Below are 115,331 nucleotides of genomic sequence, written 5' to 3' on the forward strand. Positions count from 1 at the left end.
ATGTTGTGCTTACATGTCTATTATAATATTAACATTAAAGTTGTTTTGCTAAAATTATTTTTACCATGGTAGGGAGATGGAAATTCACAAACAAAAGTTAACTGCCCTTCCCATTTTGTATTCTAAAATACAACTTTTAGCCTGAAAAAATAAACACTGGATAAAATCATTATTACTTAAACTTTTATTAGCATGCCTATACTCTAACTCTTCCCATCTGTTATTTTTTTAATCATCTGTGATTTTTAATTGTGTGTGTCACCTTGACTGGGCTAAGGGATGTCTGAGTATCTGGTAAACATTGTTTCTGGGTGTGTCTGTGAAGGTGTTTCCAGAAGAGATTAATAACATTTGAATTGGTGAATTAGTAAAGCAGATGGCCTTCCCAATGTGATCATCCAATCTGTTGAGGCCCCAAGCAGAATAAAAAGGAGGAAAAAGGGCAAATTTGCCTACTCTTTTTTTGTTGAGACATCCATCTTCTCCTTTCCTTGGACATTGGTGCTCCTGGTTCTCAGGGTTTCACATTCAGCTAGAACTTACACCCTAACCTAATCCCACCCTAACCCCCAAGTTCCCAGGCCTTCACACTGACTGAATTAAACCACAGGGTTTCCTAGTTATGCATCTTACAGATGGCAGATTGTAGGTCTTCTCAGTCTCCATAATCATTTCACATGAGCCAGTTCCCATAATAAATTTCAAACACACAGGCCAGGCACGGTGGCTCATGCCTGTAATGCCAGCACTTTGAGAGGCCATCAGAGGTCAGGAGTTTGAGACCAGCCTGGCCAACATGGCGAAACCTTGTCTCTACTAAAAATACAAAATTAGCTAGGTGTGGTGGTGTGCGCCTATAATCCCAGCTACTCGGGAGGCTGAAGCAGGAGAGTCGTTTGAACCTGGGAGGCGTAGGTTGCAGTGAGCCAAGATCATACCATTGCATTCCAGCCTGGGGAAAAAAGAGTAAAACTCCATCTCAAAAAAAAAAAAAAAAATTCATCTTAGACGGTAGCCTAGAAGGGGAAGAGGCGACCATTAGAACCCAACATCAATTGTTATAGGAGTTATTAAGAAATTATTTTAGGCAGCTAGAGAGGAAAAGGGGATCCTTGGGAAGTTTTTGTTTCTTTTAAAGCAGTTCCAGAAACGTCTTATCTAGCAGGAAAGCCCCTGCTCTTAGAGCAGGGCTGCCAAGCTTTGCTATGCAAATCCCGGCCATTAGAAACTGGGTCCACCCAAACATGGCGATTCCCTGAGCCTTATCTCTTGCCCCAGCATATCCCCACGTGTGTAGAACGGCAAGACACCCTGTATTTGCATGTTAAAAGGCTAGTAGACATTCCCGTTCCTTGATGACTTAATCCTAACAATAAGGAAATACACTTAGTGATATATTTGTCTATAGGTAAGGAATATAACTTTTTTTTTTTTTTTTGGTTGGGACAAAATAATATAGGCTAAAAAACTGTATTATTAGGTAGATTTATAACTGACTATGTGACTAGTCTTAGAGTGACTAAGTAGATCCCCAAATTAACTGTTCTTCCATGGCATTGACAGAGTAAGATTATTTTGTGCAGTTTTACTGCCTGTTTTTAACATGTCTGGTCTACTGGTCAAAAGAGAACCAAAGTAGAGCACAAGTAGGCTGTGAATTATCAGTCCTAAAAGATACCTTCTTCTCTGAAAACCCCAAGATAGTATAGTCTTTATTGACAGGTATTACAAACAAGGTCAGCTGAATTATCAGCATTTTTAGAGTTGACAAAATTCTTTTTCACAGGTTATTTTGAGTCTAATGCTTGGGGGAAGTTCAAAACTACCGTTGACCCTTGAACAACATGGCCTTGAATTGCACAGGTCCACTTATACGCAGATTTTCTCCTGCCTCTGCCACACTTAAGACAGCAAGACCAAGGCCAGGTGTGGTGGGGCTCACGCCTATAATCTCAGCACTTTGGGAGTTCAAGGCCGACGGATCACCTGAGGTCGGGAGTTCGAGACCAGCCTGATCAACATGGAGAAACCCTGTCTCTACTAAAAATACAAAATTAGCCGGGCATGGTGACGCATGTTATTCCAGCTACTTGGGAGGCCGAGGCAGGAGAATCATTTGAACCCAGGAGGCAGAGGTTGCAGTGAGCTGAGATCACGCCATTGCACTCCAGCCTGGGCCACTAGAGCTAAACTCCATCTCAAAAAAAAAAAAAAAAAAAAAAAAAAGACAGCAAGACCAACCCCTCCTCTTCTCCTCCTGAGCCTACTCAATTAATGTTGAGGATGAAGATCTTTATGATGATCCACTTCTACTTAATAGTAAATCTATGTTCTCTTCCTTATGATTTTTAGTAACATTTTGTTCTCTAGCTTACTTTATTGTAAGAATACAGCATGCACTAGATGTAACATGCAAAATAGGTGTTAATCCACTGTTTATGATATGGTAAGTCTTCCAGTCAACAGCAGGCCATTAGTAAAGTTTTGGGAGAGTCACAAGTTATACTCGGCTTTTCTACTGCACAGGGTTCAGAGCCTCTAACCCCACATTGTTCAGGAGCCAACTACCTAAGAATATTCAGTAAGATACCCAAGTACTGTGATTTCGTCAAAATGGTTTCAAAAAAGATGCCATGGTTCAGTAGTTAGCACACACAACTGAACTACACTTAGTAGAGCAGGCAGATCCTTTTTCCAATTTTTAAATTAAAACCATAAAAATTGAGCAAGGGCACACTACAAGTATGTGATAATGACAGTCTTGAGGAAGTCACTATGACTTGCATGATAGTTTTTAAAAATGTAGGACAGCCAGGTACAATGATTCACACCTGTGATAAAAGAAAAACTTCAGGCCAGGCGCAGTGGCTCACGCCTGTAATCTCAGCACTTTGGGAGGCCAAGGCGGGCAGATCATGAGGTCAGGAGATCGAGACCATCCTGGCTACACGGTGAAACCCCATCTCTACTAAAAATACAAAAAAATTAGCCAGGCGTGGTGGTGGGCGCCTGTAGTCCCAGCTACTGGGGAGGCTGAGGCAGGAGAATGGCATGAGCCGGGGAGGCAGAGCTTGCAGTGAGCCGGGATCGTGCCATTGCACTCCCGTCTGGGAAACAGAGCAAGATTCCATCTTAAAAAAAAAAAAGAAGGAAGGAGGGAGGGAGGAAGGAAGGAAGGAAGGAAGGACTTCAGCCAAATTAAATTTAAAGGAGTTGAATTGAGCAATAAACAGTTCAAGAATCGGGTAGCCTTCCCAGCCAGAGTAGGCTCGGACACTCCAGCGCAGTCACGCAGTGGAAGGTTTATGGACAGAAAATGGAAGTGAGGTACAGAGACAGCTGAATTTGGCTACAGCTTGGCATTTGCCTTATCTGAACATGGTTTGAACAGTTGGCTACATTTGGCCAAAACTCAGTGATTGACACAAGTGTAGTCTGTTACTCCACTTGTCATGATATACAGACAAACCTTTAGGCCACACTTATATATGTGAGGAGGCAGCTTTAGGCTAAACTTGATTTAACACCTGTATTCCAACACTTCGGGAGGCCGAGGCGGGAGGATCACTTGAGCCTAGGAGTTAGAGATCAGCCCAAGCAACACAGTGAGACCTTGTCTCTGTGAAAATAAATTAGCCAGGCACGGTGGCATGTACCTGTAGTCCCAGCTACTCAGGAGACTGAGGCCAGAGGATCATTTGAGCCCAGGAGTTCAAGGTTGTGGTGAGCTACAAGAGCGCCACTGCACTCCCTCCTGGGCAACATAGCAAGACCCTATCTCAAAAATAAAAAAATCATGACATAAGCAATTATGTGGAAATAAGGTCATACCTGTTAAAGTAATCAGCTGAAAGTAGTTGCCTCTGAGGTGCACGAAAGGAGGAAAGTGGAGATAAGGGAACTACTGGTCTTTAAAAAAAAAAAAGACATAAAACTAACACTTCAGGTCAGGCAAAGTGGCTCACACCTGTAATCCCAGCACTTTGGGAGGCCAAGGCGGATGGATCACCTGAGGTCAGGGGTTCCAGACCAGCCTGACTAACATGGTGAAACCCTGTCTCTACTAAAAATACAAAAATTAGCTGGGAATGGTGGCGGGTGCCTGTAATCCCAGCTACTCAGGAGGTTGAGGCAGGAGAATTGCTTGAACCCAGGAGGCAGAGGTTGCAGTGAGCTGAGATTGCACCATTGCACTCCAGCCTGGGTGACAGAGCGAGACTCTGTCTCAAACAACAACAACATCATCAACAAACTAACAGTTCATTACCTCTGAATGGAATGACATTAAACAATGTTTTAATAAATAAAAACAATACTTCAAACTATGGGCACACAAAACCTTGCTAAAAATAAAAACAAATTTAAAAATCTATTATTAATAGGACAGCATTTTAAGAGACTTTAAAGGAGTTTTTTTAAGTATTTTAAAAATAACCTCAAATTTATAGAAGTCTTAGAATTAAAGTACAAAGAACTTTTATTTTACTAAATGACTTGAAAGTTCCTGACCTGACTCCTTATAACCCCTAAATACTGTGTGTCTTCTTAAAATTGTAATATAGCTAGCAAAATCAGAAAATCAACATTAATATATTTCTACCATCCAACCAACAGTTCCTATTCAAGTTTTGCCAAGTCAGGATCCAGTTCAGAACACCACTGCACTTATTTCTCATATCTCTTTCATCTTCAGTCTGGAACAGTTCTTTAGTCTTTCCTTAACTTTCATGACTTTTACACTTCTATTACAGGCCAATTATTTTGTAGAATTTTCCTTAATTTGAATTTGATGCTTTAGGATTAGATTCCAATTACGTATTATTGGCAGGAACATCATAGAAGTGATGCTGTGTTCTTCTTGCTAGACTATCAGGAGGCACACGATTGCAATTTGTCCTATTACTGATTATGTTCATTTTGGTTACTTAAGGTGACACCTGCCAGATTTTTCCCTGTGGCAGCAATTCTCACTCCCTGTGTCCACCCCTTTTGGTTGTCCCCTTCCATATTGGCTGGCCATGCCCTTGTGACCTGCTTTGGCCAATGGGAGAATAGCAAATATGACATAAGTGAGACATAGAAAGTTCTTGTGTTGCTGCCCTTATGCTGCTTTTGGAACTCAACCCCTATGTTCAAACTCTCCTGAATAATGAGACTTGTGGTCACATCCCCAACACCCAGCTGACGATGAGTTCTTCCTGTCCCTAAAATATGAGGCCCCTTGGCCCTCCAGCCCCCATCCAGTTGTTAAGAAACAAGTATTACCTGTTTGAAATCATAAACAGTTGGGTGGTTTATGACACAGCAAAAACTAACTTACATACAACATGACCTCGTGAGTTTCTTAATTTCTCTGAGTCTCAGCTTTCTCATCTATAGGATGGAGATAAGGCAATCACCCTTGCTATTCTGAGGATTAAATGAGAAAATATATGGGAAGTGCTTGGCATAGCATAAATACTCAACACATATGGTAATTTTTTTAAAAACCCTCTATATTAGTTCCTTTTAATTAAAATTTTAATTAAAACAAAAGAAAAAACAAAAACCTCTGCTGGCCAGACTAGGGGACCCCTCAGGCTAGATGCACTGATTTAGTAATTTTAATAGTGGTAGGAGGCAGACAAACACCTAGGCAGATAGCAGCATGTCCCCAGTGAAACCCAACTTTCAAACCAAAGGCAGTTTAAAAGTCTGAAAGCTAAGCTACAAGTCTTGGATAAATCCACGGACTGAACTGAGAACCTCTCTTCCTGTTGGTGCACTTTCCTCTGACTGATCCCAACCCTTCACTTACTTTACATATATCTACCCTTCCCTAATTGGTTTTCTACACTGTCATGCCACCTTCGAATGGTGCCTTTGTTTTAGCCTTTTTTGCATACTCATAAACCAATCAGCATGCAGTCCCCACTTCTGAGCCCATAAAAACCCCAGACTCAGCCACACTGAGAGACCACCTGACTTCAGGTCAGGGACTACCTTTCGCATCCCCTCTCCACTGAGAGCCGTATCATCGCTTCAGAAAAGTTTTCTCCGCCCTTTTCACCCTACCATTGTCAGCAAAGGGTACTAAGAAGGCAGTAACACCATAGCCCTCCACACCTCCCCCACTGTCTGCGACCAGCAGCAGCCACTTGCCACGAGAAGCAGTGCAGGGCCAGGCCAGCCAGGGAGCCTCCAGCAGGAGCAGACAACAGGACTGACAGAGTTGTTAACACACCCCCCCATTCGTTGTTAACATGCCCCTGTTTGTCAGGCTGCTGACGGTGGGACTAAAAACTGTTAGCATGGCTGTAACACCCCCTCTGAGGCTTCAGAGTCAGTGCTTTCCTGTTTGGGCGCCACCAAGTTCACTTCATCTGGATGTCAGAGTTCACCCTGGGAGTTGCTTCCAACAGGCCTCATCCAGCTGCAAGCCCCAAAGGGCACTTGGAGTGGCTGGCAAGATGAGGCACTCACTTGCTCACACACCCCCTCCTACTGGGGTTGAGCATGTAGTCTTAGTGGCTGCAGGAACCCCACCAGAGTGCAAGCCCAAGTGTGCAGGGCACCTCCTGCCTGGGGCAGAGCTAGGCATGGGCTGGAGCATCGAAGGCCAGAAGTCTGCAGTTGGAAAAGTGTCCGAGAAAAATCCTGCATCACTTTGGAAGCAGTCTTCCTATCCTAGAATGCCAGAGGGCAAACATCTGAAAGATCTGGAAGGATGAGGCAGCGGAGACCAAGATGTGACTGTGCACTGCCCCGTGAGAGGCAATCGAACCAGAGCAATTCCATCTTGAATAGGGGCTGGGTAAAATAAGGCTGAGACCTGCGGGGCTGCATTCCCACTAGCTTAGGCATTCTAAATCAGGATGAGATAGAAAGTCCGCACAAGACACAGGTCACAAAGACTTTGCTGATAAAACACGATGCAGTAAAGGAGCCAGCCAAAACCAAGAGGGTGACGAAGGTGACCTCTGGTCATCCTCACTGCTCACTATATGGTAATTATAATGCATTCCCATGCTAAATGACACTCCTGCCAGTGCCATGACAGTTTACAAATGCCATGGCAACATCAGGAAGTTACCCTATAGGGTCTAAAAAGGGTAGGAACCCTCAGTTCCAGGAATTACCCACCCCTTTCCCAGAAAACCCATGAATAATCCACCCTTTGTTTAGCAGAGGATCAAGAAAAATTGTAAATATAGTCAGTCAAGTAGCTCATGCTGCTGCTCTGCCTATGGAGTAACCATTCTTTTATTCCTTTACTTTCTTAATAAACTTCCTTTCACTTTATGGACTTGCCCCAAATTCCTTCTTCCAAGAGGTCCAAGAACCCTCTCTTGGGGTCTGGATAGGGACCCTTTTCCAGTAACACCCCCATCACAGCCCTAATCACTAAGGGACCCGCTAGGCTCTTCCCTGCCCTCCCCAGACTGTCTCCCTTAAACATGCTGGATGCAGGAATGCATCAGTGACTCAGGAACAAAGTATGGACCTCTGCGGACAAGAAACGACCCCTCACAGGATATCCACATATATGTATGTCGGTGTACTGGGGCCAGGAGGCTACTAATAACAATGTTACCGCTGCTTCAAGAAAGCCGAGGCTCAGAGAGATTAAGGAACTTGTCCAGGGCCATACTGGAGTTCAGGCTCATGTGCTGTCATGGTCTGAGGTTTGAACTCCAACTGTTTAAAGAGCTGGGATAGAACTAGGGAGAGAGTGTGGTGGGTGGGAACTGTGTCCGGAATTGGGGGGTTCTTGGTCTAGCTGACTTCAAGAATGAAGCTGCGGACCTTCACGGTGAGTGTTACAGTTCTTAAAGATGGTAGTCCGAAGTTTGTTCCTTCAGATGTTCAGATGTGTCCAGTTTTTTCTTTCTGGTGGATTCACGGTCTCTCTGACTTCAGGAGTGACGCTGCAGACCTTCGCAGCTAATGTTACAGCTCTTAATGGTAGTGCATCTGGAGTTGTTCATTCTTCCCGGTGGGTTCATGGTTTTGCTGGTTTCAAGTGTGAAGCTACCGACCTTTGCAGTGAGTGTTACAGCTCATAAAGGTGGCCTGGCTCCAAAGAGCGAGCAGCAGCCAGATTTATTGCAAAGAGCAAAACAACAACACTCCCACCCTTCAGAAAAGCGCTGATTGGCGCTGGCAGCCTGCTTTTATTCCTTTATCAAGCCCCCACCCACATCCTGCTGATTGGTCCATTTTACATAGAGTTGATTGGTCTATTTTGCAGAGAGCTGATTGGTCCGTTTTGACAGAGTGCTGATTGGTGCATTTACAATCCCTGAGCTAGACACAGAGTGCTGATTGGTGCATTTATGATCCCTTGGCTAGACATAAAAGTTCTCCAAGTCCCCACTAGACTGAGGAGCCCAACTGGCTTCACCTAGTGTATTCCACACGGGAGCCTTGAGCGGAGCTGCCTGCCGGTTCTGCGGGTTGCACCCACACTCCTCAGCCCCTGGGCGTTTGATGGGACGGAGTGCCGCGGAGCAGGGGGCGGTGCTCGTCGGGGAGGCTCCCCGCCGGAGCCAACCTCGGGGTGGCGGGTGCGGGCATGGCCGGCTGCAGGTCCCGAGCCCTGCCCCGCGGGGAGGCAGCTGAGGCCCGGCAAGAACTCCAGCGCAGCGCCGGCAGGCCGGCACTGCTGGGGGACGCGGGGCACCCTCTGCAGCTGCTGGCCCAGGTGCTAAGCTCCTCACTGCCCTGGGCCTGCGGCGCCGGCAGGCCGCTCCGAGTGCTGGGCCCGCCGAGCCCGCGCCCGCCGGAACTCCCGCTGGCCTGTGAGCGCCACAGCCCCGGTTCCCGCCCGCGCCTCTCCCTTCACACCTCCCGGCAAGCAGAGGGAGCTGGCTCCGGTCTCGTCCAGCCCAGAGAGGGGCTCCCACAGTGCCGTGGCGGACTGCAGGGCTTCTCAAGCGTGGCCAGAGTGGGCGCCCAGGCCAAGGAGGCGCCCAGAGCGAGGGCTGCCAGCATGCTGTCACCTCAGAAACAGCGGGTAGATAGATGCTGGCTGGACTCCAAGAGGCCTAGGGTCTGCCAGAGGGACAACAGGTGAGGAAAACAGGCCTCCCGGTGGATGAGCGAATCCTCAGAGGAGAATGGGCGCAGACCCGGAGGGCCGTGAAAGTTATTACTGTCTTGGTCGCATAAGAAAGGGGGTAAGTAGCGGTTTCTAGGCTGAAAAAAGGAGGTGGGCTGGAGGTTCCCCCCTCCAACCGCGGAGCACGCAGCCGCTCAGCAGGCCGCCACACAGTGGTCCCCCACCTCCGCAGCTGCGGGGCCTGAACTCGCCAATAGTAGGTTCCTCTTGCATGCGCGGCTTCACCCTCCCTCCAGGGCTCCCGTTGCATTTCACTCCCTGCCTAAGGTCGCCCGCCGGTGACGGCAGAGGAGTAAGAACCGCAGCTCCCGAGGACAGAATCCGCTCCAAGGCACCCTGACCGGCGTTCACCCCCACCCCAGCTGCGGCCCGCCGCCCTGGTCCCCATGGCGCTGCACGATCTTCCCTTCCAACACCGAGGGCGCTGCAAGGCCGCCCTGTCCGTGCCACTCATTCATATTAGTGACTCCTGCCCCCATGCTTTCCTCAGGTAAGTTCCGACTGCTCTGCCCGAAACAGTTTCGTCCCACACTCTTACGGCAACTTCATCCCAAATTCCCTTCCGTTCTGGGCAAATATTGTCCTTTACCCGGCAGTGGGGTCGCTCCAGAGCTTCCAAACCAGCTTCCTCGGGGCGCTGTGCAGGACCGGGCCCCTTGGTGGCCACGCCTCCTGGGTGCAGGGAGGGCGGGACATGCAAATGACGGCCCTCGCGACCAAGGAAAAGGGGCGACAAAGATCGAAGTCACTAAGTCAAGAAGCAGACAAAATGTCTCAAGGAGGGTATGTTTTCAATGTAATGTTTACATCAGAAAACGCGTGAAATGTTTACCGAAGATGAGGTTTCTCACCGTGACCTTAAGGTGAGTGCAAGAAGGGAGGCTCTGGGAGGGGCCATATTCTTGCTATTGTTTTTGGATTTTCTGGCTAGGAAGAACGGTAGTGTGTGTTCTTATCAGCTTAATATCTGTATCTGTTCTGGTAAATATTAAAGGCATTTTTTGGAAGCAGGAGTTGGTAATGGGAGCTTGCTCTATCTTTTGCACTCATAGACCTGGTATGGTAGTATTTCCAGGAACGATAGTGCGCTTCATCTCATAAATACTAATAAAGACAGAGTTGTTCGTGCCTTCATTAACGTCGAGTTTTTGTGGTTGCGTATGACTTTATAACAGTATGGCTAAAAAGAAAAGACAGGCATGCTAGCAATTTAGAAGACATAGGTCTACCGTTTCGATTAAATTTTCCAAGATGAGGTGGCTGACGCACAGCAATCCCAGCTCTTTTGAAGGAAGATTGAGCCCGGGAGTTCAAGATCAGCGTGAGCAAATATGGCAAGACTGAGTTTTCTGAGACAGCGTGATTCTGGCTCACTCAATGCATCCTTGGACTCCTGGGTTCATCCACATCAGCCCCTGGAAATAGCAGGCGCGTGCCATAACAATGGGCAAGTGTGAAGTTTTTTGTTTTCATATGTATATATGGTTTTTTTGTTTTTGTTTTTTGTAGAGGTGTTTCCCCCGCGTTACCCAGGCTAGTCTCAAACTCCTGGGATCTGGGCTCAGGGATCAAGCGATCCTCGCACCCAACCCCAAAGTGCTGGGATTACAGGTATGAGCCACTGCACCTGGCACTCTACAAAAAAAAAAAAAGAAGAAGTTTTTAATTAGCTGGGTGTGGTGGCTCATGCCTTTAGTCCCAGCTACCTAAGAAGCTGAGGTGGGAGGATTGTTGCATGAACTCAAGAGGTCAAGGAGCCATGATTGTGCCACTGCACTCCAGCCTGGATGAGAGAGCAAGACCCTGTCTCAAAAAATAACAAATAAAGATAAAAAGGAGGCCAAGCATGGTGGCTCACGCCTGTAATCCCAGCACTTTGGGAGGCCAAGTCGGGAGGATCGCCTGAGGTCAGGCGTTTGAGACCAGCCTGGCCAACATGGTGAAACCGTGTCTCTACTAAAAATACAAAAATTAGCTGGGCGTGGTGGTGGGCGCTTCTAATCTCAGCAAAGAGGAATCATTTGAACCCGTGGGGGGTGGGCGGGGTGTGGAGGTTGCAGTGATCCAAGATCCCGCGACTGCACTGTAGCCTGGGCAACAGAGCGAGACTCTGTCTCAATAAAAAAATAAAAATAGCAGCCTAGCCAACATGGTGAAACCCCATCTGTACTAAAAATAGAAAAATTAGCTGGGTTTGGTGGCGGGCGCCTGTAATCCCAGCTACTCGGGAGGCTGAGGTGGGAGAATTGCTTGAACCTGGGAGGCGGAGATTTCAGTGAGCTGAGATCGAGCCACTGCACTCCAGCCTGGGTGACAGAGAGACCTTGTCTCAAAAAAATAAATAAGGAAAGGCCAGGTGCAGTGGCTCACGCCTGTAATGCCAGCACTTTGGGAGGCAGAGGTGGGCAGATACCCTGAGGTCAGGAATTCGAGACCAGCCTGGCCAACATGTTGAAACCCTGTCTCTACTGAAAATACAATTAGCTGGGGCGTGGTGGTGCACGCCTGTAATCACAGTTAAACCGGAGGCTGAGGCAGGAGAATCACTTGAACCCTGGAAGCAGAGGTTGCACTGAGCAGAGATCCACCACTGCACTCCAGCCAGGGCGACAAAGGAAGACTCCGCCTCAAAAAATAAAAGTAAAAAAAATAAAAAATAAAAGGGAAAAAGGCAGGTTTCATATTAAAACTGAGAGCATGAGGGCCAGAGCCGTACTGGAGTCATCAGTTATCTGCATTGTTGAACCCGCACACCTAGTGGATGAAGCAAGATTACACTATCTTCTGCTCCTAAAACCCACTTATTATTTTGTTCTCAGCTAGTGGATGTGTCAGATATTACATAATAAGCACAGATATTACCCTTGATCTTGGGTAGAAGCAATAAATTGCATTTTTGATTAAAAATCTTTAGTCTTTGTATAGGTAAAATAAAATTTCATTTGCAAAACTTATTTACTCCTGAGGGCTTGAGGATGAGGACATAGCCATTGATTGGTAAAGGTGTGGTGTTTTTGCGTCTGTCTTCTACTGTTGGTGGAGGTGGGCTTATATCATCCTTGGATACATTATGACAAGATTAAAGGAAGATGGAGAAATGAGTTGCTCTTTGAGGAAAGAACAGTCAGGGAAATCTAACTGCATAGTTCTTTTTCAAAATAAAAGCTGCATAGCAGCCTCACCTCATCTGTTATAAACCAGGACAGGACAGGCATGGTGGCTCAAGCCTGTAATCCTAGCATTTTGGGAGGCTGAGGTGGATAGATCACTTGAGCCCAGGAGTTCGAAACCAGCCTGGACAGTGGCAAAACCCTGTCTCTAGAAAGAAATACAAAAACTTAGCCGGGTATGATGTTGTATGCCTGTAGTCCCAGCTCTTTGGGAGGCTGAGGTAGGAGGATCACTTGAGCCTAGGGAGGTCAAGGCTGCAGTGAGCCATTATAGCTCCACTGAACTCCAGCCTGGGTGATAGAGGCAGACCTTGTCTCAAAAATAAATAAATAATAAAACCAGGACAAGGGAGTTGTATACCCTGGTACCCCCAAAAGAGATGTTGAAATGCGAAGTATGCAGTACTTGTTCCCCCTTTGTGGGCTAAGCAAGCATGAGCTTTACTTGCCTGTTGGAACTTTTGGCCCTCCAGGGTGAAACCGTAGACACAGGAGCAGCTTAGGGACAAGAGAGAGCCATGGAAATAATGGATAAAGTAAGCAAGAAAGTGATCTTTTTAGCATATAAATGCTCTACACCACGGTTTATTTCAGGGCTGGAAGAGCCTTAAGGAGTCTGGGTGGGGCAGCGCTTGTCCGTCACAGAAACAAGAATATCCCTTTCTGATAAATTTCAGCATCTACAGCCCTTGGTAATGCCATCATGAAGTGATTCCTGGCCCAGCTCAGTGGCTCAGGCCTGTAATGCCAGCACTTTGGGAGGCAGAGGCGGCTGCATCACCTGAGATCAGGAGTTCAAGACTAGCCTGGCCAACATGGTGAAATCATGTCTCTACTGAAAATACAAAAATTAGCGGGGCATGGTGATGCATGCCTGTAGTCCTAGCTACTCGAGAGGCTGAGGCAGGAGAATCGCTTGAACCCTGGAGGCAGAGGTTGCAATGAGCCGAGATTGCACCACTGCAGCCCAGCCTGGGCTACAGAGTGAGACTTCATCTCAAAAAAGGAAAAAAAAACAAAAAGAAAAGAAGTGATTCCTGAGCCCTTTCGTGCTTTCACTTCAGCTTGTCTGATAATAACTAGCATCTGCCTTCTGTATATTAGATATCTTTCAAGTGTCCAGAGCTTATGAAACAGCAAGAGCAGAAATCCCACACACTGTGGGGAGGTAGAATGGAAGGAGGGCAGGCATTGGCCTTGGAATCGGAAGATGGACTTGAACATGCTAACTTCTATACGTGGCTAAGGGCAGATTACTTAACCTCTTTAACCTTACTTTTCATCTTAAAATGGAATTAAAAAAAAATTTTGCCTCAGCAAGGGTTATTTGAAGATGAAATGTGCCAGTACCATGTTAGCTGAATCAAATAATCAGAGCGCAACAATGGGAGCCCACAATAAAGTGTGAAATTTCATGGTGCTGAGCCTGACATTCAGGGTTGCCCAAAGGTGAAATCTGTGCCTGCCTGCTAAATGGTGACAATAATCTCTCACCCAGACCGGGCAGCTACACAACCTGGACTTGCAGGGGCCTCCATTTTGTTTCTTCTCCCACTTTATTTTCCTTTCTCCCAAATTTCTTCACATTGCAATATTTATTTATTTATTTATTTATTTTGAGACGGAGTCTCGCTCTGTCGCCCAGGCTGGAGTCCAGTGACAAGATCTCGGCTCACTGCAAGCTCTGCCTCCCAGGTTCATGCCATTCTCCTGCCACAGCCTCCCGAGTAGCTGAGACTACAGGCGCCCGCCACCACGCCCAGCTAATTTTTTTGCATTTTTAGTAGAGACGGAATTTCACCGTGTCAGTCAGCATGGTCTGGATCTCCTGACCTCGTGATCTGCCCACCTCGGCCTCCCAAAGTGCTGGAATTACAGATGTGAGCCACCGCGCCCGGCTTTTTTTTTTTTTTTTTTTTGAGACAGAGTCTCACTCTGTCGCCCAGGCTGGAGTGCAGTGGCATGATCTCGGCTAACTGCAACCTCCACCTCCCGGATGCAAACGAATCACTTGCCTTAGTCTCTCAAGTAGCTGGGATTACAGGCGCGCGCCACCACGCCTGGCTAATTTTTGTAGTTTTAGTTGAGATGGGGTTTCGCCATGTTTCCAGGCTGGTCTCAAACTCCTGATCTCAGGTGATCCGCCCACCTTGGGCTTCCCAAAGTGCTGGAATTACAGGAGTGAGCCACTGCACCCAGCCTGCAAATATTCTTTTAATAAAGTCCTTATCTTTGTAAGCTTCTTCAGTACTTGAAATTACGCCTGCCTGGGTGCCATGGCTCATACCTGTAATCCTAGTACTTTGGGAAGCCAAGGCAGGAGGATCACTTGAGCTCAGGAGTTTCGAGTCCAGCCTGGGCAACATGGTGAAAGCCTGTCTCTACTGCACACACCTGTGCATGTGTGAATGCCTGTGGCACACGCCTGTGGTCCCAGCTACGAGGAGGCTGAGGTGGGAGGATCAATGGAGCCTGGGAAGTCGAGGCTTCAGAGAGCCATGATCACGCTACTGCACTCCAGCCTGGGTAAGAGTGAGACCCTGTCCCAAAAAAATAAATAAATAAATAAAAATGTAAAAAATGAAATTACATCTGACATAAATAAACCCATGAATTGCACAGGCATTATATGTGACATTGGGCCTAGGGCTTAAAACGTGTGGCCTTTCAGGATTCTAGGAGGAGTTTGGTGAACAAAGTCCATCATCTGGGAACATAAAAGAATAAAGAATGCTCATATAAATGGAGGCATAAGCCATGTTCATATACTGAAAGTTCTAACGCTGGAAAGATGTCAGTTCTCCTCAAATTAACCTACAGATTCAGTGTAGCCCCAAGCAAAACTGCAAGTGTTTACAGAAATTGATGAGCCAGATTTAAAGTTTATATATAAACAAAATGCCAAGATAAATCAACACATACTTGAATATGGAAAGACAGGAATAGGGAGATGACTTACTCTAGCAAATATAAAGACTTCTCATGAAACTAAGTAATGAAGACAGAGGAGTACTGGTGCAAAGATATGACAGAGTACAGAAACCAGCAGCAGAACCATGAACAAATGGACATTTGTTGAATAACAAAGGCAGATCTGTTTGCAGTTCATAAGCATGATGGTTGGGTTTTCACACTCATGTGTGGGACGTGCCTTTCTCAAAGCTGGTAAGGTCTGCCTGTTACCAGTCTGACGTGAGAAAAAAGTAAAATAACAAAGAACTTCAGAGCAGTGTGGAAGATAAACTTCAATAAATGGCGTTGGAAAAGTATGGTATGTGATATTGTGAGATACACATTTGGTCTTCTTCCCATTTCCTGGCATACAACTGCTAAAATCCTTAGACTCTCCAAAGTGATATATTTTTGTGTGCTAATGAGTTGACTGATGGCTGGCAGCCACTAGGTAGCTTCAGAAGGGGGCTGGTTACCTAAAAGACAAAGGCAGGATTAGAAGGGTGTGATTTTCGGCTCTGCCCCCCAACCTCCAGGGAGGGGAGAGGGGCTGAAGGCTAAGTTGATCAATGGCCGGTGGTTTAATCAATCATGCCTGTGTAGTGAAGCCTCCATAAAAAACCCAAAAGGGCAGGGTTCAGATGAGCTTGTGGACAGCTGAACACATGGTGGTTCCTGGAGGGTGGAACACCGGGGAGGAGCTTGGGGAGGACCAGGAAGCTCCGCCCCCTTCCCCCATATCTCACCCTCTGCATCTTTTCATCTAGTGTTCTTTGGTATCCTTTCTAATATGCTCTATAATAAACTAGCAACCATAAGTAAGTGTTTCCCCGAGTTCTGTGAGCCACTCTAGCAAATTAACTGAACCTAAGGAGGAGGTCCTGGGAACTCTAATTCATAGCTGGTTGATCAGAAGCACAAATGAAACAGGCTAGGACTTGCAACTGGCCTCCAAAGTTGGGGGCAGGGGCAGTCTTGGGGACTGAGTCCTCAACCTGTGGGACCTGATGCCATCTCCAGGTTGAGAGTGTGAGAACTGAATTAGATTAGAGCACACCCGCTGGTGTCAGCTGCAGAATTGACTGTTCGCTTGGTGTGTGTGGGGAAACCCCATACATTTGGTCACAGAAGTCTTCCGTGTTGATTGTTGAGTGAGAGAACAGAAAAAAACACAAACCCTTTGCGTTCCCCCCACCATATCTTCAAACAAATGAAGTAGGATGCCTGTCTCACGGCTTGCACAAAAATCAATTCCAGTTGAATTATATATCTATGAAGCTTTTATTTTTTATTTATTTATTTATTTTGAGACAGAGTCTTGCTCTGTCACCCAGGCTGGAGTTCAGTGGTACAATCTCAGCTCACTGCAACCTCTGCCTCCTGGGTTCAAGCGATTCTCCTGCCTCAGCCTCCCATGTAGCTGGAATCACAGGTGCGCACTATCATGCTCAGCTAATTTTTATATTTTTAGTAGAAACAACAGGGTTTTGCCATGTTGGCAAGGCTGGTCTGGAACTCCTGGCCTCAAGCAATCCACCCTCCTCAGCCTGCCAAAGTGTTAGGATTACAGGTGTGAGCCACCTCACCCAGCCACCATGAAGCTTTTTTATTTTTTTTTTGAGTTGGAGTCTCGCTCTGTCATCCAGGCTGGCCTGCAGTGGCATGATCTCGTCTCAACGCAACCTCCGTCTCCTGGGCTCAAGCGATTCTCCTGCCTCAGCCTTCTGAGTAGCTGGGACTACAGGCGTGCGCCACCATGCCCAGCTAACTTTTTGTATTTTTAGTAAAGACAGGGCTTAGCCATGCTGGCCAGGCTGGTCTTGAACTCCTGACCTCAAGTGATCCACCCACCTCGGCCTCCCAAAGTGCTGGGATTAGAGGCGTGAGCCACCGCACTGGCCCACTATGAAGCTTTCATAAGGCATCATATGAGAATATGTTTATGATCTATGGCAATGTTTCTGAAACATGGGGACTTCTGGCAATGTCTGAAGACATTTTTGGTCGTTACAACTAGGTTGGAAGGGAGTTGCTACTGTTATATAGTGGGTGGAGGCCAGGGATGCTGCTAAACATCCTATAATGCACAGGACAGCCCCTCTCAACAAAGAATTATCTGACCCAAAATGTCATCAGTGCCAGGTAGAGAAACCCTGGTCTAGCATTAGGAAAATATATCTTAAACATGACATTAAAAAGCACTATCCCACTCGGGAGGCAGAGCTTGCAGTGAGCCGAGATAGCACCACCGCATACTCCAGCCTGGGCGACAGAGGGAGACTCTGTCTCTAAAACAACAACAACAACAACAACAACAACAACAAAAACCATTATCCCTGTTAAGTTTGATTCCTATGTTGGACAACATTAAAATTAAGAGTGTCCACCAAAAGATACCACCACCCAGGGAATGAAAATACAAGACAAACAGTGGGAGACTCCACAACACACAGAGCCAGCAGAGGGCTCATTCTTAGAAGATAGATAAGTAAAATGCAAACGACCCAACAGAAGAATGTTCTAGAGACCTGGACCCCCATGGCACAAAAGAGAAAAACACTGGCCGATAGACATAAAGAAGATACTCAGTACCATTGTAAACAGGAAATGTTGATTAAAATCACAGTTAGATACAGAATTCAAGGTTTGACAATTCCAAGTGTTGGAAAGAATGTGAAGCCCCCAAACACTCCTGGGGGAAGGATGTGAATTGGTAATAACTGGCTGGGTGCCGTGGCTCATGCCTGTAATCCCAGCACTTTGGGAGGCCGAGGCAGGCAGATCACGAGGTCAGGAGATCGAGACCAGCCTGGCCAACATGGTGAAACCCCATCTCTACTAAAAATACAAAAATTAGCCGGGTGTGGTGGCAGTCGCCTGTAGTCCCAGCTACTCAGGAGGCTGAGGCAGAAGAATCGGTTTAACCTGGGAGGCAGAGGTTGCAGTGAGCCAAGATCACGCCACTGTACTCCAGCCTGGGCAACACAGCAAGGCTGCGTCTCAAAAAAAAAAATAAAAAATAAAAAAAAAATAAGCCAGGCATGGCGGTGGGCACCTGTAATCCCAGCTACTCAGGAGGCTGAGTCAGGAGAATTGCTTGAACCCAGGAGGCGGAGGCCGCAGGGAACTGTGGGGAAAAGAAAGAGATCAGCCTGTTACTGTGTCTATATAGAAAGAAGTAGACGTAAGAGACTCCATTTTGTTCTGTATTTGAGATGCTGTTAATCTGTGACCCTACCCCCAACCTTGTCCTTGCAAGAGACATGTGCTGTGGTAACTCAAGGTTGAATGGATTTTGGGCGTGCAGGGTGTGTCTTTGTTCCTAGAAAAGCTAGGTATTGTCCAAGGTTTATCCCCATGTGATAGGATGAAACAATGCTGCTAAAAGGTTTATCTCAAGGCACAGGATTTTCCTTTAAACTTATTCATGTCACAGAGATCCTTGTTCTTATGTCTTACTGCTGATTTCCTCCCTAAAAACGATCCTATTGTCCTGCCACTCCCTTATCTTTAAGATGGTAAAGATAATTATCTATAAATACTAAGGGAACTCAGAGACCAGTGCCGGCGTGGGTCCTCTGTAAGCTGATCGCCGGTCCCCTGGGCCCCCGCTTTTCTTTCTCTATACTTTGTCTCTGTGTCTTATTTCTTTTCTCAAGTCTCTCGTTCCACCTTACGAGAAACACCCACAGGTGTGGAGGGGCAGGCCACCCCTTCAGGAACCAAGATCACGCCACTGCACTCCAGCCTGGGCAACAAGAGTGAAATTCCGTCTCAAAAACAAAAATTGGTATTAACCCCTTTAGAAAAACCTTTGGTATTACTATGTCTGGTAAAGCTGAATATACCATGCTGTGTAGCACAGAAATCCCACTTCTAGGTAAACACTCTGTAGTAATGCAAGTTTATGTATATCAGGAAGTATATACAAGAATATTCATGACAGTGTTGTTTAAAATGGCCTGGACTGGGGACAATCACAATGGCCTAGAACAGATCAATAATCTGTTAATATCCCTCTAACTATCTATATACACACCCATACATATATAATGCACAGATATATATTCTATGAAATATATATACTTTTTTCAATAATGGAATACCATACAGCTATGAAAATGAACATGTGGTAAAATTCAGAAATACACTGTACGAAGAAGTGCAGTGTACAAGCGTATTTACATAAAGTACATTCCAGAAAACAGGCAAAACTATAGCATTTCGAGACTTGCATGTAAGTAATAAACTATCCAGAAAAGCAACGATGAGACTCCCCCCAAAAAACACAGGCTAGTGCGGGACAAAGGGACAGTTAAGGTTAGGAGGGAAAGGAGACGCATCTGGCACGTGGCTCGGTTCTGTTTGCTGACCTGAATGGTGTTTGGATGGACTTTGTCTTAGTGATAAACCATTGGGCTGTAGATTTTTGTTTCGTGCACATTTCTGCATGTATGCTATATTTCACAAAGTAATAGTGTTTTATTAAATTTTTTTCAAGATAAACTCTTCAGACAGGATTTAATAATACTGATTAGATTATAGGCTGATTGGTTCCAAAGCGATAAACTTGGGCGGCGTTCCTAAATCACTTTAGTGTCTGTAATTGAATTTGTTTCTCCTGAGAGTGGAGCTATGGGATGGGGAGGCCTGAAACCAAAGAGGCGGGGGCGAAGGAGGGGGTGTGGCTTCCTGCTTTCTTGGACGGGCGAGCAGCCAGCAAGCTGGAATTCTCCTGGAGCTCAGAGTAAAGCTACCCCCGCCGTGCTAGGGCTCCTAACTTGCTTCTGAGTTCTAAGCAGGTGGGCCTCTGCACTCTGTGAGGCCCCCAGGACCTCTACTTACACGACCCCAACGACTGTAGTCTAAAGGAGGTGAAGGTTCCATCTGTTTTGTGGAAATTTCTCTCAGTAAACTAATGCATGGCAGTGATTCCAGGTAAGAGGTGAACCAGACGTTTGGCGATGTTTGGATGGCTAGTTGTTAAGGAAGACAGCTGAGGGGCAAATGAGAGGAGGCTGTGTGGGAAGCACAGCTGAAGTGGGTAGGACTCCTTAGATCTGGGGTTCTTAGTGGACCCGAACATGTTGGGAGAGGTCACGGCGTTTCTTCACTCATGTATTCACTCAGCGAGTATTTATTAAGCATCTACGTTAAGCACAATTTGACATGTTGAGGAAACAGCAGTCAAGGAATCTCTACCCATGAGGAGCTTACATCCAAGTGTAGTAAGATAGAAAACAGACCAAATGTAAAATGGCCGGGCGCGGTGACTCACGCCTGTAAATCCCAGCACTTTGGGAGGCCGAGGCGTGTGGATCGTGAGGTCAGGAGATCGAGACCATCCTGGCTAACACGGTGAAACCCCGTCTCTACTAAAAATACAAAAAATTAGCCAGGCGTGGTGGCGGGCGCCTGTAGTGCCAGCTACTTGGGAGGCTGAGGCAGGAGAATCGCTTGAGCCCGGGAGGCGGAGCTTGCAGTGAGCCAAGATGGCGCCACTGCACTCCAGCTTGGTGACAGAGTGAGACTCTGTCTCAAAAAAAAAACAAAAACAAACAAAAAAAAATGTAAACGTTAAATTGTGAGGTTCTTGCTACTCAAAGTGTAGTCTGGGTATGAGCAGTATCAGCATTGCTAGGGAGCTCGGTAGAAATGCAGAATGAGAATCAGGGTCTTTTTTTTCTTTGAGACGGAGTCTCCTGTTGCCCAGGTTGGAGTGTAGTGTCGCCATTTTGGCTCACTGCAACCTCCGCCTCCCAGGTTCAAGCGATTCTCCTGCCTGAGCCTCCCAAGTGGCTGGGACTACAGGCACACCACCATGCCCAGCTAATTTTTGTATTTTAGTAGAGAGGAGGTTTCACCATGTTGGCCAAGCTGGTCTTGAACTCCGACCTCCAGTGATCCGCCCACCTCGGCCTCCCAAAGTGCCAGTATTTCAGGCGTGAGCCACTCCACCCAGCCAAGAGAACCAGCATCTTGACATCTCAGCTGGGAGCAGTGGCTCACGCCTGTAATCCCAACACTTTGGGAAGCCAAGATGTATGGATTGCTTGAGTCCAGCAGATCCAGACCAGCCTGGGCAACACAGCAAAACCCCATCTCTACTAAAAATACAAAAAATGAACTGGGCGTAGTCACGTGCGCCTGTGGTCCCAGATAGTCAGGTGGCTGAGGTGGGAGTAATTGAGTAATCGATTACTTCAGCCCAGGAGGCTGCAGTGAGCTGTGATTGTGCCACTGCACTCCGGCCTGAGCAACAGCGCAAGACCCTGTCTCAAATCCCCCAAGGTATCTCAGTATCTTAAAGCACTCTATTAGGGAATGGTGATGTCATGGAGGAAAATCAAGCAGAGAAGGGGCAGAGGGTGTCCCATGGGGAGGGTCGTCAAAACTCTGAGAAGTTGACATTTCCAGCTAAGACCAGGGAGGCAAGGGGGCTTCCGGTGTGCGTGCAGAGGTAAAGAGCTTTGCAGAGTTAGGGACAGGGAGGACCTGAGGCCAGGGTGTGCCTCTCTGCTGCCTTCCAGCTGGGAGAGGAGTGTGACTGAAGAGGAGGAGCAGGAGGACCGTAGTCAGAGAGAAACTGGAGGCCTCAGGACAGGGAGTGACCCACAGTGTCAGGCCTTGTAGGCACCGTGGGAATCAGCTTCCTTCTGAGGGAGAGATGGAGGAGCTCTCTAATGGTTTTGTTGTTGTTGTTGTTTGTTTTGGGACGGAGTCTCGTTCTGTCGCCTCTACCTCCTGGGTTCAAGCGATTCTTCTGCCTCAGCCTCCTGAGTAGCTGGGATTACAGGCGCCTGCCATCATGCCTGGCTAATTTTTGTATTTTTAGTAGAGATGGGGTTTCACCATGTTGGCCAGGCTGGTCTTGAACTCCTGACCTCAGATGATCCACCCACCTTGGCCTCCCAAAATGCTAAGATAACAGGCATGAGCCACCGCGCCCGGCCCACTGATGGTTTTGAGCAGAGGATTTTGAGCTCTCTAATGGTTTTGAGATAGCCAGGATGACATCACATTAAAATGGTTATCCTGGCAGCTGGTTTGGAAATAGGCTCATTGAATAGATGCTGGAAGACCAGAGAAGGGTGACTGCCCTGATCCAGGGGACATGTGGCACCCTGGCCCAGGCAAGAGCAGTTTAGGTAGAATTGGTCAGATTCTGGACAAGTTTTGAAAACAGCAGTTGGCAGGACCTGTTGATGTTGCTGGCTGTGTTGTGGAGCAGCGGGTGTCTCCCAGGAGTTCGAGGCTTCAGTGAGCCATGATCGTGCCATTGCACTCCAGCCTGAGTGACCCTGACTCAAAAAAAAAAAAAAAAAAAATTAGCAAAATAAAATGGAGGCAAGTTCTCAGAATAGACTGCTAGTAAAACATTTAATACTGCTGGTCCTCATTCCTGCATCTTAATGAGAATATTAATAGCTACCAGTCACTGGCCACTTGCTGCATCCCCAGCGCTGTCCCCAGTCCTTCAGTTGTAATCACTGTCTTAGTCCCCAAAACACCTATAAGGTTGGTACAAATCTCAGAGATGAAAAGCATTCTGAGCTACAGAGTATGACTGAGCCAGCAGGCTCTGAACCCTCGCTCCCTGGGTTTAAATCCTGCCTGTACTTTTCAGCTGTGTGTGACCTTAAGTAAGCAACCCAAACTCTCTGTGACTCAGTTTCTTCATTTGTTAAAAAAAAAAAAAGAATAGCATCTTCCTCTCTTTTTTCACCAGCTATTAGATTTAAAATAGAATGTGAGTGACCTGGGAATATGTTTAATTTAATTATCTCTCTATTATTTCTTTCTTGGCATATAATAAGCACAGGACTAGCTTGTTCTGTTTTTGTAGAATTTATGAATGATTTTAGATTAGTTGATTGTCTATTTTCTTGAAACAACTTAATTTTCTTTTTTATCACACAAGTGATAGTATTTTTGGCAAAAATTCAGAACAATTAAGACTAAAATTATCTAAATTCCCCCTAAACCTGGGGTAACCACTGATAAATCTTATGCCTATCTATATGTGTTATATTTATTATATAGTTATAGATCCTCAAATTTGCACAGTGTTTTAAGGCTCATTTTCTTAGTCCATTATATTTCATCATTTTCAGTCTATGTCAAAAATATTTTCAACATCAGTGACTATGTAGTACTTACAGCATATTACATAACATAATCTCCCCTAGAATTTGGAGTCTCATCTTTAGGACACACACAAAAATCATAGCAAAATAATACATTTAACAGAAAGCTTCCCCCCATTTTCCCTAACAGATTCATCCGTAATCAATATAATGGAAAATTCTAAGACTTCTGACTCTTTTCAACATGAACTGGAGGATTACATTAGAAAGCAGAAAGCCAGAGGATTGCAACCAACACTTTGCTTTACAAAGGTGAAGGAGGACTCCGTGTACCAAGAAAGGGGTCCCACTGAGCCTCGGGGGCCGGAGCAGCAGGGACTCCCCTGCTGGAGACCCCACCTGTTCCCGGCTTCCTTGGAAAGACTGAGGACCGTGGAAAGCTGGGTACCTCCCTGGCCTAAAATTCCTTATGCTCCACGAAGACTGGAATCTGTAAGCCACAGTCAGGAGAATCAGGACCGTTTCTTCAAACACCGGTGGCTTCTAAGCCCATCTGGGCAGGGAGAGAACACAGGCGTCCGCCGGCCGCAGGGCAGGGAAGATTCCTGTTGCTTCTTCTGGGAGCCCCGCAGCAGCGCCCAGCAGGCGGGCCATGGGGACAGAGAATGTGAGGACCGAGGCCTGACGAGGAGGCACGGGGAGGAGCTCAAGAGGAAGCACCGTGCGAAGGGAGACTCACACAAAGGGAACAGGGGCAGGAGAAAGGCCGAGGGTGCCCCAGGCAGTGCAGAGAGGCCCAGACGCAGCAAGAAGAATCACCAGGGTCGGGACACCACAAGAGATGCGAGAAGGTCCGGGAGAGAGAAGAAGGGGCCAGGCAGGGAAGGCCCCGAGGAGGAGAGGGACCTGTGGGATGAAGCCATCCTTGGCAGTTGTTACTGATGATTGGGGACTGGGGTCCCCAGTATTAAATCATTTGAATCTGCTGGAAAGGATGGATTAGATAACACTGAAGCAGTTAAATGGCCACCCGCTTGGAAGAAAATAAAATCTAATCGTCACCTCACACTCTATTCAAATATTAAAACCCAGATGGTTTACAGATACATGTGTCAAAACTAAAATATAAAAGTATTCGAAGAAAATATGGGAAAAGTGTTTTTAATCTTGAAGTATGGATGACCTTCCTAAATAAGATACAAACCAGAAACCATCAAAGAAAAATTAATAGATGTAACTGCCGAAATAGTTTAAATTTGTGTAAAGTAGAAGATTTTGTTGTAAAATTTGTAAAATGGAAATTTTAAAAATAAAGCATTGTATGTGAGCATCGAACAGGTCTGAAGGATGCACAATACACTGATAACTATGGGTTCTATGATCAGAGAACTAAGTGGGTGGGGAACAGGTTCCAGCTGACTAACTTTTTTTTTGTTCTTGTTGTTGTTGAGACGGAGTTTCACTCTGTCGCCCAGGCTGGCGTGCAATGGTGCAATCTCGACTCACTGCAACCTCTGCCTCCCGGTTTCAAGTGATTCTCCTGCCTCAGCCTCCTGAGTAGCTGGGATTACAGGTGCGCGCCACCATGCCCGGTTAATTTTTGTATTTTTAGTAGAGACGGGGTTTCACCCTGTTGGTCCTGCTGGTCTCGAACTCCTGACCTCGTGATCCGCCCGCCTCGGCCTCCCAAAGTGCTGGGATTACAGACGTGAGCCACTGCGCCCGACCTTCTAGTAAACACTTTTAAAGACAAGCAAGAAGTTGGGGAAAAATTTATTTGCCTCACTGAGTATCCCTGTGCAAGTTACGGAATTATTGCCTCTGAGCTCCAAGCAGTCTTTACTCTGCAAAACGACCTTAGAGGACGCCTCTGGTTTGCCAGTTGGCTTGATGCTAGTCTCTGCCAGTAGAGCGCGCTGGAGGGTCATTGTGAAGTGGCAGGTGGAAAAAGGTACTTTGCCCAAGTTGGCACTTTTCTCTGGGGGTGTGTGTGTCCGTCCGTTCTCGTCTGTGTCCGTGTCCTATGTCCTCTAACAAATTTCTTTGTCCCCGGTGGGCTGTATGACCTGGTTCTCCCTGCAGAGGTCTGAATCTCAGTTGTGGGGGACAGACCCTCTTCCAAGTTTCTCAGTTCCTTGTTCACCATCCCTCCACCCCATAGACAGGGCTTAGAACGCCGGCACAGTACCACCTGCAGATTAAATCCAGCTTTTGTACTGCCGGATCTGAGACGATTTTACATGGGAACCTCAACTAGGCAAAATGTTATCCCAGCAAAATGGATCCCATTCTTTTCATTAATAGAACATTATTCCAAAACGTGTACTCATTACTTTATTTCGAATTTCATCTATAAAAAAATGTGGACATTTCCTTCTGTGTTGTTATATGAGGACCTACCTAATGTCTTTAATTGTGCCTCTTGCCTACAAAGCCTAAAATATTGCCTATCTGGCCCTTTACAGAAAAAGTTTTTCAGCTCCTGCCTTGTAGTCCTCTTGAACCACTTACTATAGTTAACCATCTTTTATCAGTTAAGAATTCTTGGCTGGGCGCAGTGGCTCACACCTGTAATCCTAACATTTTGGGAGGCCGAGGCAGGCAGATCACCTGAGGTCGGGAATTAGAGACCAGCCTGGCCAACATGGTGAAACCCCGTCTCTACTGAAAATACATTAAAAAAAAAAAAAAAATAGCCGGGTGTGGTGGCGGGTACCTGTAATCCCAGCTTCTCAGGAAGCTGAGGCAGGAGAATGGCTTGAAACCAGGAGGCAGAGGTTGCAGCGAGCCACGATCGCACCATTGCACTCTAGGCTGGGTGACACAGTGAGACTCCATCTCAAAAAAAAAATTATTTTCCAGGCTGGGCACGGTGGCTCATGCCTGTAATCCCAGTACTTTGGGAGGCCAAGGCGGGCAGATCACTTGAGGTCAGGAGTTCAAGACCAGCCTGGCCAACATGGTGAAACCCCATCTCTACTAAAAATACAAAAATCAGCCAAGCATGGTGGCACACCCCTGTAATCCCAGCTATTCAAGAGGCTGAGGCATGAGAATCGCTTGAACCAGGGAAGCAGAGGTTGCAGTGAGCTGAGATCGCTCCACTGCACTCCAGCCCGGGTGACAGAGCAAGAATCTAACTCAAAAAAAAAAAAAAAAGAAAAGAAAAAAGAATTATTTTCTGTTTTGTCTGAGACAGGGTCTCCCTCTGTTGCCCAGACTGGAGTGCAGTGTTGAAATCATAGTTCACTGCAGCCTCCAGCTCATGGCCTCAAGTCATCCTTCCACCTCAGCCTCCCAGGTAGCTAGGACTACAGGTACAGACCATCACCCCCAACTAATTTTTAAACATTTTTTTGTAAAGATGGGGTGTCACCATGTTGCCCAGGCTGGTGCTGAACTCCTGTCCTCAAGCAATCCTCCTGCCTTGGCTTCCCAAAGTGCTGGGATTACAGGCATGAGGCTCCACACCCAACAACATTAATAATTTTTTTTTTTTTTTTTGAGATGGAGTATTTAGCCTGTTGCCCAGGCTAAAGTGCAGTGGAAAAAGGAGGGTCTGGAGGGAAGAATGGCTCCTGCCCTTGTCCAGGGAGCTGGGCAGGCATGCGTCTGGGCTGAGTTTTGGCTTCCTTGTCCCACAAGTCTCAAGCTGCCTGACCTGCTGACAGAGTTCTCTTCCTCCCAGGTAGGTGTCTAGAGCAGAACTGGCCAGAGTGTTGCTGCTAGTTCTGATTCAGGTAGAGCGGGACCCACCTCCTGGTCCCCTGATTCACAGGATACAGATACAAGTGTCTGTGTACATTGGGTATAAGGTGGCTAAACGGTGGCAGGATGCCTCTGCTTGGGTTGTCCTCAAGGCAGGAATGGTGAGACGCAGCCCTGGAGCTGGAATAAGGAGGTAGGGGGTGGGGAGATGCTCTGCCTACCTTTTGGAAGTAGGCTCTGAGAACATAGAGAAAAAAACTAACTCTGTTTTTCCTGAGGTCACTTCTGTGACCTCAGATGTGTGGGAGTTTTTCCCCACATGCCAGTCCTCCAGGAGGTGACACCAGCTGGGTGTTCGCTAATTACATTCAATTCTTTGGGGTTTTTGTTTTGTTTTGCTTTTGTTTGTTTGTTTTTGATACTGACTCTCCCTTTATCACCCAGGCTGGAGTGCAGTGGCGCGATCTTGGCTCACTGCAACCTCCACCTCCTGGGTTCAAGTGATTCTCATGCCTCAGCCTCCTGAGTAGCTGGGATTACAGGTGCCTGCCACCATGCCTGGCTAATTTTTGTATTTTTAGTAGACATGGGGTTTCACTATGGTGGTCATGCTGGTCTTGAACTCCTGACCTCAAGTGATCCACACACGTCAGCCTCCCAGAGTGCTGGGATTACAGGCATGAGCTACCGCGCCCTGCCTTAAATTCAATTCTGACGCTACTTACCTGAGAAATTGTCAGATCCCACAGGTGGAGGGCTCAGTCCCACAAGATTGTTTCCCATTGCTGATGCCAATCACAAGCCCCATGTTGTTTTACCTGTGCTTCTGACAAAATGGCTAGAAATTAGGGTTCTTAAGCCCACCTCCTTGGGTTTAATTAATTTGCTAGAGTGGCTCACAGAACTCAGGGAAAAACTTACTTACATTTACTGCTTTATTATAAAGGATATTACAAAGGATATAGATGAAGAGATGCATGGGGTGAGGTTTGGGGGAAGAGGCTTAGAGCTTCCATACCCTCCCTGGCGTGCCACCTTCCAGGAACCTCCACGTGTTCAGCTGTCCAGAAGCTCTCCAAGCCCTGTCCTTTTGGGTTTTTTTGTTTTGTTTTGTTGTTTTGTTTGGAGTCTCGCTCTGTTGCCCAGGCTGGAGTGCAGTGGTGCCTTCCTGGCTCACCGCAACCACCGCCTCCCAGGTTCAAGTGATTCTCGTGCCTCAGCCTCCCTAGTAGCTGGGACTACAGGCACACGCCACCATGCCAGGCTAATTTTTGTGTTTTTAGTAGAGATGGGGTTTCACTATTTTGGCCAGGCTGGTCTCAAGCTCCTGACCTCGTGATCTGCCTGCCTCAGACTCCCAAAGTGCTAGGATTATAGGCGTGAGCCACCACGCCTGCTTTTGGGTTTTTATGGAGGCTTTACTACATAGGCGTGATTGATTAGATCATTGGCCATTCGGTGATCAACTCAACCTTCTGCCCCTCTCCCTCCCTAGAGGTTGGAGGGTGGGGCTTAAATTTTTAATCCCAACCCTCTCATCCTATCTTGGTCTTTCTGTGACCGGCACCATTCAGAAGGTATCCAGGAACCCCCAGGCATCAGTCAACTTAGTAGTATACAAAAAGACTTATCGCTTTGGAGATTCCAAAGATTTTAGAAGCTATATCTCAGGAAACAGGATGAAGACCAAATATATATTTCACAAATCATACTCCCTCGTACCCCTTAACTTCCCACCACCAAGTGGCTGATTTGCCCTTGAACCTGAAAGGTTCTTGCCCTTGAACCTGAAAAGCTCAGAACTGGTCATTTCCCCAATAGGTGACCAGGCCTGCCAGCCCCAGGGCTCTGACCCAATGAGCTTTGTAACATCCTAAGTGGAAGCTAGTCCAGGCCATTCAAAGGTTTATTAATACTTGTTGATCATTCTAGAACTGAAGGTCCCTCTGAAGAATGAACACTCTAGCCTGCAGGGTCCTAAGGAAAAGAGACTAGAAGGAGTAGCCATGTGCAAAATTTCACCCTGGTGCAGTTTTATTCATGGTTCAAGCAAAAACTCAGAGTGGTTTTGTTATCAGGGTAAACAAACTTGTAATTTTACTTTCCCCAGTGTTAGGAAAGCTCCTTCTGCACTGTGAATGCTGAGCCATGAGTATTAATCAGGGTGTGAACGTGTAGAACGTTAAATAGACCTGCAAACTTGTTGTGTCATGCAAACATGCAACAATGTGTGTGCAAACACATTGATGTGCAGCTCCCATTCACAATCACAGACGTGAACACTTGGAAATAAAAATAAATTACTAAGCTCCCCAACCAACTGAAAAGATGCCATCTTGGCCAAGGGAACCCCAGAGAAAACATAAAAACTAAGTTTCTAGCCAAGACAGGATGGGACTTTGGACACACCTCATTATACCACCCTGTCCCACCTCGCTAACTGCCACTAGGCTGTCTTTCCTAAAGGTTAAACAAAAACCAGAAACCAGAAAAAAGATTATCTGGCTAGGCTCAGTGGCTCATGCCTGTAATCCCAGCACTTGGGGAGGCTGAGACAGGGAAGCATTGCTTGAGTCCAGGAGTTTGAAACCAGCCTGGGCAGCATAGTGAGACCCCATCTCTAAAAAACAATTTTTAAAAAATTAACCAGGCAAGACCAGGCACAGTGGCTCATGCCTGTAATCCCAGCACTTTGGGAGGCCGAGGCCTGTGGATCACCTGAGGTCAGGAGTTCAAGACCAGCCTGACCAATATTAAGAAACCCCTGTCTCTACTAAAAATACAAAAATTAGCCAGGCATGGTGGCATGTGCCTGTAATCCCAGCTACTCAGGGGACTGAGACAGGAGAATCATTTGAACCCGGGAGGCAGAGATTGCAGTGAGCCAAGATCACGCCATTGCACTCCAGCCTGGGCAACAAGAGCGAAACTCCATCTCAAAAAAAAAATTAGCCAGGCGTGGTGGTACATGCCTGTAGTCTCAACTACTCGAGAGGTCGAAGTGGGAGGATTGCTTGAGCTCGGGAGGTAGAGGCCGAGGCTGCAGAGTGGTCATTGCACCACTGCACTCCAGCCTGGGCAACAAAAAGAGACTCTGTACCCCCAACCACCAAAAAAAAAAAAAAAAAAGATTTGCTCCACCGCTGACTTCAACCAACCATTTGACTGGCTCTCCGTTTTGCAATTTCAACATTGACCAGCATTCCTTCCTGATAAGAAACCACTGCCCACAGGAGTGGTTCTGGCCATTCTACAGAGGTTGCACACAGAGGGACTTCATGTCCTCTGCTTCACCTTTTGATGTATAGGGCCTAATTGTCATAAATTAGGTTAACCATCTGTGATAGTTAATATTAGGTGTCAACTTGATTGGATTGAAGGATACCTAGATGGCTGGTAAAGTCTTGTTTCTCGCTGTTTCTGTGTTGCCAGAGGAGATTAACATTTGAGACAGTGGACTGGGAGAGGGAGACCCACCCTCAGTGTGGGTGGGCACCATTCAATCGGCTGCCAGCTCAGCTAGAAGGAAGCAGGTGGAAGAAGGTGGGCTAAACTGGCTTGCTGCACCTTCTAGCTTTCACCTTCCTCCCAAGCTGGATGCTTCCTTCCCCTTCTCCTGCCCTTGGACATCAGACTCCAGGTTCCTCGGCCTTTGGACTCTTGAGCTTGCACAAGTGGTTTGCCGGGGGCTCTTGGGCCTTTGGCCACAGACTGAAAACTGCACTGTTGGCTGCCCTGCTTTTGAGGCTTTGGGACTCGGACTGAGTCACTGCTGGCTTCCTTCTTCCTCAGCTTGCAGATGGCCTATCATGGGACTTCACCTTGTGACCATGTGAGCCAGTTCCCCCAGATAAACTCCCTTTCATATATACATATATCCTATTAGTTCTGTCCCTCCGGAGAGCCCTGACTAATCTAAAGTTGAACGTAGGATGCATGTTGCAATCATTAGCCTACTATGCCTGTGCTTCCTTTTCATGAATATTCATAGCTTCTCCTGTAACCTGTTGAATATATATACGTGGCCAACCCACTCAGCATAAATTCCTGTTTCCTTAACCCCTACCTTGAAGTGCTGCTGGCTGGAGTCCAAGCTTCCTGACCTGTCAGAATGGCCACTTGCAGGCTGCAACCTTTTGTGAGAAATAAAGCTCTCCTTTCTAAACTTAGGAACCTCCTCATTTGTCAGGTGACAACACAGTGATACACATACACACACAGCAACCTCCAGTCTGTCAGCCTGAAATAATCAAAGGGATTAACATAGAACTTTGAAGGCTTATTGAAGCACACAGTTTGAGGATATCTACCTGGGAAGTACAGACTCCAAAGGAAGGCGGTCAGTCCTGCGAAGTGAAGAAGTTAAGATCTCACTAGGCAGAAACAAAGAAGTTTAGCGGGATTACAGCATCTTCCATACAAAGGTGGTTCATGATTACAGCAAGCTGATTGGTTTAACTTGTTCCTTTTTGGAAAGAGATACTTAATATTTTATCATTTATTTATTTATTTATTTATTTATTTATTTATTTATTTATAGAGACAGGTCTCACTCTGTTGCCCAGTCTGGAGTGTAGTGACATGATCATAGCTCACTGTAACCTTGAACTCCTGGCCTCAAGTGATCCTCCCACTTCAGCCTCCCAGAATAATTGGATTACAGGCATGAGTCACCATGACTGGCTCTTAAATCCCTTTTAATCTATAGTTTCTTCTCCATTCTTTCTCTGCTTTGTTTTTAATTTTGGAATTATGTTTGAGGAAACTTGATTGTTACGTGTGGTAAAAATGACTCCTCCCAAAGATATCCCCCCCTTTTTTTAAGAGATGGGGTTCCACTATGTTGCCCAGGCTAGTCTCAAACTCCTGAACTCAAGAGATCCTCCCACCTCAGCCTCCCAAAGTGCTGGGATTACAGGCGTGAGCTGCCATGCACAGCTGCATCTTGAGTAATTTAATAGTCATGGAGTATTTTGTGCCATCTGGTACAAGAAAATAAGTTAATCTATAACAAAAGATCAGTGACTAAGAAGGGAAGGGGTCTTATCTCGGTGCCATTCAGTCTTTCACAACATTTTACAAAGAAAAACAAATTTTAAAAGGATGAATCTATAATCAGATAAGCAAAAGTTGCAGCTGTTAGCTATGTTGCTCAGGTTCCACAATCACATTTTCGTCAAGCCACAGAATAAGGTTGCAACAATTTATTTAAATTATTTATTTTTCGGCCGGGCCTGTAATCCTGTACACGCCTGTAATCCTCTCACGCCTGTAATCCCAGCACTTTGGGAGGTCGAGGGGGGCAGATCACGAGGTCGGGAGAATGAGACCATCCTGGCTAACACGCTGAAACCCCATCTCTACTAAAAATACAAAAAATTAGCGGAGCGTGGTGGCGGGCGCCTGTAATCCAGCTACTCTGGAGGCTAAGGCAGGAGAATGGCGTGAACCTGGGCACAGTGGAGGTGGAGCTTGCAGTGAGCCAAGATAGCACCACTGCACTCCAGCCTGGTGACAGAGTGAGACTCCGCCTCAAAAAAAATTTTTTTTCCAAGTCTCATCTGGGCCTCTATTTCTTTACCAGGCTCATTAATTGCACATTTTTATAGCATTTATTTATTATTTGCTTTTTTAAAAAAATAGATATGAATTTTCACTACATTAACCAGGCTGGTCTCAAACTCCTGGCCTCAAGTGATCCTCCCATCTCAGCCTCCCAAAGTGCTGGGATTACAGGTGTGAGCCACCACGCCTGGCCTATTATTTGTCTATCTCACAAGACTGTATGCTCCCCGTGGACATAAATCTTATCTGTTTAGCTTATTAATATATGCACAATGCCTGGAATGCACAAGGCCTGGAATAGCAGAGCTTGTGTTCAGTCAGCATGTGTGGGGTGGTGGGCATAGAACACACTGCATTACACGCTGAGTCTGATCGCACAAAACGTGCTGTGAAGTAGGTGTGATTCATATGAGAACTGTGGGACCCAGACAGGAGAGCCATTCCCCCAAGGTAGGGCACCAGTTAGTGTCCAGCCCAGTTCCAATTTCTGTCTTGCTGATAGGCCCAGGGCCACAAGATACAGATGCTCAACGAAGGAGGTGAGTAGGGGCTAGAATCTAGACCACTCTGCTCACCAGGTTTGAGCTAAGACTGCCAAACAATAAGAAAATTTTCCAAACACAAGCTGATTTTAGATCAATCTGTCAGAGAATGTTTTGAACTATGTAAAATAATATAAATGCATATGCACATGCGTATATAGCTATAGATGTAGTTAGAACCGATAGATCTCTCATTGGCCAAGGTCCTGAGCAAAGCCAGTTGACACTAAGTATCTCAGCCCTTCTTCACCCTCTCATTTTCTTCCTTCTACTTTTGCATTTGTGCACAAAGAAGTAAAAGACCAAGAAGCATGACACGCTTAGTCTGAAAAGTATTTAAGGAACAGAGATTTATGTTGCAATAAGTTTGCTAATTTAGATACAGAAATGCTTGATGTCCTCTGGGCAGTCATAACTTTTAAATTAGCTTTTCTTTCTTTTTTTTTTCTTTTTTTAAATTGAGATGGGGGTCTTGCTATGTTGTCCAGGCTGATCTTGAACTCCTGGCCCCAAGTGATCCTCACAGCTCAGCCTCCCAAAGTTACAGGCATGAGCCACTATTCTTGGCCAGAGATTAACTTTTCTACTGGATCAACATTTTTGATCTCCTGGAAAAAAAAAAAAAAAATCCCTTTTTATTTTGAGACAAGGTTTCCACTCTGTTTCTCAGGCTGGAGTGCAGTGGCACAATCACGGCTCACTGCAGCCTCAACCTCCTGGGTTCAGGTGATCCTCCCACCTCAGCTTCCCAAGTAGCTGGTACTATAGGCACGCGCCACCACCTCTGGGTAATTTTTTACTTTTATTTTATTTTTTTGGTAGAGACAGGGTTTCACCATATTGCCTGGGCTGGTCTCCAACTCCTGATCTCAATCAATCCTCCCACATCAGCCTTCTGAGTAGCCGGGATTACAAGTGCAAGCTACTGCACCTGGCCCTCTTTCTCTTATTTGAATACATTTCTTTTTGATAAGAGGCTCACCCTAGAGTCTGGAATTGGTAGGAGCAGAAAAAGAGACTTCCGTTTCTTTATGTGATTTTTAAAATCCTGGATATTCTTTATTATGTTTTTTAACATTTTTTATTTTTATTTTTGATTGACAGTACAATATGAACCTAGTGTTTCAATATTTTAAAATAAAATCACTAAAATAAGAAAATTAATGTGGAAAAAAAAAAAAAAAGTGGGAGGCCGGGTGCGGTGGCTCACGTCTGTAATCCTAGCACTTTGGGAGGCTGAGGTGGGTATATTGCCTAAGCTCAGGAGTTCGAGACCAGCCTGGGCAACACAGTGAAACCCCATCTCTACTAAAATACAAAATGAATTAGTTGGGCATGGTGGCACATGCCTGTAATCCCAGCTACTCAGGAGGCTGAGGCAGGAGAATTGCTTGAACCCGGGAGGCAGATGTTGCAGTGAGCTGAGATACAGCCACTGCACTCTAGCCTGGGCAACAGAGCAAGATCCCATCTCTAAAAAAAAAAAAAAAAAAAAAGTGAAATGTGTCCTTGGTGTCCTTCGGGGGAGGTAGTACTGGTAAAGTGTTTGTATGGACTTGACTTTAGGATATAGAACTGCACTTTGACCTCTAATAGGGGAGCATTCCATGGGCCTGGTCTCCAACTTGGAAATAAACTCTCTAAAGACATTCTTTTCTTTGCTTTGCACCTCATGTGACTTCTCTGAGTAGGAGGGATTCTGCTTTCAATTCTTTTAACGGTAACAGTGGAATCATTAACTCCCTACTAAAAGAGGCTTATTCAATATATTTTTGTTTGATTTGGGCTCCCTTTGATGGTGGTTAGTTTGATATTTGCGACTTTTTCCTAAGGAGACTAGAAAAAGCAATCTAGATTGCTTCTTTTTGATTTGGGTTAGAACTAAGTGTGAGATTTCCAAGTGGAAAGTGAACATCAACCCAATAAGCTTTTATTCTACCTGGTTCAAAATGTTCTCTGTAAAACTGATCTAAAAATCTGCTTGTAATCTGGAATTTTCTTACTGCACTATCTTAATTTTTTTTTTTTTTTTTTTTTTGAGATGGAGTCTTGCTCTGTCGCCCAGGCTGGAGTGCAATGGCGCGATCTTGGCTCACTGCAACCTCTGCCCCCTGAGTTCAAGCGATTCTTCTGCCTTCAGCCTCCTGAATAGCTTGAGATTACAGGCACCCCACCACGCCCGGCTAATTTTTGTATTTTTAGTAGAGATGGGTTTTGCCATATTGGCCAGGTTGGTCTTGAACTCTTAACCTCAGGTAAAGAGCACCCCTCATTTATGAATATAGGAACTGAGGCCTGAGAGTGGGTAAGTAGCAGAGAAGCGATGCTAATGGGCACTCTTTCTGCTATACCAGTGCGGTCCAGGCAGGTTATATACTCTCTGATTCCATTTCCCTTTTCTCTTGGGTACCCAACTAAACTCCATTTTCCAGCTGCCTTACAGTTTGGTTGAGTCCATGTGACTGAGTTCTGACCAGGCACCACAGTGGCAGTGGGTCAATTGTGATGACCCAATTTAGCAGTTCTCAACCCATCAGACCAGCCCTCCTTCACCAAAATGACTCTTTGTAATGATACTTTTACTGCCCTGAAATGAATTTCACAGATAATAGGCTCTACCTACACACGTAATTTCAAAACAAGTCAACAAAAATCCTGAACTATATAAAAAAGGAGATTGCTTTATAATAAACAGATGAGTATTTTAACCAGCCAAAACTCAGGCACAGCTGCAGGAGACAATATAGTGAGGTCCCCAAATACTTATACCAACCTGTACTGAACAAACGTCAACCGAAGATAAGTCAGATCATGAACTGATCTGTAGCTAAGACCAGAAACATGGAAGAGCAAAGGCACAAGTGAATGGTAGACTAAAAACCGCTACATTCAGGGAAGGCAAAACCTGAGAGAGAAAGGTACTTTATGTTGAAAGGCAAAACTGAGTTTTGTTCCAGGTTCAGATAGTTAATTACAAACAGGTTATTCACCTGAATGAATATCCAATGGCACACGTGAACATCAAAGGAAGGGTCCTTCAGTACATCTGGCTTCCCTGACACCACCCATTAAGCGCCCACAGCCCACCTCAATTAATATGACCATCTCCATGCCCTCAATGTTTTTCCAAGAGACCTGCTGACTTACCTCCTCCAAGTTCAATGGGCAAGCAGATCCCGAATTTTATTTAGCACTGAAGATAACCCAGTGAGATGGCATGGTTGGTGTTATTTTCCTCATTTATCCATGTAGAAACTGAGGCCTGAGAGTACGTAAGTAGCAGAGAAGCGATGCTAACCAGTGCTCTTTCTGCTATACCAGTGCGATCCATGCTGATTATATAGTTACTGATTCCATTTCCCCTTTCCTCTTGCGCACTCAAGTAAACTCCATTTTCCAGCCCCCTTACAGTATGATTGAGTCCATGTGACTGAGGTTTGGCCAGTGGAAAGTAGACAGAGTTATGTTGATGCTTCCAGGCCTGGTCCCCAGCCCCAGCACTCCCTACACCACCCTGGTGAAGGCAATCATCCTCTTTTCCCTTTGCACAGTGATCCCTGGAGCCATGAGTTGAAGATGGGGGAAAGACCCTGGTCCCCTGCAGGACTGAGTGGAGAAAATACTCCTTAGTCCCCGGCACAGCTGCACTTGAATATCACAGAACAATACAGGGGATTTGTATTAAGTTAAACCACTAATATTTAGAGGTTAATTTATCACAAACGCAAAAGTTTCCATAACTAATGCATCCAGGGGTTCCCTGTCTATGATTTTAGACAATACCTGACAAAGCAGTGAGTAACTTTTAATCCTTTACTGAGAAAGTTGTTCCCTTTGCAATGCTGTGCAATTGCATGAGCGAGTGGATAGAAAGAGGTAGCTTGTGTTTTCTAAAAAACAAATACTTCCAATACACATCAAAGAAGAAATACAAATGGCCAACAAGCACATGAATAGATGCTTAACATCATTTCTCATTCAGGAAATGCAAATCCAAATCACAATGAGATACCACTTCACACCCACTAGGATGGAACAAAACAAAAGCAGAAAATAACAAGTGTTGGCGATGATGTGGGGAAATTGGAACCCTTTCATTGTTGGCAGAAATGTAAATGGTCACAGCTGCTATGGAAAACAGTTGGGTAGTCCCTCAAAAAGTTAAACATAGAATTATTGTATGACTCAGGAATTGCACTCCCTGAGATATACCTGAAAGAATTGAAAACAGGCACCCAACCATATATTTGTACAAGAATGTTCACAGTAGCATTAGTCACAAAAGTCAAAAAGCAGATATATAACTCAGATGCCCATCGTTAGATGAACAGATAAAGAAAATGTGGCATATACAGGTACATACAACAAAATGTTGCTCAACAATAAGAAGGAATGGTGCCACAATGGGGATGAACCTGAAAAACATTGCACTAAGTGAAAGAAGCCATTCACTAAAGACCACAGATTGTATGGGTCCATTACATGAAGTATCTAGAACAGGTAAATCCAAGAACAGAAGGAAGATTAGTTGTTGCTAGGATCTGGAGAGAGGTGACAATAGGGAATGACTGCTTAGTGAGTGCAGGGATTTCTTTTGAGGAAATAAAAATACTTCAGAACTAGATAGATGTGGTGGTTCTACAACATTGTAAATGTACTAAATATCACTGGACTGTATGCTTTTGAATGGTTAATTTTGTGTTATGTGAAATTCACATCAATTTTTTAAAAAAGCTCACACTAATGTGTGGTCTCCCCAGGTCTCTGTCCATCCAGACCTCACCAGTTCAGCCTGGGATCAAAGGCAGTATCCAGGGAAACTCTGGCTGCTGGCTGGGTTGAGTGACTTCTTTTCCCCCAGTGCCTTTGAACTCTCTGCACCCAGCTCCGCGATGCCTTTGAACTCTCTGTCACCAGCAATAGGCAGAGGGGCTGGGGCAAGAGTGGGATGGAAAGAATACTGGATGTGGAGACCAAATGTGACAGTGTCCTTGCCCCACTGCCTGCTTTAGATGTCAGGGGACACGCCATTTCCTCTCTGATAAACTCTAAGCTGTTAGGGTAACCCATGGGCCTGCCTGGCTGGGTCTTCGTTGACATTTACAAGTGGTCTCTCCCACAGCCCTCCAAGGGCTCCCTCTCCCCTCCAGGGCGCATGCCCAGTTCTCCCTGGACCTCCCCAACCCCCTTTCTGCTAACCCCCCTTTCAACAGGAAGATGCAGCCTGAGCCAGGTCTCCCCTCACAAATCTCCCCACCAGGGCTGGATCACACAACAAATAGAACAGGCCCCAGGGCACTCGCCGGCAGCGCGCAGCCAGTGATTGTCACAGTCCTTCGAAATTCTTAAGATCTAGGTCTTGCTGCACCCCCACAACCTACAAACAGGGTCGGGGCCTTCTCTGCACCTCCAGTTCCCAGCTCACCTCCGTCAGTGTCACAGCTGGTTACCTTTCCTTCCTCCCTGGCAAGGGAGGGCAAGGCTTGGGGCTTGCCGACTCCAGGCCCAGCCCAGCCCGGGGCACGCAGGAGCCCCTCAATAACTACTCAAACAGACAAGAAATGGCCCGAGTTAGTGGCCAGCTCCACCATGCACTACACATCCTGACCTCTCTGAGCCTCGACTGTCACTCGGGGTCACAACCCTGTCCTGAGCATCTCCCGGGGCAGGGGGTGATGACACACATGCAGCTGCCTGGGGGAAGCCGGCGGTGTCACCTCCTTTCTGGAAAGCGGAGGGTCCTGGTGGGCTCTGGAAACGCAGCCCAGACCTTTGCAATGCGAGGAGGATGAGGGCGGAGACCTCGCGGTTCCCAACACAAGACTCCCGCCCCCGCCTTGCCCGGTCCCGCCCTCCCCACTGCTCCCCCCAGCTCCCCGACCCGGGGCGCCCCGCCCGGCCCGGCTTCTCACCCACCTCAGCCGTGACTGTCTTCGCCGAACCCCCGGGGCCAGGTGTACCGGGCGCGCCACGATGCGGCCGCGGCTGTGGCTCCTCCTGGCTGCACAGCTGGCAGGTAAGGCGGGCGCAGCGCGGGCTGCCAGAGGGTCTGCGCTCCTGGGGCCTGAGCTGGGAGGTGAGAAGTGGCTGTCCTGGCCTTGGTCCTGGCAGGGTGCAGCGTAGAGGCCGCGGCAGCAGGGCGCCCGGGAGGCAGCTTGGCAGGCACCGTCCCTAAGGGTGGAAATAAAATACCCCGGGACCGCATTACCCCGGGGAGCCGGAGAGCCCCTGGACTGAGGCCACCTCCCCGCAAAAGCCTGGACCCAGGAGAAGGGGAGGCAGTGAAAAGGGGAGCGAGTGAGGGAAGGAAAGAGAGGGGCGCCGGAGGTCACAAGGGGAAGGAAACAGGTCCCTGCCCAGGGTCCCCGCAGGATGTGCTCCGAGGAAGGTTGGCCAGGCCGAGGGTCCTGCGGACACATTTTTATTACTTCCGGGGAAAGTACAATCAGACAAACATCAGGCGCTCCCAGTTCTGGGAGGGCTAGGGCAGGGTGATCCCTCTGGCTCCCGTTCTCCCTGGTGTCCCCAGTGTTAGGTGTCATGGGTAGCGTGGCTCCCTAGGAAGCAGCCTGGAGGTTGGGTTGTTGGAGTTGGATGGGGCGTCTAGATTGTCCTTCTGAATAAGTCCAGCCAGACTGCCTTTTGGAAGAAGCCTCTGCACACCCGGAAAGCTGCCCAAACCGGTCGATTTACTCTGGTGCCCAAAAAGCCCAAAGCTGGTCATCCCACCAGAGGGTGACAAGGCCTGGCAGCCCGGGGCTCTGGCCCAGTGAGTGCAATATCATAAATAGAAAGAGCCCAGGCCATTCAGCGCACTAAAGTCATTACTGATGGATCTAGAAACATCAGGTCCCTCTGATAATGGAATCCCTGGGTTATGGAGGGGAACAGGCAGTGAGGCCTGGCTCCGTGTCCAGCACACAGCAGGGACTTGGCCACAGCCCTGAGTATTCAGTTCCTAGAGAACAAGAAGCAAGTGGGTCCCGGGAAGAGCCAGGGTGTGTCTCAGCCAGGAGAGGAAATGCACACTCACAGCCCAGGCCTTGCTCTTAGAGGAGTCGCTTCTGGGTTTTCCTGGAAGGGCTTCAGGCACCTGTGAACCTCCAGCCCCACTGTGTGCTCATGAGCACATAACTGCCATTGGGGAGAAGACTGGAGGTTTCTTCAGTTCAGTGGTTCCAAGTCAGTTTCTAGGGTCCCACAAGCTGGGTTTGAATCTGGATCACTGTGTGACCTTGAGCGGTCTTTAAACTTCGTGAGAGCCTCGCTTTCCTCACGGGTAAAGTGGGTGCAAAACAGTATCTCCCCCACAGGATTTGGTGAGGATCAAATGAGGCAATGTATGTGCCATGCCAGGCACAGCTCAATAAACTGGCATTACTGATTCTTATTAACTCCCCCAAGAAGTCAGCGACCCGAAACAAGGAAAAACCTCTGCTGTGCTGGAACGGCACTGTGGTGTTTGGGCAGACAAGAGGAAGCCCAGCAGCCACTTGTGCCCCAGGCATCATTTCCGTCTGGTTTTTATTTTTTTTATTTTTTAATAATTTTTTTTTTCCAAGACAGAGTCTTGCTCTGTCATCCAGGCTGGAGTGCAGTGGTGCGATCTCGGCTCACTGCAACCTCTACCTCCTCAAGCAATTCTCCTGCCTCAGCCTCCCGAGTAGTTGGGATTAGAGGCACATGCCACCATGCCTGGAAAATTTTTGTATTCTTAGTAGAGACAAAGTCTCACTGTATTGCCCAGGCTGGTCTCAATATCCTGAGCCCAAGTGATCCTCCTGCCTCGATCTCCGAAAGTGCTGGGATTACAAACATGAGCCACCACACCCGGCCCCATCATTTCATTCTTGATGCAAGCGAAAGCTAAGGGTGGTCCAGGAGCAAAGTCAAAAACTCAAAGTTCATTTCGTCAGTGTTGGAGAAGGCCATTATGGGGCCATGGGGCCTGAGCTGCAAGTGCAGGCAGGATTTTAAACATGAGGTGCTCAGTAAGCCGGCTCCTCTTGGGCACACACGCCTGCCCTCTGGCCTCTTCTGCCTACTGAGGTCTGTGTCCTCTCTGTGCCTCCCCACTCCTGCATCTCGGCCCTGGCCTGCAATGTCTCCCTTTGCTCCACAGCCAAAATGAAGGGCTCACCAGGTCAGATTGTGTTCGCTGGAAGCTGTGCAGCCTTGGTGTGAATGGAACCCATTCTGATCCTTCTCCTTGAGATTTAATTGACTTCCAGTAACAGCCCTGTGATATGAGACATCAGGACAGTATTTACCTGTGTACGTGGCCATACAGTTTGCAGTGTGCTTTTTTGGACAGCATTTCATTTCTTTCCAACCCTCAGAGACAGGCAGGACAACAGCACCAAGCTGCCCTCCTTTCATAAGACAGAGGCTCGGTGACTGGCCTGAGGTCTCACAGCTGGCACGGCCAGAGGCTGGGTTCAGGGCCGGGTCTGTGAGTCCTGCTCTAGCTCCTCATGAACAAGCCCCTGCTTGCCGGGTGCTTCTCATCAGAGTCTAAGATGAACTCCCAGCCCTGCTTCTGGGGTGTCTGTCCTTCCACTGGGGAATAGGGATCCAGTGACCCATCGGTAGCTGGGCTCGGGGGTCATGGGCTATAATTGTACCTACCAGGGGACAGTGAGCTTTTTTGCTGTCTGCCCTTGCTGTCCAGCAATGGACAGGCTAGCCACATGCTCTGCTGTGATTCTGGGCTCCTCTCCCAGCCTGTCCTGGGTCTCCTTCGGCAGTTTGGAGCCCACCGAAGGGCTATACGTCCAGTGGCAGTCAGGGGAGGTAAAAGGCAACCAGCTTTGGCTTCAGACTTTGAATCCTTGAGTTTCACTCCTAGGCTGAACAAATAACTTCATGCCTCCGTTTCCTCATCTGTGTAATGAGGACTAAAAATCCTGAATCCATCCTCGTGTGGTGGTGCATGCCTATAGTCACAGCTACTTGGGAGGCTGAGGTGGGAGAAGAGCTTGAACCCAGGAAGTCAAGGTTGAAGTGCGCTATGATAGTGCCCGTGAATAGCCACTCCACTCCAACCTAGGCAACATAACAAGACCCCATGTCTTAAAAAATTCCAAAGCCAGTTTGAGGCTTGATTGAGTTCCTTTATGCAAGGGCCAGGCGTATAAGTACCCAATAAACAAATGGCAGCTCTCTCCCCTGTACCTTTATAAAGCTGAACTTAGCAAACACCTGCCTTCCAGATGATCTCCTGGAAGGTGGGGTCTGTGAGCTCTGAGTCCAGGAGCCAATAGCTGCACTCAGTACAGTCCCTGGACCCAGTAACTGGGCAGGTTCTTCCACGGCTTTTTCTTTGACACCTGACTCAGTGTGACTGCGAGGTCCCACAACTGTGGCTAGGAAAATGTGTGACATCTCTGTTCTTGGCTTTTCCTAGTTGTCCGTGGCAGCTCAGTCCTCCAGCAGACCCCTGCATACATACAGGTGCAAACCAACAAAATGGCGATGCTGTCCTGCGAGGCTAAAATCTCCCTCGGTAACATGCGCATCTACTGGCTGAGACAGCGCCAGGCCCCGAGCAGTGACAGTCACCACGAGTTCCTGGCCCTCTGGGACTCCACAAAAGGGACTGTCCATGGTGAAGAGGTGGCACAGGAGAAGATAGCTGTGTTTCGGGATGCAAGCCGGTTCATTCTCAATCTCACAAGCGTGAAGCCGGAAGACAGTGGCATCTACTTCTGCATGATCATCGGGAGCCCCGAGCTGACCTTCGGAAAGGGAACTCAGCTGAGTGTGGGTAAGAAGCAGGCCCAATGCTATCAATGAGCACTGAGCATCGATTGTGTACCAGGCACGTGCCAGGCACTGGGACCACCATGCTTCAGTGTGCCCCACTCTGCAGCGGTGACTAACGGCACTGCTGCTGATAATGACAGAAAGTACATGGGGAGACTTACCCAGGCCAAGCCCCTCCAAGTGTTTCCATAGCTAGCTCCCTTAATGCTGCCAACCACCCTGGAAGGTAGGTCTATTACCTAACCACTTTAGATGGGAATAAGGTGAAACTGGAAGAGATGGATCAGAGTCAGAGATGAGCATTAAGCTTCTCTTTGTTGTTGTTTTTTTGTTTTTGAGACAGAGCCTCACTCTGTTGCCCAGGCTGGGGTGCAGTGGTGCAATCTTGGCTCACTGCAGCCTCTGCTTCCCGGGTTCAAGTGATTCTCTTGCCCCAGCTTCCCGAGTAGCTGCGATTACAGGCATGAGCCACCATGCCTAGCTAATTTTTTGTATTTTTAGTGGAGACGAGATTTCACCACGTTGGCCAGGCTTGTCTCGAACTCCTGACCTCAAATGATCCACCCGCCTTAGCCTCCCAAAGTGCTGGGATTACAGGCGTGTGCCACCATGCCTGGCCAGGCATTATGCTTCTTATGTGGACAGGGCAGTGCTGTCCTTCAGGCCACATCAGGGACATCCAAAGCTACGGCTGGATTGGGCGGAGTCCCTTGGCCCTATAGTGGTATTAGAAATCCCCACAGAGTGTGCACACAGGGAGAAGAAGCCCTCATTGCCCTGACTTACCTACCCAGTGAGGGCATTTCTAGGGGCAGTGGAGGGACAGGTACCCTTATGTTCTCTGTGAGGGTCTATGGCTCGAACTCATACCTGAGTCGAAGGTAGTAAGGAGACAGCCAGGCCCAGCTCTGCTTGCAAACTTGCCACGCTTTCTCCCCTGGGCCTCAATGTTCTCTTCGGTGTCATGGGGCTGCTGATGGCCTGCATGACCCACTTAATCCCAGAGAAGCTGCAGACCTCTGACTTAAGTCAGCAAGTCCAGCAGACACACATTTCAAGCCACAGATGAAATTCTAAATTTTTAGTCATGTTTAAAAAAGCAAAAAGCAAGTACAACTAATTTAAATAATATATTTAACTCAATTTATTAACTGTATTTTCATCTGTTATTGCTGAAATATTTTACATTCATTTTTCATACGAAGTGTTCAGTGAGCATTTTACATAAAACGTACGGCTCCTCTCGATTCAGACTGGCCACATTTCACGTGCTCAGCAGCACCTGCAGTGAGTGGCCACCATATTGGAAAGAAGGCATTTAGCTATGGGTGGGGAGGGATTGTGTGGTAACCCGCACCACCTGGCTCTGGCTCTAGCCCCACCTCCAGTTTGGCCCAAGGCTGGAGCCAACCCCCTCCAGGGCTCCCACTGCCCTGCTTCCTGCTCACCTGAGGGCACTAAAAGCCACAAGGAGACCCAGAAATTAGACCACCCAGCGTGAGGAAGTGCAGGGGCAGCTGGGGACAGCAGCACGATTAGGAAGACACAAACCAAAGTGATGCCCCGCCACCTCTTGCCAGCCTGGAGGGACTATTGCAGGCAAGAAGCTGAGGCATCCCTTTGCGTGGGGTCCACTGATTTTTGTATTGAAAAATGGACTTTGGGAGTTTGGGAGTTTGGGGTTTGGGGTTTGGGGTTTGGGTTTTGATGTTGGCTTATTGTTTTTGCCTCTGTAAGCCCCACACCTTTCCACTCATGAGATTTCAGGGTCTGAGAAGGTGGAGGGTGGAATAAGCACAGCTAGTTTCCAGAGCTTCCCACCGCCTCCACCCCAACCCCACTCACTCCTTACTTCTGTGTTTCCAAACCCCAAACACCTCCCAGCACTGCAGGAATGTCAATGCCTCCTTACAGCGCTGGCTTGCAACCAAACCTGCTTCTCCCCAGGGCTTGCAACGAGACCTTCTTCAGAGCCAAAACCCAGCTTCTCCCCCAAGAAAGGCCTTTTAGAGGACAAAGCTGGGATGGTTGAGAAAGTGTTTGGGGAAAGACAGGGCCTTTTTCAGGCCCTTAAGTATATCATGGGCTCAAAGTTATATTCCTTTTAAGGACGGAGAGGGAGAGATTAAACTGGGGGCTCAGGAGGAATCCAGGGTGACCAGGCTCTAGGCAAGATGAATGTAAAATAGAACAGTCCCCCAACCTGAGTCTCCCACCAGACCCAGGCTGTGGTATCCAGCCAAGGCACTGAGGGCCTAAAGAGCTGGTTCCGCTCTCGGCTCACTACAGACCATCTGAGAGACATCCCTGCTTCCTTGAATAGAAAATAAGTCGAATAGAAAATAAGTCAAACAGCACTACTTCTAGGGCCATGAGGAATAAAGGAGGCAACACTCCCAACAGAAGGCCAGGCTCCTTGCATGCTCTCCAAGACCCTGCTGATGACAGTTTTCCTCTTACAACAGTTGCCCTTGACACTCTGATGACCCAGGGCCTTGGGTGGACCTAAAGCGTTCAACTTTTTGTCAGAAAACCTTTGTGCGTGAGGTAGTGTGGCAGAATGAGCAGCACAGGTTCTAGAATCAAGGTCTTTTGGTGCAGATCCTGGCTCAGCAGCCTGTGGCTGTCTAACTTTGGGCACATCATTTCAGCTCTCTGAGCCTAGGCTTCCTCCTGGATAAAATGGGGACAATAGTGCCTGCCCCAAAAGTTGTTGTGTTCAGTAAACTTACGTGGAAAAGCTCAGCACTGCTCCCTGCACATGGTTGGAGCTTAGTGCACGTTCATTCTAGTTGCTTCTTCCCGTCAATGTCTTGAAGCAAACAGCGTGCTTTCTCCACTTTTCAGAGGAGGCTCAGAGAGGTGAGGGGCTAAAATGTCTACTTTTATATAGAAGATGCCAGCCCAAAAATGACTGATCTGTGGGCTTCCCCTGCCTGTCTCCCCACCCCTCAACCTTTTTTTTGAGACGGAGTCACTCTGTCACCCAGGCTGTAGTGCAGTGGCATGATCTCGGCTCACTGCAAGCTCTGCCTCGCTGGTTCAAGTGACTCTCCTGCCTCAGCCTCCCAAGTAGCTGGGATTACAGGCACGTGCCACCACATCCAGCTAATTTTTGTATTTTTAGTAGAGACGGGGTTTTGCCATGTTGGCCAGGCTGGTCTTGGACTCCTGACCTCAGGTGATCCACCTGCCTAGGCCTCCCAAAGTGCTGTGATTATAGGTGTGAGTCACCGCACCCAGCTTTAATATTTCTTTTCTTTTCTTTTTTTTTTTTTTCTGTCCCCCTGAACCTAGAGCTTAGGTGTCTTCTTACTCCCTCTTCTACCATTTTGGAGAAAATCAGTGCAGAGGGGTCTGTTTCCTCAACCCACACAGGCAAGGGTTGGACTCCGTGGCCAGCAGCGCCCCTTTCATCCCCCGCAGGCGTCAGAGCCACAGCTGTCTTCCTTTGTTCTGGGTGCCAGCTTGCTGCTCTCTCCCAACACTTCAGCAGGGGTCAGTGGGTTAGAATGAAGGAGAGGGGTGACCCATCCAGGAGTCAGGACAGGGGCTTGGGGTCCCAACACAGCACTCACCACTTGGGGCTGCAGGGGCCAGCTCCCCTTGTCTCTGGCATTCACCTTTGAAATTAAAGTTGGAGACTGAAGTTCTCCTAGCTCTGATATTATATATATATTTTAGGGTCACCTGAGAAGGAAAACAAATCCCCAGATATGACACCTGCTTGGTACTCTACATGCAGAAAAGGGCAACCCTCTCTTCCATGAGCTTCCTCCACGTGCTTAGAGATTGCCGAGTTGGGCGGAGGGTCTGGTTGTGCCAAAGGCTGGGCGATCCAGCCCTGGGGCGCAAGGTCTTCGGCCAGGTGGAGCCACGTCTACTGAACCTTTTTTTTTGGACACACTGTCCCTTTAATTCTCAGATAATCCTAAGAAGGAGGTGGCAATTATCATTATTTCAGCAAATGAGGAAATCAAGGCACAGAAAAGTACTATGACTTGTCCCAAATCACACAGTGGTTAATCAGGGGTGTAGGTCGGCTGGGAGCAGTGGCTTGTGCCTGTAATACTAGCACTTCAGGAGGCCAAGGCGGGTGGATCACCTGAGGTCAGGAGTTCAAGACCGGCTTGGCCAACATGGTGAAACCCCATCTCTACTAAAAATACAGAAAATTAGCCGAGTGCAGTGGCACGTGCCTGTAATCCCAGCTACTATAGAGGCTGAGGCAGGAGAATCACTTGAACCCAAGAGGCAAAGGTTGCAGTGAGCCAAGATCGTGCCACGGTGTTCCACCTGGGCTACAGAATGAGACTTCATCTCAAAAAAAAAAAAAAAAAAAAAAATCAAAGATGTAGGCTCTGCTCAGGTCTGTGTGGCTTCCTCTCTCCAGGACACCAAACTGAACCCCATCCCTAGGCCCCCACCCCTTTCCCAACATCTGAGAACTGAGAAAGCAGATCAAATATTCTACTGCTATGTGTCCTTCAGGCCTTGTAGCAGCCTGGGGAACAGTCATAAGGACTTCAGTACTTGGATGTAAGACAAATTTTGTTCATTTGTTCATTCGTTTGTTCTTGAGACAGGGTCTTGCTCCATCACCCAGGCCAGAGTGCAGTTGCGTGATCACAGCTCACTTCAGCCTTGACTTCCCAGGCTCAGGAGGTCCTCTCACCTCAGCCTCCTGGGTAGCTGGGACTATCGGCATGTGCCACCAAGCCTGGCTAAACTTTTTATTTTTTGTAGAGAGGGGGTTTCACCATGTTGCCCAAGCTGGTCTCAACCTCCCGGGCTCAAATGATCTCCCGCCTTGGCCTCTGGAAGTGCTGGGATTCCAGGCATGAGCCACCGCGCCCGGCCACAAGTCAAAGTTTTATCTTTGAGTCCACCCGGTGTTCACCTGGCTAAGATATGTGTCTTGCTTTCTTTCTGTAGTTGATTTCCTTCCCACCACTGCCCAGCCCACCAAGAAGTCCACCCCCAAGAAGAGAGGGTGCCGGTTACCCAGGCCAGCGACCCAGAAAGGTGAGTTCCCTACCCCTCTGCACCCTCAGAAACAAGGCAGACATCCTCTCGCCCTCCCTCCCTCCCCTCCTTCCTTCCCCAGGCACTTTCCAAGTGTTAACTCTAGAGCCTATCTCCCTGGCCCAAGCTAGGGTCAGAAAGGATGCTGAGTGTGACAGCAACTCACAGTCTCATGGGAGACAGACTCATAAACTGTTACTGGACAAAGCTTAATGGAGGCAAAATCCACCCACACACCTGCACACAAATGCCCACAGCTTCATTATTCATACTAGCCAAAAGTAGAAACTACCCAAACATCCACCAGCTAATGAATAGATTAACAAAATATGGTATATTTATTATCATGGAATATTGTTTGGCCATAATAAAGAATAAAGTGAAAGAAGCCAGTCACAAAAATCCATATACTATATGATTCCATGATTATGGAATATTCAACATATGACCCTCTGTAGAGACAGAATGTAGATTGGTGGCTGCCTAAGGCTGGGGGCTTGGGAAAGAAATGGGGAGTGATTCCTAATGGATATAAGGTTTCTTTTTAAGGGAATTTAAATGTTCTAAAATTACATTATGGAAATGGTTGCACAACTCCATGAATACACTAAAAATCATGACATTGTACACTTTAAACAAGGAGACTTTATATCTAAATTATAACTCAATAAAGCTGTTAACAAACAAAAAATCTACTCAAAGGACCAGCACTTTAAACTTTTCCAGTTTTGGCCAGATGTGGTGGCTCACACCTGTAATCCTAGCACTTTGGGAGGCCAAGATGGGCGAATCACCTTGAGCTCAGGAGTTAGAGGCCAGCCTGGGCAACATGGTGAAACTCTGTCTCTATGAAAATATTAAAAAATTAGCTGGGCGTGGTGACACATGCCTGTAGTCCCAGCTACTCAGGAGGCTGAGGTGGATGCCTTGAGCCTGGGAGGTGGAGATTGAAGTGAGCCAAGATCCTGCCACTGCACTCCAGCCTGGGTGATAGAGCCAGACCCTGTTTCAAAAAAAAATGTTTCCAGTTTTAATACCTAACAGAGGACCTAATACACAGTATGTGCTTGTTCATGAATACATGCTTGTTTGCAAATGAACACATTTGCTTCTCTATGCTACACCAGACACCTCAGCTGGAGTGTATGCACATACACACACACACAGACACACATGCCCACGCACACGCTTTCCTTAAACCCATCAGCCCAAACGTGTTTCTGGAAAAATACTGACCTCAGCCCAGCAAAAGCCACTGATGACAAACAGAAAGTGCCATCTGCTGCTACCCAGAGAACAAACCACAAGCAGCCCCAGGAGCACTGCCTCGCACTGCTCAGTTCGCTTTGTCTTTGTACCAGAAATTATCGAGGAGGGTACTGAATAGGATCTGGGAGACCGGGGTGGCAAGCTGCCATCACATGAGGTCACAGTAAAAAGAAAATCAGAACCAATGTACGGAAGAGTAAAGTCTTAAGGAGCTTAAGAGTGACCTTATTTTATAAAGTCCCATGCCCTGACCCCTTCACCTAAATGATTTCAGGCAGACTACAATAAAAAGGATATAAAATGCAAATACAATAGAGCCACTAAGATGAGGGTGCAAGAACTGGTTGTGTACTATGGCTCTGGAGAACCCAGCAACATCAGTTTAAACAAAGGGAAGACCCCGAGTTGTATGGCACCCCAACCCCGGTGATAGAAAGAAACAACCTGGCACCAAAAGAAGAAACTTCCATCCTAGTGCTAAATTCTAGGAGCAATCTGCCCCCTTCATCTTCATGTAAGGACAGCTGAATGACGGCGCACTCAGTCATACTTTTATAAATGATGGCAAAAACAAAGCGCTTCAGATTTCTTGCATAATTTCTTTTCTTTCTTTCTTTTCTTTCTTTTTTTTTTTTTTTGAAACAGAGTCTCACTCTGTTGCCCAGGCTGGAGTGCAGTGGTGTGATCTCAGCTCATTACAACCTCCACCTCCCAGATTTAAGTGATTCTCCCGCCTCAGCCTCTGGAGTAGGTGGGATTACAGGTGCCCACCACCAAGCTTGGCTAATTTTTGTATTTTTAGTAGCGGCAGGGTTTCACCATGTTGGCCAAGCTGGTCTTGAACTCCTGACTTCAGGTGATCCACCTGCCTTGGCCTCCCAAAGTGCTGGGATTACAGGCGTGAGCCACTGTGCCTGGCCTCTTGCATCGTTTCTTGTACCAACCCTCAGTAAAATCCCATGGCAAAACGCATACCAAACATTAATAAGTTATTAAGAATAACCCGGATGTGTGTGAAGGTGGCCAAGTGGAGTGGGGCTGAGGATGGGTGTGGGGAAAGTAGGTGGATGTTACACTGAGGAGAGCGGCCCTGGGTCAGTGTAGCCTAGTGGCAAGTCAGACAGGCCTAGGTCTGAATCTCTGTCTACCACTACCTGTACTATGAGACATTGAATAGATGATTCAGCCTCTATGAACCTCTGTTTCCTCGTCTGTAAAATGGGGATGCAGGATTAAATGAGATGTAATTATACACCAGGCACTAAGAGCTTGTGGGGGCATTCACACAGACCTCAAAGCCTATTATCATGAATGAAACCCATAGGGCCACTAAGAAGGGGTCGCCCATGAGGCTTAGGGCTGTTTCTGAGACAACACCCTTAGGTGCTGGGGGACCATTTCTAAACCACGGACTCAGGAGCGGAGTGCGAATCCAGAGCTCAGGAGACCCTGAGGCCCCAGCAAGATGAGGAAGGCTGGGCTGGGGGTGTCGCTGGTGTGGATCTGTCGAACAGCCCCTTACCCAAGCACGTTATTTGTGGCAGCAGCTTTTCCTGGAGAGTCACATTTTGGATGGGAGACCATGCTTCAGAGGAGACCTATAGCTACATCGCTGGCCTCCACAGTGGTCTTAACCATGACCTCTTCTCAGGAAGAAGCCCAGCTGCCCTGTACATCCCTGTGACCTGCACCCACCTCCATTACAGTTTTTAAAAACTTAGTTAAGCCGGGTGCGGTGGCTCACTCCTGTAATCCCAGCACTTTGGGAGGCGGTAGGGGAGGGGTGCGGATCACCTGAGGTCAGGAGTTCGAGACCAACCTGACCAATATGGCGAAACCCTGTCTCTACTAAAAATACAAAAATTAGCCAGGCATTGTGGTGGGTGCCTGTAATCCCAGCCACTCAGGTGGCTGAGGCGGGAGAATTGCTTGAACCCAGGAGGCAGAGGTTGCAGTGAGCCAAGATCAAGCCATTGCACTCCAGCCTGGGTGACAGAGCAAGACTCCATCTCAAAAAAACAAAAAACAAAAACAAAACCTTAGTTGAGATATAATTTGCACACTGCAAAATTCACCTACTTTAAGCATACAAACTCAATGATTTTGGGTAAATTTACCAAGTTGTGCAATCATTACCATAATCTAGTTTTAGAAGGTTTCCATCAGCCCAGTAAGATTCCCAGTGCTTGTTCACAGCTCATCCCTGTTCCCAGCCCCTGGCAGCCACTAATCTACCATCTGCCTTTGCAGATTTGCCTCTCAGGGACATTTCGTAGAAGTGAAATCGCACACCATGGCTCTTTCCTGCTTGACTTCTTTCACTTAGCACCGTGTTTTGAGGTTCATCCAGGTTGGGGGAACAAAAAGGAGGTGAGAGGGAGCCCAGCAGATGCCCTCAGCATCTCAGAGGGGCCACTCATCCAGCCTCCCACCCAGTGTGTGAATCTCTTCTCCACATCCCAGCGATCCAGCCTTGGCTGGTTCCCCTCCAGTGACAGTGGGCTCCCTCCCGTGTAGCAGCCACCTCTCTTCCCTCCCATACCTTTCATGCCCTCATGCAACTGAGGTGGGACCCACAGGGGCTTGGAACTCGAAGGATCTGTGTCCACACCCTGGTCCTGCATTTTAGTAGCTGGGTAACCTTGGGCATATAATTTAACCTTTTTGAATGTTGTTTTTTTTTTTGAACTGTGAAATGAGAGATAAAAATAATGGCAAGCCGGGCACAGTGACTCATGCCTGTAATCCCAGCACTTTGGGAGGCCAAGGCAGGCAGATCACGTAAGGTCAGGAGTTGGAGACCAGCCTGGCCAACATGGTGAGACCCCGTCTCTACTAAAAATACAAAAATTAGCCGGGCATGGTGGCGGGTGCCTGTAATCCCAGCTACTAAGGAGGCTGAGGCAGGAGAATCGCTTGAACCCAGGAGGTAGAGGTTTCGGTGAGCCCAGATCTCGCCATTGCATTCCAGCCTGGGCAACAAGAACAAAACTCTGTCTCAAAAAAATAAAATAAATAAATAAATGCAAATAAAAAAATGCCAATACCTTTCTTCCTCACAAGATGGGAGTTTGCATTTAGTATGTACTTAGCACATACGTATTCAGTAAAAATTCTCTCTCTTCCTTGACATCCACAATGCTTTCCGATTTTCTGAACCTCAAGCCCAAATCTGCAGCCTTGCCCTTTCACCCATGGGCCCTGGCTCTGCCCCTCAGCTACTCGAGGGACCAGCCACAGGGGCCTGAAGGGTGTCAGAGAAGGATTTGGGGCATTGATAGTGTAAAGTGTGCTGTTTAGCACACAAAATGGACAAAGGAACAGATAGTCAACTCATAGAAGAAAAATCATACAAGTTCCCAATATATGAAAATAGACCAAAGCTTGTAAGTAATGAGGGAATTTAAGTGATATAACATTTTCCCCCACTTGACTGGCAAAAACTAAAACATTTTGATGATATCAATGGTCAGCAGGGTGCACTATTGGTGGGTGGGGACAGAAGTCAGTGCCACCTTTTAGAGAGGCATTTGACAGCATCTGTCACAATTTAAAATGGGCAAAGTCTGTGGTTTAGTAGCTCCCGTTCTCAGTATTTGCCTCAGGAAGGCATCTTTGTAAGGAAATACACATGATGTTTTCTGCAGAGTTATTTGTAAAAGTAAAACACAGGAAACGACAAAAAATGCCCACTGATGACGAGTAACTCATGATACATCCATACTGTCAGACGTTACTCTGTTGGAAAAAAGAACACATTGATTAAGTGAAGGAAAAAAGGCACGTTGAAACAGTGAAGATACAAAAGAACAATTTGTACAGTATAATCTGCTGCATATATTTTAAAATACTATATGTATTTAAGGCCGGGCATGGTAGCTCACACCTGTAATCCCAGCACTTTGGGAGGCCAAGGCGGGTGGATCACTTGAGGCCAGGAGATCAAGACCATCCTGGCCAACATGGTGAAACCCCATCTCAACTAAAAATACAAAAATTAGCCGGGCATGATGGTGAGCGCCTGTAATCCCAGCTACTTGGAAGGCTGAGGCAGGAGAATCGCTTGAATCCCCAGAAGGCGGAGGTTGCAGTGAGCCAAGATTGCGCCACTGCACTCCAGCCTGGGCGACAGAGTGAGATTCTGTGTCAAAACAAACAAAGAAACAAACAAATACACCGTATATGTATCTATAAAAATTACATAGGCATGGAAAGAGAAAGTTACTAAATTATCAATGGTGATTAATTCTGTGAAGGAGCAAAGATGTCAGCAAGCACTCTAATCCTATATTTAAATCTCTTACAATGAAAATATATTCAGCTATTTCTTGTGAAATTAAAAGTTTTAAACATAAATAGTAAAGGACTCATTACCAGGAATAAAAATTGTCTACCTCTCAAAAATTTGGATGTGGGACATGAAATTTTATATATAAAATGATTTCAATGATGTTTAAAGTGCTTACAAAGACTAGACGATGACCGGACATGGTAGCTCACGCCTGTAATTCCATCACTTTGGGAGGCCAAGGTGGGTGGATTGCTTGAGGCCAGGAGTTTGAGACCAGCCTGGCCAACATGGTAAAACCCTGTCTCTTCTAAAGATACAAAAATTAGCCGGGCATGGTGGCACACACCTGTAATCCCACCTACTTGGGAGGCTAAGAACGAGAATCGCTTGAACCCAGGAGGCGGAGGTTGCAGTGAGCTGAGAACACGCCACTGCACTCCAGCCTGGGTGACGGAGCAAAACTCTGTCTCAAAAACAAAAACAAACAAACAAACAAACAAAAAAAAAAAACTTGAGGAAAAATACATTATATCAAAATGCAAATAGTGGTATTCTCTGGGAGGTGGGACTTCCACTTGATTTTTTTTCCTCCTTATATTTTTCTGCGTGTCTTATGCAGAAAAATGTTCAGTGTTGAACACATGTCACGTGTGTTTTTTCCAGGCCCACTTTGTAGCCCCATCACCCTCGGCCTGCTGGTGGCTGGCGTTCTGGTTTTGCTGGTTTCCCTGGGAGTGGCCATCCACCTGTACTGTGAGTTGTCTCCTCTTGGGTCATCGGGTGTCCCTGTTTGCTGTTTGAAGTGCTCCTGGGATACTTACTTCTCTAGTGGAGCAGAGCAGTTGGCAGCCTGGTGGGAATGTGCCTCAGAGAACCTATGGTATTTCTGGAGGTCGTTCTTGATCTGGGGCTACACAGCCAAAACCAAAGACCACCCTGTCCCTGGAGTCAGACAAACCTGGGTTTGAGTGCAATGTGGCTGTTTCCCGATCCAGTACCCTGGTCTCTCTGAGCCTTGGCTGCCTCAGATGGGCGTAGGACATTACCTACCTCCCAGAGTTGCTGCTTGTAAATTCCTGCCCCAAATGCCTGGCACCCGGCACGTGTCAGTAAGTGGGAACTCATGTGAGCAGTTGAGACCAAAGCCCAGTGCCCAGAAAAGATTGCCTGTGGGCGTAAACCCAGGAGGCGGAGCTTGCAGTGAGCCGAGATCACGCCACTGCACTCCAGCCTGGGCGACAGAGCAAGACTCCGTCTCAAAAAAAAAAAAAAAAAAAAAAAAAAGATTGCCTGTGGGGTTTGTGTTGCATTGCTGAAAGCTAGAAATCCTCTCTACGCCACCAATATTGATGAGGCTGTCGGAAACTCAGAAATGACTGCTGCTCCCAGCCACCCCAGAGACGGGACTGTCTCCTTCTATGGCCCCCACCCCAAGCTCTGCACAGCACTGGGTTCACAAGAAAGACGGGGAGCCGGAGGAGAGGCGCATGGCTGCCCTAGAGCCCAGAGCCCACAGTCTACCCCGGTTCTTCAGCTCACCTGTGCCACCTCGAGCAAGCCCCTTCCCCTCTCTGCGCTTCTATAAAATGGGCAGGTGGGACAGCAGGGGCATGAACTAGATCAGTGGCTCTTAACTTTTGTAGGTCACAGACCCCTTTGAACATACGATGAAAATAATGGACCTCTCCGCACAGAAATGCACCCAGGTGCATACTTTTGCCTACAAATTCTTCCCCACCAAGGGGTCAATGTACCCCATTCTAAGAACCCCATAAATTTCAGTGGCTTGCAAACTCTTTTGATCAAGGAAGGACCTCATTGGTAAAATATTTTGAAGCACATTTAGTGACATGCATAAGATATTAAATAAGCGAATACAGCAGCAGTTGGCTGGATTTACTTATTTCATATTTTGTGTGTGTTATGTTATTAAATGCATGTTATTAAATATGTTTCAAAAATAAAAAGTAAGCTGGATATAGGGGCAAGTGCCCATACTCGAGAGCCTGAGGAGGGACGATCACTTGAGCCCAGGAGCTCAAGTCTGGCCTAGACAACATAGTAAGACCGCATTTCTCAAAAAATAAATAAAAATCAAAAGTAATAAAGGCTGAGATACAAATGTAAATAGATATGCTTTTATTTTCCTCCTACTCCCAGTGGGAAATCTCGCCCTGTGAGTGCACTTGCCCAGGCCTGAGACTGCCTGTGTGTGGGAACTTTCGTGTCTGACCTGCTGTAAAGGGCGAGCAGGTGTGTTTAAGGACACAGACTCTGCGGCTGATTAATTGAGTTTGAATTCCAGCTTTCCCACTTACTAGCTGCATGACTTTGGGCATGTTATCTGGTAACTCACTCTGTGTTTCAGTTTCTCCACAAATTAAATGGAGATCTTAAAAGTAGTATCCAACTCAGGTTTTCAGTAAGCATTAAGGGGATTGAAATGTGTAAAGTGTTTGGGCCAGGGTCTGGGACCAGGGAGGTGGGCTGAGGTGTCAGCTGCCCCTGTGACCATCCTACTTGGCCTCTGGGGCTCAGTGCAGTGACCCACAGCCCACACTGACTGGCGCCCTTGCTTTCCTCTTCCAGGCCGGCGGAGGAGAGCCCGGCTTCGTTTCATCAAACAGTAAGTGTGTGACCTGGGCGTGGCCCTGGGTTCCTCAGCCCCAGCTGCAGCTTGCAGCCTCTATCTGCAGCAAGGACCCAAAGTCAGACCTCATCTTCCAAAGATCATAGACTCGGCCAGACATGGTAGCGCACACCTGTAGTCCCAGCTACTCAGGAGGCTGAAGCAGGAGGATCACTTGAGCCCGGGAGCTCAAGGCTGCAGTGAGCTATGATGGTACCACTGCACTCCAGCCTGGGCAACAGAGCGAGACCCCATCTAAAAAAAAAGTCACACACTGTATAAATAGATGAGATAATAGAATTCAGGAACCGAAGAGATAACCTAAACAAACAAACAAACAAACAAACAAAAACCTGACCAATAACTTAAATGTATTTCAAGAACATTCTTAGCTCTCCTGAGGAGAGCAATCAGGCTTTGCATGCACAGAATACCACAGGGTATCCCAAACTCATCCCATCTGTTATTTCATCCCACCTACTATTTCATCCCCCCTATTATTTCATCCCCTCGGTTCTGTGTGAGATAAGGGGTTATCACCCTCATTTTACAGATAAATGGAGAGACTACTGGAATCGGATTTGAAGACTAGCCTCTTCCACCAGCCATTGCTTTCCTTCCTTAGGAGCTGCCTTTGTCCCACCTGCCGCCCTCGACCCCATCTGGGTCCCAGGAGTTGGCAGAGTCACATTACACTCTTGGGACCCACTGAGCTGAGAAAGCTCCGATACTTTCCCTGGGGTGGGCTGGGACCTTTAGTGGTGGCCATTTAACCACCACCTTTGCAAGTTGCTTTGCCCTGGTAGGGCAGCGACATTATGTACTTGGTCTTTCATGAGGCTGTTGGAAGCCATCGTGGGCCGGGGGCAGCATTCCTGCATTTGATTTTTGTTCCTCAAAACAGAGACTGTTTCACCTCTGCCTATCCAGTTAATTACATTTGCTCCTCAGAGCAACCCTCTCTATATAGAAATGTTTGGGGGAGCAAAAGTACACACCTCTAAATTGAAGAGAGCAACAGGGTCTCTTGCTCGAGAGCTCTGGCTTTAGGCGGAGACGGAGCTGGGTTTGAATCCCATCTGCCAGTCACCAACCATGTGACAGTCAGCGAGTCACTTTACCTCGGCAAGCCTCGGATTTCTCGTCTGTAAAATGAGCTAACAGTGCCAATCTCACGGTCAGTGTGAGGACTCTCTGGGGTACTATCCTTAAAGCATGTGGCCCCAGGCCCCTGGAGTCAGAGCACAAACTCAGGTCACTTCATTGACTTCAATTCTGCAAGTGCAACAACGGACAAACAAAATGTATTTTTAAATACTCTAAAATGGTAAATAGCCACATACATTCATATTATGATATGCTCTGCATTGTCGTATACATTATATTTATATCGAGAGTTGCTGAAACATGCCTGCTGGATTTTATGGGCAATTTTCAATGATATTTTAATTGTGTACAATTTTCACCTTGTGTGTTGGATTTAGAAGCTGCCCCCTACCCAAGAGATAATAACTTGAGTATAACTGTCTCAGGCCAGACCTCTAGAAAGTGCCACTCAAGGCCGCGTGCAGTGGCTCACGCCTGTAATCCCAGCACTTTGGGAGGCCAAGGCAGGCAGATCGCCTGAAGTCAGGAGTTTGAGACCAGCCTAGCCAACATGGTGAAACCCCATCTCTACTAAAAATACAAAAAATTAACTGGGCATGGTGGCAGGCACCTGTAATCCCAGCTACTTGGGAGGCTGAGGCAAGAGAATCACTTGAACCCAGGAGGCAGAGTTTGCAATGAGAAGAGATCGCGCCATTCCGCTGCAGCCTGGGCAATGAGAGTGAAACTCTATCTCAAAAAGAGAAAGTTCCACTCAAAATCTCTCCCATGGTGACCTTTCATGTAAAATAAGCCCCTCTCTGGGTACTAACTGTGGTCTGGGTCTGTCCCCATCCCTTCATTTTAACTTGCTCCCCAGTGATCTGATGCCAGTTTTTGGGGTGCTAGATGCAGGACCTCATGCTTTCGCAAGCCCAGGATCAGCTTGAGGCAGGGAAGGGGCACTGGGTGGTCATGGGGGGACCCTGAGCCCTCTTCACTCTCTTCATTTCAAACAGATACTCTTTTCTATTGTCTGGGTTTACACTTACCTGTAACATGTCATTTGAACAAAAGGGTTTGTGACTTTTAAAAAGTTTGAAAAGCACCTCTGGTTATCCTCTCATGATCCAGGCGCGGAGGAAATAACCCCTGGTGCTCACAGATCTGAGTTGCGATTTGAGGTCCTTGTTCCCCAGCCTCTAACTGTCCTTAGAAAATCATCCCATCCGCAGGGTAATTTCTTCTGGCCCCTTGATATAAATTTGTGATTCTCTTAGATTACCTTAGAGGTACTACAGGAAGTAACGCAATTCAAAGCCACGGTTCTTTGAGCTGCAGTTTTGTTTTGTTTTGTTTGTTTTTTAGCCTTAACAATCTTTTTAGTGACTAACATGGGCCCTAGAAACATACTCACAAAAAACTCTCGGCCCCAGGCCACTTGGAGTAGAACTCTGCTTTCTCATTTGCCATTTGTCTCTGTTACAGGAAATTCAATATCGTTTGCCTGAAAATACGTGGTTTCACAACTTGCTGTTGTTTTCAGGTTTTACAAATGAGCAGAGAATACGGTTTTGGTGTCCTGCTACAAAAAGACATTGGTCAGTAACGAGCACGATGTGGAAAAAGGAGAGAGGGGACACATTCGACCCTGGAGAGTTCACTGGCTGCTAAAGCTGCTTGCTTTTCACTGCTGCAAGGCCTTTCTGTGTGTGACGTGCATGGGAGCAACTTGTTCGTGGGCCATCGGGAATACTGGGGAGAAGGCTTCGTTGCCCCCAGGGCACTTCACAGAGTGTGCTGGAGGACTGCGTAAGAAATGCCGCCCATGCCACCGCTTCCAGCTCCTGTGCCTTCCCTGAGCTGGGACCTTTAGTGGTGGCTGTTTAGCCACCATCTTTGCAAGTTGCTTTGCCCTGGTAGGGCAGTAACATTGGGTCCTGGGTCTTTCATGGGGTGATACTGGGCTGGCTCCGTCTTGGTCTTCCCAGGCTGGGGCTGACCTTCCTCACAGAGAGGCCAGGCGCAGGTTGGGAATGAAGCTTGCTGAGAGGGGCTGTCCAGTTCCCAGAAGCCATGTCAGTCTCTGAGGGCTTCCTTTGGGGCTGCGAACTTGCGGGTTTGAGGATAGGAGTTCACTTCGTCTTCCACTTGTCAGTTTCTCAGCTCCCATTTCTACTCTCCCATGGCTTAATTCTTCTTTCATTTTCTGCTCTTTTTATACAAATGTCTTAGTTGTACAAATAAAGTCCCAGGTTAAAGATAACAAATGGCTCCTGTGGCATAAATGTGTAGAAGCCCATCTACAGCCAAGACATCAATGCTCAGTGGAACAGAAACCATAAGGATAAAATTTGTACATCCTCCTGTTACACCTGAGATCCTCATTTGCCCAACATTGTAGGTGTAGAGAGTCCTAAAGAGGCTAGGAAGTGCCCAGGGCACCAGAGCCAGGCTTCAGGTGCCTCGGGCCCATCTCCCGGCCCACTCCCAAGCTGAACTAGCGCTTGTTCATTTCTACTGTGGGATGAACCCCAGGGATCCCTGGCCTCAAGTCAAGCATCAAAGAGACGGTAGGAGGCATGAGGGGTTCTGTCACATGTCCCTTCATTTTCTTATTGATTCTTGGCCTTAACTGTTGGACAAGGAAAAAGCAAGGAGAAGGTGATGAGCAGGAGTGGAGAGTGGAGAGCAGGACCTCGTTCCTGGGTTTGAAAAAGTGCCTGAGTCCCATCTTAGCCGCCCCCTGCCTGAGCTTTAGCAGCCTAGGAGCTATTGCACCATAAAACACTGCAACCTGAGGCTGCATTAACAGAAGTACCATGTCCAGGACCAAGGAGAATCCCGCCTCACCTGCTTTTCCTGGCCAGCTCAAAGAAGGGCATTGACAAATCAGGTTATGTTCAGAGACCTGTGGCAGCCACAGAATGTAAGAAATGTTACCAAAAAACCAGGAAAGGAAAGACAACCTGGGGAGGGGGTAGTGTGGCCTTCTCTGGGCATCGGGGGTGCGGTCGCAGCAGCACGAGGTGTGGTGGGTGGAGTTAGAAGGGCATAGATGCAGTGTTACCGGAAGGAGGGCCTTGAGTGTAAGTTGTCCAGGTCCTTGGCATTTTGAACAAAGAATTGGACAAAACACACAAAGTCATAAAGAAATAAAAGCAGCAAAAGCAGGAATTTATTGAAGTGAGAAAGCACTCCCCAGGGTGGAAGTGGGCCCTAAGCAGGCGGCCCATGGTCCCAATTGCAAGGTTTTCTGTGTTTTAAGTACCCTTTTGAGATCCCTGTCGGCTACCCCTTAACTAGATGAAGGATTTGGTCCGTGGCTAATGAAAGGCTGAGGTGAATTGATGCCCTATGTGGATGAAGGGATGGCTCGTGCTTGGCCTGGGGTCAATCCAGGACAGTCTCCCTTTCCGTCTGAGATAAGGTGGAAGCGGGAGGGTTGTAGAGAGAGTAGCCTTTGATCCTTGGTTACTCAGTGTGGGGAGATGGGGTTTTTCCTTTTGGTTTACGTTAATTGGTCTTAGATGGCCTGCCCCCAGACCCAGGTGTTTTCCTTTTGATCCAGCTTTGAGAAATCAGCACAAATTGGCCTCAAGATTCCCTGCCCCCAGACGTAGGTGTTTCTCCTTGAGTCAGCACGAATTGGCCTTAGATTCCCTGCCCCCAGAACCTAGTCTCCTGCCTCAGCAGGAGGTGCTCAAAAGAAGCAAAAGCTCTGCCTATCAGCTCTGAGGAAAAGGGACAGGCTGCCTTCCAAGGCTGAGGCGAGGGGTGAAAGAACTGGGGTCAGCTGGACCAGACTCCTTTAGGGTTCATGTTTCAGGTGGGCTCCTCATCCGGGCCATCACAAATAAATAAGAGACTAAGGCCTGCAGTGCACGCGGTCTGCCCTCTTGAAGGCTCACACCCAGTGCGCAGCGGAAGTAAGAACAGGCCGCAAGGTCCCTTGTCCCACTGCAGGCTTTGAAATTTGACCGTCTCCCTGCTGCTGTCTTTGCAATTGCACGTACTTGCTTGCAAGTTCTCATGGGGCTGGGCTGGGGGCAGGGGTGGTTTGCGCTCCTCTGTCAGTTTTCTGTGCAGCAGGCACCTGCCAAGGCGGGTTCAACTCCGGCTGCCCAGGGAGCTAGAGCAGGCTAGGCTGCCAATGGCGGGGGCTGCGGTGAGAAGGTCTGCACCCAGCACCTGACTTTTGTTTTGAAGAAGGAACTGAGCTGCTACTACATTCTATAGGGCCGTTATGATGAAATATGCCCCCCAAACTCCATCCAGCTGTCTTTTGACTACCAATTCCACTGTTGGCATTTATCTAAAAGAAACACATCAAAAAGTGGTATGCACAAAGAAATATGCATCGGATTGTTCCTTCTAGCGCTGCTTACTAGCTAAAAATGGGAAATAATCCAAATGTTCATCAAAAGGGACTGGTCAGATAAATTCAGATACAGTCTAATAAGGGGGTTTAGGCAGCTACTAAGGAATGAGCTAGATCCATATATGCTGATATCAAATGATGGTTATGGCAAATGCGTGTATTTTTAAAACATCTGTATAGATTATTCTTAATACAATACATGGTGCAATATGTGGTCACTGTTAAAATTCAAGCACAGAAGAAAACAAGCAAAACAAATATATGTTGTTAGAAGTTAGGATACAGTTATCCTTAGTCCAGTGGTGGGTCATTAAGAGGGAGCATGAGGTTTGAAGGTGAGCGTTTCTGCTTCTCAATCTGGGAGTCACTTGCATGAGTGTGTTTCGTTAGAAAAAGTCATCAAGCTGTACACTAGGACATGTTGACTTTATAGCTATGGATATAGATGTAAATTCTACTTCAAGAAAGAGAGTTTTTAAAATCCAAGCACAGAACATTGTAGAAATGTGCAAACTTGGTATTTGGAAGTTTCTTCAGCCAGCACATGGGATGATAACTCACGCCTGTAATCCCAGTACTTTGGGAGGCCCACACCGAATGATCACTTGAGCTCAGGAGTTTGAGACCTTGACTCTCCAAGAAAATTTAAAAATTTTCCAGGGCACAGTGGTGCTTGCCTGTAGTCCCAGCTATTAGGGAGGATGAGGTGGGAGGATATCCTGAGCCCAGGAGTTTGAGACTGCAGTGAGCTGTGATCATGCCACTGCACTCCAGCCTGGGCAACAGAGTGAGACCTTGTCTCAAAAATAAATTTTTTTCTAAAAAAAGTTTCCTGTTTTTTTTTCTTCCCATATTTTTTAAAACATAAAATTGAAATCTTGCAAACATAATACATAACATAGAGAATATAGAAAATTAAATCTTCTAATACTGTTCTGCAGATTTGATCTTTCTTCTCTCATAATAAATCAAGGCCTCTGGGTATATTTGTTTGGATATGTACAGGAAAAGGTCTGTAAGGATTTACTCTCAGCTGTTAATGGCAGTTACTCTGGGGAATTTTCACTTCTGCTTTCTACAGTTCCTTGTGTGAATTTTTACATCATGTATTACTTTCGTAGTTGGGGAAAAAGCAATTAAAAGTTTGGAAAAAAGAACCTCTGGCCATTGTTATAAGAAGAAATTGGAATCAACACAAATATCCACCAATGAAAGATTTATTCATAAATTTTAAAAATCTGAACCATGGAAATGACGGTGAGGCAGGTCTGAGGTGGCCAAACAGCACAGTCTGGGTCTTTACCAGCTGCAGACTTTGGGCAAGCTACATTTCCAATTGCATTTACTTGTCTGGAAGTTCATATGGGGCTAGGCTAGTGGCGGGGGTGGTCTGCACTCCAGCAACCTTAGGGGAGCCTGGGTTCTCTGCCCTGAAGGAGAACATCTATAGTACTTCCCTTGGTGTGTTTTTCTGTGGACCTTAATGGGTCTGGGAGCAGCACTGGTGTTCCCCCCTCCCCCCATCCCCTTCCTCTCAGTGGGAAGTAGCCTGCAGGTGTGGAGCCCACCAGGGCCTGTTCAAAAGAAGAAGGGGGTCCTACACCACCCCATCCCTTTCATCCTTACTCATCCCCGCCCCCGCCCCGCAGTTTGTGTCTCTACCTGTAGGAAGTGGGCAACTTGTTTTCAGAAAGTGATCCCCGACCCCACGCGGGCTGCAACGCTGATCCGAATCTATCACCCAGTCAAAGGGAAAGACAGAAAGAGCCTTGTCTTCAGAGGCCTTCCAAGGTTGTGGAGGGCAAAAGATATTTCCTCTGTCGCTTCTTGGGAAACCTCCTTCAATGCGTCACTGACACTCCTGGGGCACCGTGAGTCACCGGTTCCTGGAGGCCTTCCAGTTGCATAACTCAGACAGAAGGAAACCATATTCCCCAGCCCCGCATCAGTTTGAGATTCACAGAAATATGCATGACACATGTGATTCCTGTAAAGCTGAAAGCGGAGGCACTGAAGAAGGCACTTACATCCTGCACAGTACTGTTGGCTCTCCTGGATCCTGTTTTTCCTGTTAGTTTACTGCCTTTCACATGCGAGTACCCTTTTAAGAGCTTTGCTTAGACTTCTAAATTTGAGAGGAAACCATGTCCATTCCTTTAGGTAATTTTGTTGTTGTTGTTTGAGACGGGGTCTTGCTCTGTCACCCAGGGTGGAGTGCAGTGGCGCACTCATGGCTCACTGCAACCTCTGTCTCCCGGGCTCAAGCGATCCTCCCACCTCGGCCTCCTGAGTACCTGGGACTATGGGCATGCACTACCACACCTGGCTAATTTTTTATATTTCTGGTGGAGATGGGGTTTCCCCATGTCACCCAGGCTGGTCTTGAACTCCTGGGCTCAAGCAATCCATCCGCCTCGGCCTCCCGAAGTGCTGGGATTACAGGAATGAGCCACAGCACCTGGCCTTTTCATGCATTTTTAACTGTAGACCATTTCTACTCCTGTGCCCGTTTATGACTGAACTAATACCCACAACTCTACACTCAATTCTCCTCTTCCTTGGGGGGTGGGGTGTATGTGTGTGTACAGTGCTCTGTTGCCCAGGCTAGTGTGCAGTGGCGCTGTCATGGCTCACTGCAACCTTGACCTCCCTGACTCAAGTGAGTAGCTGGGACTACAGGTGTGCACCAGCATGCCCACTTATTTTTTTATTTTTTTATTTTTAGTAGAGATGAGGTCTCGCTATGTTGCCTAGGCTGGTCCAAATTCCTGAGCTCAAGCGATCCTCCCACCTTAGCCTCCCAAAGTGTTGGGATTACAGGCGTGAGCCACCATGCCCAATTCCTTAAATTTCTTGATGCCAGTTCAAATCTATTTGGGGAAACTTCTGTGGGCTCAGCCAGCCCTGTGCTGAGACTAGGGGTGCAGCGTAGCCAGGATAGACATAGTTGGGTCCCCAGGGCTTGCAGTCTTGCTTAGAGCCTGTAGGCCTCAGTTCGCTCCCTACTAGCTCAGGGACAAGGCCTGTGGGGGTCCTCTGGTTCTTTCCTGCTACCTGTACAAGTCAGTCCTAAGCCTGAGGCCAGAATTGAAATGAATGAATGAACAAAGCAAAAGGCTCAGATAGAAGGTCCTTAGGCCCACACAAGCTGGGAGCACAGCCCAGCACCTCCCCTGCTGGCTCCCCCGCCCACCCATCCACCTTTCTGTGCTCCTTAAGGCTGTGAGGACCACTCAGGATGTGCCAAGTACTCTGCCAAGTACAATGGACAATCCCCTTAGAGAACCAAGGTCAACAACTCAGATCTCAATCAGGCACGTGTTTCAGGCACTAAAGATTTGGCTCAGAAGCTGTCCCTAACCCCACGGGCTTTCATTCTCATGGCCAGGGGGACACAGGCCCAAGGCTGGCACTTGCATGGCTCCGAGAGTGAGTGGCCTCAGTGCCTCACTGGCTGCAGCCTCGTGCCAGCCCTGCACAGACCAGAGAAAGATCCAGGTGATGCCAACACAAGCAGAGGGCATGGATTGCCTTCTCAAAAAGGTTATGTTTGTCTGGGAGTGGAGTTCACAGCCTCTCGCAGATTTTGTGGAGGTCTCTGCGGTTGAGTGAGGGCAAAGTTACAAGGGGAAGATGTGAGGTGGTGTTGGCAGAGGGGTGGAGGCCCCTCTTCCCCACACACCCCTCCCCAGCACCCCTGCAGCATCCTGAGAGCCTGAAGCTGCCTGCTGGGCCAGGCCTGCTATCTGGGCACGACCAGGCCAGGTAAAAGGGAGGCCATGACTCCCACCCCTCCACCCTCTCCTCAGCCTCAGCCAAGTTTGGGGGACATGGGGAAGGGAGAGCAACAGTAAACGTGATCAGCACAAAAAGTGGGGCTGACTTCAGATCACGAAGGCTCTAGCTGGACCAGGGCAGAAGATGGAACTTGGGTTGACCCCCTTCTATCCGAGTACCTACACTGCAGCCACACTGATGCTGCTGGTTTGGGAACAGGAAGGTAGGGCAGCTTCCACAAGACAAGCAGACTTTGGTTGAAGTTCTTTTGTGGGCCCTGCTCAAAGCCCACCTCCCTAGAAACTCGGAAAGCCACGTCGGGTGGTCTACCTTGTGGTGTAGGGGAAGAGGGAGGAGAGAAGAAAGGGTCACAGGGACTCAGACAAGAGCCAGTGCTCACTCTGGCAGTTCCAGCTTCCTCCCTCAGGAAGTCCTCCAGCCTCACCCAGCACAGAAAAGAGCTTATCAATGGGAGACGGAAGAATACTCTCGAGCGTTTATCTGCGTAATTTCGGAGTGCGCCGGTGTGTGCTTCTGTGTGGCAGGCAATCAATTTAGTGGGGAGGGTGCAGGGGAATATTTGTCTTTTTTTCTTTTTTTTTGAGACAGAATCTCGCTCTGTTGCCCAGGTTGGAGTGCAGTGGCACGATCTTGGCTCACTGCAAACTCCGCCTCCCGGGTTCAAGCGATTCTCCTGCCTCAGTCTCCTGAGTAGCTGGGATTACAGGCATGCCCCATCATGCCTCCCTAATTTTTGTATTTTTTAGTAGAGATGGGGTTTCACCATGTTGGTCAGGCTGGTCTCGAACTCCTGACCTCATGATCCTCCCGCCTCGGCCTCCCAAAGTGCTGAGATTTCAGGCGTGAGCCACCATGCCTGGCCTGGAACATTTGTCTTATACATTTTTTCCTAGACATTGTGACACACAAGGCTCTTCAGTGGACAACTATCCCACATTTGAGCCTGGTCAGACGCTTCTGATGGTAACTCCAAACCTCCCCACCCTCTCCCCTGCACTGCTTTTAATATCCAAGCTCAGTTAAGACCTTTGTGTGTGTCTGCGTCTAAGAGAGGAAGGCTGATTCACATGTTCTCATTTCTTCTGCTATGACCTCTACACCAAAATCTTTTTCATAGCATGAGTTATGACCCTGACATGGTTAAGCATACATCTTCCAGAAAAATAATAATCTGTCATTTGCATACAAATGTCACTGAGTAAGTGAAAATGTAAAACAGCGATGCTGCTCACTGCGGAAAGCTTGGGGCCAAGGGCACGCAGGTGTTGCTGATCCTGTGATAAGCGCTACAGCCTCATGGTAAACAGGGGGGCACCATCTAGTAGCATTTAACGTGAATCAGGGACTGTCACTCAGCACACCTGGGAATAGGCCCCCGGGAAAGTAGAAGCATCATTGCATCAGAATAATACACAAAGATGATTCTATCAATATCGTTTGGGAAAAATAAAAATGGGAAACAATCCCAGGTTAATCAATAGGGAATCATTTAATAAGTTGCTGTCTATCTACACCCAAAAATATCATGTAGCCATCAAAAGAATGACTTAAAAAGAACGATTTGGCCAGGCACGGTGGCTCACACCTGTAATCCCAGCACTTTAGGAGGCCGAGGTGGGCAGATCACGAGGTCGGGAGTTACAGACCAGCCTGGCCAATATGGTGAAACCCCATCTCTACTAAAAATACACAAGTTAGTCAGGCATGGTGGCGGGTGCCTGTAATCCCAGATACTCAGGAGGCTGAGGCAGGAGAATTGCTTGAACTCAGGAGGTGGAGGTTGCAGTGTGCCGAGATTGTGCCATTGCACTCCAGCCTGGGCAACAGAGCAAGACTCGGTCTCAAAAAAAAAAAAAAAAAGAATGGTTTGCCAGCCTGGGCAACAAAGCAAGACCCTGTGTCTACAAAAGAAATAGCCAGGCATGGTGGTACATGCCTACAGTCCCAGCTACTTGGAAGGCTGAGGCCGTAGGGTCACTTTAGTCCAGAAGTTTGAGGTTACAGCAAGCCACTGCATTCCAGCCTGGGCAACAGAGCAAGGCTCTGTCCCCACCGCCCCCCAAGAAAAGGAAGGAAGGAAGGAAGGAAGGAAGGAAGGAAGGAAGGAAGGAAGGAAGGAAGGAAGGAAGGAAGGAAGGAAAAAGGAAAGGAAAGGAGGAAGGAAGGAAGGGAGAAAGGAAGGAAAAGAAAAAGAGGGAGGAAGGGTGGAGGGGAAAGGGTGAGAGAGAGCAGGAGAGAGAGAGAAGAGGGAGGGAGAGGAGAGGAGAGGAGAGGAGAGGAGAGGAGAGGAGAGGAGAGGAGAGGAGAGGAGAGGGAAGGGCCAGGTGTGGTGCCTAACACCTGTAATTTCAGCACTTTCGGAGGCCAAGGCAGGCGATCACCTGAGGTCAGGAGCTTGAGACCAGCCTGGTCAACATGGCAAAACCCCGTCTCTACTAAAAATACAAAAATTAGCTGAGCATGGTGGTGTACGCCTGTAATCCCAGCTACTCGGGAGGCTGAGGCAGGAGAATCACTTGAACTCCGGAGGCAGAGGTTGCAGTGAGCCGAGATTATGCCACTGCACTCTAGCCCTGGTGATAGAGTGAGACTCCATCTCAAAAAAAAAAAAAAGATATATTAACTTGGAAAGACTGCCAGAGTGTACTATTAACGAGGAAAAGCAGGATGCAGGGAAGTATTTAAACTATCCTTTTTTGTAATGCAGGAAAGCATCTTCATGTCTGTAGCTGTGTGCCTGTGCCTATGACCCTGTGAGGAGGCTGCAGCAAGAGGAAGGGTGGAGAGGAAAGGGTGAGAGAGAGAGGGAGGGAGAGAGAGAAATAAATGAGATTGTCAACAGCATCTCCTAGAGTTGGAAAACCTCCTCTGAATACATCCATGCAAGGTAATAAATGACATTAAAATAATGCTGTACAAGAATGTTTAATAAATGGAAAGATATTCACAATGCATTATTAAATGTAAAAAGCAGATTATCAAATATTAGATATTCTATGAACCCAGCCCTGGGCAGAAGAGGAAAGAAATTACCTGTGTGAGAAACGTGTTAAATGTCATGGGGGAATGACAGCCGGTGGTGTGGAGGTAAAAGATTTACCGAGACAGTTGCAGGTAAAGAAAGGCAGAAGATTTATTAGAAAATACGTTGCCAGAGTGACAACGGGCAGGCAGCAGAGAGAAACTGACAGCAAGGAGACAAAGGCTTGCTGGAGATTTTACAGGGTAGTGTTTATTTTTATTTTTATTTTATTTTATTTATTTATTTATTTATTTTTGAGACGGAGTCTCGCTCTGTCGCCCAGGCTGGAGTGCAGTGGCGCGATCTCGGCTCACTGCAAGCTCCGCCTCCTGGGTTTACGCCATTCTCCTGCCTCAGCCTCCTGAGTAGCTGGGACTACAGGCGCCCGCCACCGCGCCCGGCTAATTTTTTGTATTTTTAGTAGAGACGGGGTTTCACCGTGGTCTCGATCTCCTGACCTTGTGATCCGCCCGCCTCGGCCTCCCAAAGTGCTGGGATTACAGGCGTGAGCCACCGCGCCCGGCTACAGGGTAGTGTTTATACCATCTGTTGAAGAGGGCTTTGTGTAGTATTAATAATGCCAAGGTTGCAGTGAACTAACTTGCAGGTGTCTGGTGAGAGTTACTTGCTTGGAAGGACTGTGTGTCCTGGATCATAAAGAAAGGCAGACTTGTTGCTTATCTGCTTTCTCTTTTTATTTTCCCTTGCTCCCACTCGCCTGACTCCCACCAGCCTGACTACTTTTTCCCTAATTAGGAATCCACAGTAAACAATATTAGGAATCCAATTAGGAATCCAAAGTAAAAAAAAATATTCAGAAAGAGCATATGCCAGCCAGGCACGGTGGCTCATGCCTGTAATTCCAGCACTTTGGGAGGCCGAGGCAGGCAGATCACGAGGTCAGGAGATCGAGACCATCCTCACCAACGTGAGGGGAAACAAATCATCATCAAATAACAAAAATTTTTAAAAATTAAAATTTTCCAAAATATAAATGAGATTATCTACTTTATATATCTGTGTTAAAAAACTTCTCTGTGGGTCCAGACACACACACACACACACACACACACACACACACACACACACAATTCTAGTTATTTTTAGAGAAATTTTGCCCACATTGATCTGGCTAAAAGTTTAAAGTGACCAGATGATCCATATCTTTACATGTTGTTTATTGACATTCACCCCCACTTGCCGGCCACCATCTTCATTTATTAAGCATTTGTTATACGTTTGGTTCTGTACTATTTACCTGCATTATGTCAATTAATCACTTATGCATGTACACACTCTTGCCATTTTACAAGCAGGTCACTAAGCCTAAACTCAGTCAAGTCACCAGGCAAGAAAACAACACTATAAGGATAGGACTTTACTCAGATAGTGTATACCACCCACTGATACCTAGTGAGATGTCCTTGCCCCATCCCCCAGCACATGGGAACAAGAGTCAAGGCAGTTCAAGTTCAGGTCCTGCACAAGTTTTCCTCGTCTGCTCTATAAAGTCCCAGAGTTCGTGATCAGTGCATATAAGCTATGAGTTCTTCATCTGCTTTTGTTGTGGGTGAAACAGCAGCAAACTGCAATTAAAATTCAAAAATCTTTGCAACTAGCAAAATCTGATCCAGAGCTGTAGAACTCTATGTTGCAAAAAGAATTTAAAGTTCACCTAATTCAGCTTCCAAAATAAAACGTGAACACCCTTTACAGCAAACAGCAACCCTGCCCCATATTTGTCTACTCCACAATTTTTTTTTTTTTTTTTTGAAATGGGGTCTTGCTCTGTGACCCAGGCTGGAGTGCAGTGGTGCCATCTCGGCTCACTGCAACCTCTGCCTCCTGGGCTCCAGTGATCTTCCCACCTCAGCCTCCTGAGTAGCTGGGACCACAGGCACATGCCACCACGCCTGGCTAATTTTTTGTATTTTTGTAGAGATGGGGTTTCACTATGTTGGCCAGGCTAATCTCAATCTGGGCTCAAGCAATCCCCCCACCTCAGTCTACCAATGTGTTGGGATTACAGGCATTAGCCACCGCACCAGGCCCCCAATCCACATTTAACTACCTCTCGCGACATAGAACCCGAACTCTCAGGGCAAGCTGATTCATGTTTAACTCTACCAGAGAGTTTTATTTTTTTTTCTCAAAAGAAGTCCTTGCAAGCTTCCAAGAATCACTCAAAAACCAGTCTACTCAATGGCTTACACTTGACCACAGTCTTAGCTGATGTACCAACATGAACTTTTTGCTGCGATAAAATCCACAGTCGGCCGGGCACGGTGGCTCACACCTGTAATCCCCACGCTCTGGGAGGCCGAGGTGGGTAGATCACCTGAGGTCAGGAGTTGGAGACCAGTCTGGCCAACATGGTGAAACACTGCCTCTGCTAAAAATACAAAAATTAGCTGGGTGTGGTGGTGGGCACCTATAATCCCAGCTACTTGGGAGACTGAGACAGGAGAATCGCTTGAACCCAAGAGGCAGAGGTTGCAGTGAGCCGAGATCGTGCTACTACACTCCAGCCTGGGCGACAGAACGAGACTCTGTCTCAAAACAAAACAAAACAACAAAAAAAATTCAATCATGTCTACATGTGTGAACCATAGCCAATTCCAGTGCCCACTGTAATTCCACCTCTTTCGATCCTGCTAAGGAAACCTCCCACAATGCACATGAGTGAGAGTGACACTGTCTTCTACAGCAATAACCTTGAACCTGCTCTACTTTTTAAAAATGAAGTGAACATTTTTAGTAGCCATGCTTCACACCCAGCAGCAGCACAGTAAGGTATCTATGCAGAAAGGATTAAGATGGTTGTTAGGGTTCTTTCCAAGTGACAGGGCTCAGGTGATTCACCCAAGTCCATGGCCACCCTTGCTGGGTCACCTCCTCTCCCATAGGTCTTTTGTTCTCCTGGCCCCAAACCTCCACTGCTTTCTACATTGTCAGAATAGATCGGTAGTTCCTGTTTCCTTCTCACTTACCGACCTGCACATGTCACAGATTCTCAGCATATTCCATTTGCAAGAAAGCCACTGTTTTAGAGTGGCTCTCTGTTTTGTTTTGAATGTTGAGAGGAGCTCATGGGCATTAGTGCTGCATCCCCTGCCACACAACTGGGGAGGTGTCACTGGCTAACCAAAAGGCAGGGGTGACGGCCCCTCACCCCTGTGGCCCAGATGCACTCCTCTGACAACCGGGGCAGAGCTAGGAAGACAATACAGACTCTCATGTTGCCTGCACAGAGCTCCCCACACGACCACACTTCCTCTCGGGCTTTCAAGGGTACATGAATAGATAAATGACACGTTCTACAAAACCGCCTGCAAACACGGGCACTTGAGCCTGCTTGGTCTGCAAATGTTTCAAGGCTCAGCGAGGCTGTCGTGGATGTTTTCCCCCGAGAGCTCCAGTGGTGGAGGTCTGCACATTCAGGTAGGAGCTCCTGTTCATGTCCGAATGGCACCCCTGTCTCCTGGTGTTCTTCAGGTGTCTCTGGGGCAGCTGACACCACGTTGAAGACGCAGCCTGTTACAGTCAGGTAGGGCAATAAAGAGTGGAGTGGCGGGCAGGAGGTGAGGCACAGGTAGTGGCCCTTCCTGAGGGGCTCCCATGCCCCCCTTAGAGCCTGCTGTTCAGACTTGGAGGTGGCAGCAAAGAACGGGTCCCAGCACTTCTCTTTGCTCATGTTGCCGCTGCATGCACTTTCTGTTGGCTTCCTCCGAGAGGTGCAGTTATCACCCATAGGAGCCTGAGCTGGCTGGAGCTCGGGGACATTCACCTGGCTCAGTCTTTTCCCACCTGAGAGGTGCCTGGGTGCTGCCTGCCAGGGCAGCCGTTGTCTGATTCCAACGTGATCACAGCAACCGCAAGCCAGCCACAAGTCTCTATCTTTGTGTGCCTGGGGTTTACTGCGACCGTTGGGGATTCAAATGGGGTCAGATTGAAATGGGCAAAGAATCCTCTGAAGCCTGGACTCTTTCCCAAGGAAGTCAAAGAGAATGGCCAAGGAGAGGTTGGAGGACCCCGGAGGAGGGTGATCCGCACCCTCCACTCCCACATCCCCCACAGCCCCCAGTAGAGGGGAGTCAGACAAAGCTGCCACCATCCCCGGGACCACCTGCACACCTGCCCCTTTTATGTGGGGACGTTATGTAGGGCGGCCCCTCTCCAACCCCAGCAGCACACCGCCGTGCAGACACCCAAGCTGCGTGGGACAGAACCAACAAGTTCACTTACCAAGGCAGATGCGCCCATCACCCCTGCAAGGCAGATGTGTCCATCACCCCTGTTCTTTTCCCAGCTTCCTCATGTGCCAGAGCCGCCTTAGGAGCTGTGGAGGAAACTCCAGGGCCCATAGAAATTGCTTAGAGCTTTGGAACTCACGCAACAGATCCATCCTCAGGAAATACTAATCTGTGTTATCATCATTATTTATTAGCATTAGTTATGTGTTCTAGAAATAACAACAGAACACTCTAAGTGGTTGACTACAAAGAGGAGTTTCAATAAGCTGTGGTCATTTACTTGGTACGCAACTATTCAAACCTTAAAAATGGTGGTTCTAAAGACTCTGTAAGTGATTCAGGGAAGGTTTATGCAATGAAGTAAAGGAAAAGCAGGACGTAGCACTGCATTTATAGTAAGCAAGATTGAGACCAGGCCTTGCGACAGAAGCACAAGAAAGCATCCCTGAGTGTGCTCTGGAGGGACTAGAACCTTCTTTACACCTTTGATGGTGAGCTCTCCTCCCCTCCCCTCCACCACAAGGCCTCCCTCTTTCTTCCCTGACCCAGGACAGTGATGAAACCCCCTGCCCCCAGGACGCTGGGAAGGGAATGGGTTGCGGGTTTGTGCTGGGGGAGGCTTTTCCTCTTTTCATCTGCTCATTCAATCACAGATTTACTCTTCAATCCCTCAGTTGCTCTTTGGCCTACAGCACGTGGCTTCTTGTCCTTTGGCCTCCTAAAAATCAGAGGTAACAATTGCTTTCCTATTGTATGTCCAGCACAACAGACACTGCACACACAGCCACCCGGCCCTTCACAAAGACGCAGAACAAAGTGGGGCTTTGGGACTGATTTGGCCATTTCCAGCTGTGCGCAAGGCAGCATTGATCTGAGCCTCAGCCTTCCTATCTGAGAAATGGAGCACCTCACACAGCACCTGGCCCAGAAAGGTCACATAGGTAAAAGTGTGGCAGAGGTTGTGCCCTGCACGAAGCATTGGCACTTGTTCCTCAGTGTTGACTGCAATCAGCCACAGCCCAAGGCCTCCTTCCCTGCTGCCAGGCCAAGCAGGGAGAAGAAGGTCTCTGCTCTAGCTCCCCGCTGCATCTAGAATGCACTCCAGCTCTCCCCAGTGCTGAGGCCTGCCATCTCCCTGCATGTCCCCCAGCATACACACACACACACGCACACACACACTGTACAAACGCCCTTCCCTCCTCCAGCTCTGTGCCCCTCCTCTCTCTGCCTGGACCCCCTAGGGCTCCTCCTCAGTCTTCTCCAGGACCACTCCCCATCATCCTACAAACATGCAGCCTATCCAGGAGGCCCCGGGGTGGTCTCCGTCACTGCACTTACAGCACTTCTCACTCTCTGTCATTCTTTCTTCCCTGTGTTTTTCTTCATTATCTCTGTCCACTACACCGTCCCCTTGAGAGACCACAGCTTTTTAAAAAGATTCTGCAGGCCGAGCCTAGTGGCTCACACTGTAATCTCAGCACTTTGAAAGGCTGAAGTAGCAGGATCCCTTGAGCCTAGGAGTTTGAGATCAGCCTGGGCAACATAGTGAGACCTCATCTCTACTAAAAATTAAAAAATTAGCCAGGCACTGTGGTGGGTGCCTTAGTCCCAGATACTCGGGAGTCTGAGATGTGAGGATCACTTGAGTCCAGGAGGTCAAGGCTACAGTGAGCCATGATCATGCCACTGCAAACACCAACCAGCCTGGGTGACCGAGTGAGACTGTCAAATTAATTAATTTTTTTTAAAGTTTTAAAAAATGATTGTGCAAAAAGGTAAATACAGTATGATTCTACTTGTAGGAGGTACCAAGAGTGGTGTCTCTGAATTTGTCAGAGAAACTGAAAATAGCATAGCGGTTACCTGGAACTGGGGGATGGGGCATAGGGGGTTGGTGCTTAATGGGTACAGTTTTAGCTTAGGAAGATGAAAAAGTTCTGTGGATGCATGGTGGTAATGATTGCACAAAAATATAAATATACTTAATGCCACTGGAGTGTATACTTAGAAATGACTAAAATGGTAAATTTGTGTTATGCATGTGTTTTGCCACAATTTTAAAAATAGCTTTTAAAAAATGGTTGTGGAGAAAGATATAAACACATTAAACAACTGCAGAATTATGAGACAACATATGAATAAGTGGCACCAACAACATAAGACAAGAAGTGACACATACTGCTTGATTCTGGCCCCAAAAAGTCCAGTGCTGAAGGCCATCTCTGGAGTGGAGTGTGGCTTTGCACTGAGCATTGCTCTCTGGGAAGGGAAGTGAGTTATTTTTAAGCTTTCCATTTGTAAAGGTATTATAACTGCAGTAATACACATTGCAAAAACTAGCCACTAGAAACAACAGCAAGGGAAACACATCTTGGTGTAATTTCTTCTCATGTTTTAAAAACAATTTTTACATTTTATATGGTTATAATCATGCTGAATGTATGTTTGTATCAAGCATGCTGTCTGCGTTTTCCTTGTCAATCTTTCCACAGGTTTCGTAATTCTAAAACATCATGTTAATCCCTAAAAATATACTGAATGCATTATCACTGTTTACTTAAGTATTCCTTTATTTCTGAACATTTCCATTGCTTTTAACATTTAACATCTCTGTTCATGCTGTATTGTGCCAAGCCTAAGATTACATCCATTGGAGAAACGTTCCAGATTGGATTACTGAATCTACCCGTATAAACATTTTGATAGCTTTTGATATTGCTTTCTGAGGTCATCATGACTCTCACCTGAAATAGATATCCTCTTTTTTTTTTTTTTTTTCCTGCTGGGGTATAAGTGGAAAACACATTTTCAGCATTGATATAATTTTGTGTTAGAAGATTGCAGCACTTTAAAACTCTTTTTCCCAAGAGCTAAAGGAGAGTTGATGCTATAAACATGGCGGAACTCAAAACCCTGGGTACAGTCCCTGGTTCATCTCTGCCCTGTGCCTAGGGCAAGTCAGGGCAGGACTATTGGGAGCTGCAATCCAAGCACAAAGTTGCTCGGAGTTGCAGAAGGAGAAGCCACAGGGCAGACAGACAATACAGAACCTTGAAAGAAGTGCCCAAGCCTGCGCCAGCCCTCCAAAATCAGAGAGGAGCGGGGCTTGAAAAGGCAAAGAAAGAAGGCAGAACGAGCTGCAGCGAAGGAATTAACCGGGGGGAAGAGAAGGGCGGAGGAAGCAGGGGGCTCAGAACGCTCCCTTTGGAGAGGACTGGGTTTGTGGGGGCTTTCCCCTGCTGCAGCGGGGCCTTGCTAAAAGTGAAACTGTGATTTTCGGAGGGTTCTGAAGGCGTTCACCTAGGGAAGGAAAATGTTCCATTTGGGGGTCCACACTGGGTTAAAAACAATGCCTCTGCCTGCTCTCAGTTATGGAGGTCCCTGAGTGTCTTCAGTCAACTCTGGGCAGTTCTGAGGCTGCAGCAATACCCGAACTCGGCCTATGCCCCAACTCGGCCCAGGGCCTAAAGGAGCCCCAGTGTGATCTTAACTCAAGTGTGCCCGCAGGACAAGGCCCCATGTTGCTTCCCCATCACAACACAACTAGGAACAAAGCTCCCATCTGCTGAGTGCCTCACAGGCACCAGCACTGTGCTGGGAGTTGCGGGTTCTTTGGGCAGAAAGAGGTGGATATTAGCAACTCCTTTAGCAGGGCTCAATGGCATCCTAGAAATCACACCACATTTGATAAATCTGAAAGCTAGGATTCACCCCAGGCGGCCTGACTCCAACGCCTTGAGAATTTAAGGAGCAGCAGTCTTCATGAATTTAATGAAAAACCTGGGAGAAGGCCAGTGTAACCTAATAAAAAGTCAAAGTTACTGAATTATTTGAAAAAAAAAGGAAAGTTGATCCTTTCAAGAGCATTTATATAAAAAGAGCACCTATATTCAAAGCCAGCTACACGACCCGTGGTGCAGGAGAAGCCGGGAGTTGGCTCAGAAAAGGTGGGACAGACAGGATGGCTCAGTAATTAGGGCTGGCACATAGCAGATCTGGGCTACCTGTGTGACTCTGAGCAAGTGAATTAACCTCTCTGAACCTTGAATATAAAACAAGAATAATAATAATATCTACCTCACACACGAGCATTAATAAAATAGCGCTTGCAGAGTGCATGGCACATAGTACTCAGTGAATGGTAGCTGCTAGCATTGTTATCTTAATGATCACTGTTATTACATTATATTCTAGTTAGTTTTGATATTTTGGAGACTAGCCTAAATCTCACCACTCAGGCTACAGAAAGGATGTTTCACTAACCTTGGAAATTCCAGTACAGTACCTCAGAGAGATCTCAGGTTCAGTTCCAGACCACCACAATAAAGCGAATATCACAATAAAGCCAGTTACATACATTTTTTGGTTTCCCAGGGTACATAAAAGTTATGTTTACCCTATAAGGTAGTCTACTAAGTGTACAAAGACATTATGTCTGAAAAAACCAACGTATATATCTGAATCAAAAATAACTTATTACCAAACATATGCTAAAATCACCTGAGCTTTTCAGTGAGTCGTAATTTTTTTGCCGATGGTGGGTATCTTGCCTTGATGTCGATGGCTGCTAACTGATCAGAACGGTGATTGCCAAAAGTTGGCGTGGCTGTGCCAATTTCGTAAAATAAGACAACAACAAAGCTTGCCACATTGATTGACTCTTCCTTTCACAAAAGATTTATCTGTAGCATGCAATGCTGTTTAATAGCATTTTACCTACAGTAGAACAGCATTCAAAATTGGAGTCACGCCTCTCAAATATTGACGTCTCTTTATCAACTAAGTTTATGTAATATTCTACATCTTTTGTTGTCATTTCAACAATGTTCACACCATCTTCACCAGGAGTAAATTCCATTTCAAGAAACCACTTTCTTCGCTTATCAGAGAGAATAAACTCCTCATGTGTTCAAGTTTGATCATGGGATTGCAACAATTCAGCCACGTCTTCAGGCTCCACTTCTAATTCTAGTTCTCTTGCTATTTCTACCATACCTGCAATTACTTCCTCCACTGAAGTCTTGAACCCCTCCCTCCAACTCATCCAGGAGAATTGGAATCACCTGCTTCCAAACTCCTCTTAATGTTGGTATTTTTACCTCCTCCCATGAATCACAAATGTTCTTTGTTGCATCTAGAATGGTGAATCCTTTCCAGAAGGTTTCGCCCAGATCTATCAGAGGCATCATCATCTATGGCAGCCCTAGCCTTACAAAATGTATTTCTTAAATAACAAGACTTGAAAGTCAAAATTACTCCTTGGTCCATGGACTGTAAAAGCAATGTTGTTTTACCAGTCATGAAAAACAATATTAATCTCCTTGTACATCTCCATCAGATCTCTTGGGTGACCAGGTACATTTTCAAAGAGCAGTAATATTTTGAAAGGAATCTTTTTTCCTGAGTGAGTCTCAACAGTGGGCTTTAAATATTCAGTAAACCGTGCTCTAAACAGATGTGCTGTCATCCAGGCTTTGCTATTCCATTTATAGAGTATAAGTAGAGTAGATTTAGCATAATTCTTAAGGGCCCTAGGGTTTTTAGGATGGTAAATGAGCACTGGCTTCAACGTAAAGTCACCAGCTGCATTAGCCACTAACAAGAGAGGCAGGCTGTCCTTTGAAGTCAGGCATTGACTTCTCTCTAGCTGTGAAAGACCTAGTAGCATCTTCTTCCAATAAAAGGCTGTTTTGTCTACATTGAAAATCTGTTGTTTAGTGTAGCCACCTTTGTCAATAATCTTAGAAAGATCTTTTGGATAACTTGGTGTGCTGCAGCACCTATTAGTTTCTATATTAGCACCTGCTTCTTCATGTTGCATTTTGATGTTAAGGAGATGGTATCTTCCCTTAAACCACTTGAATCAACCAACCTCTCCTAGCTTCAAACTTTTCTTCTGCAGCTTCCTCACCACTTCTGCTTTCATAAAATTTTAGAGAGTTGGGACTTCGCTCTGGATTAAGCTTTCTCTTAAGGGAATTTTGTGGCAGTTCTGATTTACCCAGACCACTAAAACTCTCTCCATTATCAGCAATAAGGCTATTTCGTTTTCTTATCATTCATGTGTTCACTGGATTAGTACTTTTAATTTCCTTCAATAACTTTTTCTCTGCCTTCTTAACTTGGCTAATTATTTTGACACACGAGACTTAGCTTTCAGCCTATCTCCACTTTCAACATTCCTTCCTCACTAAACTTAATCATTTCTAACTTTTGATTTAAAGTGAGAGATGTGCAATTCTTCCTTTCCCTTGAACGCTTAGAAGCCATTGTAGGGTTATTAATTGGCCTAATTTTAATATTAATTGGCCAAATTTTCATATTATGCCTCAGGGCATAGGGAGGTCTAAGGAGGAGACAGAATGGCTAGTGGTGGAGCACTCAGAACACACTCAACAGGTTCACTGTCTTACATGGGCATGGTTCACGGTGCCCCAAAACAATTCAAATAGTAACATCAGAAATAACTGATTACAGTCACCGGAACAGATACAATAATAACGAAAAAGTTTGAAGTATTGCAAGAATTATTAAAAGGTGACACAGAGGCACAAAGTCAACACACGCTATTAAAAAATGGTATTGATAGATTTGCTTCATGCAGGGTTGCCACACACTTTCAATTTGCTAAAAATAGAACATCCGTGCAGCACAATAAAAAATAAAATACAATCAAATGAAGTATGCCTATACTTTAAACAGTGCCTGGAACAGAGCAGGTACTCATTACATACAGTTATTCTGTTAATTATGAATATATGCTTTTATTTTTTATATTTATTTATTTATTTTGAGATGGAGTCTCACTCTGTCACCCAGACTGAAATGCAGTGGTATGGTCTCAGCTCACAGCAACCTCCACCTCCCAGGTTCAAGCAATTCTCCTCCCTTAGCCTCCTGAGTAGCTGGGACCACAAGTGCCTGCCACCACACCCGGCTATTTTTGTATTTTTAGTAGAAACGAGGTTTCACCATGTTGGCCAGGCTGGTCGCAAACTCCTGACCTGAGGTGATCTACCCGTCTTGGCCTCCCAAAGTGCTGGGATTACAGGCATGAACCACTGCACCCAGCCAGTGAATATACATCTTTAATATGTAATTACCTCTTCCCATGAACTATGATTTATGCCAAATATAAAGAAAACTACTGAAGGTAATATACTAGCTGCAAGTTTATTTAGCAAATTAGCAGATTTGCTAAATAAATCTGTCAGATTTAGCAAATTTAACTTTTGCCAAATTTGCTTCAATCTTTTATTTCAAGCAATAAAATGTTTGTGTTGAGAGCCCTTCTTCACCCCTATTCCATCCTCAATACTGCATACCCTATCTTGAAATTTGTGGGTTCTGCCTTGAGGCTTTGTTTATACTTGTGATTCTCTTATTATGTAAGTATCTATAAACAATGACATAATAATGAATAATATGTGGCATATGCTTTTATTCTTTATAAATAATGTCAGACTGTACATGCACTTTTAAAATTTGCTTATTTCATTCAATATATATATATATATATATATATATATATATATATATATATTTATTTATTTATTTATTTTGAGACAGAGTCGCACTCTGTTGCCCAGGCTAGAGTGCAGTGGCGCGATCTCAGGCTCACTGCAAGCTCTGCCTCCCGGTTCACGCCATTCTCCTGCCTCAGCCTCCCGAGTAGCTGGGACTACAGGCACCTGCCACTATATCCGGCTAATTTTTTGTATTTCGTTTAGTAGAGAGGGGGTTTCACCGTGTTAGCCAGGATGGTCTCGATCTCCTGACCTTGTGATCTGCCTGCCTCGGCCTCCCAAAGTGCTAGGATTACAGGCGTGAGCCACCGCGCCCGGCCACATTCAACATATTTTTGAGATTTACCTGTGTTTGATGCCTGTGGATCTAGTTCATTTATTTGTGTCATATTTTATTAATGTATTACAATTTTATTCATTCCCCTATTATTAGATATTAGTTTGTAATTATTATAATTTTCCAATTTCTGTTGTTTGTGCTTCTGTGAACACTCTTATACATCAAAGCTTCTCTGAGCAATGAACCTGGAAGTGGAAGTTCTGGGGCCAGAGCATCTTCATTTTTAATAGATATTTTTCCTAGATATCCCAAATTATCTCCACAGCAGTTGTAACAGTTTACATCCCCATCAGCATTGCATAACAGTTATTTGGCCATATCCTTTCCCGTGCTTGATGTTATTGGTCTTGTTCATTTTGCTAATTTGAGTATAAAATGATACCAGTTGTTTTCATTTGCATCTCACTGATTCAAGTAAGGTTTGGCATCTTTTTATTTGGATATTGGCTTGGTCACGTACTTTGCCCAGTTTTAATTCTGCTGTCTTTAACTTATTACTTTGTGAGAATCTGATATGTTATGGATGAAAATCTTCTGTTGCTTTTATGCACTGCAAATATCTTCTACTAATTTGAGACTTAAATTTTGTATTGGTTTTTGCCCTGCATACTTTAAACAAATGTTTGAATGGTAACATCATACTTTTATGGCTTGTGCTTTTATATTTTGACCAAGAAATTCTGTCCTTATCATGTCTGTCTTAAAAACACATTTTTAAAAAAGTTTTGAAACTTTGCTTTTCATATTTATTCTATCTGGAGTATACATTTGTGAATGGTTTGAGATAAAGTTCAAGTTTTACATTTTTCCCACATGAGAAGCCAATGTCACAGCACCAATGATCGAATCCTTTACCCACTAGAGTGCCCAGCCATCTCCAACATTTTCACATCTGTATTTTCTAGGCCCCCCTACTCTCTTTCATTGTTCTATTCGTGTTGAAGTTACTAGAGTTTATAAGTAATAATATTTGGAATAATGGGTTCCCCCTTACCCTTCAGCAAAATTATTCAGCTATTTTTGGTCCTTTATACTTCCACATGAATTTGATAATCAGCTTGTCAGGAGAATCTGGTTGGCAGTTTGAACGCACTGGATCTGTAGATTAACTAGTGAAAACTGACATCTTCCTGAAGTTGAGTCTTTATGTCCATTATAATGCACCCTAGAGGATAAGTTTCCATCAGAATAAATTCTCTGACATTTGTGACCGTCTTGTCTTCCAACCTGTGGTGACAATAGCCACCCTACCTTACCACTCTCCTGAGAGAAATTTTTAAAGCATGGGGATATCTCTAAGTCTCTTGCAGCTGTAGACCCGCACATCCTTGATTCCAAATGGCAGAAAACTAATTTGCAGGTCAGACACTATTGAAATTCACCCTGATTAACCATGGCAATAAAATTGAGAGTGACGCCTAAGAGGGAGGATAAAACCCTCACCCGCTTTCCCAAATGAGATGAACTTTGGGGAATAACTGAGTAGGTAATTCTCTGTGTGTGGTTTCCTCTTTCTGAGAAGAAATCAACAGAAACAGAGTTTTCTGACTTTGAGATCCTGAATCAAATGTGTTTGGATCCTGTGGTAACCCTAGGCCTATCGAGTGTTATACACCAGCTCTTTCTGTGTTTAATTTGACACAACATCTCACTCGACTAAGTCACAGAAAAAAAAATCAGTCATTACTTAATAAGTAACCAACACCTTGACTTGGTGCATGTATTGAGACTCTCTTGTTTTTCTTTTTGCAAGGCCTCAAGGGGAAGGTATTTCAGGAATCCTTGTCCCCCGATGCCTGCACGGAAACTACAGCAATACTGCAACCTTAAAGAAGCTGCTTAGCCCATGGATCCTGAAAACCATAGGCAAGAAGCACAGGTCCCGATGAGTGGATCTTTACCACTTTTACCAGATTCCTCCCTCCTGCTGAGGGATCATCCCACACACCCAGCAGAGACTTCTCTGCCACCATCAACCCCCCAAGTCATAGGGGGCTCAAGTTCTGCCCTGGTGAGCTGTGGTCCCCATCCTTGTGAACCCCCAAAGTGTCCACTTTGTGGAACTAAATATATCCATCTTGAATAAATTTGCCCCAAATCCTAAAGACTGGGAAAAGGGAACCATTGAGCTTGTTAAGTACTGGGGAACGTCTTTGCTTCCTGCGTCTCTAGCACCAGATCACCATGAGTATGAACCACCCATTTCAGAAGAACCACCAAATGCTGAGGTTAGAGAGGGTTACTTATGTCAGGCAGATGTTCTCTCCTTGTGAGGTAAAACATTTTTAAGCTTCTTTGATTTTTTAAATTTTATTTTTATTTATTTATTTATATATTTTTGAGACAGAGTCTCGCTCTGTCACCCAGGCTCGAGTGCCGGGACTCGATCTCAGCTCACTACAATCTCTGCCTCCTGGGTTCAAACAATTCTCCTACCTCTGCCTGCTGGGACTACAGGCACATGCCACCACACATGGCTAATTTTTGTATTTTCAGTAGAGACAGGGTTTCACCATGTTTGGCCAGGCTGGTCTCGAACTCTTGACCTCAGGTGATTCACCCACCTCGGCCTCCCAAAGTGTTGGAATTAGAGGTGTGAGCCACCCATGCCCAGCCTACTTTTAATTTATTTTTTATTTTTGAGACAAGGTCTCACTCTGTCACCCAGGCTGGAGTGCAGTGGTACAATCACAGTTCACTCTAGCCTTGACCTCCCAGGCTCAGGTGACTCTTCTACCTCAGCCTCCTGGGTAGCTGAGACTATAGGTGGGCACCACCACACCTGGCAAATTTTTGTATTTATTGTAGAGACAGGGTCTCCCTATGTTGCCCAGGCTGCACTTAAGGTCCTGGGCTCAAGCAACCTACCTGCCTCAGCCTCCCAAAATGTTGGGATTACAGCCGTGAGCCACCATGCCCTCCCTCCCTCCCTCCCTCCCTCTCTCCCTTCCTTCCTTCCTTCCCTCCCTCCCTCCTTCCTTTTCTTTCTTTCTTTCCTTTTTTTCTTTTTGAGTCAGAGTCTCACTCTGTTGCCCAGGCTGGAGTGCAGTGGTGTGATCTCAGCTCACTGCAACCTCCACCTTCCCGGGTTCAAGCAATTCTCCCACCTCAGCCTCCCCATTAGCTGGCATTACAGGAGACTGCCATCATGCCTGGCTAAATTTTGTATTTTTGTAGAGATAGGGTTTCATCATGTTGGCCAGTCTGGTCTGAAACAAGTTTGTGTGTGTGTGTGTGTGTGTGTGTGTGTGTGTGTGTGTGTGTGTGTTTAAAGCTTATGAATACATGAATATAAGTTTTGTCAGAAAAAATATAATTAATATTTCTTTGCTTTCCCAAACCTGCCATCAACACAATTTGTATAAACCTAGAGATTTTTCTGTGCATTTAGACACACACTTTTCTGTGCATTTAGACATTCACACACACACACACAATTTTTACCTAAAAGAATTATAATACATATATTGGTCTGCAACTCACTTCTTTTACTTAACAATATGTGTCAGAATTTGCTATATTCCAGGACATATAGATGTATTGGCTTACGTTTAACTGCCACCTGGTATTCCTGTAGGTCAGTGAACCATAATTTAAATTCCTGTTGCCCCATTGATGAAGACTGGGTTAGCCCACTTTAAAGGCAATGCTGCACAAACACCTTCGCACCTGCCTTATTATGCAGAGGTATGAGGAAATATATTTTGCTGCACACAGAGCTAGACATGATATTGGTTGAGAGCTCAGGCAATCTCTGGGAAAACATTGATAAATAGTCATTAAAATGGATGGGACAAGGGAAAAAAGAGACAAGAAACAACTGTAACCAATAGAAAACAGTTACAAACATAGTAGATATTAATCCAACTGTATCAATAATCATTTTCAACGTGAATGGTCTAAAAGACCGAGTAAAAGACAGAGATTGTCAGAGCAGCAAAAAAGCAAGGCCTAACCATATGCTGTCTATAAGAAACCCACCTTAAATATAAGACTCAGATGGGTTATAAGGAATAGAAAAAGATATATCATGTTAGCACTACGGAAAGAAAGCTGGAGGAGCTAATTTCAGATGAAGCAGACTTTATGGCAAGGAAAATCATCAGGGATAAAGAAGGGCATTATGTAATATTAAAGGGGTCAATTCTCCAAGAAGACAAAACAATCCTCAACATGCATGCATCAGCAAAGCATCAAAATACCTGAGACAAAAAATGATAGGTATGCAAGGAAAAATACACAAAGTCAGTATTATAGTAGGATATTTCAATACTTCTCTCTCAATAATTGATAAATCGAATCTAGCAGGTAAGAAGTCAGTAATGATTTAATTGACCTCAACAGCACTCTCAACCAGTTTGAGCTAATTGACATTTATAGAATACTCTATCCAACAACAAAATACTTATTCTTCCAAGTTCACATGGAACATTTACCAAAAGAGATTGCATTCTGTCCCATAAAGCATTCTTTAACAAAGTGAAATGAACAGAAATCATGTAAAGTATGCTCTCAGACCACAATAGAATTAAACTAGAAATTAATAACACAAAGAGAGCCGAAAAGTCTCCAAATACTTGAAGATTAAACAAAGTGCTTCTAAATAACACATGGGTCAAAGAAGACATCTCAAGAGAAATTTTAAAACACTGAACTAAATGAAAATGCAACTTCTCAAAATTCATGGGATGCAGCAATGCAGTACTTCGAGGGAAACTTATAGCATTAAATACATATATTTTAAAAAGAGATCTAAAATTGATCATCTAAAATTCCACCTTAGGAAACAACGGAAGGAAGGGCAATACAAGCCTAAAGCAAGCAGAAGAATAAAAATAATAAAAATTAGAGAAATCAATGAAATTGAAAACAGGAAACAATAGAGAAAATAAAACAAAAGCTCCTTCTTAGAAAAGATCAATAAAATTGGTAAAACTCTAGTCAACCTAACCAAGAAAAAAAAAGAGAAGACAAAAATTACTAATATCAGAAACAATAGAGAGATCATTACTATGGATCTCACAGACAATAAAAGGATACCGAAAGAATATTATAAATGGATGGGGCCACTTGTGTATGGCAAGCTTGGCTATTCCTTTTCTTTCTCATCCTGAAAGAAGGCAAAGGGTCCTAGCTCTCCGTACTACCTTCCCTTTCTCACCACCCCACTCTCTTTCTCAGAGGGAAATTGGGACATGAAGCCATCAATCCCAGGAATATCATGTAATCTCACTGGGCATTATTTTTTCCCATATTTCAGCCAAAATATGTTAAAATCTCACCACTCAAAAAAAAAAAAAATGGTTAAAGAAGATTCCCAAATTGCATAAGCTTTAGGCCCCACAGGAACTCTATCTGCTTTGTTTGCCATACTGAAATTTCTGCTAAGATTCAGGGGGAGCAGGGGCGGTCAGGGTGAATTTGAGACATCGGTTTGGTGCACCAGAGTTTTTCTTTTTCAATAAGGTGTTTTGTGGTAGAAGAAATAGCAATGTAATTCCTACAGTGTAAGAGCTGGAAGACATTAACCTCCTTGAGTTAAAAGTCAGAAAACAAAAGCACAAAAGGACAAGAACAGACAATCCACACACAACAAAGAAAATTCAAGTGATTGCAGATCTACAGAAAAACCGTCAACCACAATAAAAATCAAAGGAAATAGCAAAAATTATCCCACTTCTTGCTTTTCTCAAAATAATATTGATGCATACACACACACACACACACACACACACACCCCCCACACATACTAAGTCCTCACTTAACATCATGTATAGGTTCCTGGAAACTGTTATTTTAAGTAAAATAACGTACAGCAGATCCTCAAAAAGTATTTTTTCATTCAATGCGGTTTTTTTTACAATGTCGATTGAAAAATTGGTTTTACTAGATGTTGTTTAGCTTAAAGTTGCAGTTTCCCAGAACCTACAGATGACAGTGAAGACTTACTATAAGCATATGTGTGTGTGTGCGTGTCCGCGTATGTGTGTGTGTGTAATTTTTTTTAATTCCTGGGGCTGACCAAGAGTTAGTGAAAGAAGAACTCTGATGTGGCCAACAGTGTACATCTGTCAAATCTTTGAAAGGCCAACTTGCCTTTACAGCCATTTCCTTCTAAAAATTCAAACCAAGAAAATAATTCAAATGCACAAAAAGATATATATGCCAAAATGTATCTTTGTTTATTACTTTTTAACAGCTATGTGGTTTTTATACTCCATAACATCACTTTAAAATATACAATGTACAAACTGTTAGAAATATAAAGAGGAAATAGTAAATCCACAAATACATTTGAAAAACTTACAGTTCTTTCAGAAATTAGATCAAGTAGATAAAAATTTTAAAAAGACATAGCAGCTATGGGTAATACATTTTACAAAGCTTGATCTAATATAAAAGAATTTTGTGCCCAATCAAGTATACAAAACTGTGCCTACACTTATTTATGAAATCAACCATCAATCAAAAACTTAAATTTCAAAAAGCGTAAAGACAGCCACATTCTCAGACCACAGAGCAATAAAATTATAAACCAAGGAAGGGGGAAAATAATCTATCCACTTAAAAAATTGTTATCACCTTTTAAGAACTCTTATGATAACTAAGAAACAAAAATTGAAATTATACACTATTTAGAAATTACTGTATCATAATTTAAAAAGTACGCTCGACCTAAATGTCTAATTGGGCAAAGTATGAGTGGAATATTATGCAGATATCAGATAAGATTCATGAAGAACGTGTTATAAAAGAAATTGGCTGAAATAAAATTTTTACGGAACTTCACGATTAAAAAATTTTTAAAGCAGGCTGAAGACCTGAATAGGAAATATGATGACAGTGATGGAAAAAAATTAATACATAAGCATAAGATAAAAACAAAGCAAATACAAACAATATACCAAAATGTTAGGAGTGATTATAATTCCATATTGGCACTATAAGCCATTATTTTTGTTTTGTTTTCTATTCTCCAAAACACTTTTAACCTAAAAAAGGCAGCAAAAGTGAGGCAGAGAGGAATTTTAGGGACTTGCTAAAGTCACAAATTCAATGCACGGCCCAGGCCACCCCCAGCTGCCAGTCTAATCAGCCCAGGACTTCGGTAAACAACAACAACAAAAAAACCAGGATTCACATCACCAGGAGAGAAACCGGCTCGGCCTAAGGACTTGGTGTTGGCTGACAGCAGGACACGCTTCGACTAAGGAGCTCTGGTTCCAAGCACCCCCAGAGCCAGCGCAGGAGAGGACCTTCCAGGTAAACTAAAACCAAGAGAGAGATGAAGTTGGTGAATAAGTCAAAAGAACCTCAGAGGGACCTTGGCTCCCGCACCCTCCCACCTTCGTGCTCCGAGTTGTTCCCTGTCTCCACAGCGCCCGCGCCCAGCGCGCGCAAGGATGTCAGATCCTTGCGCCGACCCTTCTCTGCACCACGACCTCAGTGTCCTGCGCGGGAAATCAGAGACCGGACGCTCCACTTGCCCCAGGGCACGCCCAAAGCCTCCAAGCCCATCTCCTTCCTGCCGGGTGCTCACCTCCTCCTCCCCGCGGGCCCACGGCCTTCTTGAGGGGCTGCGGATGCGAATGAGCCAGGGAGGGGATCCCCGCCCGCGGCCCCTAGGCATCTCTGCCCAGCGGCCCCGACAAGGGGACCAGCAGACGCAGCCAGCTCAGACCCGGGCAGGGCCCCGGCACCCAGAACCGCTCAGGAGCTCCATTCCAGTCCCTTCGCATTTTCTGACAGAGACGGAGAGTTGGGAGAACGAGACTCTCAAGTATGGGGACTTCTACCCACCATTAAAGCTTTGACATTTTGTCCATTTCTTTTCTCTCTTTTTTTTTTTTTTTGAGATGGGAGTCTCGCTCTGTCGTCCAGCCTGGAGCGCAGTGGCTTGATCTCCGCTCGCTGCAACCTCCGCCTGCAGGGCTCAAACGATTCTTTTGCCTCAGCCTCCCGAGTAGCTGGGACTACAGGCTTGCGCCATCACGCCCGGCTAATTTATTTTATTTATTTATTTTTTATTTTTTAGTAGTAGAGACAGGATTTTGCCATGTTGGCCAGTCTGGTCTCGAACTCCTGACCTCAGGTGATCCGCCCGCCTCGGTCTCCTAAAGTGTTGGGATTACAGGCGTGAGCCCCTGCGCACCACGCCCGGCCCATTTTGGCCATTTCTACAGACGGATGCATTGCACAGGAGGCTCACAGCACTAATTGGTAGATACTGCCAGATGCTGAGAGGTTAGGGCGCCTACTCGCAATATCTCTGGGCAGTGTCTTGGGCTAGAAATGCCATAATTAGCCGCTCGCTCTTTTGACCCCTTGTAAACTGCAGTTCCCGCTGCACCTCCGCCCCACCCGAGTGGTAATTTCCTAGTGGTAATCTACGTGGGCCTGTGATAAGATAGGTAGCTCCTGGTGGTGGGGGTGAGAAGGCGGGGAGCTGGAGCCCCAGCCAGGGGCTAGGCTGTAAGGGCTGGGGCGAAGATAGAGGTTGCTGGGCCCCCAGATGCAAGGAACGTGCACCCGCTTAGTTTTTGCTCGCGGTCAGTAAGATGCAGACTGAATTCGAAGTCGCTCCCTCCTCCGCTCACCCCAACCAGGCCAAAACCAAAACAGCACCGCCCCCTGCTGGGCCGAAGGGGCGTCAGATTTTGCTGGACGCGGGTGACGGGCAGTGTCCCTGCTGCTAGTCCCCAGTTATCTGGAGTGCTCACCCTCCCTGGGCCTCAGTTTTTCTTCCTCCGTAAAATAAATGCGCTGGGCCGGATCTTTTCTGAGTTCTCGTCTCGCTACGGTTTCTAGATCCCTCCTCTGGCCTCCCCGCACCAGGGAGCTTCAGGCGACCCTTCGCTGTCCACCCACCCCACCCTCTCTGGACCCCGTTTCTGCCTCAGTACTGCGCGCTGAGCTCTGCCCCTCCCCAGGACCTGACCTCCTCAGGGGCCGCTGTTCCCTGGGGTAACAGTGGGAAACTTGTCGGCCGTCTCCGCTTAGGGGCTCGCTGTGCACAGAAAGATGAATTCATGGGCAAGGTGGCGGAGGGATCCAGGCTCTGGTGGACGCTTTACAGCCCTGCCAAGACTGGCCCTGAGATTTGCCCAGAGCCAGCTGCTGAGGGTGGAAGGGCTGCAAGGTCCACCGCCTTACTTAGCTAGGACCCGGCCCCACCTCCTCTCCAGCCGACCCTGTCTCCACCGGTGCGGTTGCTGCTAGGTTCCCAAACACAGTGTTGCTGTTTCTGGTCTGACATCGCGGCCCTGCTCCTGCCTGCCTTCAGCCTGGGCTAGCCCCCCGCCCTTCCCCCAGCTCCCTGGCCCTGCGCCCACCACACTCCTCCTCCGCCTCCTTTAGGCTGATTCAGGCTCACCGGCTCTCGTCGCCCTGGTGGCCCTCCCCAGCCCTCCTATGCGCCTGCTCCGGGTGGCGCTCCGCTGGGCTCCTCGTGCGCCTGTCCGCGACCGCACCCACCGCATCCTGGCACCCCCATCGTGGCATCACATGTTCCCTCATCTGTCCTCATGGCTGGCGTGTCTCTCTGCGGTGGGACCTGCAGAACAGGAATTGGTGCCGGGTCAGCAGCCGGCAATGAAACCGGACGAAGCCTGCAAACCCCACACATACGCCAGCTTCACATAGCTTCTCTCCATTGCACAGCAGCGTGGGAAAGCACCGTTCTCTACCCTCCAAGTAAAAAGCTGACTGTGGGGCACAGAGGAGATCCTATAGCATGGCTGTGCTTCTGGGCACGCGCAGAAACATTCCCAAATGAGTTTTTTGTTGTTGTCGTTTGTTTTGTTTCTTGTTTGTTTTAAGGTACAGGGTCTTGCTGTGTCGCCCAGGCTGGAGTACAGTGGTCCAATCACGGCTCACTCCAGCCTCGACTTCCGGGCTCAGGCGATCCCCCCCACCTCAGTTTCCCAAGTAGCTTGGACCACAGACCTGCGCCAGCACGCTGGCTTTTTTTTTTTTTTTTTTTTTTTTTGAGAGAGAACCTGATTTCCTTCCAACCAATTGTGCTCTCCTAATTCCAACAACCAAATGAAGCTTCAACGCTTCTTTTTGTTCAGAGGCCTCTTGAGTCCTGTCCTACTCACAGTAAAGGCTCTGACAAAAACAAACAAAAAAACCATCACCACCAAAAACAAAAACATCATGGGGCAAAATAAACTGCATCTTAAAAAGGCCTATTTCTCTCTTTCTCTCTCCCTCCAATTTGTTGTCTTGAAACGGTTTACCCAAAATGGAAACTTTAAAAAAAACAGTGGAAATTTTTCTCTTTGCACAAGATGGCTAATTCTTTTGGGTGCTGGCCTGGGATCCATGAAATAACCTACACTCGACCATAAAACTTTTCACTCCCATGTTTTGCAAACTGATGACCTTGCTGGCAACAAGCCCCCCGTGTGACTTTCCGAGGGAATTTGAGTGGTGCGAGCCGGAGGATGGGGCCTCACTATGTTGCCCAGGCTGATCTCCAACTCCTGGACTCAAGTGATGCTCCCGTCATGGCCTCCCAAAGTGCTGGGATTACATGTGTGAGCCAACGTGCCCCGCCCAAAGGGCAGTTGACCTCAGCGTCTGAGGTGTGGAGGGAGCAGCTTGTTCCTTTTTCCTGCTCTGCTTGGAAGGTACAAACCAGGCTAAGCAATCCTCTTCAGTCTGTCCCCACAAAAAGAGAGAGAGGAGTTGCTGCAGGCCAAGGACAAGGATAAAGGGAGGAGAGAGCCCTTGACTTGTCCCACTTCTTGACTTTCCTTGCCGTGGTTTTTCCTTCCTCTCTCCAGTCCACATGTCCCCTTCTGTAGTCCTAGAAATGGGTCACCCCCTGCAGGAGTCAGAGCCTTCCCCTAGCCCTCATGCTCTGAGGATGAGTGGGTGGAAACAGTCGCCTTCCCTCTCGCAATGTTTCCATCACTGCATCCTCCAGCTTGCACCACTCAGATCCCCTCGGAAAGTCACACGGGGGGCTTGCAACCAACAAGGTTGTCACCGTTTACATAACGTGGGAGTGAAAAGCTTTATGGTCGAGTTGAGGTTATTTCATGGACCCCAGGCCAGCACTCAAAAGAATTAACCATCTTATGCAAAAAGAAAAATTTCCACTGGCTTTGCAAAGTTTGTTTTGGGTAAACTGTTTTAAGGTAGCAAATTGTCACATACACATAAAAGAGAGAGAAAGAAAGAAATGAGCCTTTTTTGGACGCAGTGTATTTTTCCCCATTTTTTTTTTTTTTTTTTTTTTTGCAGAGCCTTTACTGTGAGTAGGACAGGACTCAGGAGGCCTCTGAACAAAAAGAAGAGTTGAAGCCTCGTTTGGTTGTTGGAATTAGGAGAGCACAATTGGTTGGAAGGAAATCAGGTTCTGTAAGCATCAACAAAATTTGTAGTTTAAGTGATGTGAGTTATGGAGGGCAGAGAGTACTTGGTATATGGAAGTTACTGAAACAGAGCAGTGGACAAATGGGCAGTCTGCAGAAGAGAAAAGCTGAATAGCCAGCAAACATGGGCCCAGATGCTCAGTCTCAACCTTAATAAGAGAGGTGCAAGTTTAAACAACGAGATACCATCACACCTTATCAGATTGGCAGAATTAAAAAGACTGACAAAACCAGGAATAACAAAGCTCGTGGGTAAATGAAAACTCCTCCACAGCTGGTGTCAGTGTGGACTGGAACCATGACTTTGGAGAAAAGTGTATCAAAAGCTATGGGGCACATCTTTCAAACTGGTCATTTCTCACAAGATTGCCATACTCCTCAGTCATTCCTTTTCCAGGAAAACACCCTAGAGAAAATCTTGTACTTGGACTCTAGGGAATGTATACAAGGATGTCCATTGTAGGTTAGCTTATAACAGCAAAACCCAGAAATAGCCCAAAAGTACATCAACAAAGGAATGAATAAATAAAAGTGGTAGTTGTCATTAAACCTTTTTCCTTTTCTTGTATCACCCCAAAGTATGAAAGACTATGAACTCCTTCACTCATTAAAAAAAAAAAAAAAAAATTAGGCCAGGTGTGGTGGCTCATGCCTGTAATCCCAACACTTAGGAAGACATAGGCAGGTGGATCACTTGAGATCAGGAGTTCAAGACCAGTCTGGCCAACATGGCAAAACTCTGTCTCTACTACAAATACAAAAATTAGCCAGGCATGGTGGTGCGTGCCTGTAATCCCAGCTACTCACGAAGTTGAAGCAGGAAAATCGCTTAAGCCCAGGAGGTGGAGGTTGCAGTGAGCCGAGATCGCACCACTGCACTCCAGCCTGGGCGACAGAGAGAGACTCTGTCTAGAAAAAACAAACAAACAAAAAAGATTTAGCAAGGAACAGTGGCTCATGCCTGTAATCTCAGCACTTTGGGAGGCTGAGGCAGGAGGACTGCTTGAGTCCAGGAGTTGGAGGCTCAGGAGTTGGAGGCTGCAGTGAGCTGTTATCACACCAATGCACTCAACCTTGGAAAATCACAGAGTGGGGGGCTTGCCCCTGTTGACAGAGCTAGACTCTGTCTCTAAAAATAATAATAATTAATTGTGGCAAAATACACATAACAATCTTACCATTTTAACATTTTAAGTGTACAGTTCAGTGGTATTGAGTACATGCATATTGTTGTGCAACCTTCACCATACTTCTCTGTAACTCTTTTCACCTAGAAAAACTGAAACTCTATAACCGTTAAACAATAACTCCCATTCCTCCCTCTCCCCAGCCTGTCCCAACCACCGTGCTACTTTCTGTCTCTATTATTTTGACTACTCTAAATACCTCAAATACATAGAATCATACAGTACTTGTTTTTTTGTGACTGGCTTAATTCACTTAGCATAATATCCTCAAGATTCATCCATATTGTGGCACGTGTCAGACTTCCTTTTTAAGCTGAATAATATTCCACTCTAAGTATATACCACATTTTGTTTGTTTAAATAAATCTTATTGTGTATATATAAGTTTATACAACATAATGGTATAAGACACACATATTTAGTAAAATGGACACTATAGTGAAACAAGTTGATATATCCATCATCTCACTTAGTTACCCATTTATTTCCTCCTGTAGCAAAAGCAACTGTGCTCATCTAGCAAAAATCCTGAAATAATACACTATTATTAACTATAGTCTTCATGTTGTACTTTATTTGACTTGTTCATCCTATATGTTTGCCACTTTGTATCCTTAGACCCGTTTCCTCTCTCCTACTGCAATCTTGATAACCACTGTTTTATTCTCTATATATTTGACCCTTTTCAAAGATTCCACAGGCCAGGTGTGGTAGCTCACACCTGTAATCTCAGCACTTTGAGAGGTCAAGGTGGATCATCTGAGGTCAGGAGTTCGAGACCAGCCCAGCCAAAATGGCAAAACCCTGTCTCTAGTAAATGTACAACCATTAGCCAGGTGTGGTGGCGGGTGCCTGTAGTCCCAGCTACTCGGGAGGCTGAGGCAGGAGAATTACTTGAACCCAGGAGGCAGAGGTTGCAGTGAGCCAAAATTGCGCCACTGCACTCCAGGCTGGGCAGCGGAGTGAGACTCCATCTAAAATAAATAAAATAGGTAAATAAAAGATTCCACATATAAGGAAGATCATGCATTTCTGTGTCTGGCTTATTTCATTTAGTATAACGTCCTCCAGGCCCGTCTAGGTTATGGCAAATGGTGGGATAGCTTCCTTTTTTATTTTTTATTTTTATTACTTTTTAAAAATTCAGTATCACCTATTTGTCTCAAATACAAGTACAGTGAGTATTAACAGGAATGACAATAAAGTAGCAAAAACAGAACTGGTAGATTTGCCCAAATTAAGTGTTTCTCCGAATTTGAGGTGTATGGCAAGCTGAATGCTGTGTTGTTAATTACATTATCAGCTTAACACTTTCAAACACTACGGGAGGCATTTCTCTGTTCACATAGACTTAAGTACACCTATGCTAAGCTGTAGTCTGCCTTCCATTAGTTTGGTCTCTAAGCACCATAAATATGTAGACTTCAAATCAGTCTGTGAGACCCAGTGACCCTCTCTTCAGAGGCATCGGTAATACATTTGGCAAATGTCTTGAAACATACACAATCTTGATAATAAGAGTCCCAAATATGTATTTTTAAAAATGTTAACATTAGGAAAAAAATTATAATTATCATCAGCTCTATTTCCTGAAAAAGTTCAGTTGAGGTAATTTCTGCAAGTCACAGCTCCACATTTCCATACTCTTCTGACCCTCTTTTTGACTGGGCTGTGGTCAATAGAATCTGAAGATATATCTCCAGAACCTTTCATTTGATAATCAAAAGTCAGCTCTTCTCCAGCATGTATGGTTCTCATGGAAAACAGTGCTCTTTGGGAAAGACGAGTATTGAGGTTATCAATGAAAACATTGAACACCTGAAGATTTGGGTCACAACTGTGATTCACAAAATGAGACACATTGCCGTATCGAGCTGCATCCACTGTGAATTCATTAGATTCATAGTCCAGATCAAAGAGATATGTGATTCCCTTGTTGTCATAGAACTGTCTCCGTCTTTCAGCTTCTTCACTTGTGATTACCTCTCCAACATATTCCATGACAAAACTCATTCTTTTAATCTTCACAAGGGTCTTTATACCCCTGCCATGTCCATTGCTAGTTTGAAAGATGCAGAGCGAATACTGTGTGCCCTTTTGTACAATCCTATTGGGACAGTCAGGTTCACATTGACACCTTGAGTTGCATTCGTAGATGGGAGTACCAGGTGGGATTTTAATTTGTTGGTTTTTATTATAAGCCAAAAGAACTCCAGCTTCAGCAGGACAACATTTTTGAAAGAAGCAATCTGTGCATGAACGGCCAAAGGTAGCTTCATTGACTAAGCTGATTCTAGGAGCTGGTTTATATTCGTTAATGTAATAGAAATCTGAAGGTGGGCCCTCTAAATTAGCAGTATTTTCAACAAATATCATTCCTTTATGATTCTTCCTTCTGTTGATTTCTGCATCTCTGCAGAGCTATCCTTTGTTTAGCCTTCTTCACAATGTACTCGGTGATGGCAGGTTTCAAAGTTTTGTTATTGTCTTTCGGAGTTATTGCTTTGCCTTTCTTTACCTGAGATAAATAATTATGCTTGTCATTAGAGAACTGCTGAAGCAGTAACGGGCACTTCAGATTTTGCAAAGGTTCCCAAGTATTTGTAGAATCTGGCCATCCTTTCCATTTTACAAGATAATATTCCATATCCTTTACTACCTTGTAGTCACACAAGTATTCCACCTCATAATTATTTAGATTCCTTTTGGTGATTCCAATCAATTTACATGTGAGCTTTTCTTTTCTACATAATTCCTGAAGAGTATCAAGTGAAACTAGGCAAGGCACACACCAAGCTGGGAATGGGGAGGGTGAGGGGGTGGCGCTCCAGCCTCACCTCCTCACGCCTCGGCCCCCACCGCCGCCATCTTGTGGAGATCTCCTCCTGTTTTAAGGCTGAATTCCTTTGTATATATCCATACCACAATTTCTTTAACCATTCATCCATTGATGGTTGTCCAGGTTGTCTCCATATCTTGGTTATTATGAATAATGCTACAAAAAACACAGGAGTACAGATACCTTGGTGAGGTGGTGGTTTCATTTCCTTTGGGTATGAGCCCAGAAGAGAGATTCCTGAGTCCACATTTTGTTTATTCATCCAGTAATAAACAATTGGTTTGCTACCACATTTTAGCTACTGTGAAAAATGCTGTTACAAAATGAATGTACCTCTTTACTCAGTTTTAACTTGACATCAAACATTTTTCATCACTATAAAGGATATCATTTCCAAAGTAAATGTTGATTTTTAAAATAAAACCTTATTCTTTTAAATTATTTATAATAGCACATAAATATCAATTTTATTTCAACCATCACTCATTTTTAAAATATAAGAAAAAATTCTTGACTTTTGGAAATTTTCATCACTCCTTCTTCTCCTTAAACTTATGAATTCTAGGCCAGGTGCAATGGTTCACACCTGTAATCCCAGCATTTTGGGAAGCCAAGGCAGGCAGATCACTTGAGGCCAGGAGTTCAAGACCAACCTGGCTAACGGGGTAAAATCCCGTCTCTACTAAAAAATACAAAAATTAAAAATACAAAATTTAGTCGGGTGTAGTGGTACACACCTGTAATCCCAGCTACTCGGGTGGCTGAGACACAGGAATCACTTGAACCAAGGAGGCGGAGGTTGCAGTGAGTGGAGATTGTGCCACTGCAGTACAGCCTGGGCGGCAGAGTGAGACTGTCTCAAAAAAATAAAAAATAAAAACAAATGAATTTATGAATTCTATTCTACTTCCTCCATAAAAGTTTAATATAATAGGTGCATATGCTTAAGGACCTTATATTGATTAATATTTCATACTTCTCTTCCAAAAAAGCACATGAGATGAATTTTTAATTTCTTGTAACCATAAGTTTCTAAATATTAAAAGTTTTAGATTATGTCATCATTGTGAGTATTAATAGTGCACAATTGTTCTTTATAGCATAAATAAACTATAAGTCTTCAAAATTAATGAATATTAAAAGTAACCTTTGGCCGGGCATGGTGTCTCACACCTGTAATCCCAGCACTTTGGGAGGCTGAGGCAGGCAGATCACTAGAGGTCAGGAGTTCGAGACCAGCCTGGCTAACATGGCAAGATCCTGTCTCTACTAAAAATACAAAAATTAGCCAGGCATGATGGTGGGTGCCTGTAATCCCAGCTACTCAGGAGGCTGAGGCAGGAGACTCACTTGAACCCAGGAGGCGGAGGTTGCAGTGAGCCAAGATTGCACCACTGCACTCCAGCCTGGGCAACAGAAGACGACTGTTTCTACAAATAAATAAATAAATAACCTTTGTTAGGGGAAACTGGGTGAAGGGTATGGAATTCTCTGTACTCTTTCTTGTATCTGCATGTCAATCTACAATTATCTCAAAAAAAAGTTTAAAAAAAAATAATTTTGGGAGAAAATTCAGCTCTTAATGAAATGGACTCCCCCACAAATGAATTTTGGGGTCCATTTAATTAATGAATCCATAAAATAACAGGACTTATTGATTGCTAGAATGAGACAGAGTTCAGCATTAATTTTGTTTTGTTTTTGTTTGTTGTACAATGCAAGTACTGAGACATTTTGTTTCCGTAAATACATAGTTGGCTTTGTTACAGCAGAATCACTAAATCTTCTAACTTTTTCCTTTTTTTTTTTTTTTTTTTTTTTTTTTGCAAAAAGACAAAAGCATGAGCCAGGTGCAGTGGCTCATGTCTATAATCCCAGCATTTTGGGAAGCCAAGGTGGATGGATGGATGCCTTGAGTCCAGGAGTTCAAGACCAGCCTGGGCAATATGGTGAAACCCCATCTCTACAAAAAGTAGCCAGGTGTGATGGTGCACAGCTGTAGTCCCAGCTACTTGGGAGGCTGAGGTAGGAGGATTGCTTGAACCCAGGAGGTTGAGGCTGCAGTGACTCCGCTGCACTCCAGCCTGGGCAAAAGTGCAAGACCCTCTCTCCAAAAAAGAAAAAGAAAGAAAGAAAGAAAGAGAGAGAGAGAGAAAGAGGCAACAAACACAATGTTATCTATCATCAAAAATTAATTTTAGTGATCTATTAGTTGCTGTATTAGTTTGCTAGGGCTGTTTTAACAAAGTACCACAAACTAGGTGGCTTCAACAAAAGAAATTTATTGCCTCACATTTCCAGAAGCTAGAAGTCCAGGATCAAGGTGTCAGCTGGGTGTGTTCCTTCTGAGAGCTAGAGAAGGAATTTGTTCCGTGCCTCTCACCTAGCTTCTAGTCAGTTGCTGGCAATCTTTGGCATTCCTTGGCTTGTAGAAACATCACCCCATCTCTGCCTTGTTTTCAGATGATGTTCTCTGTGTGTGTGTCCTGATTGCCCCTTTCCATAAGGACACCAGTTATATTGGATTAGAACCCATCCTAATGGCCTCACTTGAACTTGATTACCTCTGTAAGGACCCTATCTCCAAATAAGGTCATATTCTGAGATGCGAGAGTATAAGACTTCAACAAATGTACTTGGGGGGACACAATTCAGCCCATGTTAGTTGCCAAATCTAGAAGGCCTTCTTCCAATTTTGTTGAAGGCAAAGACTTGGGAACCATTGACCTGCACATGGGTTTGTTACCATCTTTAGATTTATTCACTTTCTCAGGTTTTGGAAGCCCTAAACTAGGTTGTACTGAAGCCTACCAAGTAGCCATCAATGACACCATTCTTCTTTCACTTAAAATTGATTGTTGAAATTGATTGACTTGGAAAGAGTTGGGGTATTAGAAATATTTTAATGTAATTTCAAGACAAATTCCAATACAAATAATATTGTGATACAATGCTTTTGTCTTTTTTTCTTTCTTTCTTTCTTTTCTTTTCTTTTTTTTTTTTTTTTGAGATGGAGTCTCACCCTATCACCCAGGCCGGAGTGCAGTAGTGTGATCTCGGCTCACTGCAACCTCCACCTCCTGGGTTCAAGCAATTCTCCTAACTCAACCTCCTGAGTAGCTGGGATTACAGGCACTTGCCACCATGCCCAGCTAAGTTTTTTTGTATTTTTAGTAGAGACGAGGTTTCACCATGTTGGCCAGGCTGGTCTCAAACTCCTGACCTCGAGATCTGCCCACTTCGGCCTCCCACAGTGCTGGGATTACAGGCATGAGCCACTGCACCTGGTCAAAATGCTTTTATCTTATCATATATTTTAAACTTGTTAAAATTGTTTTTTTCTTTTTTTTTCTTTTTCTCAGCTGTTTCTTAAGCGCTAAACTTGATTTTCATCAAAACCTTGGAGCTAAAGATGTAGTTCATTGGATTCAAGGAAAATTAAAATACTGCCGTTAACCTCATTGGCGAAGCTGGTCTTCAATGTCAAACCAATTAACAAATCAGACTTACATTCTGTTAAAAAAAAAAAAAGTCTGATTCCTTCTGTAATTATAATGAACATGTTACTATGCATCCTTATAATGACTGTCTCACCTCTGAATTCTAGCTCAACGATAGAGAGCTGAGTAGAGTGATGAAGCCCCAAAGTCTGCTGTGAGGCACTCTGCCTCCTGCATTCCTCCCAGATGACCCCCCCTTTTTTTTTTTTTTTTTTTTTTTTGAGACAGAATCTCGCTCTGTCGCCCAAGCTGGAGTGCAGTGGCGATCTCGGCTCACCGCAAGCTCAGCCTCCCAGGTTCATGCCGTTCTCCTGCCTCAGCCTCTCGAGTAGCTGGGACTACAGGCGCCTGCCACCATGCCCGGCTAATTTTTGGTATATTTAGTAGAGACAGGGTTTCACTGTGTTAGCCTGGATGGTCTTCATCTCCTGACTTCCTGATCTGCCCACCTCGGCCTCCCAAAGTGCTGGGATTACAAGCATGGGCCATGGCGCCCAGCCCCCAGATGATTCTTTACCTGAATACTGGGGACTCTTCTCAGGAGAAATGCATTCTTTGGCAATTTCTTTTTTTTCTTTTTTTTTTTTTTCGAGACGGAGTGTTGCTCCGTCGCGCAGGCTGGAGTGCAGTGGCCGGATCTCAGCTCACTGCAAGCTCCGCCTCCCGGGTTTACGCCATTCTCCTGCCTCAGCCTCCCGAGTAGCTGGGACTACAGGCGCCCGCCACCTCGCCCGGCTAGTTTTTTGTATTTTTTAGTAGAGACGGGGTTTCACCAGGTTAGCCAGGATGGTCTCGATCTCCTGACCTTGTGATCCGCCCGTCTCGGCCTCCCAAAGTGCTGGGATTACAGGATTGAGCCACCGCACCCGGCCAGCAATTTCTAACGGATGGAAATTACATGAAAAATGTTTAGATTTGTCTTTTTATTGGTGGCCCAGAGGATTATGCACCCACCTCTGGGGCATAGTAAAGACCAGGAGGGTGGGAAGTTTGCCTTTCAGTTTTAAAGTGGAAAATAAAACAATCATGAACGAATAGGCCAGAAAGGGGAACCAGCACAAAGCCTAAACACAGGAAGTTGTTCTTGGGCAGATCCATTTTATGAAGAGAGAACCAATGGGAGTTGAGAATCTGGAAAACAATTTCCTTAAAATTATGTGTATCCCCAAGGACAGCTTCCATGTACTTCCAGAGAGATGAACACTGTGGTTCAAGAACCACTGAACATAAAACTGTGGCACATTCACAAGATAATACACCACACAGTATTTAAAATAAATCTATATGTATCAGCGTAGCTCAAAGACACACAATATGATGACATATCTGTATTTTGAAAATCTCAGAAAATAAAATTATATAGCATTTTTATATATATACACTTATACACATATACATATGTAGTAAAAATTTCAAAACAGAGACGGGAAAGTTGAAAGTAAATGGATAGAAAAATATACATTATGCAGGCTGGGTGCAGTGCTTCATGCGTATAATCCCAGCACTTTGGAAGGCCGAGGCAGGTGGATCACTTGAGGTTGGGAGTTTGAGACCTGCCTGACCAGCAAGGAGAAATGCCGTCTCTCCTAAAAATACAAAATTAGCCAAGCGTGGTGGTGCATGCCTGTAATCCCAGCTACTCTGGGGGCTGAGGCAGGAGAATTGCTTGAACCTGGGAGGTGGAGGTTGTCATGAGCCGAGATCGTGCCATTGCACTCCAGCCTGAGCAACAAGAGTGAAACTCCATCTCAAAAAAAAAAAAAAAAAAAAAGAAAGCTGTGTTGCTTATGAATAAAAGGTAGACTTCAAAACAAAGTATTACCAGAGGTAAAGAAGGACATTTCATAATGATAAAAGAGTCGATTCATCCAGAAGACACAACAATTCTAAATGTGTATACACCTAATAACAAAGCTTCAAAATATAGGAGACAAAATACAGACCGAATTAAAAGGAGAAATAGATAAATCTACACTCATTGAAAATTTGGCATCCTTCTCTCTCAGCTCTATAGGAAAGGTAAAAACATTAAAAATTAAAACACTTACCATCTTTCTGTCATAATGAACAAAACTCCAAATTTAGCTTTTGGTGAGAAGGTGGGTGGGGTGGTATTTGGAAGGGTACCATTTTATCTATAAGGTTCATATGAACATTATATGAACAAAATGCTAACACTTATAAGTTATAAAGAGTGGGCATTTTATATTATTTGGTGTATTGCTCTATGTTAAAATGTTTTCAAAACTTTTCTTTTAAAAAAAGTGAATAGCAGAAATATTTAAATGAGTGAATAATGAATGAAGTTTGGAAGTCAATGTCACTTCATCTGACATTACCCTCCACAATTCCCCACGCTGCCCCTACCTGCCCTTCTTGGCGTTTCTCCTGTAAGTCCTCCTCATCTTATCATCCACCAATGGCAAACATGTGGGATGTCCTCATGTGGGCCAGGGGCAGACATGAGCTTACAATCTCTACCTGCCACAGGCTTTGATGTCCTCTCTGTGCCTCTCTTATCACCCTAACCTCCCCTGTGAAGTTTTTCTCAAGCCTCATTCTGAATTTTCTGCACTACCTGGATTCCTTGCCAATGTTTTATTTCTTGCTCTTCAATCTGAGCCTTTCCTGAAGGTTTCATATCCTCTTCTGTATGTTTCTTTCCACACCACCTTCCTTTGCAATGACACCCACTCTCACAACTTATCACCTCCTTCCCAAGGCTGCATCCCCAGCCCTGGCCCCTCTCCTGAACTCAAATCCTGGCTCTTCAGTTGCATTCAGAACACTTCTGTTTCAGTGTTCTTGAGATTAAAGATCTGCAACAATTTTGTTACCGAAACACCAGGGGATCCATCTAGGTCCTTCTGCTCACCTCACAGAAAGCCAATCACTGAGAGAGCGTACTGCCAAGGAAGAAGAGTTTAGTCAGGTGCTGCATCCAAGGAGATGGGAGATCAGTCTCAAATCTATCCCTCTGACTGACTAAAATTAAGGGGTTTATATAGCAGGGAAGACATGTAACCATGTGTGGGAAAACAGGAAGTCGGGAGGAGTAAGGAAAAGGAGTTGGACAACAGGAAACAAGAGGTTGGTTAGGCCGTCATGCCAGGTGAAGAGGCTGATGTCTTATTGTTTATAATAAGTGATCTGGTGAGTTTCAGCTCATTGCTACTATCTGGGAGCCCCAATGGTTGGTTTCCCTAGAAAGGAACTCAGATGAGGCAAATATAACTTTCTCAGGTTTTAAGACTGCAAGGATCAATTTCTATGTTTATTCAAAGAAACCACAAACATTATGAGACCATTGGATCAGTTTTATAGTAAGCATGTGTCAGCACCAAGGGAGGGGGCTGACAGAGAGTCAATGCAAGGTATAACCAAAATTTTTCCCCATTACAGTTCAGCTTCTTACCCTCTCTGCTCAATCCAAACTGCAACTAAGCATTCTCCCAATTATATTTCAAATATCCTAGCTTCCTGGGATGCCCTCTTCTCTTTACTCTTGATTTCTTATAATTCACTTTGATATGTGCAAAGATGTATATATTTTTATACTTGGCACTAAGAGTATTTTTGATCTGAGAATGTTTGTCTTTAATTGTGAACATTTTTCAGTCATGCTTTCTTACCATATTTCTTCTCCACAGTCCCTTTGTTCTCCCCTTTCTGAAATCCTATTACACACTTCACCGTGCTAATATATCTCAACAGCTTTTTCAAACTGGTTCAATCTTCATCTTCCTGTGTTGCATTCTCTGTGAATTTCCCCATACTAGCTTCCAATTCAGTAATTATCCCTTCAACCATGTCCAACCTAGAGTATATCCTAGTTTAATATGTAGAGTGTTCATTTCCAGTATGCTCAGTATTTACCATCTTCAACTGTTCTTCTTCAATTTCTGCATTTTCTACATTTGTTGTTCTCTTTGTTTTAACTTTTTTTCAAATTGTTTGATAATTTGCATCTTTTTGGAAGTGAGCTCACATTCCACTTGTTGAGTCTTTTTTATGTATACTTTGAATTTTGAGTGTGTGTGCAGGATTATCTTGAATAGAAATTTTTGAAAATCTCTTCCTCTCTTTACTCTCTCTTTTCCTGAGTTTTTTTTTAGTAGCCTCTGACTTTCCAGGGCCCACAGTCAGAACTAGGCCTTTCATGGATGGCTGTGGGCTGTCTTTCAATCAAGAGAAACCCAGATCCAAATTCCTGTTTCAAGCAGAGAGCCTGGCTCCAGCCTTCCTCTATAGGCAAAGCACTGTGAAACTCTGTTAGCTGAAGGAGTCAAATTCTTGGTGCCTCTACACTAAGAACAGACACTCAAGACCCAGGCCCAAGAATGGTTTGCTAAGAACAGATCCCAGCAAGCCAGCCCCTGATTCCAGTCATTGCCTGGCAGCTACGTCCTTGAAGATGTTTATCTTGCTTTTGAGTACATCTGCCTTCTCCCCTTCCTCCTCTTCCTTTTGTTTTTAACTATACCATTACTATGTGTTAAAGCATGGTATCAGCTGATCTTGATCAGACATATCAAATGCCTCATTCTAAACAACCTCTCTCCTAATTCTTCCTTTATCTTCAAACCCAGCTATGTGTGAAGCCTTTCCTGGCCACTCTTATTTGGAATGAACTATCTGGGCCTCCTCTGGTCTGCAGTACCCTACTTCTACCTTCCTTTAGCTTTTACTGAGCAAGAATTTCTTGAGTGTGTGCCACTCAAGTGTGTGCCAAGCCCTTTGTTTGGCACCCTGGTGTAAACATGAGAGGGACAAGTCTCCTTCCTCAAGGGACCAAGGGTTTGGTTGTCAAGCTGGACAGGCAAACAAACCATTGTACTCCAGTCTGCAGATACCCAAGGTCCGGGTGACACAGAGAAGAGAAGGATGTGGTCTGTACTGTCTGGGAGTGGGAGGGGAAGGAGCTGAACCCCACAGGAAGGAGATGCTTGAGCTGGGTCTCAAGGGAGAGGAGTTTGGTAAGCAGAGAGCAGAGGTGAGAACATTCTTGGCTGAGGGAATAGCATGTTTAAGGGCTCTGAAGTGTAAAGGACTAGGGCCCCGTTGAGAAATGAGAGATGCTGAGCCTAGGAATAGTGAAGAAGGTGACGGGTGAGAGGACAGAGACTATGAAACCAAGTGCTCAGGGCCTCACAGGCAACATTAGGGATCCCTGACATTCTACTAGGGATACCAGGAAGCCCTCTCAGGTTGAAGCAGGAGGTTGGCATGATGAGATTTTCACTAGAAGGGACCAGAGTAGAAATGGGAGTGTCCAGTTAAGAGGCCATTGCAAAAGTTCAGGAAAGAAGGACAGCAGCCTAGATGAACTTGGGGAACTCGGGGTGGAGGAAAAGAAGGGTGACAGAAGTGAAGCCAAATTGATTGGTATTTCTAATTGAGATAAAACAAAGCCCTAATAACTCTAGAGTTTCTAGCCCTGGACGAGTTAACTCCTTCCAAGAACAGTAACATCTCCATAGACCTGAATTGGCAATGGGGACACAGCAGGCAATTTTCCAGCTATGATTCCAGCTTGTCCCTGCAGTCCATGTCTTAGGAGCAGTGGCACAGAACCCTGATGAATTTCCTACCACTGTTCTGCCCGCTTATGCATTTTGAATATGTCTTTAGTCTACATTAAAATTTTCCATTTCCATGGACCAGTTTAAATCAGCATAGAAACTGGTTACTATCTTACCCTATTTACTTCTGGATATTTTTTAAAATAAGGAGCTTGCTTAAAGGAGTGCAGTCATTCACATTTCTTCATGCCATCCCAAGTGAGTGCTGCAGTGTGGGGTTTGGGAGTTTACCTGGAAGTGATGGATAGGCCCAACCCAGCCCTCTGCACACCTGGTCTACAGAAAGTGTCTCCAGAACTCGTGCAATTGCATCTGTTCTGCCTACTGCAAGGCGGATGTCATTGTGGTTACATCGAAAATCCACCACATTCTGCAAAAAATATCATTGGGGTCACAAAGCCTCCTTGATGGGTTTGACATGTTGCCTTGTCCTCTCCCCTCCAACCCCCGTGGTGCTCTGTACAAAGGGGCTGCCACCCCCCGGCTGACACTTTTCTGAGCTGCAGGGCTAGAAGGCCCCCAAGCTGATTTCCGCAAGACTAAGATGGAACTACTCTATTTTAAAGCAGTACACCCCCAAATCTGGTCATCATCATACTCAGGGTCCTGATTCCCAAGATCCAAATATGTGGAGGTTGACTCTGGCCCCCTCCATGCTTCCACCACTGGGCAAGTGCAGTTTCGTATCTAGTCATCTTCCTTACCACCCTCTTGATTGTAGCCTTTGGCCAGCAGGGCCATTTGACACTCCTGATACAGTGCTGGTGGTACTGAGCAAAATGGCAAACTACCATCTACAGCAAGGATTGATGTGTTGGTGGCCTGTCTGGACTTGATTTCTTCCTTGTCTCCCTCATTCATGTGAGTTGAGGGACAGCACTGCGTCTACACAGCGAGGGACCCACATACCATGCACACACGCACACACATACACACACACACATGCATACATCGATATGCCAGTTATAACCATCATTGCAAAGGTGTTTTCTTTCCCAGCTACCTCATCTTCCATCTGAAAAAGCTGCAGGTACTGGTGCAAGCCCTCAGTGATACAGATACATTATATCTACTACAGCCTTGCTAGTGTTGCAATAATGAGAAATTGCCTAAATGTCCACTAACAGCAGAATTACATTATGGAACACCCACATAAAATGCCCCCATTTATAAGAATGAGGTGGATCTACATCTGCTGAAAGTTCTCCTTCCACTGTGAAACAAAATATCTTGCAAAAATACATATCTTATACAATCCCACGTGTCTAAGATGATGTATAAACATCTGTTTAGGTACAGATAATATCTGAGGGACACATTCAACTGTAACAGTGGTTTTCTGTGGGGAGCAGATGACAGTGATGAGAGTTGAGACAGGGGACTTTGTGTTTGTTTTTGTACAATAATATATTGCACTGTTGTCACTTAAAAGACATTTTTTTAAATTTCAGAATATAAAACGTTACATGTTCCATGTTAGAATAAGCATCTTGGATGCTTTGAGGGAGCTGGAAGGAGGTACTGAAATCCAAATAATTAAAAAAAGAAAAAAAAGCCCATCCAGGCCCCGATATGGTGGCTCACACCTGTAATCTCAACACTTTGGAGGCCAAGGCGGGGCAGAGTACTTGACCTCAGGTATTGGAGACCAGCCTGGGCAACATGGTGAAACCCCATCTCTACCAAAAATGCAAAAACTCAGCCCGGCATGGTGGTGCGCACCTGTGGTCCCAGCTACTTGGGAGGCTGAGGTGGAAGGATCACTCGAGCCTGGGAGGTAGAGGCTGCAGTGAGCTGAGATCGTGCCACTGCACTCCAGCCTGGGCAACAAAGCCAGACTCCATCTCAAAAAAACAACCAACCAACAGCAACAACAACAACAACAGAAAACCATCCAACACTTAAGTTTGGGCCTCACAAGGATAAGGAGAGTGTAGTTCAACAAGCACAGCTCAGCCCATGCTGTGTTTCTGGGGATGGAGGACACATCATGAAGTCTGGGGCATGGTCCTCACCCAGCAGAACTCATAGGTGGGGCAGACAGACATGTGGAACACAGAATGCCAGGTGTCTTGTCTCTAGGATCAAGCAGTAGTAATGTGAGGTGCAGCCACAGTGGGATTCAAAGTGGAAAGATTCAGAAGCCCGGAAGAAATGGGAAGAGGGCATGCCACTGGGGTTAGAAGGTTTCAGGACAGAAACAGGCAAAAAGGAAGGATGAGCCTGTAGTCGCAGCTACTCAGGAGGCTGGGGCAGGAGGATCACTGGAGCCCAGGAGTCCCAAGGCCAGCCTGAGTAAAACAGCGAGACTCCAGTCTTTAAAAAAAGAAAGAAAGAAAGAAAGAAACAGAAAGGAAGGGGACACATGTGTGCTAGGGACAGAAGAGAGAAAACTGCCTCTACCCAAGCATTCACCCACGTCACCCACACCTCCCCGCCGAGCGCCCAGAGCTGGGGGTGAAAGAAATGAGGTCCAAATGAGACTGCACAGGAGCTGCCTCCAGGGCTTTCACAGACCAGCATTCCAGGCAGATCTACAGCAAGTGCAAGGGCGTGAAAGCACAGAGCGCAGGGGTTGAATAACCTCAAGCCTGTGAAGCTGCAGCTGCAGCTGCAGGTGTTTGGGAAAGGCAGGGCAGGGGGCTGTGCGGAGGCTGGGAGGAGCCAGCACCCAAGGGCTGGTCAACCAAGCTGAGGGTTGAGTTTCCATCCAGCAATGCAGGCCATGGGAGGCTGCAGGAGTGACGCTGTTAGATCCCCTTTATGAGAATAATTTTTATAACAACGTGGCTGGAGGACTGGTCAGGAGAGAGACTAGTGTGGGGGCTGTTGCAAAGACTCCAAGAAGAGATGCGACTGTTTGGTGAGTTTAGCCGCTGGATGAAAGGCCGGAAGGATGAGGTCAGCAGCGCACTGACACTGCCACCCAAAGCTTCGGCTGCTGCCGCCCTCATGGAAATTTCCTGGGGGAAGGGAGAGGGCCCTTCCTCGGTGAACACTGGGGCTGCTCTGCGCGAGTTCCTGAGAAGCGGGCAGGTGGCTAGCTCCTCTTCCTTTTCAGCCCTCAGTGCCCATTTTGCCAACAAAAAGGGTGACAGTATAAGAGACGCCTTTAGTGAAGGCAAAGGAAGGGACACTCCCCTCCTTTCCTGCCGACTCTCGCCCTCACTTCTTGAAATCTTTGATCTCCCTTCACCCACTCTGTCACTCTCCTAACACAACCATTTCCAGGGACTATTTCCAAGCCCTTTTCCTCATCCCCGAACCTGCAGTTTTCAGCTGCCCCCAGTTGCCTGACCAGGCTGCCTCGACGGCCCCATTCACAGGCCCCAGACTCCTCACCGGGCTGGAAGGCGACAACCGCGAAAAGGAGGGTGACTCTCCTCGGCGGGGGCTTCGGGTGACATCACATCCTCCAAATGCGAAATCAGGCTCCAGGCCGGCCGAAGGGCGCAACTTCCCCCCCTCCGCTCCCCACCGGCTCCCGCGCGCCTCCCGTGGCGCCCGAGCTTCGAGCCGAGCCGCGTCCTGGGGAGCGCGTCATGGCCCCACCCGTGACCGCCTTGCTCCTGCCGCTGGTCTTGCTGCTCCGTGAGTTTGCGACCCCCGGAAAGGCAGGGGATGGGGCGGGCGGGGGGCGCGGGACTCGGGGCTCAGCCTCGCTTCCTGCTGCCTGCAGACGCCGCCAGGCCAAGCCAGTTCCGAGTGTCGCCGCTGGGTCGGACCTGGAACCTGGGAGAGACGGTGGAGCTGAAGTGCCAGGTGCTGCTGTCCAACCCGACGTCGGGCTGCTCGTGGCTCTTCCAGCCGCGCGGCACCGCCGCCCGCCCCACCTTCCTCCTATACCTCTCCCAAAACAAGCCCAAGGCGGCGGAGGGGCTGGACACCCAGCGGTTCTCGGGCAAGAGGTTGGGGGACACCTTCGTCCTCACCCTACGTGACTTCCGCCAAGAGAACGAGGGCTACTATTTCTGCTCGGCCCTGAGCAACTCCATCATGTACTTCAGCCGCTTCGTGCCGGTCTTCCTGCCAGGTCCGGGCGCGGGGTGCGGCACCTCTCCGCGTGGGGCTTGGGGTTCACCTCAACCTGTTTTCCACACACAGGTCCTGCTTTCAAGCCTCTTAGGGCACCTGGAAGAGACTTAGATATTGTTCCCATTTCACAGACACAGCAAACTGAGGCTAACGTGCGGCTGAGTAGGGACTAGGAATAGTGTTTTACGTCCGGCCGATCTGGGCTCGAGTTCGGATGCTTGTGTGGTTTTGGGCAAATGACTTAAATTCTCTACGCCTCCGTTTGTTCGTGGGTAAAATGCGGACAGCAATCAACCCGCGCTCCAGGGTTGCTGGTTGCCCGGGAGAGAGGACAGGTGCAGGGGAGCGGGCTCCTACGCTCGGGCCGGGCGCCGCGTGCGCTTGGCTAAGCCAAGGCCCGAGCACAGGGGTCCGCGCGCATTCCGAGGTACCCATCCCGTCTCCTCTGCCATCCCTTCTCCCAGGAAAACCGGGGGGGAGGTGTTCCCGTGGGGAAAGGCGCGCGAGGCTGGGGCCGGGGCGGGGGCGCGTCCATAATCCCAGACTGGCCCCCAACCACGCTCTGTTGCCCCTGCAGCGAAGCCCACCACTACGCCAGCGCCGCGACCCCCCACACCGGCGCCCACCACCGCGTCGCAGCCCCTTTCCCTGCGCCCAGAGGCGTGCCGGCCAGCGGCGGGGGGCTCAGGTGAGGCGTGCGGGGGCTCGGGGCGGGGGCGGCACGGACCGCGGGGAGAGCCCATGCCAAGGGGAGCCCTGATACTGTAGGTCAAGGGCTATCCAAGTGGTGGGAAACCGAGTCCTGAGGTGGAGAGACGTGCCTGGGATGGTGGGGCGGTTGAGAGGTCCCGGGCCCGCTCCTAAATGTCGGCGTCTTTGGTGTCGTCAGTGAACACAAGAGGGCTGGACTTCGCCTGTGATATCTACATCTGGGCGCCCTTGGCCGGGGCCTGCGGGGTCCTTCTCCTGTCACTGGTCATCACCCTTTACTGCAACCACAGTAAGTCCCGAGGAATCGCGGCCGGGAGGAGACGGCTCTGCTCCTGCCTTTGGCGCTGCTAGCTCCAGGCGGACCTTGCGGGGTGTGGGGTTGAGATTTCTGGGACTCCCGAGCTGCCCCGCAGGTACAGGCACTTCTTTCCTGGAGATAGAATGCGCGAAAGCCCTTCCCGCTCCTTGCGCTCTCAGAGAGGTTTTGGGAGACAAAGCCCTGTTCCCAGAGCCGCTGCAGCGGGTGTGTTCGGTCAGCGAAGCCCGCAGCGCGCGCACATGTCGGGACACACGACAAATGCCCGCCAGGAGGGGGCCGCTGTGCCCCTGGGTCAAGTGCCCAGGGGGGTTAAGTCAAAACCACGACCAGTTTGAGGTTCGTCCTTGGCCCTCTTCCCGCGAACCGCCTACTCTGCTTTGGGTCCCATGCAAGGGAGGTACCGGGTCAGGTCTGCAGGCTCCCTGCTTCCGCCCGCGTCTGTAGTTGCAATTTTAAAAAAATGGATGCTTGAGACGAAGGATGGGTAAGAAGCCCTTACCGGGCTCTCAAGAGTTATAATCCTCAAAGAAATAGGGGAAAGGAAGGAGAATTCGTAGGGGCCATTGCCTATTTGCCTCATCCAATTTCAGCCCATGATCGTTCTGAAATGATTTTTTGTAAAACCAAAAAACAGCAGCAGCAACAACAACAACAACAACAAAACAAAACAAAAACACTGTCTTTGGGGACTATTGGTGGATGGGGGCACTCACTTTTTCCCTTCTTTTTCCTTATCCAGGGAACCGAAAACGTGTTTGCAAATGTCCCAGGTGAGTCTCTTGGAACGCTCAGCCTGCTCACCTTGGCCAGCCCTGGGGTGGTCTCCTGGTTTCCCCAGTAGCAAATAGTAGCAACTTTTCCCAGAGAGAGGTCATGGCCGTGGAGTCCTGGGGCAGGGAGTCAGGTAGTTTCTGAGCAAAGAGAGGCCAAGGCTGGCATCTGGCCTGCATCCTTGAGAAAAAGTAGGCCCAGGTTAGGCTGGTGTCCACACAGTGTGACTCCAGTAAATCTCCATCTTATTTGGCCTGGCACTTAAAAAAAAAAAAAATACCTGAGGGATTCCCCCAATTCATCCGAGCTCCTTGGAGGACCTGACCTCCTCTTTATTGTGATTATTCCATCTGGGTTTTGTTGTTTTCTTAAGAAAATCTTTTTTTTTTTTCTACTTGGCTGGTCTAGTGTTTTGAGGGAGAGCCAGTCTTTTATCAGCTGAACCAAAAAAATAATGGCTTTGCTTCCTAATTTCTCTGTGTCATGTAGGACCTTGTTTTGCTGTCAAGGACTGGAGTAGAAAAAAGGGGAATGAGATGCAGGGACAATTAGCTCCCTGGCAGCTCAAGTGAGTGCCCCATCCAGTTTCAGCCCATGATCATTCTGAAATGATTAAAACACACACACACACTCATTGTTATAAACCTCCTCTCCACCCGTTGGCTGAGGCATCCCTGTGGTAGCATCTAACAAGTTCCTGCTCTAGTCAGACCTGTGATAGGGGTAATACACCCCATCTCTCTTAATCCTCACAGCAACCTTGCCCCATCTCATGGCTCAGGGATTAGTAAAGTGGCAAAGGCACAATTAAACTCAGATTATCAATAATAATAACCATTTGATGAAAGCCTCTAATGCATGTTACTTGCTTTATAGATAGACTTTTTTAAAGTTTTATAACAACCTTTAAAGTAGTCACGATTACCTGCATTGTACAAATAAGGAAACTGAGGCTTAGAACATTTAGTGATTTGTCCAAGGTCATACTGCCGGGGAGCTGCAACTTCCATCCAAAGCTCAGACACCTTCCCCATGGTTGCAGGCTGAAGTGTTAAGGATAACCGAATATGTACACCAGTTCTATTCAGTAGATGAAATATTTTACATTTTATACCTGGAGTTTGCATTTTATACGCCTGTACATTTTTCTGAGGAAATCCAAATTCAGGACTTTACACATTGTTATTTTTACCAATAAAAATGCAATGAATTTCCAATGCATATGTTATAGGTGATATGCTAAGGGGATAAAGACTGTTTAAAAATCAGCCGGGTATTGTGGTGCATACCTATAATCGAAGCTACTCAGGAGGCTGAGGCAGGAGAATCTCTTGAACCCAGGAGGCGGAGGTTGCAGTGAGCTGAGATCGTACCACTGCACTCCAGCCTGGGTAACAGCAAGATTCCATCTCAAAAAAAAAAAAAAAAAAAAGAAAAGTTTTAGCATTTTAATTATTCAGGGTACACTTGGGAACTTTTGTAGGAGAATCATCCCTTTTCCCAAAACTCTGATTTTGAGATGAATAACTGAGAATAAAGTTCTGCCTTAAAATACAAAGCTATACAGATTAAACACATCTGGGGAATTCCAACACCTGAGTTAATATACTCAGTGATGATGGTGGGCCGCTCCGCTTCAACAGAGAGATTTTAGAGGGCTGAGAGTGCAGACATGACACTCATGATGAATTAGCATGTCTACGAGGTGCCAGCCTGGTGCTGAATTCACACTTTTTTTTTTTTTCTTTCTTTCTTTCTTTTTTTTTTTTGAGATGGCGTCTGGCTCTGTCGCCCAGGCTGGAGTGCAATGGTGTGATCTTGGCTCACTGCAACCTCTGCCTCCTGGGTTCAAGTGATTCTCCTGCCTTAGCCTCCTGAGTAACTGGGACTACATGCGCCCGCCACCACGCCCAGCTAATTTTTATATTTTTAATAGAGATGGGGTTTCACCATGTTGACCAGGATGGTCTCGATCTCTTGACCTCGTGATCCGCCGGCCTTGGCCTCCCAAAGTGCTGGGATTACAGGCTTGAGCCACCGCACCCGGCCACTAACACGTTTTTAGCGTAACATCATTTGGCTGATGATGGTGATTTGCTCACATCCTCCTCTCTCCCTGTGATCCTCCAGGGCTGAGAATCAGGTCAGCTAATGACTTTGGTTATCAGTCTCACTCTCACACCTCTGTGGAGACCTTGACAAGGGCTCCAGGAAGCTACACTAACTCCGTTTAATCCTGGCTCAACCACCACCTAGATGTGTGACCTTGGGCAAGTTTAACTTCTCAAGCTCAGCGCCCACCCTTAAGGCTGCGGTGAGGATTACATGAGATGCCGCAAGTAAGGCATTTAGCAGAGGTGCTGTGCTGAGGTCATTCAGCCAATCCCATGCTGGTGCCCCAGGAGCAGGTTCTCAGACTTTTCAAAGGCTGGGGGATTGGGAGGCTGGACATGGCTGGATGGAAGCTGCACTGATGGGGTTCTCGCTACAATGATGGTCGCTTTCCTTTCTTTCAGGCCTGTGGTCAAATCGGGAGGCAAGCCCAGCCTTTCGGACAGATACGTCTAACCCTGTGCGACAGCCACTACGTTACTTCAAACTGAGATCCTTCCTTTTGAGGGAGCAAGTCCTTCCCTTTCATTTTTTCCAGTCTTCCTCCCTATGTATTCATTCTCATGATTATTATTTTAGTGGGGGTGGGGTGGGAAAGATTACTTTTTCTTTATGTGTTTGACGGGAAACAAAACTAGGTAAAATCTACAGTACACCGCAAGGGTCACAATACTGTTGTGCACACATCGGGGTAGGGTGTGGAAAGGGGCAAGTCAGAGCTACCCGCAGAGTTCTCAGAATCATGCTGACAGAGCTGGAGGCACCTGTGCTATCTCAACCTCTTCCCCACCCATTTTACAAAGGGGGAGGCTAAAGCCCAGAGACAGCTTGATCAAAGGCACACAGCGAGTCAGGGTTGGAGCAGTAGCTGGAGGGACCTTATCTCCCAGCTCAGGGCTCTTTCCTCCACACCATTCAGGTCTTTCTTTCCAAGGACCCTGTCTCAGGGCGAGTTGCTTGAGTCTCCAACTGCAAGGGAACAAGTACTTCTTGATACCTGGGATATTGTGCCCAGAGTCTCGAGGAGGTAATGAACTCTGCCTTTGGCAGAGTTATATAATGTATAGTTATATAATGTAAACATCAGACTCTTTTTAATATAATCAAGTCTAAAATTCTGTAGACCTAAAATAAAATGAAGGGGTGAGCTTAACCCTTGAAATCTATAGTTATATAATGTAAACATCAGACTCTTTTTTTAATATAATCAAGTCTAAAATTCTGTAGACCTAAAATAAAATGAAGCGGTGAGCTTAACCCTTGAAATCTAATCCCTCTGTCTCTAAAGAAAATCTCTGTGAAACCTGTACATGGAGGCGGAATTGCTCTCCCAGCCCTTGCATTGCAGAGGGGCCGCTGAAAGAGGAGAGGCCACTCCTTTACAAATAGAATTTGAGCATCAGTGAGGTTAAACTAAGGCCCTCTTGAATCTCTGAATTTGAGATACAAACATGCTCCTGGGATCACTGATGACTTTTTATACTTTGTCAAGACAATTGTTGGAGAGCCGCTCGCACAGCCCTGGCCTCTGCTCAACTAGCAGATACGGGGATGAGGCAGACCTGACTCTCTTAAGGAGGCTGAGAGCCCAAACTGCTGTCCCAAACACGCACTTCCTTGCGTACAGTATGGTACAAACAATGCCTGCGCATTGGAGAGAAAAAACTTAAGTAGATAAGGAAGTAAGAACCACTCATAATTCTTCACCTTAGAAATAATCTGTTAATATGGTATACTTTCTTCCTGATTATTTTCTATGCATACGTGTAAAATATGTCTTTCTTTTTAAAATGGGATTGTACTATGTTGTTATAAGTGGCTTTAATGAATAAACATTTGTAGTATCCTCTTTAATGGATAAATAGCATCCTATTTTGGTTGTGCCATCATTTATTTAACTATTACCTGGTATTTAGTTGTTTCCAAACTTTTCCTACTATAACACTACTAAAATGTTGCATATATCTTTGTTTCTTTAGGATAAAGACCTAAAATTATTGAATCAGTCCTCACCTTCACCTGAGCCTGCCATTTTCACATCAATCAAAATAGATTAGCTTCATCCTGCATCACCCTTCTTCCTTTTGTTCTTTCTTGGTAACAGATGAGACGATGATGCTCCTTTCATGATACATCACAAAGTCGTCTTGCTGTTGAGGTAAAATATACGTACTGAAAATTGCTTAAGTTGTAAATGTACAGCTCAGTGACATCATAAAGCAAACACACCCATGTAATCAGCCCTCCAGAAGTCTGTTGTAAGTTTTAAAACCAAGATACTTTTAGAGAACAGAAAGCAAGAGTAGCTTTCCGTTCCCTAAGTGAAGTAGCCTGTGTCTGTTAAAGCAGAAGAGAAAGCCGAGATATTACCCATGAGACAAA

At 46.3% G+C, this 115,331-nt stretch overlaps 2 protein-coding genes, 3 non-coding genes and 1 pseudogene across 17 annotated transcripts; 4 read left to right on the top strand and 2 right to left on the bottom strand.

The window, feature by feature from the left end:
• The first annotated feature begins 10,007 nt into the window (after positions 1 to 10,007).
• Positions 10,008 to 10,191, top strand: LOC123568550 (U2 spliceosomal RNA). The gene has a single exon (XR_006691913.2). It is a non-coding gene; the product is annotated as a U2 spliceosomal RNA (small nuclear RNA).
• Positions 10,192 to 15,362: 5,171 nt separating this feature from the next.
• Positions 15,363 to 15,463, top strand: LOC123568537 (small nucleolar RNA U13). The gene has a single exon (XR_006691907.1). It is a non-coding gene; the product is annotated as a small nucleolar RNA U13 (small nucleolar RNA).
• A 23,596-nt stretch (positions 15,464 to 39,059) lies between these two features.
• CD8B (CD8 subunit beta) lies at positions 39,060 to 82,630 on the top strand. Of its 12 annotated transcripts, none has more exons than XM_065526833.1 (6): positions 39,060 to 39,140; positions 42,531 to 42,890; positions 47,825 to 47,914; positions 54,138 to 54,354; positions 56,064 to 56,100; positions 82,263 to 82,630. In XM_065526833.1, exons 1-6 carry the CDS (start codon positions 39,098 to 39,100, stop codon positions 82,350 to 82,352), a joined length of 837 nt encoding a protein of 278 aa, XP_065382905.1. In that variant the 5' UTR covers positions 39,060 to 39,097; the 3' UTR covers positions 82,353 to 82,630. The 12 variants fall into 12 exon arrangements, with proteins under 12 accessions (XP_065382905.1, XP_005575414.1, XP_065382907.1 ...); XM_005575357.4 differs by having other exon boundaries at positions 54,138 to 54,227; XM_065526835.1 differs by lacking the exon at positions 82,263 to 82,630 and adding an exon at positions 68,076 to 70,103.
• Positions 82,631 to 86,670: 4,040 nt separating this feature from the next.
• On the bottom strand, positions 86,671 to 90,244 carry LOC101867029 (uncharacterized). The gene is made up of 3 exons (XR_006691603.3): positions 90,137 to 90,244; positions 89,883 to 90,062; positions 86,671 to 87,777 (listed from the first exon to the last, which is right to left on the bottom strand). It is a non-coding gene; the product is annotated as an uncharacterized protein (transcript).
• Positions 90,245 to 94,195: 3,951 nt separating this feature from the next.
• LOC102123944 (histone-lysine N-methyltransferase SUV39H2 pseudogene) lies at positions 94,196 to 95,732 on the bottom strand (annotated as a pseudogene).
• Positions 95,733 to 108,424: 12,692 nt separating this feature from the next.
• On the top strand, positions 108,425 to 114,816 carry CD8A (CD8 subunit alpha). Of its 2 annotated transcripts, XM_065526839.1 has the most exons (7): positions 108,425 to 108,592; positions 108,681 to 109,034; positions 109,614 to 109,724; positions 109,926 to 110,036; positions 110,806 to 110,836; positions 111,327 to 111,405; positions 113,354 to 114,816. In XM_065526839.1, exons 1-6 carry the CDS (start codon positions 108,544 to 108,546, stop codon positions 111,355 to 111,357), a joined length of 687 nt encoding a protein of 228 aa, XP_065382911.1. In that variant the 5' UTR covers positions 108,425 to 108,543; the 3' UTR covers positions 111,358 to 111,405; positions 113,354 to 114,816. The 2 variants fall into 2 exon arrangements, with proteins under 2 accessions (XP_065382911.1, XP_065382910.1); XM_065526838.1 differs by lacking the exon at positions 111,327 to 111,405.
• Positions 114,817 to 115,331: the final 515 nt, after the last annotated feature.

This window comes from Macaca fascicularis, chromosome 13, assembly GCF_037993035.2.
Source record: "Macaca fascicularis isolate 582-1 chromosome 13, T2T-MFA8v1.1".
NCBI lineage: Eukaryota > Metazoa > Chordata > Mammalia > Primates > Cercopithecidae > Macaca > Macaca fascicularis.

Coding starts and splice junctions, on each gene's coding strand:
- CD8B (XM_065526832.1), top strand. CDS start 39,098: ATGCGGCCGCGGCTGTGGCTCCTCCTGGCTGCACAGCTGGCAG. Junction 39,141..42,530: donor CCTGGCTGCACAGCTGGCAG/GTAAGGCGGGCG, acceptor GGCTTTTCCTAG/TTGTCCGTGGCAGCTCAGTC. Junction 54,355..56,063: donor TGTGCCTCAGAGAACCTATG/GTATTTCTGGAG, acceptor TTCCTCTTCCAG/GCCGGCGGAGGAGAGCCCGG.
- CD8A (XM_065526838.1), top strand. CDS start 108,544: ATGGCCCCACCCGTGACCGCCTTGCTCCTGCCGCTGGTCTTGCTGCTC. Junction 109,035..109,613: donor CGTGCCGGTCTTCCTGCCAG/GTCCGGGCGCGG, acceptor TTGCCCCTGCAG/CGAAGCCCACCACTACGCCA. Junction 110,837..113,353: donor CGTGTTTGCAAATGTCCCAG/GTGAGTCTCTTG, acceptor CCTTTCTTTCAG/GCCTGTGGTCAAATCGGGAG.